The sequence below is a fragment of the Gymnogyps californianus genome, chromosome 3 (genome assembly GCF_018139145.2).
Source record: "Gymnogyps californianus isolate 813 chromosome 3, ASM1813914v2, whole genome shotgun sequence".
Lineage (NCBI taxonomy): Eukaryota > Metazoa > Chordata > Aves > Accipitriformes > Cathartidae > Gymnogyps > Gymnogyps californianus.
In genome coordinates, this window is record NC_059473.1 from 111,539,440 (window position 1) to 111,682,018 (window position 142,579).

The 142,579-nt window shown below is 46.2% G+C and overlaps 2 protein-coding genes across 6 annotated transcripts; one reads left to right on the plus strand and one right to left on the minus strand.

Moving 5' to 3' along the window:
* The first annotated feature begins 39,541 nt into the window (after positions 1-39,541).
* HPCAL1 (hippocalcin like 1) lies at positions 39,542-107,366 on the plus strand. Of its 5 annotated transcripts, none has more exons than XM_050894122.1 (5): positions 39,542-39,752; positions 56,233-56,279; positions 101,477-101,879; positions 103,060-103,165; positions 106,185-107,366. In XM_050894122.1, exons 3-5 carry the CDS (start codon positions 101,502-101,504, stop codon positions 106,280-106,282), a joined length of 582 nt encoding a protein of 193 aa, XP_050750079.1. In that variant the 5' UTR covers positions 39,542-39,752; positions 56,233-56,279; positions 101,477-101,501; the 3' UTR covers positions 106,283-107,366. The 5 variants fall into 5 exon arrangements, with proteins under 5 accessions (XP_050750079.1, XP_050750083.1, XP_050750081.1 ...); XM_050894124.1 differs by lacking the exon at positions 39,542-39,752 and adding an exon at positions 40,123-40,172; XM_050894123.1 differs by lacking the exon at positions 39,542-39,752 and adding an exon at positions 55,700-55,835.
* A 23,023-nt stretch (positions 107,367-130,389) lies between these two features.
* Positions 130,390-140,073, minus strand: ODC1 (ornithine decarboxylase 1). The gene is made up of 12 exons (XM_050894336.1): positions 139,931-140,073; positions 137,097-137,205; positions 136,779-136,924; positions 136,439-136,612; positions 136,105-136,277; positions 135,681-135,815; positions 135,442-135,523; positions 135,026-135,109; positions 133,564-133,726; positions 133,364-133,476; positions 132,867-133,081; positions 130,390-130,861 (listed from the first exon to the last, which is right to left on the minus strand). The coding sequence occupies exons 3-12, from the start codon at positions 136,878-136,880 to the stop codon at positions 130,720-130,722; spliced, it is 1,383 nt and encodes a 460-aa protein (XP_050750293.1). The 5' UTR covers positions 136,881-136,924; positions 137,097-137,205; positions 139,931-140,073; the 3' UTR covers positions 130,390-130,719.
* Between the last annotated feature and the right edge of the window lie 2,506 nt (positions 140,074-142,579).

Genomic DNA, 142,579 nt, shown 5'->3' on the forward strand with positions numbered 1-142,579 from the left:
TCCTAGTACACACGTTCTGTACAGATGTCCTGTGGTCCTTATGTCCTGTCACTGGGAATCTGGGGACTTTTCTCACAGTTTATTGAGGGACACCAGGTAGAATTTGGCCAGAATGAACGAGGTTTCTGGAAATTTGGGCCGAACTTGTGTATTTCTTTAATGCATCTTTGTAGAAAATGATATTCCAGTGTCCAACTTACCGTGTTGTACCAGGCAGTATGCTGCAGCATTATGGAGCAACTTTTGCACCCAAGGTCCTCCCACATTATTTCTCCATGCCAAGCACAATACATCCTAAAGCATCTTGACTTGTCCTGCACACTAAGAGTGTCCTTTGAACTCCTGACCAGCTGCATGTGCTGGGTCACCGAGCAGAGTGATAACACGATGGTGAGCTGTTGAAGATGCAGGCTGTCAGTTCAGTAGACAAGACTCTACTGGGTCTGCATGAAAGGTATTTTCTGAAAAACCTGTGCAGGGTCTTCCCTGAGCCATTTAATAATAAGCATGGGTCATGGGGGTGGGGAAGAAAGGGAAAGAAAAACTAGACAAAATCCCCGTAAGGAACACCACATTTTGGGCTTACTCCATTGCTTTTGCTGAATATCTCTTTCCAAGTAGTTACTAAAACCTTCCGGGACTACGTCCTGCTCAGTAGAGCTCCTCTTTTTGACATCTTCAGCAGGATTTCAGCCCTTAAATGGACTGCACTTAATATAAGTTGGCATTCCTGTATAAATCTAAGCTGACATTCCTGTATATGAGTGCTTACTGTAGTCATCTGGGCTCCTTTTGAAATCAATCATTGTTCTTAAAGAACAGAGCAGCTGAAGTCTTGGAGATACGGAAGAGAGAGGTAGAAGAATAATTAAAAAGATAATAGGAAATCATACCAACCCAGTTCATGGCTTCAGGTGACTCCTCTTCTGATTTTGACAGTGCAATTCTGTTAGAAATGTTCCTTTTTCCCCCATTGGGACGATGTTGCAGCCTGGTGATGATCCAAGCTGGCAGGGTTGAAATGCCAGCCATTTCTACCCTCCTTAATTGCAATATTGCATCAAAGAAGATGAAAAGTCTTCTGTATATGTATGTGGAGATGTGGCTGAGGGGTGAGAAGTTAGCATTCAGGTAAAAGCTTGATAATGCTGAGCCAATTAAAGATAATTCAGGATATTTAGGTTCTGATTCAGTAACCACAGGCTGAAAACAGTTTTTGCAGAAAATGAATACATTTTCTTCCTCAACTGTTTGGAGTTGTTGGAGAATTCTGTTTTATTTTTAAAGCAACTTTTTTAAGCATTGATCTTTTTTCCCCTCCATGTCACTTGAATCTGATAACTGCATATTTATTTGGGTAAGACAAGCTCTTTCTTCTTTACACTGAGGTTCTTGTAACTTATTTTCTGTTGGTCTCTTCAAAATTCTGAGTTTTTTTGTAACCAGCCTAAACTTGATGAACTGATGAAGACAACCAATTTAAATGTGCTTAGAGAAGAACTGGGTCAAAAGTTTTGGCCTAAAATGTGCTGCTGATTTATTTTAACTCATTTTCCCTTTGTTAAATCCTCTAAAACACTGGAATGGAAATCTTCAGGCTTTCAGAATAGCATTTTATATGCACAATGCTTTTTTTAACGTCAACAGTTGTTTGTGGGTGTAGCTCACAGTTTTTGGAAAACTAGCTCGCTCTTTTCCATCAGAAAATGTCTTTAATATTACATATGTTGAATTCAGCAAATTGCACCTTCTGTGACAATGTAGGTTGATGTGAGATCTTTCCCAGACTATACCCAACTACCTTTCTGCACAAGGTTTGTTTATTTCTCATTTGTCAAATGTACCTTCTCTCCCATGTTTCTGAAATTACATATATAGACATGTAGCCATTTTACAGAGTTCACACTTCTCTCTTGTTTGTCTCTTTTTTCTTCATATCAGTATTCTGGGTTCACCGTAGAGCTCTTCACTTAATGTGTGCTCTTAGTTACTTGAACAAGTTGCTCTGCAGCTGAACATCCCTTCTAAAGATGTGTTTGGGTGTTTTAATCTGTGTAGGAAAGCTTTGTCTACACTGACTTTTCTAAATAGTGTCAATCTCTTGATTGCATCCTCGACCAGCCCATGACACCAAAGCTGCTCTTCCCTCATTTACTTAACATTTTGCAATCTACTTTAGTACCGTGGCTCTTGCCTCCTGGTGTATGTGATCCCATGCCTCCTGCGGCACAGTCCTTCAGGAAGCAGACTGAGATTTGCCTGTCTCTTGCTCTGGTTGTTTTTTGTTTCCACCCAGCAGAGAGAAGTGGGGTGCTGCGGGTGCCCAGAGCAAGGGCATTGCTGCTGGCCACGCTCCAGAAGCAGGTCCCAAGGCAACCACTGAAGGGGAAGGGCTTGAAGGCAAAACCAGGCATGAGGTCACCTTCGATGCAGAAACCCAACAGCTCCTGCTGTTGGTCTGCATTTCTCTTAGAGGCTGAATTTTGCATCGCAGAGAGTTTGGACCTCAAGTTTCCCCTAATTATATCAGCACAGCTGTAGCTTTAATAGCAAAACCCTTCACGTAACGCTCCTCTGTTTTGGACTCCTACACAATTTAATAACATTCAATAGCAAGAAATTAAGGACTTGGACTGTGTAAGACCCCCTTGCACTTCATTTACCTGTGCCCATTGGAATTGCCTCTGAATGATAATTTAATAAAGTGCAAACCTGGATGAACAACTATTCCCACATTTACAAAGACCACGTTATGCTGGCAGACTGTCATCCACACTAAAACAGGACAGGAACAAAACGTTCTCTGTTCCACAATACGAAATCTTTGGAGAAACCATAGGGCTTCCACAGTATACTCTTTGGAGAACTAGGCCAAAGGTCAGCTAGTGAAATTTTGGGCTATAAGAAACCAGCACTGGAAACTCAAAAATGCTGCTGCTGATACAAATTCTATAGAAAAAAACAAATACTTAAAATATTGATTTTGAAAGCAAGGTCATTGGAAAGAAGCTTTGAATCCTTTTGTATCTTTAAAGAACTCAGGAGGAATAAATCCCCACTCTTCACAAACTGCTGCTTCAGTTTTAAAGAAAATCACCATTCTCTAACATTTTTACCACTGCACAATTTTGAGGTCCCATTGCAGAAGCTTTAAGCTCTCTTAACCCCAAAATTTTGCTTCTGAGGAAGTGAGAACAGGATGTAAAAGCCATAAGTATTATTTTTTTGTCAGAAGAAATTTTAGCTTGCTGTAGGGGCGAGTTTTCCTGTTCTTTTCTATTTCCGTTTTCTTTTCTCCCTTCATAACAAATGAAGCATTTCTAGAGGTACAGAACAGGCTTAGAAAACCAAAGCTGATTTAATTAGTCCCTGTATTTGTTAGATTGTAGGTGCTTGACCAGTGTATCTCAGGGTCTACTTACCTCGCTGTAATTGTTCAGTTTCTCACTTTCTTATATGAAGTGGAATAAGAAGGAAAGCATTTTCTTCCATTGCAGCCACAGTGAATAAACTCTGAGGGAAAGAGCAATAAAAGCTTCAAAGAAATAGATGGCAGAAATATCTTAGTACTGCAAATGCATACAACACTGTGTGTTACTATTATTCCTGAAACAAATTCAGGCACTAAATTTGTGAGGTCCAGGGATGGTGTTCCCTGATTTCTAGCAGTAAAAATTTGAAAGCATCATAAATTATCTGATGGGAATGAGGGAAGAAAAGCATCTTAGAGGTGGGTTAGTGAGGAAATAGCAGAAAGCTGTAGAAAGCTGGGGCCTGAGGGGGGAAGATAGGCCTGCAATTAGGCAGCATGTTGAGACTCCAATCTCGAATCAGTTCTTAGCTCTGTCACAGGCTTTTTTTAAGCTTGGGCAAATTAATTGGTTTCTGTCCCTCAATTGCCAATCCATAAAATGTCCCCAGAATGTCTGGCAGGAATTCAAGCACTATTGTTACAGGCTCTCTGTAAAAACTGAGATATTTGGCGTTTAGGCTGAGTTTTTGACAATGCAGAAATCTTACCCAATCAGTAGCTCTTGCATTACTGTTACTTCAAATGGTGCCAGAGAACAACCTCATCTTTTCCTATATATTTCAGGAATTTAATTTGGATGCCTCCTCACTAGCGAGAAGTAACAAAGCACGAATTTAAAGTTCTAATTTTAGTTCTTCTCTATTACAAAGTCAAGGGTTTCTGGGGTTTTTTTCTTTGTTTTGTTTTTAATGGAAACTCTTCCCAAAATATGTCAGTGATGAAGAGAGTCAGACGCGATACACAGCATGAAGGATGTGATAGCAGCAGCTCTCAGCACAGGCGGAAACGCTCAGCTCCCCCAGTAGCTGGTTACTGCAGAGGGATTAATAAAGCACTGATAGCAACTGACTGGGATGCTCGAGAGCAGGGAGACATAGTGGTAACACAGCTATGTCAAATAAAAATAAAACAACAAAACCAGCAGCTTTCTTGTTTTCCTTCAGGCACAGTCCCACAGGACTTTGTACGAGGGGTGTCTGTTTTTCTTCTGGAAGTAACTCGAATTAAAAGAGACTTTGCAAAACTTGTCATTTTTACAGTTTGCAAAGAATTGGGGCGCAAAGAGGGGAGGAAAAAGAGAGGGTAAAGATTGAATCTACTGTCTGCTGAAAAGGCGTGTAGTAGGTTAGATCTGTCCATGGGATGGGAGATCACTGTGTTATGAATTTCATTTCATATATGCATGGTAAAAATTTATCACCAAGCATTCTCTAAGCAATAAATCTCCCAGCATCCCAGATCACCAAGGACTTGAGCTTTTCCATCCTTTCTCTGGAGCTCTTAGCATGAGTCATCTGTTAGGAAAAGGTATCTGAATCCCAGATAATTGATCTCTTGTGATTACAGTGGTGTCATTGCATCTTCATCTGTCTTCTGTTTCTCATGTGAAACAAATCTTTGGTTATTAAAGTAGCCAACAGAAGGGAAGAGGCTGGGGGAAATGGTAACAAGAAGCAGAGGAGTGAATTAAAGTTATATATATATACATGTATATACACTGTTATTTATCAAGCAAGTGCTGTGCCTTGGAGTACAGAAAAGGCCTCAATTAGACTTTGGCATGATGGTAATGATCAGCCATCAGTGATGTTAAGATGGATGCAAGAGAGGAAAGTGGACAGAAATATGTGAGCTCTAGTGAGCAGGATTCAGATTTCAAGGATTAACAAGGATTTCCAGTTGCTAAAAACAAGAAGAAAGCTGCTATGAAAACGTGTCATCTCCTGCTCTGCACTTTTTCCTAATGAATTTGCTGTTATACTGAGATGTCAGGCACAGTCCCTGAACTTTCCTCCTTTTTTTTTTCCTGTTTTCACTATATTTTTGATGGTTTTTCACCTTTTGTACCTGTAGTTCTCTTTTTTAATCATAGGTAAAGCTTTCCTGGCCTGTGGTGTGAGCAGCTGATGGGGAATGACGGGATAAGAGGGAACAGAAGTCCCACTGACAGGTTGAGGCTAAGGATTAATGGCATGGCACAGCTGCCTGCGATTGCCAGAGCTGAAGCTGATAAGCCCAACGATCCCTTCTGCCTTGTGTTCCTGCTAGTGAGTTGCAAAAGATAGGAAGTTATGTCCTTGTCCTCCTCCTCCTTGTAAAGTAACAACAGCAGCTGAAGAGTAGACTGAACGTAGAGGTCATATGAAGAAACAGGAGTTGCAAGTTTTCAGTCATGCTATCGAAGTGAAGACAGCTAGTTTGGGTATAATAATTGTGTAGTTGTTGCCATTTTGGAGTATTGCCATTCTTTGTCAACTAGTATTACCTGGAAAAAACTGCTGATGGAGTTCAGCTGTAGCTTGTGCAAAGCACTTTGTAGTCACTATTCAAAAGATGATCTACTGGCTGCAGTTTCCTCGTGTAATGAAATGTGAGGCAAATATTGGAGAGGAAACTCTTGCACGAGGAGATGAAGTGAGTCACTTGTGGTTCTGCTATCAATCAGCTGCAGAGCTGGGACCAGCGCTCAGCTCTGGAGGGTCCCACCAAGGCAACTCAGTCCTGTTCCTAGCTTGAATTGACTGATTTTAACTATAACTTGCAGCTGGAAAAAAGTGGTTGGTTGTATCCTGTCGTGCTTCTTGGGATGGTGGCAACTTGGCAGGGCTGAGGGCAATGTCCTTCTAATGCAAAGTTTTGGGGGTGTCATCCTCTGGTGGCTTAAAATTGTTTTCCTGTTAAGGGGTGTGTAGGGCAATCCATGCATTTTTGACTGAACGTAGACAGAGAGACCCATCTTATTAGCATTTCTACCCACAAAAATCTTTAGTCTTTACTCAGAAATGGGAACTATTTTAAAAACAAGCTGTGAATAAAGATTCAATGATGTTGTTATAATTACTGTACCAGACAAGATGGCTCATTTTAGGAAGGGGAAAGTAGTTACAAATACAGCATCTCATAAAAGAGACTTTAATTAAGTCGAGAGGCAAAATATAATAACAGCCTTTTTAATGCAGACATGCTGTATCAAAGATCCCTAGACTGACAGGAAGATTAAGCTGGTTATGGTTTCTACGTCAGCATAACTGTTGAATTCAGCACTTGCCAAAATAAAGCCTGGATCATAAAATAGGCGAGTTCCCATATAGCAAACTATGGAAAGTTTTCAGGATTTTTAATTTCTTTTAATTTGGATGAAACAGTTTTATTCATGGTGAATGGTTTAATACCATGTGCATTTGTATAATGAGAGATAGAAGATCCTTAAATTAATGAAAATTACCCAGATTCCACCTCAGTTCTTCCCTATACAATTAAATGCTGGGCACATCTATTCATATATACAGTGCTATTCATATATACAGTGCTATTCAAATGTGCAGTGCTCCCATTAGAGCACTGCCGGTCATGGCAGCAGCTTCAATGGCTTTTCCCATGTCCCACAGGAGTCCTTCGGTGGTGGTCCTGTGATGCTCTCCACTAAAACCCTCAATGACCTTCCCAAAGCTCCCCAGCCCTTGTGCCTCCCTGGAGGTGACTCTACTTCCTACCCCAGCTTGTCTGTGCTTGCACTCTTTCCCCGCTCTGTGTTGCTACCTATTCTCCATCCCTGCAAGGTGGCAGGGCTCCTCTTCAGGCTGGGCTTGGGATGCAGGAATAATCTCAGTGGAAGCAAGTCAAACTTTTCCCGTATCCTTATTTTCTGAATAAGCAACAGCTTCCTTGTGTGATTTAGAAAGCCAGGCTGTGTTGGCTTGATCCCTAGCACTGCCTTTGGAGTGGATGGCCACGTGGGCTGGCTCCTGGATGTCCTCCCTGCTTCCAAGCCATGGTTAAAGCCCCTGGGTTTGGCTGCTCCAGCAGCAGATGGGACCATCAGTGACTAACACTGGAGCTTGTACCCCAGGAAGGAAAGGGTGAACTTTTCTGACCAAATAAGTATCAAGTACCTCTTGCACTGTGGGCTTGTGCTGCCAAGTCCTTAAGACCTTGGACTGAAATCAGAGGCATCAGTTCTTACCTTTGCCATAGACTTTTTTTTCCAAGTCAGGTAGGTCCATGTCAAAAAAGATAACTTTAGGAGCCTGACTGCACTTGGAATGTTATTTATTTCTGGTTAACTTCAGTGTGACTTAAGCACTTGGACTAGATCTTTTCTATTTATGAGATGTAGATCCTTTGCCTCTTATTTGCCAAAGACAGTAAGTCTGTTCCCCAAAGAGCTAACTCTGTGCATGTGAAATAATTTGTATAATAGGACACTGCTACAGTAATGCTATTGTTAGTGAAATTCTGGCACAGAAGTAGTAAATGAGAGTTGAGAATCACTATCTGCTTATACAACTTCATTGGGACTTTAAAGTGGGGAGTAAAGCAAGAATACAGTGATATAGGCTAGACTGTAACTTCCTGATAATTTTATTTATAATGGTCCTTTTGAATGAAAGATATTTTGTGAATGTTATTTGTAATCATTCAACACTTCAGAGCTACCCTGCTATTGCTGACTGTCATTACTGGGAAAAAGCAGGCCTTTTGGAATTCAAATGAGATGCAGAGAGCATCATTCACCGGGCTGACTCCACTTTTGTTGGCAATCTATCAAATATGCTGCCAGTGGGAGTCCGATTCTGCAAGATGAAGAACAGTCAAATCCGCTGGCCCTGCCGCACCCCACGCTGGTTTTCAGCCAGGTTTGAAGATGGGTTACTAAACATTCATTCTCAGCCACGGCTGGTGGCGGGGTTGATGGTGGCTGCTTGAAATTCTCTCGAAGATGGGAATGTTTCACTGGCAGTGGAGAGACACTGAAGGCTCCCAGACCAGGGCCTTTTTGCAACAGCGTCAGCATTTTCATCAAAAAGATCCTCAGAAAAGCATTGCCTCTACCCGTAATATTTTTGTTGCTTGGGTTTTTTAGCTCCTCAGGCTTGTTGGCAGTTTTTAATAATGATGTAAACGGCATCTGTTTTCACTAGTAGTATGTGCACAGCATTCTTGGGAGACAAGTAACCCTTGTCTGGTTAAGGGTTTGGTTTGATGGTTTCTTCCATCCAACTTAGTTTTCACCTAACTAAGAAATTACAGGGAGGTATTGACTTGGTTTGGAGCCAGGAAGCAGTTTCCCGGGGCCAGGGTTATCTGCCTGCGTGTTTGGGTCAGCTATCTGGGCACAGTCCCACAGGTGGGGACTCTCTAGGGACGTCTGGGCAAAGCCGCTGTAGCTGTTGCAGTTCTGCTGTTTCATGCAAAGGCTGCTCTGAACTGCTCCATCCTGGGCTGCCTGGGAGATTCCTCATTTTGGCTGCTCTGCAGCTTTCAGAGGCATCCTTCAGCTGCTTGGCTTCTGCTCTGGGACTGGGCAAACCATGACCATCCCTCTCCTGCTCTCCTTGGGGGGCCACAGGCTCCAGCTCACTCATACCTCCCTGTTGTCCCAGGGATCCCTGCCTTTCTGCCTGTGCTTCATTGCAAGCACAATTCCTATCAACAACTGAAAGTTTCAACCCAGAATAGGAAAAGAACAGGTTAGAGGCTAGTTCCTGAAGTTAAGAGTTCATTCTTGCTTTCTCCTTTGAAGATAAAGTGATGTGAGGACCATGATGGATGGATGAGGTATTGGAAGTCCAGGAGCATGCAGGTGTACTGAAGAGAAAGTGAGAGAAAAGACTCGCAGATGAGTCAGCCAAAGGTACCACCCTCCTACCCGAAAGTACGTGGAACAACAGACTGTTGGAAAGCACCTGGAAGGACCAGGTAAGACAGGTAGCAGCAAATACAACCTGGTCTCTTAAATTCCCAGGTATTTTCTCTGCATAGTTACATAAAAGCCAATGTGCTCAAGGGAGAAACAGGTATCAGAAATACTGTCCTCAGGCTTTGGATGTTACATGTGAATGCCTTGTCTGACCAGGAAGGGAAACATGGTCTGGCTGAACCTACGGTGACATATGTGTGAGGTTAGTTGATAACATTGTATTAAGTGTGGTAATGGTTCACTTCAAAATGAAATGAGGTTGCTGTTGGGCATTGCTGCATCTGTCCTGGATGTGGTTTTGCTGTGTTCTTCAATGATTACCTGGATGATAGACCAAGGCAGTCTGAGCTTGTTAATCTGCAGACAACATGCAACCAGGAGTATCTGCAAGTGCATCGGTGGGCAGGGTGAGAATTCAAAATAACCTTAAAAAAATGGACTAAAACTGTCGGAGGTGAGTCAGTGATGGCAAATGCAAGGTGCTGACATGTGTGGGGAAAGATAGGGAACATGAAGGTAGGTGGCAGCCCCTCTCTGGGTGAGGGATGACAGAGGCGGCAGGCTCGTGGTGACCCCCGTGCGAGCTGCTGGGAGAGGCAGAGAAGAAAGAAGAAATCAGTTCTTCGTGCCTTTTGTGGATAGGGTAAGAAATGAGAAGCTTAAATTTGCAGGAAGAAAGATTCAGGTTTTACATTATCAAGAAACTCTCAAACTGCCAGGAAAGCAAGGTCATGCAAAGCAGGGGGAGGAAATGTTTTCTTCTGTCTCCCTTCTGCCAACTGCCAAATTATTAACAGCTGAACTGTTTCCAATGGTGGACAGTCTAGTTCATCTGAATTGGTTTCAGGAAAGTGCTTCTTGTTTTTCAGACCGAAGTGCAGAGATCAGTGCTCAGTCGTCTGTCTCCATGACAGCAAAACACTAATTTGTGGGGAGGGGAACACTCGAGGACGATTAAATCGGGAACCTTTTGGCTCTTGAAACCTGGTGGATAAACACTGGTTTTGCTCCTGGCAGATGTTCTTAGCACGGCTCTTAAAGAAATAAGATGTGAAGTTGGGCCGTGATCGAATGCACGGGTGGTGCAGGGCAATGCGCTGGCGCAAAATGGGCTGGAGGAGAGAGGGCTCTGCCTCTCTTCACAAAGTGCTTGAGAACCGGTGAAATAAAGGGCTAAATATGAGCCTGGCATTGTTATAAATGAGATGTTAAGCCAGAAAAAATGGAGAGACCAAGTCATTCCTTTTTGTCCCTTACCCTCTCTACTTGCCATCTTTAGCTTGCCTCTGCTCATCGTGCCCTTTTCTCACATCCAGCAACCAGCCACAGGCTTTGGCAGGTTTCCCAGCCCTCCTCCACGGTCCGGCCACCGCAGCTCAAGACAGCAAGCTCTGCTGCTGGCCACACTATCCCAAGAGGGTGGATGAAGACACTTTCCTCAATCCGGGGCTAGATGATAACATTCTTTAAAAATAACGGGTCTTAGATTTTGCAAAGATCTTGTCGTGCCTCCAGCTGCACTTACTGCTTTACGAATCCTTATGCAGCAAAGTGTCCCAGTGCTTGCTGTGGTAAGGTGTAGAAATAGCTCACTTATTTGAAGTGTGAAAGAGTGATAACCTTGCTGGGTTATATTCCTACGGCCGAATTCTCTTCTTGTGCACTGTTGCCCATTCAGTTACTATGAACGCCCGGGTAGGTGAAAGGCAGTGTTGGGTTTCTGTTGTTCTATTTTTCTTCTAAGTTGCTGTCAAATTGGAAATTTAAATAACATATGTGGGTAGAGTTCCAGTCAAGCTGTAGAGGTTCCATTTGAATGCTGAGTATCAGGGTTACATTCTGATCCTTAGAGATGCTGAAATGTGCTTTGTGAGATGGAGGCAGGCAGTGGTCAAGGATACTTGATTCTTTTATGACTTATTTGATAAATGAATCTTTCATTGCTATTGTAGCAATCAGACTAATAGATTGAGTTTTCTGATTGCTTTCTGATATCATTTAGGCATTCCAAATGCTTAAGCACCTTCATAGGTTTTTATATCTGCAATACCAGAATTAAACATATTAAACAGAAATGAAAGTAAACCTTGCTTGCTTCTCCACGAGAAGTATTTCTTATTTAATTTCTGAGATGTTACCAGTATCTGCATGATACTGGTATCACGCTTAGGGAACGGTTTTACCCGGTAAAACATGACAACTATTAGCACATTATAGGTTACGGTTTTAGGCACAAGGAATTGCTCAAGTGCATAATCCTGCCTAGATGATGATCCAGCCCTTCCCAGAAAGGTGGTGATTTTCACAGTTATAGAAGAGTGAAGGAACAGAGTGAGCATGTGGCAACATGTTCACACCTTCTTTCCATCTGCATCTCCCACCTGTTGAGAGTGACAGGTGGTATTTCTCCAGGTTGATACTCTTCAGTGGGCTCACATCCTCCTCCAGATTTGTGCAACTCAATTTTTTGCACCCACAAGCTTTTTGTACCCTGCAGCAAGGAACTCTAGAGATGTTTCATAATCAGGTATTTTCTGCATGTTGACCATTTTGTCCAGTTGGAGAGCATTAAACAAAACTGACAGGAGCCAGGTTCAGAAACGATCTTCCTGTTAGCCCTCCCTGTCCCACTTGGACTTTGTGGCTCTCTATGGTGCCTCCAATCTGTTGTCTCTACTGGCCTGAAGATGACCACTGTGTTGAGCCTTCGTTGCCCTTCCCCGAGTCTCTCACAGCTCCAGGCAATGCTGCTGGAGGTGGAGGGCACCCGACCCGCACACCATGTGCTAGATGGAGATGATCCCTCCATGGTCCCAGTGCCACTAGGACGATTTCTTTTCTCTTCTTTGTTTCTCTCCTTATTTTTATGTTCCCTACTTTTAACAGCTACTGTGTTGAATCTTTCAAAAACTATCCCATCCATTAACCATATGGAAAAAGATAATTCAAAATTCATCGTTGTGCAGGATTAGAATTTTTTCCATGTATGTCACTTTGTATTTATCCATAAATTACCTACCAGCTTGCTGCCCAATGCTGCCCAGTGAGGTCCTTCTGAAATTCCTCTGTCATCTTCAGATTTTTTTTGTTCTAAATAACTCTGTATCATCAGCAACATTTTTCATGTCATTATTCAAGCTCTTTATAGCTCATTACATCTATTATAACTTCAGGATCTTTTTCCTGAGTGGTAATGGTTTGTTCAGAAACCACTATCGTGGAAGTAAAGCAAGAGCTGTTCTTCTCCTGTTTATTTATCCACAGTGAATTTAATTTGCCATTATAGAAAATCATATTGCTTTAAAAACAAGAAGATATTTATTTAAAACAGGTTTTGGTAAGAAGCAAAGTTAAAATTAAACTACAATAATGAAAGAGATGATCTATTTTAGGACATGAAATTATGGCAAGTGTATTAAGGCCAGAACTTGCTATAATATCTGAGAATTTAAGTTGATGTAAATGAAATATAATATTTAAGAATGACATTGCTTATTTCCAAAGTTTGAAAGAGAAAGAGCATAAAGCTCATAAAAGTCACCAGACAAGCATCTAAAACAAGTTTTTTGTCAAAATAATAAGACAGTTTTACAGCTCTTTCATCTCAGCAGGAATTCAGTGGGGTTTTTGTTTCAGCATGTTCATCTAGTTCAGCTCAAAGACAAGTTAATTGAAAGCTGAAAAACTGTTTTGAAATAGGAAAAGCAAAGTGTGATTTTTCTGCACTAACATAGAAGTAAAAGTGGGATGTGAGACCAGTTCTAATGGTTTTAATGTCTTAAAGGACCTTGTGGTTAGTAATGGCCAGTTCAATTCACTTGCCATAGAAAATGCATATGTTAATAAATGAGAAACTTTTTCAATAGTAATCACATTTCACTAAGGATTTAAAGACTATACAACCAAAATAATTGTGTTTTTTTGAAGTTGCTATTGTGCTTTGTATCTGTATTTTTAGCCAAATACAGCTTGACCCCAATTACCTAGGAAAAAAGTCACAAGCAAATAACAAATCTTTAACTTACATTTTAAAATAGGAAATTATGAGCTACAATAAAAGTTTACAATCCAGATGTACAAATACATCTGTCCTAGTCCTCAGAAAGTACCACGTGTACTTCCATCCTTTATTAAGTTGTAAAATGTCGTATCCTGGTGGATGCCAGGCAATAAGAACTATTTTTATTTTTTTTTCAGTTCAAATAAAATATGCAAAGTATGATTAAAATTAATTCGTTTCTATCTGCAGTCGGCAGAACTTGTTGAAACTGGTGAAAATTGGAAGTGATCAGAGTCAGCTCTTTAGGAGAGAGCTGTCGCTGTATGTGTACTTCAGCATCCTCCGGTCAGCTGGCAGCTCAGTGCACAATTCTCCCTCGCTGATGAAATCAAAATAATCTTGTAATCTTAATTCCAAGTCTGTAAGCAAGACATCACAGCTAGAGAGTCACTCATGGTATTGGTCTGTGGCAATAGGTTGAATCAAGGGGAATGGCTGGGTGGCTTGTGTAAGACATTCTGGCTAGAATCTTAATGCAATTTAGCAGCTATTCCAGGTAGACCTTAGCATCGATAATAGAGGTCTCCTGATCGGGGAAGGAACTGGGGATTCCTTTCTGGCCAATGCCTCTGACACCCTGAGCTTGTGTGAGTTTTCATTTTCAGGGACTCAGTAGCGATGTCTGAACGGCCATCGAATGCCACAGCTTCCTCGGGGTGAGATCTGGCGCTGAGAACTTCCCTAATTTCAACAGGCTCCTCCTGGACTCTTTCAGCACTGATCCAAGTCTCGGCCAGCGTAGATCCACATAGCCCCATTGACTGCAAAGGAGGCCAATTAACAGCAACCATGGACTGAGCCTTGTTTAGGCATACGTGTGTGTTTTACCTCTAGTATAAAAGAAATGTGGTAATTGTTCGTGTTGATAATGGCCTCCCTTCCTCATCTACCCCCTCTGAGGTATGAATTAGCTTTCTTGCTTCTTCTCTGATGAGCTAAACAGGGTGGCCTTCTCTGAGGAGGATTCAATTAACATGCAAATATCAGATTGTATAGAGAATAGCTGACACCTCTGTCCAGACCTTTGTGAACTTAATTCATAAAGCATTGTAAGCAAAATAATTGCTTCTTTTCTGAGGCTGTAATTGCTGAGTGCATTATATTCAGTGTTCAGGAAGAAATTATCACTGTGCTATCAGACGAAAAATCAGGAACTAATAGGAAACACACAGTTTTATGTTAGGGAAATACAAAACAAGGTCATGTAATGTCTGCCCGTAATTGTGATAATGTAAGGCCTAATTCTGCAAGACCATGAAATTCACCCACTGAACAGGAGTCCTGATCATGAGGGTAATTCAGGAGTGGGATCCTATTAAAATAACAATTGTGAATAACATTCCTGACTAGATTTAAGTTAAGATAACAAAGCACTGCAGTAAGCATTTGGATAAGACACACATTAGATTCGATCATAAGATGCATATATAGATAATGACATTTAAAAGTTTCAGGGAGTCAGCTGACTTGCTTTTATCACATGTAGCTTTTTAAAGCAAATTATAACAGACCGCCTGATTAGGGAGATGATAGTATCTCAGTTGCTGATTTGAGGCAGAATTTGAGAGTAGATGCTCTCACTCCAAATCAGTGACCTAGTACAATCAGGCAGATTTCTTTTGACTGTGGTATTTTTGTGGATGGACCAGCTCAAGGAGATGGAGCTAGTCTTAAAAAGCAGATTAAAAATGTAAAAAGAAAAAAAAAAACCTTTTTAGCAAAGAAAATATGAATAGAATGATATTGGAAAGGGAGGATGTTAGATGCTGAAATCTCGTGTACTAAACTTGTCTAAGCAAAATACCTGTAACAGGGTTATCAGCTTCAAAACAAGGCTCATGTCAGTAGCGTTGCCTCTGAGCTATTGCAGTGCTCCTGGGATAGCTCAGGCAGCCAGAACACTAACAAAGCTGATTCTTTAAAATATGAAATGAGGAGGAGAAAAAAACGCCTCTTAATGTAGAGCAGGAGCAACTAATGGCACGAGGTAAAATAAGAAGAAAGGACTAGACTCCTGCCCAGGCTCTGCCTGCCAGGGTGGCCTGGAGCAGTTCAGAAAGCACCGTGCCCTTCCCTTGGGAGCTGCCCTCACCAGGCACTGGAAGGGGATCATTTCAGATGCACCAGGGTGTGTAAATGCACGTGGGGAACGGATGGGATCCTTGCTGCCAGCTGCGGCAGGAGGACTGCTAGAAACACTTCCCCATGCACAGCTCTCCCAGCCCTGCACAGCCGGTGGCAGGGAGGGGACGGTTGTCAGCCCAGGGGCAGGGCTGGCCAGATTACACGTGCCTTACCCCTTGGTGTCGACAAGGTGAAGTGCTTTGCAAGGGTGGATAAAGGCCTCAGATGTCCCTGTCCCCACCAAAGAAGACAATCTGCGACAGCAGCTGAGAGCCAGTAACTAACGCAACTTGGTGCCCAGTACTGAGCTCACTTGTCTTGGTGCAAAAACATGCTTTGTCTTTCCACATGTGAAGCCCTGATGTGTTATAGTTGCATTCATTTTGAAAGGAGGTAGTAAGGCCTCTTTAACTATGCTTTTTAATGCAACTCAATACTGTTGATGGAAGTGTGCATGGGCTTGCCTTGGACTAGGTGAGGGAGTAAGCAAGCTCTGACACAATTGCTGTATAATGAGAGGTAACATTATCCCTTGGAGAGAGATTTTCATTGCTACTACATTAATCTAGTTGGGCTTACTTGTGCCAGGCATTTATGAGCATGTTTAAATGAAGAAAAGACGTGCTCCTTTTTCAGGATTCGCTTACTGCCTAGGTACTGCTTGCCTTTCCCTGCCCTTCACCCACATGTCAGTATCCAGTGGGAGTAGCCACAGCCTTTGTCAACTGAAACTGCAGCTTCTCACACAACGGGACCCCAAGTCAGGGCATCCAGATGCTACCGCAGGGTAAACAACAGCATATGGGTGGTAGTGCGTTACGTAATCTATGGGAGAAAGAGATGTTAATACGATTATGAGACATTCACCGTTGCAATTCTGAATTTCAGAAACTAATAGCTTCTGCATACGCACGCCACTCTGTACCTGGGATTATTGACAGAATTTTAATTTATATGTTAAATACAATATACTCATAGTATTGGTGTGATATTGCAGCAATCTTCTTATCTTTCATTATCAACTCCAGAAACAAAGAATGTTTTATGCTGGCATCTGCATTATTTGTAAGATGTTCTCCCTATTCTTCACAATAATTTTGTTTCTTCTCTCCTTCCATGTGCATATGCAACATATCAGCCGGGTTTCACCATTTTCTTTCTCTTACTGTTCAAGATTAAATTTCTCAGAATTGTATTTTCTCTTCCAAGTAAGACTGACCATGCAGTCTGATATTGCTTCTTTTCTGAGAGTATTAGATTTCTCAACAGATGAAATATGGACACTATTAGATGGCATTGACTTTTTTAAAGCTGTAAGTAGTAACTGATAAAATCAGTAACACAGACCATTTTAAGCAACCTTTCATCCTAATAATTCTTTGGCTTAGTCTGATACGGAAATTAATTTTACATAATGGGAGAAGATATATTTATGGAGTCTTGAAAGAGCATATCTTCTCCTGAGTTATCGAGAAGGGCAGCTCTATTTTCTTTTTGAAGTTTGTGTCATTCTTTATGGTAAATGACTAAAGATGTTATTCGGCTCTGTGTATTAAAATTTTGTGCAGTGGAAGATCTGGCTAATCTGCCGTATACTTATTACAGTCACGCTGTGTGAGTTTAACTCTGTGACAGTCTGCAAGAGGCAATCTGTAGCCGATGCTGCTTCGCTATTTGAAGGTGGGCATTTGCAGGGGTTTATTCTCAGAGACAGGAACACCCTGACTTATGACAGTGAGATCGGTAAAGATGAAGTTGTGAAGGTGGAGTGGCAAAGGGGCCTCTGCAGTGCTGGAGTCCTCTGCTAAGGCTGTGACAGCAATTGGAGAAAGTGCGTGTGGCTGAGGATGAGGGTGGTGGGATGAAGCCACCTTGCCCAGGGGCTGTGTTGTGTAGATAGATAGGTTCAGAGCCAACTTGGGTGCACGCGTTTGGGGTGGTCCAGCAGCTTGTGATCTGCAAGGAGGAAAGTTTACATGAAGAGCTGAAACAACGTCTAGCAGATCCCTAAGCCAGAGGCATTGGTTTTTTTTTCCTTTACCATAGATGAGTGGGTAGAATAGATCCCCAAATCCAGAAAAACTAGTGTCCCAGGCTCCTCCAAAAAGGAGCTGCAGATACTCACTAAGTGGAGGACAGAGCTCCCACTCTTGTTCAAAGACAAATATCTGAGTCCGCATGTGTGAAAGAGGACTTGGGTGGGAAGGGCAGCCTGCAGCGTTAGGGTTGGGACGGGATGGAGATGCATCCCAGATATAGATGCAGAGACTGCAGCTATTGCTATTACTGAAGTGGGAGCGATGGCACCTGCTTCTGTGAAGCACGGAGATGGAAAGAAAGAGCCGGGGAAAAGCTGTGCTGGTAATAGAGAAGTAATATTGTTGATCCATATTGTTGTAACACTCAAAGGGCAAAGCTTGGGGGTCTGCTGTGTTGAGTGCTAGGTAAACACATAATTGCCATCAGCAAATGAGAGCAAATGTCAGCTTTGCTTTGAAGTGAGAACCCCTTTCTAATTAAGGGTAAACTAAAGTCCATGACAGGCCCAGATTGCTTGGAAATGTCATGTTCTGCAACGTGGTGCAGGGTAACATAGAGACCTACTATTTTGGGTAATTGAGCAAGGGATTCCTGAGCTATAATACATGACCATGAAAGGTCTTCCATCAACTTGTAACTCAATCTTGCATTTTTTGTCTTTCAGAAGCTTGAACTGGGTATTTAGGAGGGGCTCAAGATGACTGCTGGCAACAAAACTTGACATTTTTCTGTACTTAATGAGATAAAACTTGTTTAGTCCCTAATTTTTTATGTTACTAAATATGAAGACTATTACATGTAACTTGTATTACATCAAGGCTTACCTTCTCTCTGTGCCTCCAGACTCTTGGAGGAGAAGAACATTTAAAGTTGCACAGCTGTGTAGACTTAGAGTTACTAAACAATTTCCATTCTGTTTTTAGTTGCTTATGCCTTGTCAAATAAGAATGAATCCAAGTGGATTATGTATTATACTGCCTATCCCAGAGGTTGGTGGCTTTGCAAGCTTCAGCAAATCTGATCCAGCAAATTTGGAAAAAGTCTGACACAAACCAGTTTAATTTCCTTAAGTCAGAATTCTTGGAGCTCTTTAGCCCAAACTGCAGTGCCTCGTTTTTGAGCAGGAATTGAAGCTCAGTAGGAGGGTTTGATTTGCAACCGGATCAGTTTTCAGTTTTCCCTCTCACCCAAATCTGGCCAAGATACAAACCTCTGGGAGAAAAAAAAAAAAAATCACTATTTCGCATACACTTTAGATATATGGTGATACGGGTAAGTTCTTGGATGGTTTCATCTTCAAACCCAAGGCTCCAGCCCAGCATAGTCTCTGGAGCTCTTCGTTTGTAATTGGGCATTGGAGCCAAGAGCGAATAAATGCTACGCTTGCAGTTGAAGCATACGGATGCATAAGGCAGAGCTGTGAAAAGCAGATGAAGATGAAGCAGACTAGTGAGTTGGGGAACAGATGTAAAGATAGACAGGGTAATCTGGGTGGTAGAAATAAGAGCAGGGTAAAAAGCACGGTAAGGAGCTGGGATCTGAAGCGAGAGAAGATAGTGTGGAGGCAGGTGGGTCTGTAACCAATGGGACATATGACCTTCTAAGATCAAATTCAGGATGAGTAGGTTTCTTTAGCATCTTGCTCAACAAATGAACTAGAAATAATGTCAAGTAAAATGTGTCTTCCTACACAGAAGGCAAGAGTTTGCTGTCTCTGCTCCACTAGCTTAGTTTGAAGGGATTCACAGATCGAAGCAGCCCAGATTGGGTAAGGACTGCTTTGGGGTGGAGCATAGAGACACTTGAGGTGCCCCATACACACAAGAGACAACAGGCCAGTGCATCAGAGGGAAGGAGAAAACCATTGAGACATTTCAGTGGAAAGCTTCCTCCTCAGTCACTGCTGTGGGACAAGGCCACCTCTGAGGAATGCAGCCACAACATTAAGCAGACTAGCCTCTAGTGATAGCGTTTGAATAATACTATCAAAATGCTGGCAGACGTGTTTCAGAACACTCTAATGTCTATCTTATATAATATCAGCCAAGGTTTGAATTGCTTTGCCAAGCTTCATCAAGACAACTGGGACAGACTGGCAGAGCACATCATGCTGCAGGATGCATGATACTTCAAGGGAGAGAAGTACAGGAGAGAGGAGATGTTGAACTTAATATCTTTTGTGTTAACACCGGCTGCAGAAAATAAAGAGCTCTACGTGTTTCTATGCCAAACCTGAAGTGATCCATTCACCTTCGTACGGCAAATCCTAGCACTTATTTGCGGTCTGGGTTAAGGGTCTGCTTAGGCACACTTGGGTGGCAACGAAAGGACTGTGAAGGGTTGACAGCATTTGAGCGGAGTCGATGTGGAGATGCAATGAATGGACCAGGCAGGTATGAAACTTAGTGGGTAGCCAAGGGGCATTGATCATAGGAAAGTGACAGTCCTGCAGCTTGAGCACAGGCTGGGTGTGATACCTTGGCTGGGAGCAGAAGTGAAAGGCTGGGGAATCAGTGAGGGATGCAGCTGAGTCATGAAGGCGGGAGGCTGGGGGTGTGTGGGGGGTGCTTTGCGCTTCCATTCAGAGCCAAGGAGATGTGAGCAGCAGTATTTCAGTTGTGAATGACTGATGCAGACTTGTTTTGAAGAAGCAGCCTTGAGTCTGCAAAATATTTGTTGGAGGTAACGTTTGCAAGAGCTATACGTTTCCAATACGAGATTAGAGCTCTTGAATCCAACCAAGGAGGCTTTTGTGAAAGATGATTTGTCTTGCAGGGAGCTCAGGGGTGCACCCTTGTTGGGGCATGGGGGCCAGGAGACCACTCAGCAGTCTTGGCAGGCCCCCTGAGCAGCAGTGTGAGGGGCTGCCAGCTCTCAGAGCTGTCTGAGTGCAGTCATGACATTAGTACAGGGCAGGGACCTTCCCCTGCGCTCCCAGTTACATCCTGAGTTTGACCACCTTGATGGGATGCAATATGAATGATCCCAAGGTCATCGAATGCTTGTTTGTAGACCTGCTAGAAAATAATAATGAATTTGCAAGAGTAAGCTCAAATAACTGAATTTACTCATTTGGAAATTTTTCCTGAAGCCTCATTTGACTTCTGCATGCCTTTAGCATATGCATATCCTGTAAGTGCCAGGAGAAATTCCATATGCAGGTCATGAAACGGACCTTTGGATGGCCTTTCAGGGAAATGTGGGGATATTTAAAACAAGACTAAAAAGTTCCCCTCTAGGGCAATGCTTTTCTGGCAGAGATGGCCTAAATTGCCCTTTTTGATCACCATGTCAACATGAAAAAGCATGTCAGAGTCTTACTTTTAAAACCAGGTAGGATTCAACACTCTCAAATATTGGATTTAGCAGAAATATATAATTTAACAATTTAATGTTAACAGTATATTAATGTAAATTTCATATTCAGTGCTGCTTCATCTGCACTGAGACTGAGTCTAAAACGAGGCATGGGTCTTTGGCCCTGTCCCCTGCAGCCTCAGTCCCCAGGCTGACACCAAGCTCAGGGTTTCCTTCCTGCAGAGTACAGGGAGAAGTTGGTATGTACTCGGGTCCTAACATGGACTTGGGCAATGTCTGGGTCCCTCTATGACCAACAGAGCCTAACAGATATTGTGTGTATCACAACAGGCTTTTTCTTGCCTTGCAAAGGTCCACATAAAAGCAACTAGCCTTGAGACACACTTTCAGTGGAGAAATAACATGCTTAACATACACAGAGAACTTAGGGTTCATGCATAAATAACAGTTTCCTGGAAACACAGTTTTCATGGGACAGACTTTGCTGTCAGTATTAATGATTTACCTTGGAAATATGATTCTATAACTCTACTCAGGTTCTTCATGTAAGTCAAAGAAGATAAATTATGAGCTTCAGAGTCTGAGTCAGGGCAGGTAGGTAACGTCTGACAGGGTTTGCAAACTGGTTCTGGTGGTGGCATCATATTTCTGTAACTGCTGGTTTCAGTGCTGATGCCATCAACACAGGCCTATTGCAGCAGCACTGTGTATCCAGGAGCAAAAAGAAAAGGAAAAAAAAGCATCAGTTTGGAGCTGAAATTTACTTTTCCGTCTCATTTTAAGCTCATGGTTTTTGTATTACTCATTTAATTCTGTGGTCACTTTTCAGGAGCTCCTGCAGGGGATTTTGCCTCCTCCTCTTCTCTGGGAAGAAGGTCATACAGGGAGTTTCCAGCTGTGTTCAAGTACTGTGCAAATATGAACTATAAGAAAAATCTGTCTTTTTAAAAGGTGAGAGTCAGACATCTTTGCACAGAGTTGCAGGAAATGATGGATGAAGTTTGGAAGCTTGTTACAAACATGAGTGGTTCTGCTGCCTGATCTATTTGTTTTGTACTTAATTGTGGCTTAGCTTTAAATGATGCTAAATGCCAGAGCTGTCAATCTAGCACAGAAATGGTACAAAAACTGGGAATCTGGCTGCAGAACTCATGTTGCTCAAGGCAACCTGCATTTGTAGTCAGAGAAAAAGGTAGCCCATCTTGCTTTTCCCACAACACCCAGAGTCAGCCATTTGGGTGATGTATATGCTGCTGTCTACTGTAAGTGTTGGTGATACTTTCCATGTAGAAAATGCTATCAGTGTGACAGATATTCACTGCCAACACATTGAAATGGAAAGCCTGCTGCAATTCAAATAGAAATGTCCTGGGAGATTCTCAGCTATGTTGAATCAAGGAAGGAAGAATAGATCAAATGGTTTTTTCTAAGCTCAGTTAACTCCATGAGAACAGGACACAGCTGTGAATCCCTTAAAGGCAGTACACATTCTCTGCCAAGTTAGAAGGCAATTATTCTTCATAAATCTGTCTTTTTAAATTCAAGCAGATCGATTGTCTCGTCCATCCTTTCCCTATGCAAGCACCCGGAAAGGCTCTTTTAGCACCACCTACGACTAAGTACCCCACTTATCAGGAGAGCCACACCATGGAGGCGATGCAAGCCCTGTCAACCCTGCATATCCCTTTATAATGGTGGACGAAAAGGTACGTTCAGATCTTTAATGTTTTAACCAAGAAGTTTCTGTGCTGTTTTTAAAAATTGTCTTGGCTTCATGTATCTGACCCCTACGCAAAGAAACAGCACACTCCTAAAAATTTATTGTCCAGCTAATAGGCAGAAAAGTGTTGCAAGAAGACAGGATAGTTTCCTTATGTGTACTGTCATGGTTGCATCAGCGTAGGGCTTCCAGAGCTGTGCTAAACTGTCTTGGTTACAAGACAGTCATCTCCTAATAGCCCTGTTCTGCCAAATCATCCTGGCTCTGAAAGTCAAAATGGCCTCTGCCCTTTCTGGTGACCTGTAATCACGGCTAGACATTCAGCAGGTAAAGCAAAGGCAAATACTATTTTGTGCATTTGTGAGCAAAGCCTATGTAAAAACGTGTGAGCCTTGGGAGGATGCGTTGCCTTCAGGGCTTTAAGGTGCTCATTGTGATCTGAGTAACACACTAGTCTTGATGTTTTTCACTTTTTTTTTCAGATAGGGAGAATGCTTTGCAGTCTTTGTGAAGTGTTTTTTGAGATTGTACTGATTACAGCCATTACTGCTATGGTGTATCTTCTCTGGCTGACATTTGGTGGATTTACTAAGGCCCTAAAAAACCAACAAACACTATGAGAAAGGGAGAGGAGTTAGCATAAATTGTCCTCTCCCATGCTGCAGTGGCACAGCAATGAAAGAAAGGGTGTTCATTTATCTTTTTTTTTTTTAAAGACCATATTGGTATATGTACCTTGTTTGTATTCTGTTGTAATGAAACAAAGCAGGTAAATGAGATGTTTGTCCTTATCAACCAGCCTCCAGAGCCCAGCAGAAGTGAGCCAAGGAGAGACGAGGGGTGGGATGTGGTGCAGAACAGACCCAGCAGCAAGTCCTGGGTCAGCTGCTTGGTGGCACTGGGTAGGACTGGGGCAGCCTGGGGACACATGCTAATTGTTGTCAACTTAAATTCAGGGGAAAAGTGTTCTAGGTATGAAGAAGTATGGGAAATTCTGCTGTCACTTAGGAAATTTCTGGTTTACCTCTGTTGGCATCATAGAAGAGTCCTCTGGGGTCTTAGCCCCACCTCTCATCACAGTATGGCCAACTTCAAAATTAGGTGAGGTTGTCCAGGGCCTCGTCCCATTGAGTTTTGAAACTCCAGGATGGAGATACCACCACTTCCCTGGGCAACTTTTTCCTGTGCTTGACCACCCACCCTCATGATGAAAATTTCTTCCTTGCTTCTAACCAGAATTTCCCTTGCTGCATCTGTGACCACTGTCCCTCATCCTCTCGTTGTGTATATCTGCGAAGAGTCTGGCTTTGTCCTTCCCTGTCACCCACCATGCTATTAGGCAGCGGGAGGCATTGCTGCGTCCCCCAAAAATAGCAAATGAAGGAACTAGCACTGAGCCAATATATTCATAATAGCTTCTGGGGGACTGAAAGGCCGTGTGAATCTCAATTTGTGAATCATTTCTGCTACAAAAGCAGAAGGAATTCAGAAAAGTCAACAGCTTGGCATTGGCACTTCCAGGACAGGAATTTGACAGTTTTTTCTTTCACCTTGACTTCGAAGAGACCTAGATGTTGACAAGGGATGATAGGAGAGAAAAGGCTTAAACAACCCGGAAGCTGAACTGAAATACTGCTCTTATTTTGATCCATCTTTAATTTGTTGTTGATATTTTAGCTCCACAAAAACTGGAGACAAAAGCTTTGAGTGTTACTTTCTCAGCTCCCAAGGATACTGGAGCACAGCTTGCTGGTGACTTCACGGGGGCTTTGCTCCAAAAGTGGTGGGGTGTCACTGGCCTTAGACAAGAGGACTTCCACTTTCTCCCAACATCTCCACTGCGGTGTTGGCCAGTAGAGCTACATTTTTAAACCCTGAAAACGTGGAAAACTGCAGCTGTGAATCCTCTGATAAATCACAGAAAAACAGGGCTAGAAAGATTCACAAGGGCTCATTTAATCTTTTCTCCAGCCTCAAGGCAGGTTGTACCACTTTATCATCTCTAACCACCACTTGTCTGACCTGTTTGTAGCGTGATGGAAATTTCAATCCCCTGCAGCGATCCAGTCCAGTAGTTTGCTGCCCTTACCTGCAGAATTTTTTTTCCCGTGCATGCTCTGACTTTTACTTGCTTTAATTTAAGCTCATTGCTCCTGTTCACCACAGACATCCCCCTCCATTTAAGACACCATTTCACATAGCTGGAGGATTATGTTTCCCTTCAGGCTTCACATACTTAGGCTAAACCCCAATTCAGTCAGCCTCTGCTCTCGGGGTGTTTTCCACCTCCCAGCTCCGCAGCTGGGCTCTCTGCAAGTGCCACTCCTCAAGCCATAGTGCACCACTCTAGCTGGAGTGGAAGGGTAATTTCCCATTGTATGGGCTCGGCTCCTCTTTTATCCACCTAGAACATCTGTCTTCTCCACAACAACATGACATTGTTGATTCATGTTCACTCTGCAATCCACAACCACCCTCTCAGACCTTTTTTTGGCAGAGCTGCTGCAGCTGAACCCAGACTGTGTTTGCACAGCTGATTGTTCCTGCCTACCTCACACGCGTCTCTACTGAACCACATCCTTTTTTCCAGGCCTTTTCCCCAACTTGTCAGCATTGCTTTGAATTGTCATCCTGCCCTCCTCTGTGCCCGCAGCTCCCACTTGCTTTGTCTTGTCTATAAGCTAATAAGCATACTCCACATTTCTTCATCATCTGTACCCTTATCAGATGCTCTTCTCTTCAATTGACCCTAATGTTTTTGGACACAAGGGAAATACGTGATGCTTTACCTGACACCCACTTAAGAGCTTAAGAGCTCTAAAGAGCTGAGTCTCGTAGAGATGGCCTTTTGTTCCCCTTGCAGCAAGAACCCCACAGCAGAGCTGGATGCATTTTTGACTGATACAGTAATCCTTGCTTCCTCTCTCCAGTTGCTTTGTGTCGTGTCAAACGGCTCCTGCACTTACAAATGAAGGAGAGGATATCTGCTTATAATACATGCCTCCTCTTATGCACATTTTAAGCTCAAGGAATGGTACAGGCTTATAGGAAAGCCTTTCGCTTTGAAGGATGCCAATGCTCTTAATAAATGAAGTCTATAGAAAAACACAGCTCACCACTATGAAAAGAGCACCCGTTTGATAGCATGCTATGACTGTACCCAATAACGTCATACTGGGAATGAATAATACCGTAACAGGGAGCTCATGGAAACATGAGCTGACACGGGACAGACCCCTCTGCCATTCTGCATGTGTCTTTGGCCGGGAGGTACGACTGGAAGTGCCTGGTCCTGTGCCACTGAGAATCACGCTGAAACAGGGCATTGGACATTAAAACAGCTCTTCTGAAGTAGTGATAATCTCCCTGTTTGTTAGTCTATGAGCAGCCTGCCACTTCTGGCTTGCATAAAACTGAATTCTCAGGTGATCTGTTGCTGTTAATAAAAAAAAGAAATAAACTTCTGCCTCTCTGTGGGTATGCTCTTTTACCAGAAAGCAACACGTAAAGGCCAGAGTCTGTCCTGGGGTGCCCTGTGCGGAGCCTTGGGGAGCCCACTGAGATGCTGAGGGTACTGGGGTTGCATGATGCCAGCCATAAACCAGTCACCCAATGTTGGCTTCTCCAGTATTCAATTAAAACGTGCCCAGTATACAGCCTGACTACGTGTTAGTATGTAAAGTATAAAAATCCCACATCCCCCTACCTGAGAGTGGCAAGTTAAACAAGCAGTCCCAAGGATTCAACATCTTAAACTGGACACTGTAATGACTGGCTTAAAAATTGGGAAACTGGAAGAAAACATCCGTGTTTGCTTGCTGGTTACTCAGGGCTCAGGGTTAATGTTTTCAAACTTGCCATGAAAAATACGGACTAGAAATATAACTGGTTAGAAAATTGAAAGTCTGCGTTTGCAAGCAACACATGAATTCCAGCATCTGGAGCTTTGAAAAAAGCCCAAATGTGATAAGGTCTGCAAACAAACTGGGATTTTATAGAACCAGTTGTAACACAGTAGACGTGATAGTGGAGGCAGGGTGGGGGGCAGCAGGTTAAACTAGCATTATAACAAAATGTTTCAGAAAATATCACTCCCTATTTACACATGGGGCATGAATGCTAACCTGAAACAATTTCACTCCTTTCTTTTATGCTTTCTATATTAAGAAGTGCTTTTTTAGATGTCTACTCACTTCATCAATCTAACTGCTGGGTCTGCTTTCTCTCCCTGAGCTGAATCCATCCCAGGAGGAGCTCTGTAGAAGACTATGCAGTTCTGTCGAGTATGAATTTGACCCACTGTGGCCGGTTGTCCTACTAATGCATCTGTCTTGGGTCCAAGTGCTCTCCTGATTTGTACTATAATTATCCTAAAACTAGATTTTTCTAAATTTCATTCCCTTATAGCTTTTTATAGTTCTGGGAATTAATTATTCAGAGCTGTGAAAGTTCTCAGCAGCGCTTTTCCCCTGCTTTTATGGACACGGATGCATTTGGCTCATGTAGAGCCGAGCGCATGCTGGTGCTTCAGACAGGGACGAGGGAATGACTTTGGCCAATGTTAAACACGCTGCGTTCAGCATTTCCTCCTCTGACACCATCTCCTTGAATCTTTTGAGGCATAGATAATCTCTGAGCCTAATAACATCTGTATTCCCTCCTTGGCATTCATAGGCTTTAAAGTCTCCCTTTACTCGTTACAAGTTGATGCCACCTGTAGCATCGTGGGGCAGGAGGGGCTGCGACGAGCATGGGGACCAGTGTGGCTGCAGAACTGGGCACTGCCAAAAACACCACCACATTTTGGCTGGGATGGGAGTGAAGTGGACCACGGGTGCAATGGGGAGGCTGAAGGAGAGAGACTTCTAGCCTGGAACCAGAAGCTGGGGAGAAGTCAGCAATCTCATTCTGCTGTCTGGGAGCAAGTGGACGTGCAGTTGGGGATGGCTGAGCTCTGGGGGACACATCAGAGGGGTGCCTCTCTGGGGTGCAGGCTGGGGGAGATGTGTCCTTACAGCCATAAGGCTTTGTTTGAATTTCACTTGAGTTGGAAGTTAGGAGGTGTGTTTGGAGGGCATGGAGGCACCAAAGCATGGACCTATGAGGCTGCTGCTAGCACAGCTCCTCTGGCTTCCTTGGCTGGGGAGAGAGCAGTCTCCAGTGCTGGTGTGTGGGGAGCAGCACCCGCGTTGGGGTGTCACTCCCTCCCTCACCAGGCTTGCCCTGTCTGCCCGGGGAGTCATGGCCACTTCTTTCACTGAGCCCTTTTCCTTGGAGGTTGCCACTCACACATTGGGGGTTTCCATCACATGGAGTAGTGGTGAAGGGAAGGGTCCACGCTGCAGCTGCTGGGCTCTGAGCAGGACCCTGGTTCCCCTGCAGCTGGCTCTGCAGAGGCAATACAGCAGTGGAAAATGAGATTGAGCCTCTTCTGCCTCCCACATCCTCGTTTGGGTAAGTGCAGAGTGTGTACTTTAATTAGCGATGATACATGAGGGAGACAGGAGATGAAGCAACGTTCAAATTAAGTATCTGCAGAGCTGGTGAGAAGGTAAATACAAGCTCCCAGACTTGGGGGATTTTTTTCAGTCCCTTCTTCCGCAGCAACAGTTTGAGTTTCAATTTAAAAAGCAAAGAAATCGTTGTTGCAGCATTTTTTTTTTCCCCAAACCCACCACCTTTGAGGTCCACCTTCACAGGCCCCTGGGCTTTATGGCACTGCAAAACCCAGGAAAGGTTAGCTGCGCTCCCACTGCAGCGGGGGGGCTGGGTCCCCCCAGGCACAACTTTGCACTACGCAAAGGGTTGCTGCTCCCGTGCTGCAAATCCACGGGGAGGGTGATGGACTGATGCCTGCGTGACACCACCGACCCTCCTGCAGCAAATCACCCTTTAGCAGAAGCAAACCACAACAGGTTTGAGGTCTTTCCTCTGGGATGGAGGCTTCAGTGACCTGCTAACCAGCCCGACTCCTCTCTCCCATCACTTTGCACTGTTGGGGGGGCTGTGGGTGCACCTCTGCCCCCTCCCCTGCATGCATTTCTGCTCCCATGATTGGGAAGCGCTGCTCACAGCCGTGTACTTTGTACAGCTGCCCATCCCTGGGACATCCAAACACCTTATCCTTCACGCTGAGCATCCTTTTCCCTGCTGGCACAGATGAGGGCTTCAGACTGAAAGCAGGTGGGATGCTGAACACAAATACTACACGTGTCAGGAGGATAAATGAAGGTTTATTGAAGAATAAATTAACCTTACCTTCCAAAATTGTTGTTTCTTAGGTGCTTGACTTCCTCTGTGCCCTATATGACAGATTTTTTGTTTGCTTTTGTAAATAATACAGTATTTAATTATTGGACAAAGCATGCTCCATAGCGAAATATGGTTTCTAATGCATTTTAAACTGGTAAATACCAAGTATTCACACTCTCTTTGCTACGATTTCACTTTAATAATGATTTTGGTGTTTCAGTATGAGTCAAGCAACAACATAGGAATTGCTGAAGAAATTTCACTGAAAACCTCTCTGAAAAACCAGTTATGAGTCAGAGGAAACACAGCTGAATTTTACTGGTTCAGGCCTGGCTTGATTGGGTCTGTAATTTCAGAAACCAAATTCCACATCTGGAATTGTCTACAGTTTGGCTATTAATAGGATGTCTGTATTTTTATTTCAACACCACCACCAAGAGATGGGACCTGCCTTGGGGAAGGTGGCGGCCGCCAGCGCCCACCGCTGCCTGGCGGAGAGGATCCCACTAGAACGGGAGATTTCCTGCAGAGGTGACTCAGAAGAAACAACCTTCTTTCCAATGGAAAAATGCATTGCCAACGTGAAAGAAAAATGTAAAGAGGAGCAGCCAGGAGAAGAAGACACTGGAAGACCCCAAAGGCTCCAGAGTCCCTACTTTTTGCTTTCTGCCCCTGCTAGTGTAACTTGTTTACCTACCTTTTTGTTACCAAAAATTAAATTTTATATGCCATTAAAGGCTGGCTGTTCCCAACAGGAGCCCAAAGTGAAGCGGCAGTTGTGTCACTCTCAGGAGTTCATATGTGCAAGGGCAGAAACGTGCTCTTTGCATGGCTGCAGCCAAACTGTACATTAATTAATCAGTGCTGAAACTCTTATGTAAAAGGTGACCCAGTCCAGCATTTTTTAGGAATTCATCTGGTTTAGGAACTCATTGGGTGCTCTTCATTACTTCTTAATCTCTGTCAGCATGAAGGGATGTCTCTAAAATCTCTATCAGACAGAATCAATGTCATTCAGATACCCTCAGTATGCAGTAAGTAACTGAATTTCTCTTACTTGCCTGGATATCATTGTATATAAAACAGGACACATGGTATCATGATAATATGAAAAATCTGGCAGTTTTTGCATGGCAATCTGAGTGCAGAGGAGCTGCTGTGGCTTCAATAAGCCATGCCACTGTTTGCCTTTGAATGCTGTTGGGCAGATCGGCTGAGAGCAGCCACACTGGCGGGTGCTGTGAGCACCAGGTACCTTGCAAGAACACCAGTGGGATGCTGATGAGAACATGGTGTCACGCATTGTCCAGGATCCTGCTAGCAGCCTCTTTTGTTGGATTATTGTCTGTTTGGAGGCGGAAAAAAATATCCTCTGCTTGAAGCAAATTACCTCATGGTTTGTGTTGAGATAAAAGGTGATTATACATCCCTGAAAACTGCGATTGCTTTTAGTTGCAAAGTCGCTGCCCCTCTCCCTGTCAGTTTATAAAAAATGTGTGTTTTGCAAAGGTAGGGCAGGATGCTTGGCAGGGCTAGAAAGTGGCCTGCCCCTGGGAAAAATCCTCCCATTTCAGCAAGAGCCCTTTACATTTTACTGTGATATCCCTGTCGGGTGAGCAGCACCAGCTGCCAGTCAAGCTCCTGGGGGGATGCTGTTCCCCTGTGTGCCTACCTCGGGCCCACCACATCGATGGGTCCTTCTGTCCCCTCCTGCACCCACCAGGTCAGGCACCGAGCCTGCGCTGCTGCCCGTCCCAGCTAAGCCTGTCCCAGCTAACCTCAGCACCCGGCGGGTCAGAGGCCTCGGCAGCGCCTTTTTCTCAGCCCACAGGCTGCCATGGCATTGCGGGATCGTACGTTGGGCTCTCCAGCCGATGGGAAACACACATGGATTTTTCAGGTGAAGGCCAGTGAGTGAAACGCGGTTGTCTGCATGCTTTAAATTAAGCATATTTTTCACTCCTTGAAATCAAAGCTCGACACAACAGAATTGGGACATTCCTGCAATAGCACGGAGGACCTGGTGATTATCTAAATGCGTAATCAATACCACCATTTAATTATTAGTGTGCATTTGTCAAATGCCCAACAATGTGATTACCCTATTTAAGGATTTTCTCCAGGCATAACCCAACCTTTTTAAAATTACTAACTTTTTTCTTATTGAAAGTGTTGTTAATTAATACGTTTATTGTCCTCCCCTGTGATTTGCTTTCTCTTAATTACCAACAGGAGCAATACAAGACTGCTCCATCACCAAAATTAATCTGACTTCTTCCAAATTGCACTGAACGATCCACATGGCTTCACTTTCGGGTACTGAGCAGGAAAGCCTGATCCCATAGGAAACGGTGCTTTATGAGGCCCTCTGATTTCACAGAATCACAGAATGGTTTGGATGGGAAGGGACCTTTAAAGGTCATCTAGTCTAATGCCCTGCAATGAGAAGGGACATCTTCCACTAGGTCAGGTTGCTCAGAGCCCCGTCCAACCTGACCTTGAATGTTTCCAGGGATGGGGCATCTACCACCTCTCTGGGCAACCTGTTCCAGTGTTTCACCACCCTCATTGTAAAAAATGTCCTCTTTATATCTAGTCTAAATCTACCCTCTTTTAGTTGAAAGCCATTACCCCTTGTCCTATCACAACAGGCCCTGCTAAAAAGTTTATCCCCATCTTCCTTATAAGCCCCCTTTACGTACTGAAAGGAATTTCAATATTAAGTATTTCAGGGTGGATTTATGCAGATGGGAGCAGCGTGAGGACACGGGCATCCCAGCAGGAAGGTTTGAGCCCTGGATGAGAAGTGCAAACGTGATGCAAAGCCCCTTAACCCCAGAGCGCTGGGGCAGCATCCTGAGGCCAGTGTGTGGGGTCCCCCAGCTCTCGCAGGGCTCTGGAAGGCATCCCAGAGCACGCAGGCTGGCAGAGTGCTAAATTAGCATCTTGTTGGCTCCGACATCCCAGACAGCACTGTTGGGTTTCTTTCTTTTCCTTTTTTGTTCAGCCATATGAAAAAAAGTGGTCTCAGCAAAACTGAAAGTCGCTCTGGGGAAATACCAGGTTTACTATATTATTTTTTATTGCCCTGATTGAACAAAAATACTTTGTTTTGGTTTGCTTTTTAAAGCTTTTGTAAACCAGGCTAAAACATTGATTTTCATTTAGACACACTGGTATTTTTCACACTTAATTTCTGGCTTTTGCATTTTCCTGTCGTGGTTCAGAATAGAAACAAGTAACAGCATTGATATTTTCTGCTGCATAGAAACACTTGAGTCTCCTTACTCTATCCCACCTCTCTCAGCGTAAATCTGCCATTTTGGACAACAAACCCAAAGTTCACTCTGTTGCATCCCATAGACACGACAGCCTTTTGATGGCTCTGCGGGACCTCTTCTGTTTTGAAGGCTCTCTGTTATTTTCTGCTCAGACAAGTTAGACACAGCATTTTGTGTTTTGATACTGCTGCTGCTGCTGGTGTGGGTTAAAACCCCAGGCAGGAATGCCAAGACCAAAGATGCTGAGGCCTTCACTGTGCCACAGGATCAGGGGTGGATACCCAAAGCCCTGCTGCTCTGCCCTGATAGCGGCTGTCCTTCTGCGTAGAGCCTGCGGGAGAACTGGGTTCTTGGTAGATACAACTTGAAATAAGCATGTGCAGGCTATGGAGCGTAGGAAATTCCAATTTTTTTAATAGTTTTAGTTAAAATGCCCCCTGCCCCACAGTTTTTTTTATTATAAATACCAGCAAACATTGTGGCAAACTCCAGAGTGCAAAACTACAGCAAAGCACCATGGAGAGAAATGAGGCTTTTTAATTTTCCGTGTTTAGCAAGGTTTTTCCCTTTTTGTGTAAGAAGCTTTAATATTAAAATCTTATCTAAAACATCTAACTTTAGTGTCTGTGTCCTGGTTTCAGCTGGGATAGAGTTAATTTTCTTCCTAGTAGCTGGTACAGTGTGTTTTGGATTTAGTGTGAGAATGATGTTGATAATACACTGATGTTTTAGTTGTTGCTAAGTAGCGCTTATCCTAAGTTAAGGATTTTCAGTTTCCCATGCTCTGCCAGCAAGCAGGTGTGCAAGAAGCTGGGAGGGAGCAGAGCCAGGACAGCTGACCTGAACTAGCCAAAGGGATATTCCATACCATAGAACGTCATGCCCAGTATATAAACTGGGGGGAGTTGGCTGGGAGGGGCGGATCGCTGCTTGGGCATCGGTCAGCAGGTGGTGAGCAATGGCCTTGTACATCACTGTTTTTTTCTGGGGTGTTATTTCTCTCTTTTTTTGGTTATATTCCTTTTCATTTCTATTATTATTATTATTATATTTTTATTAATAGTTAGCATTATATTTTATTTTACTTTATTTATTAAACTGTTCTTATCTCAACCCACGAGTTTTACTTCTTTTTTCCCCGATCCTCCTCCCCATCCCACTGGGGGGGGGGGGAGCGGCTGCGTGGTGCTTAGTTGCTGGCTGGGGTTAAACCACGACAGTCTGGCATAGCAACTGCAGCCTGGGAGGCAAAATCAAGTCCCTTTTAGATTCCCGTGTAATAAACTGGTAGACAACAGTAAATTAAATGAAAATGTGCTGGTTTAATTCATAAATTCGTCACCTCTGTCAGGCTTAATTTTTTTTAATATTTCCGCCCTCAGTCATTCTATTATCGGAGAGAAAAACCACGCAACCAAATTTCCTTTATGTTGCTTTAATCGTTGCTCTCTTTGACTTTGAAAAGGACACCAAGTGTTCTTATATATGTAAATGTGCCTGATGGCTTTGGATGTTCATATGCTAAGTCCCCCCTAGTCACTGGGGTACCCCCGGGGCAACCTTAATACAAATGTAGGTAGCAAAGTGCATGTTTTTTCTTTGTCCAGCTGTGCAGGCTCACATCTGCTGTTCTCAGGCTTACTGCCAATCATCACAGCTCTCACTATTCATTTTTCCTCGCAGGGGAAGAAAGCACCCAAGACAATCTCCTGCTAAGAGAAAGAAGAGCAATCATGCAAAGACGGAGTATTTCCACTGTTATTGTTACTTTTTTTTTTTTTTACATCTATCTGATGTTACTGGCACAGTGGCAGGCATAGCAAGTAGGTTGGAGGTGAAAAAGCATGCAAAAATTACATTAAATATTGTGTTGTAGCTAAATTCTCTGAACACCCATTTGCCCTTGCTCCACATTATATTATTCAAACTAGACAAAGAGACTCTGGAGGGTACTAGCAGATTCCCGCCTCCCGCCTCTCCCCATCCTCCAAGGTCATTTAAAACAGGCCAGGAAAGTACACTAGAAGAAACTGCAGGGAACAATCTTGCTTTGGCAGGAAAATGCACTGTAAAAACCTACCTGCTCTTTTCCACCTCCAGTTTCTGTGATTCAGACGACTGGCAAAACCCCTTGGCATATTTGTTTTGGTAGGACGTTAGATACTGGGTCTGCCTCTTCAGGCGATGCTGCTTGCCCATACTGCGGGTGAGAGCAATGTGTGCAGCTGACATTTCCCAAGTTATGTTTGTTTGCCTGTTAAGTCCAACTTGGAAATGCAAAGGAGCACGAAGAGGGATTAAACTGATGCAGGTAAAGATTCAAGACCCAGCATCTGGTAGCAAAAAAATGGGAGGCTTTATAGATGAGCATCCAGGTTTTTATTACTGAAAAACAAAACTTATCAAAGAAAATAGTTCTGATAAACAATTTTCCCTCATATGTCCCCAAGCACCTGCCATCCAGCTTGGTTTTATCACAATGAAATAACACTGGTTGCACTTCTCCATTACTGTTTTCATTTGAATTTCTCTAAAGTGATCCCTCGGTGAGGGATTTCCAAAAGCAAGATCTAAAACAGGATGAAAAAAATAATTACAGTGTCTTTCGAAATGTAAGTTATGAGGAAGCTCAGTGACGGAGGGGTTGCGCCAGGGGTGCTCCTCCGACTGCTCCCATGAGGTTGTCCTGCAAATGCCCCTGCCAGGCAGGAGCTCCTTCCCAGGCAAAACTGCCAGCCAGCAGCTCCCCCCTGGGAGAAGTGCCATCCGCCTCCAGGAGGACAGCGTGGGGATGACCAGGATAACCATGTCCCCAGCTCAAAGCCAGAAGACATATTTTTGCTGTCACTGTCTGCAGTGGAGGCAAGTCCTGGGTCTTCTGGGAGAGGAAGATCAAAGCCTGTCTGACCCACGCAAGCTTTCACCAGACACCTGGCCTGAAAGCAGCTGGAGCAATCGGCCACCTTCAAGGACGCCGCCAGCACTTTCCATCCCAACAACCATGACAGGTATCAGGAGACCAACGGGGAAAGAGCGGGCTGAATCCTTAATCCTTGCCAGCAGTTTCTTCCTTTGTTTTTTGGTGCTGGGCTGTCCAGGTCAAGCTGATGAACTGCTCAAAAAAGGTAAATATCGCTTTAATCTCTTCCTCAAGTTAATCATGCCAAACCACAGGAAGGCAGGTAATAATTCAAGATTAGCAATAGCCTTATGAAGCTCACATTATTGTGGCAGATATTTGAAGAACAGCAGCATGCCACACACCTCAAATACTTTAGTTTCCATCTAATCCCTTGGTGATTAAACCCCAGACAGCAGAAGGAATTTCACACAGTATCTTCAAATTCAGCATAGCTGGAATGATGCAGATGAATCTAATTTAATCCTTCTTTGTTTCTCACTCCTGACTGTGGAAACAGAATGAAAAGCAGAAAGAAAAATCAAACAAAAGGTGAGATGCCAGAGCAGCTGTGGATTTAAGTTTGCAAAGGTCCACGCTAGGTCATCACGGGAGCATTACAGATAGGCTTAATGAACATATGCCATCAAAAGAAGAACTTCAAATAAGCCAGATATACCCAGTGGGCCCAATTTTGCAAATGCTTTCATAGAATCACAGAATCATTTAGGTTGCAAAATGCCCTTAAGATCACTGAGTCCAACCGTAAACCTAACACTGTGTCGTGGTTTAACCCCAGCCGGCAACTAAGCGCCACACAGCCACTCGCTCACTCCCCCCACCCAGTGGGATGGGGGAGAGAACTGAGAAAAAAAAACCCTCGTGGGTTGAGATAAAGATGGTTTAATAGGACAGAAAGGAAGGAAAATAATGATAATGATAACAATAAAAATTGACAATAATACTACTAAAGGAATTAGAATATACAAAACAAGTGATGCACAATGCAATTGCTCACCACTCGCTGACTGATGCCCAGTTAGTTCCCGAGCAGCGATCCACCCCTCCCGGCCAGCTCCCCCTGGTTTATATACTGGGCATGAAGTCATATGGTATGGAATATCCCTTTGGCCAGTTTGGGTCAGCTGTCCTGGCGGTGTCCCCTCCCAGCTTCTTGTGCCCCTCCAGCCTTCTTGCTGGCTGGGCATGAGAAGCTGAAAAATCCTTGACTTAGTATAAACACTACTTAGCAACAACTAAAAACATCAGTGTATTATCAACATTGTTTTCCTACTAAATCCAAAACACAGCACTATACCAGCTACTAGGAAGAAAATTAACTCTGTCCCAGCCAAAATCAGGACACACTGCCAAGTCCACCACTAAACCATGTCCTCAAGCACCACATCACCACATCTTTTAAATACCTCCAGGGACGGTGACTGAACCACTTCCCTGGGCAGCCTGTTCCAATGCTTGACAACCCTTTCGGTGAAGAAATTTTTCCTAATATCCAATCTAAACCTCCCTTGGCGCAACTTGAGGCCATTTCCTCTCGTCCTATCACTTGTTACTTGGAAAAAGAGACCGACACCCACCTCACTACAACCTCCTTTCAGGTAGTTGTAGAGAGCGATAAGGCCTCCCCTGAGTCTCCTTTTCTCCAGACTGAACAACCCCAGTTCCCTCAGCCGCTCCTCATAAGACTTGTGCTCTAGACCCTTCACCAGCTTCATTGCCCTTCTTTGGACACGCTCCAGCACCTCGATGTCTTTCTTGTAGTGAGGGGCCCAAAACTGAACACAATATTTCACAGGACATTAAGTTCTCGTAGTAGTACGCTCAAGTATGCACTTAAGTGCATAATATGAGAAAGTAACTGCCTGCTTATGGATCCTAACTTCCAAATGCAGGGCTTGACTGTCTTCATGTGGCACATTCTCTGAAGAGGAGACCAGAGCTGGGAGGCTGGAGAGCGGGAGCAGCAGCCCTCACAAACTCATTGCAGGAATGAATCTGCAGCTTCTTTTCATCTCAGATGATAGCTTGTGAGCAGTCAACGACTTTCTAAGGCCATCCTTCCTTGTTTCCCAAGGGATTTCTGTAACTCAGGAATTGCTCATTATCAAGCATTAGGACTCAAAATCATCTGAAATCTTGGTGGTGTTTCTTTGGTTGGCTATCTATCTGGATTGCACCATCTTGTATCCGGTCACAGCTGGAAAGGTGCAACTCTTGAAGAACGAAGTTGGGTATAAATGATAGTAATGCCTGATTTGGTCCTTGTGTGTTCCCCAATAATTGTTGAATCCAGAATTATTTTCAGTATTTATGTAATTTAATGGGATAATATACAGAATACTGGAGGGCTGGAAGAGAGGAGCAGCCACGGGCACTTCCCAAGTAAGTACCCACTGACCATAAAATGTCCCCGAGCCTCCCAGCATAGGCAGCTCCTGCCAGAATCATTCGAGCGCTGCGCTGAGCAGTGCAGTGCAGCGCAGCACGAGGGCACCCACCGGAGGATCACCCCAAACGGAGGGCAGGGCGCTCGCAGCCGCCAAGCCCCATTGAACCAGGGCATCCCTGCGAGGAACCGCTGCAGCCTCCAGCAATGGCTGCAGGTCTCATCTCTCAACCTGTCCACTGCAGGACACGAGGCAGCGCCGTGCAGAGGAAAACCTGCTGCTGTTGGGGCTACCAGGTGACAACCGTGCTAAAAATGAAAGCAGGACTGAGTGCCATAAACTGCCTCCTCTCACCAGACGTCAGCCTTGAGGCCTGTAAATATCGGAGGAGGCCTCAGGTAGGTACTTGCTCTGTTGCCACCTATTCCTGGTCGGAGGGTGGTGTCGTCACTGATGCCACTGCCCTCCCTAGCAGAGCAGCTGGAGAGGCACGGTGGTAGCCGCAGCCCCATCCCCGTGGCCAGCCGCGCGTATGTGGGCAATGCTTGCACAGGGAAGGGTTTGCGGGGAAATCAGGGGGATTACTCACGCGTAATCACCTCCTGCAAGGAGAATCCAGCTGCAAGTATGTGAAGTTGGCAGCGATGGTGGTTGCATACAGTTTTCCATTATATATTCTTGGTCGAGTTGCTTCTAGTTTTAACTGTTCAGGTTCTTCAGTTTCCAAGCGTGTTCTTTGCCTTGGGCTGACATTTTTATTATTTTTTTTAAGCTGGCAAAATGGTTGAACTATTTCTGAAAGGCTTTGGAGAAAGGGGTTTTGTTGAGTAACATTTTCATCTCTTTGCATCAATGTAGCCAGTTTCAATGTATTCAAGCTTTGGAGTAATGTGAAAGGTTTGGTTGTGGGGGTTTTTTGCTGTCCTTATAAAAATCTGTTGGACTTAGTGCAGAGATAAGCTTTGAAAAACTGCTGCTTTGCTGGTGGTGGGATTTTTCTGTTTGTTCCCGCACCCCCTTGCCTCCCAAGGTTTGTCGCTAAAATCTTTAAGTGTCTTTTTCCTGGTGTGGCCTTGATTTCAGCTCTGTTCAGTTCTTATCTCGTGACTGCACTGAATGTGCTCACTTAGCCTCCTATAAGGGGAGGCAGAGTGAAAGCCACCGATAAGGCACAGTGGCAACTACATTAAATTCTCCATATATTTTTGACTTGAAAATGTGCTGGGCAGGAGCTGGGGGGGGGGGGGGGGAAGAAATATCCTAACGGGAAGATTCCCTTCTTTGTCTGTGCTGCAGGCCATATTTCTGAGCAACACTTCCAAATACCTCCCTCGGGAAGCAGATTAGCATCAATCCCTAAATCCCCTCCATTTTGTGATGGGGTACGCGGGTAGGCTGTGCAAGTTCATGTCTCGCACAGAACCGCGAGCGCCTGTCTCCAGCCGGGTGGGACTACACCCACCCGCAGCCTCAGCTGACGGTACCACATTTACCTGCACCAAATTCACCTGTACCGCTATCAGCTTTGGTGGGGGGCACTGACGGGGTGGGAGGGGGGCACTTTGGGTGGCGGGGGGGGGCTTGTCCGCATCGCCCTGCTCAGGAGGGAAGCGCGGGGCGTGTTGTGAGGCTGCTGCGCTCGCTTCCAGCGGCCGGTCCACAGCTGCCACCGTCCTCCCCGCGCACCGAAAACTTGCCGCCTCCAGCCGCGCTGGAGATGCGCGCAGGGCCTGGTGTGAGCTGGTGCCACGGGAGTCCTGCTCCATCATTTCCTTATTTGCTTTGACATTAAAAAATAGGAAAAAAAAAAGAAAAAAACCCGAAAAATCTAAACTTTTTTCCCCACCCCCACCCCACGCCCACGCCCGCGTTGCCGGTGAGGCTGGCAGCGAGCGCCGGCCGGGCGGGCGCACCCCGCCGCGGGCGCGCAGCCCCGCGGAGCCGCCTCTCCACGCTGCCCCGCCGGCCCCGCACTTCCTGCCCGCCGGCGGCGGCGGCGGCGGCGGCGGCGGCGGCCCGAGGAGGCGGGCAGGGCGATACCAAGTGGCCCGGCTGGGCGGGAGCGCCGGCGGCGGCGGCGGGCGGGCGCGGGGCTCGGCGCTGCGCACGCCGCGGGGCGGCCGCGGAGCAGCGGCGCGGTGCGCTCCGCCCCCCCAGCGACGCGCTCGCTGCCCCGCCGGGGAAGTTGAGCTCCGTCCCTCGCTCTCCCCGGTCCCTCGGCGACGGCTCCTTCCTCCCCCTCCCTCCAATGCGCCTCCCGCTCATTTCCTCTTTTCCTCCCCGCTCGCCGCCGCTCCGCAGGCGCGCGGCTCGCCCGGGCGCCGCCGCGGAGTTGTAGCTCCCAGGAAGCCGCCGCGCCCCCGCGCAGCCGCCGCCGCCGCTTCCAGGCCGCCGCGGGACCCCGCTCCGCCAGCCGGGTAAGGGGCTGGGGCTGCCCCGCTGCCGCCCGGGCGGCCGCTCGCCGCCGCCCGCGGAGCGGCGCGGAAACTTCGGCGGGGCTGCGGGAGAGCCGCGCTGCCCTCTCCTGCCGCGGGGACTATAGAAGAGCGGAGCTGGGGTGGGGTGGGGGCTTTCTGGCTTTTGGGGTGGGTATTTCTGGGGAGCGAGGGTTGGAAAGATCCCGGCTGGATTGCGGGCGCGGGGCGCTCCGCGCGTCTCTTGTACCCCCGCGGGGCGCGGAGCGGTGCGGTGCGGACGCCCCCTTCGCCGTCGGGGGATGCGGAGCGGATGTCCCCGGCCCCGCCGCCGCCGCCGCGGGGCTGCGGTGGCAGCGCCTGCCTCGCCCCGAGCAGTGGGGAGTGCCAGCGTTTTCCCCTGCCCTCGGAAAAAATACGTATGTGCGTATCTGTATGTCTTTCTCTCTGTATATTTTGTATGTGTACGTATATCACTACGTATATATGTGTGTGTATATATACACATGCAGCCCGCGTGTGTATTTGGGTTGTGTGTGAGTCTCGCCTGATGATGAAGGGAGGTACGCAGCTCTGCTTTATGGTGGTTAATGGTTTACCCGGCGAAGTTCCCGCCGCATGAATGTTGCAGGGCGCTTTGAGTCAACTCCTTCAGATCCGGACTTCCTATTTGCCACCTTCCCAAACGGCCTCTAAAAAACGCTGGCATTTGCCTCTGGTGAGTAGGCTTTTTTGGGCTGTCTCCTCCCCTGGGAGATGTCTGGGGCCACGCTGGAGGCCGGATGGCTGCGGCTGAGGTCACCCCGGTCCCCTGAACCTGGGGCAAGGGGGGACACCCTGCTCCCGGGAGGTCGTGGCAGCGAAGGCGTCTGCCAGCCACGGTTTGCATCGGGCTGCCGGGCGACCTGCTGGAGCACAGGGCTCTGGAGCACAATAGCTGCCAGAGTACCGAGAATCGCAAGAAATAGGGAATAAAACAAGGCAAGTGTGTTTACAAGTAAGTTTCCATGCAAATAAGTTTCTGCTCGGTTTGGGAAAAGGTCGCGTAATGCATCATCTGGAATGAAAGGTTAGCTGAGAAAAACAGCTGGGTGTTCAATAGGTCTGTGTCTCCTGCTCGCAGCTGGGTAATTTATACCTTCATGACAAAATCCTGAGTTTTTTCACAGGAATACTTATAGGCAAGCACTGGAACTGAGTGTTATCCTGTAATCCCATTCACAAGTGAAAATCTGGTAGGGAGATCAAATTTTCTCTGTGGGGGAAAGAAAGGAGGAATCAATTACTCCCTCCCCAAAATGTTCTGCAGTTTTCCCAATAGGAGACATTTGTCGTGGTTCCGGGTTCAAAAGCTCTTCTTGCCTGAGATGAAACTCAAGCAAAGACCAGGGGGCTATTTCAGCAGCCCATTGGCACGATAACCCTGTCCTGCGTGGGGTCCTACCAGCATCTTCGGGTGCTTCCCGCGGCGGCAGGGGAGCAGAGCCAGAGAGGAGCCTGCGCGGGGCCCTGCCTGTTCCGGGGCCGAATATCCGCCTCGCTCCTGGTGCCTCGACTCTTCTCAGGTGCTTGGATCGGGAGCCCTTCGATGCAGGTGAAAGGATCTTACAGCTGCGTATGTTTGATTTCATCCAGTGTGGTGAGGCTCTGGGAAAAAGGCAGATAATGTCCCCACGTCTTCCCTTAGGTTAGGTGGGGAGATGCTGGCCAGCCAGCAGGGCACGCGTCGCCTCTTCCTGACACCTATTTTCTGCTTTTCTTTGTTTCTTGCCTTAAATTTAGGGTTTCTTTGTGTAGAGGTGAAAGTGTAGGAAACTGGGAGAGGAGGAAAGTGCATGCCGCTATAGAGTGGCTGTCGCAACGCTGGCAGCAGCTCTGCTGAGGAGTCAGCTATGCTGGCAAAAACAGTGCTTTTTGTTGGCATAGCTTAGTCCATTGAGGGAATTGCAATGGTGAGAAGAGTTCTGCCAGCTGCAGGAGTGGGGTTTGCTCTTGCAGCTGGATGCTTGCACCGGCAGGAACTTGTGTAAGTGTAGACAAACCTTTTGAGTTCTCAAATGAGGCTGTCGCTGTGCAGGCGATGCTTTGCTCGCTGTGTGTCGCAGCTGGCACCGTGGTGCCTCCTGTCACCCGAGCTCTTGGGCATGGCAATAACATGGGCCGGTTGTTGGGAGCTGACGATAGAGATTACTTTGTAGCCTAAGCAACATTAAACTTGGATTATGACTCTGCAAAAAAAAAAAAAAAGAAAAAAGAAAAAAAAAAAGCATGTGATCTGTGATTAGAAATGGTTGCAATTAAAAATACTCGTGCAACATGATTTTTTTTTTTCCAAGCAAGACAATATTCTTCTGAGTATTGATTACTTTGACGTGAGTGAGACAAGAATGCTGGTAGACCCAGGGGGCAATGTGAGCTAAAATTCTATATCATTGGGGTGGGTTTTTTCTTGCTTCTAGTGATGTGAGACTGTAAGGAATGAGGTTGCACTGTCTGCGTATGCAAGATGCACAGATACTCATGGGAAGAGGATCTCCCACTTTTCCAGAGAACTGCTGGTCTTTCCTTCAAGCATGACTTTTAGGTCAGATTCAGTAACAAATGCAGTATGTTTTCCAGTGAATGGAAGAAAAACAGACTTTTTTTTAAAATGTGTTTTTCCTCATGTTCCTAGGATGATTCCCATAATGTCTGTACGTGGGATCAGTTTCTTTGTTCGTTGTCTGTATTAGAAAACAGTTTGTGTCCGACTACAGCATCTTCATGGAGCTTAACTCGGACTAAAGTTAAATTTCTTTTGGCAAGAGGTGATTTATCTTAGCTCATGTTGACTGTATTACTGTATTGTGTGGGATCCTACCCATGGATTGTGGAAGGATTTGCTCTTGCAAAATTGTTGGATTTTAGCTTTAATGAGCAGAAAATGTTTTAAATCGATGCCTGAAATTTCTGTTGTTCCAATAATCCTCTAGCATCCTGAGAGTGTAACAAATGCAAACAATTATCTTCACTTCATCAGCCTTTTGCTGTATAAAAGCTTTCATGGGTTGGTTGTATTTTGCTAACCTGCTAATTAACCCATTGATTTCTGCATTTCTTGGCTTCCCCGGATAAATATCTTCTGCCTATTGTCACGCTCTGATAGCAAAGTAATTGTGAATCCTTAAACAATGGGGGCAAATACTCCATGAAGGAGCTCCTTACCTTACCTCCCTGAGTCTTTCAGTGGGTAGGAGAGAACATTCTTTGGCTGAACCTCCTGGAAATGTGACCTTGCTGGAAGTTCAGTGTTATGTTGCTTAATGACTGGGAGACCTATAGGATTGACTGCGGGGTGAATTATGCATCCTCCTGCACTGATTGCGCTGGAATTAGAAGGCAGGAGCTGGGGGGGACGGATCCATCTCGTAATCTAAGAAATATTGCAGTTCTTCTGGATTGCACTGCATGAAATATGCCTTTATTATTATTAAGAAATGCTGCTTACAATTCGCACAGTAGGTTTGTAGATACCTGTGAATAACCAGGGTGGAAGAGATGGCAATGGCACTTTGACTATTTCAGTGTTTCTTGTCCTGTAGGTGTGTATCTTTTTAAAGTCAAAGAAAGCAGCAAGTAGCTTAAGGAATTCTCCCTGGTGCTCTATGTTAGTTGAGATACTGTGGAAACCCACGCTAGCAGCATTCTGTGCAAAAGATGCCAACTACAACCTGGTCAGCTTTTCTCTTCCTCTTGCACGCCACATGTTTCCCAATGATTGAACTGCCTGTATCAAGCGACACAATCTACTTGAAATCTGGCTGGGAAAAAAAACCAGCAACAAAACTTAGACGTAGCTATAGTTATGTACAGTTCATGCACCAGCCTTTGAGACCTTCTGCCAGTTTTTTTGGTGACTTCAACAAATATGTTTTAGCCTTATTTCTTCTTCTGCCCTCTCTTTTCAAGGGAGATCACACTGCCTAAATGGGAAAGGGTGCAGCTGGATAAATGCATGTTTAACAACTGGGGAAAAAAAGCATGCTTGCTAGTATTTCAGTTGCTGTAATCTTAATGTATTGAGAGGTGTTCTGAGCTGATGGTATCCCTTTAAATATCCACTTGGGTTGGAAAACACTGGATTTGGGTGACAGGGACACCTGGAGACTTCAAGGGTGGAAGGCATGGCTTGCACCTACAGAGATGCTTGCTGAAAACGAGGCGTACTGAGATCCTGACACGCTTGCCAAGAGCAACGGCTAAACTTGGGCGGCTGGTTTAGCAATTAAATTATGTTTTTGTTTTGGACAATGGGTTTATTGTAATGAATTAACAGGTGGACTAGTAAGAGTGGCAAAGGGGTTTGTTTTTGATTCCCCAACCATGCAGCGTGCCAGCATCGGGAACGTACTTCCCACCAGTGGAAGGGCAAGAAGCATTTCGTACTGAGTGCCCCGGGGAGAGGGAGCGCGGCCGCGTGTCTTCTGGTGTGCATACCCCAAATTCTTGTAATTTCTTGAAAATACAAGCATGTGATGAATGGTATAGCTTGGGCATGGGTTAAGGAAATACATCTTGCTGATGCTTGAAAGTTGGCATGTGGCTCCTGCAAAGTCATTTTAAAATAGATGGGGGTGGTGGCGGTGGGAGGAGGGAGGAAAAGAAATGCCTTCGGGGGGCCGGGAGCCAGCACATGGGCGTGCTTCTCATTCACCTCTGCTCCGCACAGGCTAGCGTGTCTGTGCAGAAGGGATGCTTTTCTTTGCTCAGAGGTAGTAGGATTTTTTTTCGGGTTTCTTTTTTTCTTTCTAAAGGGCATTGTGCGCAGGATGCTCTGTTCTTGGCAGCTCGCCCATGGTGTGAGGGGAGAAAGCTCACTGCTTTTGGTCGTGCTGCAGATAGCCGCCATCAAAGCCAGTTAGCATTTGTGGGACATCCTTTCCTTTTTCTCTTTAGTGAAGCTTTTTTTTTAGCAGGTAAATGGTGTTTCTCCAAAGACATAATTTTGTCTTAAAACTCATCTGGGGAGAAGGAGACTTTCCTTTGGAGGACAATTTGGGGCTGGCTGATGAGAGCTGCTTGTGCGTGAGAGGGGAGTGGGAATTACAAGGGAGGACGTTGTGGATGCGTAACCATTAGCACCAACTTTAATTATGAAATGTGTGTTCAAAAGAAAGTAAGCACACTTTGCGGTGCTTAGGAAAGGGCCTAGAAGCAACATCTGTTAAATATGTTAGAAGATGCTTGAAAACTCTGTATCCCCTTCACCAGAGCTGAAGGGAAGGCAGCAGCTTGAAACTTAGGCTTGGGAGCACAGGCCTGGCAGGAGCTGCCTGGCCGGTGGATATTGCAGGCAGCTGCCTTTCGTAGTCCTCCTGCAGAGTGGTCAAAGCACCCCCCTGGAACAAGCCGGGGCTTCTGCTGTTCATTCCAGTTTCCAGTTCAAGTTTCTTCCTCGATGGTCAATACCCCTATGTCGTGTCACCTCTCAGTCTCCTCTCCCTGGTGTCTGTCCTCCTAAAGCTCTTGTACCGAGAGAGCTGGAATTGCTGTATGGAGGAGAGGGGAGAAGAAAGCAGACTCGGCATAAAAGGCCCTCCGTGATTAGACATGGCTTTGATTTTTGCTGGGCTGAGTTTTATTGTTCCTGAGCTCCTGTACATCAGCTTTGCTTCAGAGGCATTCTGGGGGCCTTTCCAGAAAACGGGTGCTCCTGTGTGTAAGAGTTTATTAAAGAAGGCATTTAGGCAAAATAAAACGGGGGTTGGAAAAGCAGGTATTTGACAGTCACCTTTTTGTGACCAGTCTCTGAAAGCCAGAACCATTTAAATGGCAATGGGCACGTGCCTGTGTCCAGCCTCTCTCCTGGCTTGGTGCAATGAAGCCTGGATGGTTATGTCCAGCGGAGGGTAGCAGGCCAAGCCTGTCCCTGGTGTAAGGAGCCTGATTCCCCCAAATGCCATGGCAATGATTCCCCTTGGCTTAGGTTTGACGTGGAGCAAACCCGCTGAAATCAGTTGTGGGAGACCTTTTCATTCCAGTTGGCTCCCTTGTTGTTGGTCACTCATCAGCTGGGGGATTCGCTGGGTGCTGTACCCTCAGTGATGGCTGTGGCCCCTTCTCAGGTTGTCGGGACGGGAGTTTGGTCCCTGCACGCGTGCCTGTCCCCCCAGGGAGCACAGCGTGAGCCTGGGGGTGCTGTGCTCCTCCGCGCCAGGCTCGTCCCAGGAGCAGCAGCTCTGCCTGGGCCAGTCAGGGGTTCTTCTAGGGTTGTCAGAAGATGTATGAGAAGATTTTTTTTTTTTAATGGAAATTGGATTTCATTCAAGCTGAGGGTAATTGGAGCTGTGGTAATGGTCTGAAAGCAAATGAGAATGAGCTCTGTAGACTGCAGCCACAACTTTCTGTTCTGCTCGTGTCATGCTTCTTAAAATGGCATTGATTCCTAAATCTGGCCCTAAAGCTCTGTTACTAAGAGCTGTGTTTTTCTCAGGAGATACACAACATGAGGGAAGACGACCCTTCATTTTTAATTCATCCTATAGCCCTCCTCTCCCATCTCCTTAAGGATGCCCTGAACCTGCAGGCTGACTTGCCCAGCCAGGCTTGTCCCTGTGGGAAACCTGACCCTGGTGGCACTTTGCAAAGGAGCAAAGAGTCTGTCTCGTCCTATTCAGATCGTGAACAGCCCTCCAAAGCAGCTTGCGGTTGCAGGAGGAGGAATCTGTGACTCCAGTAACATCTCCCTGCCAGCTGGGAGGAGGAGAGGAGTCTTTGCAGGAGAAAATCCCATCGCCGATGCCTGCCGAGGTACCACTGGATCCTCCAGAGAGGAGAACCAAAGCAATTGCTGTGCTCATCGCAGGAGGGAGTCTCTCTTCTGACAAAATGGCTTACTGCGCGTGGGTATTGCCAGATCTGAGCTTCTCAGCCGCACTGACTGCGATTTCTCCTCTCTCAGATCTCCTGGTGTTTGCCCATGTCTTTCATCACCGCCAACAGGGATTGTTGGCAGGCTGTTCACAAGGTGTGTGCTGCAGCTTTCCAGAAGTCCTGTCCCTTAAGTGAGGCAAGCTGTTATGAACCGATAGCACCAGAAACAAGTGAATTTACTGAGTGCTCGTTTTTATGGGTGTAATTCAGAAGGCATGGTTTGGAAGTGAAGGTGCCCTTGCTGGCCGTTCCCAGAGCTCTGGCTTGTTGCAGGACATGTTCAAGGATCTTCTTCCTCAGCAGTTGGCTTAGCCATCATCTTCTAGGGACCGGGAGCTTCACAGCCAGGCACTGGCTAGCCCCATTTGTGTTGGGACATTTCGAGTTAGCTGTATCTTGGTGCCAAGCTTTGTTTTCAGATGCTTGGTGCCCATGGCTGCTGCTGGGGTCTTGCATGCCTCATTGATGGCTTTTTACGCTTGGCGGAGAGGCATGTTTCTAACAAAAATGCTCTGCATTGCTTGCTCAGTTTCATGAAAGTATTGCAAAAACATTTTGGGGGAAGTTTTAATATTCTTGAGCTGTACGCATGCAAAAGGCCGGGCTGACTATTGAATATTAATGCCTGCTCAGGGGCTTGTAATGAGCCTGCCTCCTGCTGTAACAGTCATTAGACAGAAAGACGAACTGTCAGTGGCTTTTAGATACCACGAGAGGTATAGTGTTGTGCCTTCTGCTTTCCATGCGAGCACACTCACCGTCTCGTGCCCCGTGTTTGGGCGAACTCTGACCTGAGGAAGACGTGCGGGTGCTGGAGCAGAGCGGTGCCGCAGGCTGAGCTCCTCGGGGCCGGGCACCGCTGCCACCTCTGGCTCTGACAGCGTTTGTGACATCCTCGTGCCAGGTTCTGCGGCTCTGACCGGAGCCTGTGACTGGCGTGACGTGGGGTTTGCAGGCTGCCCATTTGCCACCGCTTGTCTCCTCTCCTCCCCCAGCTCACCTGCTGTCCACGGAGATGCCAGGCTCCTGCTTTCCATTATCAGCCTTCATTTAAACCCATCTTAATGTCAGTCAGCAGTGGAAGGAGAGGGAAAAATCCCTAACCAGAGTAGCAACGGTGACAGATCCCAAAGCGTAGACTTCAAGGTGGTCACCTGTCAGTCTTCTCCAGGCGCCTGGTTTCACGCAGGTCGTGTCTCCCACCAAGTACAAAGAGGAGGGGGCTTCTAGCGCTGTCACCCGAGCGTCCCTGTGGCTCCCGAGGAGGGGTTCACCCGGCTGTGTTTCATACAGCCCTGCTGCTGGCTGAACCCCATCTCCACATCCGGACAGCCTGTGCCAAGGTAAGCTGTGGGCTGCGGGAGGGCTGCCTGCAGGGAAGCGGCAGCCTGTCCTGGCAGAGCAGGGAAGACCCATCAGCCTGGAAAAATCTTTGTCACCTGAGGTTGATGTTTTACAGCCTCTAAAGCTGTGATTGATGTGTGCAGGAAGTTTTTCTCTTAATGTTGCTTTTCCAGCTCTCTGGAGGTTAACAAGACACCGGTGCATCTGGTTTTTGCTTTGCTTTCAAGGTGGTTTTCCCCTTATAATTATAAAGATGAGAATGTGTAAATTTTTTTAAATGAATAAATGATCTGCCCAGGAGCACTAGTTTGTGATAAACTCAATTTAAACACAGCTGCATATTCTGTAGCTGGAGTGTGGTTTTATGTAGCGTAGAAGAGCCTCAATATGCAGAGAGGGTTAAGGTTATATGAGGCACCTTGGCTGTGCCATAACAGCATTTATCACTGTAATTTGGTTTTTTAATAAATTCAGGCTTCATTCAGTCCTTGGAAAGTTTTAGAACTCTTTCAACTACTGCTCTGTTGTGTCCCTCCACCTGGTATCTTAGCTCATACAAATTTGCAATCTGCTTTAATAAAAGGCAGTTGACACTACGTCCTGCGTAGCTGCCTAGCAAATCTTATTTTAGCAGATACCTCCCTTTCCATGACCTTCCTTATTCACTCCATCCCTCCCAAATCTTTATTGTGTAACTTGAACGTAACATTTAGTTTAGAGCATCCTGTGAAGCAGGGAAATGCAACTGAAAAGGAGGCTAAAAAGGGGAAGAAAGAAACTTCCTGGACAATGAATGTGTAATGACATAATTTAGTTAATTGTATTGGAAAAAAGTTTAAAAGAGGAAGTAGAGTAAATAACTGGCACTGTTCTGTCCCCAACTGCCTGTATCCTTTTTAACTGTATAGGCTGATCGCTTGTGTGCAAGTCAGACCAGGCAGTATGTGGCATTTGTCAATAGTCTTTTTGGAAAAAAAACCCACCAAAACAGCCCTGCAATTCAGTAAGGGAAAAATATGTAAGTGAAAATAATTAATCTTGTTCTGACACTTTAAATTAGATTCAATAAAATGTAATGCATTTGCTTGGCAGAGTCTTTGAATTTCCATACCTTCCTTTCCTTCTTTCATGCACACTCAACTTCTAGGGGAATTTAGTGCAGTACGTGAGCTTATACAGCTTACTTTGGCAATCAGTTCTGCGATAACATCAACTTACCCATCTCGGCTTCTAGTCTTAGCCCTAGTGCTGTCCTGAAAAAGCCTTTGCTTACCCTTGAATTTGTAAAGCTTCCTTACCGTGTTGTCGTTTCCTTTTAGTTGTGTCTGTGGAACCCAAGTTTGGGGGGTGTTTTATAAGCCAAATAGCTTGGCTTGTGTAAAACTGTGCTAAGGACTGCAGATATTAATTACTCATTGAATTGGGCAGAGGAGATGTTGTACCCGTTCCTCACCCCTCTGAAGCAGGGCATCACGGCATGGTCATCCTCAGTGGCCAAAGGTTATCGGCCAACTTGTGAGTCTGTTAGCAGGAGGGACTGGAGCCAAAACCGACGTGTAATGCAGAAGTGCAATCTGCAGCTTTGGGTTGAAGTGCGCAAAACTCCTCCGAAGCCAGGGGAATTGCATCTGCCTCCACCGAGATGAATCTGTGGCTGTGTAGCCCATGATGTATTTCATGATAGGCCTTGTTGGCATGCAGGTTTCTCCTTTGCACAGGCTTCTTTCAGATTCCATTGGTTTCCCTGTTGTTCCCTTGAATCTGGCACGGATAACTGTTTGTGTTACGATAGCATCAGCCAGAGATAAGATTCTTGTACCACACGCTTCAGGCTGTTCTTCAGTCAATGGTTTAACCACTACATTGCAGCTGTGTTCAATAAATAAACCTTCGGGATGCTCAGAGTGGGGGTTTTGGAGATGTGGAACAACAGTTACTCACTGTAGACCTAATCTTCTACTAACTTAGGTCCAAGCTTTTTGGATTGTACTCCAAGTGTTTCTGTGCTGTAAACAAAGCTCCAGCATGGGAGACGTGCAATGGAGATGTGCAGGGCAGCATGGAGCGTTTCCTAAAATCCCACAGTAAGAATCGAGGGGATAGATGTGTTCATTTGATAGGATTTCTGTGACTTCTGTGACCCCAACTCTGACGTCTCACAGCTAAGGTGTGACGCTCCTGCTTGGGTAGGAGCACAAGTCACAGTCTTCCATACAGAGACATAAGTCTCTTACTCACTTGGAGAGTTTACATTTAAGCACCCAGGTGAACATCTTGTCCTGCTCTCAGGACTTGTTGACTTAGCTGATAGACCTGAATGCCAAGGGAACCTGAAGGGAAACAACCTTGTGCCGGGGCAGAGATTACACCACCATCCCCGCAACACCCAGCAGCCCCACTATCCCTGTTTTGTTTTTTTTTTTTTAATGGTACAATATCCACCGTTCTTTGTTCTGTCTTCTCTGCTGAGAGGTGGACCTGGCTTTGCATTTCACCTCGCTGTTACAGGTTAAATTCACCAAACAGTGTCAGGGTGGCTTTGTGAGCAGGTGTAGGTACCAGTGATGCTGCAACAGGCTTCAGGTTGCAAAAATTTGTAGTTGGAAAGTTGTCCAAATAAACTGCAGAGGGAGAAAGCCTGAAGGCAGAGAGCTGGCAGGAGCTGGACACTTTCTGAAAATGCAGGCTGCTTTACAGCATGAGAAATCAAAGTAGCCTGGGAGCCTGTTCAGTCTGTTCAGTCAACAGGTGCAGGATGTGCTCCAAATAAGCAAACACGGCCTCCGAGGAATGTTTTGAACTCCTCCATGTTGCCGTTTCCTGATACTGTCAGCGCTTGGTGTTTCCTTCATGCTCTGGCAGCCGTGTGGTTACAATCTTCTGTGTGAGAAGTGGTGCTTCGCTACGGTGACTGCTGGGAACTTTCGTCGAGAGTTTTTGGGCTGTGTGACCATCTCACTGCATGTGTCCAGTTTGATGCGTTCAAGGTGAGATTCACTGTTGTTACAGTCGTGGTGACAGCTGGAAGCAGGTATAGGGCGTATCTCCTATCTGCTACCAGAGCTGATGCACTTGTGGCTTGGCTGGTGGCCTGGGGCTCGAGGGAGCGACATTCAGTCTCTAACTTAACTGTATGCCTCCCGAGATGTTCCTGGGGAGGCTGCAGCGTCTCCATACATCAGTTTCCCATTGCAGTGGTTGGATTATAATACGTTTCTAGGGGTGTTGCAAGCACGTTGCTTAGGTGAAGTGGTAACGGGAGAGGTGCCACTAAGCAGTATCCAAGGCAGAGAACGGAGAGGCAGCCTTTTATTCTTGTTGACACAACAGAAATCTCTCTCAGCAGTACCAGCCCCTCAGGGGACGCACGGCCTGAGGTATATCTGCCCTGCAGCCATAGCAGGGTATTGAGGAGAACACTTGAATTAGCTTTTTACATTAGCCAGCATCTAAATCTCCAGTTGTAGCACCCTGGAGCTCAGTAGGGGCTAGAAAACCTGCCCAGGAGCCAAGGGAAATGAGCCTGGGCTGGGCTGCGGTGGCATCTGGGCTCTCTGAGCTGTGCCGAGTGGGGTAAGTGATCCCTGGGACTTACGCAGGTTGGAAATAAGCTTGGGTAGTGACAATCCTTTGATGGACAGGGTGAACTGACCAACTCCTCTTCTGGGATGCAGGGGCCTTAAAGAAAACAAACCTGGAGGATAGAGTCTTCTGGGAGTTACCTTGCATTGTGGGTTGAATTATATGTCAAGATGGGATCTCTCAGAGCTGCTGGGTGGGCTCCGAGCATGGTGGCTTACAGGCCTGGTGTGAAAGGTGAGGAGGAGAAAGGGGGCGAGAGGTGAATGGGAAGAGACTGTGCTATGGAGGAAGGGGTGGGTGGACACACTCCAGAGCAGTTTGTCAGCTGGCACGAGTGCTGGCATGGCTACACATGCAGTGTGGATGCATCCACAAGTGTGTGTAGAAGTGCAACAGCCAAAGGTGAGGTGCAGTAGTGGGTGATGAGCTGGCCAGCTGGGGGGAACTGGAGGAAAATTAGAATAGAATAGTTCAGTTGGAAGGGACCTACAATGATCATCCAGCTCAACTGCATAGCAAGTGACAGGACAATTAGTTTCTTGGCTGTCCATGGACTGTTGCTACCCACATGTAACGGGGACTGCAAAATTGTATGTCCTACAAGCCCTCACCTGTTTGCATTTGCAGGAAAAAAAGAAAAAAAAGACACATTTTTATAAAATAGCAGAGTCTAGTTGAAAAAGAAATTGCAAATCAGGGAGAGCAGAGACTTCATGTAGTGCTGGGGGCTATCTCCACTGCTGCATGCGGTGTTTGCAGGCAGGTCACACCATCCACAAATGTAGCAACGTTAATAACAGTATTGATTAGTCTTAATGCAGTTATGAAAGCTGAACCTTGGAGGTGTGGGAGGGCCTTATTGGTAATCAGCATTGAGATTGATCAAGGATAGTATCAGCCAAAGGGGAACAAATGGAGGCTAGAACAGGGCAGGGTAAAATAGTGGCCATTAAAGAAAGAAAAGTGCCCACAACACTTGAGGCTTCTCCATCACGTAGAAAGAAATCTACTTAATATATAATGTCTATGACTCGAAGCAAAGGAATGGCGTTAAAATCACCTTGGAAAACAAGACAAAAGAAAAATAAAGGTGCCTGCAATGGTTTTGGTGCAAGCTAAGGCAGGTCTGAGGACGCTGCAGGACCTGGCAGAGCTGCAGTGCCCGCGGGGGAGGCAGGGGTGGGTGATGCGTGACCGTTGGGAGGGAGTTTTACCCCTGCCAGATAGGTCAAAGCATGGTTAGAAAAACCATTTGTCACCTTGGTTTCTCCAGTCCGTCAGTGAAGCTCTTTTCATAAGGAGGATCTTTACAAATGATTCTTTGGAGCAGTCTCCTCCTTAAGCTTTTTGCTAGCAGCTGTGAAAATAGTAGATTGATGCACTTGCCTCTTCCTGCCCAGCCTCCAAAAGTTACTGACATCTCTTCCTTTAATTCTGCTTTGTAATTGAATTTCTGCCATAAGTTGCTTCTGCTAATTCAATTATATCTTACTTTTAATTGGCAGTGGATTTAAATACTTCATGTGCTGTTAACATAGAGATTAACGTGTGCTGTCCGGTCACCCTCTACTCCATCAGGTTGGAGCAAAGGTTTTGTATGATTATAAGAATTTAGCCATTTTTTTTCCCGAAAGTCTTTTGGGATGCCAGAATCTAGCCAAGGACTGGGAAATGCCATTTATTTTGAATGTATAAATATGGCCAAATAATCTTGCACTAGTCTGTAAGGTTTGTTGAATGGGGAAGGCACAACAATTTTGTACCAGCAACACAGAAGAGAAATCAGAAGAGCTTCTGGGTTGTGTTTCCTATTTCGCCATTGACCGGATTCAGTCCTTACCTTGCCTTTCCATTGGATTTCATTGGGTTGGCAACTTGGAGAGATAACATCCATCCCTGTATAAAATGAAGATACTAGGTTTTCTTCCTAAAAAGATGTTGAAGCTAAAATGACTTGTTTAAATGCTTGTATTGCTGCCAGGTTGCAACATTTGTGAGCGCCTGCCTGAGGATCTCAAGAGTAATAGAAAATTTCATGGAGTCTTGGATCTTCCTTCCTGTGAGCAGAAGACTGATGTAGTTAACATCTGCACTGACAAGGGAAGATACCAGGAGAAAATAGGAAAAGAACCATTTAGGGAGCACTCACTTAAGGGTTTTTCTTTTTCTTTATTTTTTCTTCCAGGTTCTCTGGGCCTTAGGAAAGGGCTTGTTTAAAACAATCCCCCAAATGTTGGGAGGACGCACGTGGCAGGGTTGGTCTTCAGTAAAAGCCGGTCAACCAGCACCACCAGTGATCAGGGAAGAGGGCACCTGCAGGGGGTGGCTGGTGACCCCAAGGCAGGGCAGGATGCCCGGACCTCACCTCCGTGACACTTGTCTCGCTCTCATGATTTGTAGGTGCTGGATTTCAGCTGGCTGCTTGACTTCAGTTCTTTTCAATTTCTTCTGGGTGATTGTTTCTGAAAACCTGTAGAGAATTGGTGAGGTTTCCTTAACAATGAACAAGCAAAAAATATAGTGCTAAATTTTTTAAAAAGGAGGAGATGGAATTGCAGTACAGTCAGTCTGACTTTTATTACAGTATTTTCCTGGAAGTTAATAAATTATTTCCCACCTAGGCATCTTCTGGGTGCTTATGAGTAACAGTCAGCATGGATTAGTCTGGAACAAATCACGTCAGACATCCTAATTTCCTTCTGCAGCAGGGTAACAGGTCTTGTAGATAGAAGGAGAGCAGATGATATGATGTACTTCAATCCTAGTTAGCTTTTTGGCATATTTTTTGATATGCTCAGAGGGAAGCTAGGGAAAAGAAATCTTGGTGAAACTTTTACCTTATGGATGGTGCAATGTAGGTGTGCTAACCATGCTCCAGGCTTAGCTCCAGTATGTCGTCAAGCTCAGAAGTATTGGGTGGGGATTTCCAGAGGTGGACCCTGTGGCTTGGGTCATTGTAATTGATGCATTTGATAAAATACTGGTTCAGACTCAACAGGTAGCACCAAACTGGGGAGGTTACAAGCACTTGGGAGGCAGGATTATATTTTCAAATAGCTTTGGACAAAACCAGAAAATTAGCTTGGAGGGTCCATCATTCACACCCGAAGGTGTTAACGTGGGCTTGCAGTTATCCCTGGTGAATGAGTTGGCTGTACAGACTACCCGGGGGTGGTTGGAGGGGCTCCGCTGAAAAATGTCTTGGGATCGTGGTGGGTCACACACTGCTTTGCCAGCATCATCCTGCCCCAACAACAGCAGACACAGTCTTCCATAAACAGGAGGATGGACTTGCTGTGTCCTGTGTTGCGTCTCCTGGTGCTCTGGCATCTCTGGAGTACTGGAGCCAGCGTGGGGCACTGCGTCTGGGGGAAGACGTAGAGAAAACGAGAGAGGCCAGCGGGGATCTGAAGAACAGGACCCAAGAGGAAAGACAGGAAGGAGCGGGGTGTTTGGTCTGGAGAGAAGGCAAAGGACTGGCACAATGGGTTTGCAGTGTCTGGAAGGCTGCTGCGAGGGGAGAACTTCTGAAACCTCTGCCCCATGTCTGTGGGGGTTAGGTAATGAGTGGTAATGAGTTTGAATGGTATCACGAAAGGAAGAAACTCCTACTTGTAGGGATGGTAAAGTGTTGAAGGAGACTGTTGGGAGGCTTTGGTAATGGCTGGGATCTCTGTGGTGGGGGTTTTGTGTTGGGCAGACCAAATGTGTGTGTTAGGGGTGGGCTGGAGGCACCTGGGAGTAGGGTCCCAAACCTGGTGGGATTTTGTTTGCGGAAGTTATGGGGTTACTGGGTCAGACAAGGGTCTGGCAGGAAAGAAGTTGGTGTGGTGGGGCTGGAGACAGGCTGGAGGAGATGAATGCTTCCCAGCCATGCCTGGCCTCGGCGGTGGAGGAAGTCATGGTCAGCTCTGTGGGAGGGTGGGAATCAGAGTGAGTCACTTGTTTTCGATTTTCTAATCCACAGGTTTTGAGAGATTAGGAATCGCAGGAGCAGGTGAGCTCGCTCCTGGTGCTCTCGTCTGTGACTCCTTAAGCACTGATGAACCCTCAGGATTCACAGCTGGCAGATGCTGAAGGGATGCAAATTATTATACTCTGCTTTCTCGAGAAGCATGCTCAACGGAAAGAAGTGATTTCTAACGTTTCAGAGCAATGCTTAATGGCTCCAGAAAACTTGAAACTGATTCTCTCATATTTTATTTCTTTTTCTCCTGTTGTTAGATCTTGGCATAGTAATATTTTGAGGTATAAGCCAAGCAAACCTTCTGAATCTGAACTCGATACTTGCTTATTTTGAAAGATGAGTTTTACAAAAAAGATTTAAAGTAGGAAGGGTGGTTTCAGCAGATTTTTGAATGCCAGAAGAATTTGCTGTCCGAATTTGAGAGAAATCTGTGCTTTTTTCCAACATGGGAACTGTTTTCTATTTCAGGACAAATAATAAAATGCAAATGCAGGCAACAAAGTGGTTTCTTAGTGTAGGGTAAGAACTGGAGCAGGGTTTTTGCATGTTTAGACTAATTCTGATCTCTCTTTCATCTGGGAAAATTGTTTTTTACAAGGGAGGCCAAAAAGTGGGAAGGTTGTCACTTAGAAGAAAGCTGTAATGTAAAGCATGTTTGGTTTGTGTCTTCTCCTCCAGGCAGTCGAGCCCCGTGGACTTTCTCTGAAGAGGTTCCAAGATAGGTGGTGAGTACTCTCCAGAGCCTGCTCCTTTCAAGGCACTCTTTAAATTAGTGATAGAAAAATTAGTAATAGAAAATACAAGTGTGGGTTTTGTTCTGCATTGGGTGCAGAAGTTTGCATTTGCTGAGCTTGTGGCACGCTTTAATTTTAAAGCTGGCAAGGCTAATCTTTGAGTGGGGGTTTGGCATCAAAATGTTAAGCTTTATCTTTGCACTAAAATGAATTTCCTGAGACTTGATCAGTGAAATAAATGTTATATTTTTAAAAATATTTGACTGTAGGGAAAATCTGCACAAATTACGCTGTATTTTTTTACTAAAAGCCTACACTGTCCAGGGAGGCAAAGTGTTTTCTGTGTCAGAGAGCAACCTTAGGTTTTTTTTTTCCTTCTGTTCTGTCCAATTGTGTTAATCTAAAGGAATGCAACTTTCAGAGGGTTAAATGAGCTGCATAACTCACACTAATCTCTGCTGTGTGTGACTGATTTTGTCCTGCCTGCACCCAAGATTTCCATGTATTTCATTTGTATGCGCTTCATTAGGTCCTTATTTGTAAGTAAGCGAAACATTAAATTGGTAACGAGCTGCAGGAGAATGAGATTGCTAAGAAATGCCAATGTTGTGGTGTTGCAGCCGGAGAGCCACCTCTTATGCTGATGTAAATCAGTGCAATTTCTTTTCCTCTGGTGGAGTCGATCTCTTCTGGCGAATCCCAGCTGGGACTCTGCTCTGTAGCACCCTTTGCTGTTTGTTTTTGTTGTTTCTAGAGAAATACGTACCCTGTTTCCTCTTTCAATTCTAGATTTCTTTCCAATGAGATTAACCAAATTATATCATTACCCATTAATTGCTCAGGAAGTTTCTTCTTTAGTTGCATTTCCCTAGTGCACAGGATACAAGCTATTAGAGCTCTTGTGTGTTCAGACTGACTAATGAACTACGGTTGAATGTCCCAGACCTCTAATGGACTTCTCCATCTTCCAAATCAATGTATTTTCCATAGATAAGGTGCCTTTTGATACAGATGGTCCCAGGTTGATTTGAAGTGTCCGTACAGCTGAAATGTAGCCATCTGCACTTGTTTCTTGTTGGGGCAGGGGAGGATGCTGGGGTTTGGTGTGTTGTACTGTGCTTGTGTCCACCTTAAATACGTGCTCATTTTGGCCAGAAAATGCTTATTTAACATTTTTAAGGGTCTTATTTAATGTCCTTTAAATGTATTTGTCACCAATTACGTCTTTCATCGATGAAAACAACCCCTACTTAATAAACTCTGTTATCCATGTTTTCTGTATAAGGGGAGCTAATTTAACCCCAGACAGTTCTTCTGACTAAGGCTTATGTCCGTAAACCACGAGTCTTATAAGGCCAAATTATGAATCCTGTGCCTTTTGCCGAAATGCTCTTGTGAGTAATAGCTTATGAACCCCTCCTCTTCTCCAGCCCCGCAGCTATGATTGGATCTGTATTATAAACCTGCATGCTGTTTGTACTGATAATTGCTATATTGGGACCTGAATCATCAGTTGATCTTTTTGAGAATTTGAAAGATGAATCAAGCTCTCTCTTCCTGAGGGCAGAGGGGAGTATGGGGTTGGTGACTGTAATACCATGTGTGTAAAGGCCAGGCAATTTTAAACTGTCAGTTTAAATTGTACTTACAATTGAATTTTCTTTTCTTGTTGTTTCAGGTAACACCTGAATAGGTTATAAGTAAAAAAAACTTCTTAATACTCCAGGCTGTGCTTGCCATAGTTAATGTTTCTTTCTCCTGGGTAGTCCCTTTGGGTCTGTATTCCTCCTCGCCTTTTCAAATTCAGGTGTGTCCTTTTATTCCGATTTGGGAATTTAGATGATCCGTACCAGTATGAAAGTATATCTCCGGAGTGTAACAGTTTCTGTATGGAGCCTTATGGTGGTCTGGCTGTGTCAGTTCATATTTAACATATAGTAAGAGACAGACTTGAAGGCAGACCAGTGCTGAGCCAGCTGGGCATTTTCCAAAATGTAATGTGTGGCCAGTGGCACATGGGTGGCTTCAGAGCGAAGTATGGCATCATGAAAACAAAATATATATGAAAGTGCCTGAAAGTAGCTTGAATTTTACCCCAGCTGAGCACACCTGGAGGTGAGGGTGCCAGCTAGGGAAGAGGGGAACAGGCACTTGGGTGCTCTCCTGATGGGGTACCGCGGGCTCTGATGGAACAAGCTGCTTACCCATGTTTCTGCCTGTAAGCACATAAGCAGCTCTGAGCAGCGGAGACCGGGGAGCCAGACACACGATGGGAGACGCACCCACGTCGGGGCTGCCCTGGGCAGGACGGCCGAATCAGCAACCGAGCTGGGGCCTCTCATGCCTTGGAGTGTTTTGGGGTGCTGCTGGGGTGGTTGTGCTGGGAGGTTGGAGATGTGATGTGGGCGTGAGGGATGTCTTGGTCCCAGGTGCGATGCAGTGGGGCCGCAGCGGTGGCATTGCTGTAGCCTCTGTGCTTTTTGGAGGAGCACATGAGTGGCTGCGACCCATGGCCAGGGAAGGCAGAGGACGGGATGTGAAACAGCGTGAACAACAGCAGAAACTGCCTGTTACTTGCACAGACGTGGGGCTCTGCAGCTGAAACAGGGCTCCTCGCTTCTCTGGTCCGGAGCTGGAGTGCATCGATGCAACATCCAGGACTTGAATTTTGAAGTGAAACTTTTTGCAGCCAAAGACTGAGAGATCTGTCCTACCAAACTGGCTCTGAGAAACATTTTATTTTTAAACTGAAAGCTGAGCTGAAACCTGTGCAGCCTTTGTTTTCAGGGGAAGGTGGCTCCCCTTGAATGGGAGGTTGCATGGAGTACTGGAGGGTTGGGCTCCTGGAGATACCTCAGGACCACTTGTGGCTCGGCATGGAAATCAGGGAATGCTCTTGCCACTGGTGCTGGGGCGTTTTTGGAAATACTCCTGTGCATAGAGTGGGGCTGTGGGCACCTCCCTGTGGCCTGGCTCTGGGACCTTCTCCATCACTAGGACATCCCCCCTCATCGGGATATCGTAATTCCTGAGTCCCAGTGCCTCCTGGCATGGCTCCTCCTCTACTGTCCCTGCCAGCATCCCCCTGGCTTCCCCACAGCCCACCCATATCCAGGGTCCCATGGGGTCACCCTCCCTGTGAGCATCCAGGCTCTGCGGAGAGCAAAAACCACCAGCAGAGCCAGGCTGAGCGCCGGGGCGGAGGAGGAGGGAGCAGGCCAGACAAGGGAGAATTTGAGGCTGTTTTCCCCTTTCCCTGGGCATCCTCTGTGCTGCAGCCTTGGAAAACTCCATGGTTTGAGGATTCAAATCCTGTTGGGGAAAGGGAGACCTTTCAGTGTTGTTACCTTTTCCTGTTACCTTTCCCCACAGTCTGCTAAAACCCTCTGGAGGAAGCTCCGAGGGCCAAATGTCTGCCATACGTAAAACTATACTTCAGTGGGGGAAAAAAAGTGCAATTAATTGGAAAATGTGTCTTAAAAAAGAACAAATGGGAAGCACAATAGCAAATGAAGTACCTCGTGTGAGTGGCTTATGTAACAAAGTAATTAAGAAGAATTTATTATGGTTTAATGTGTCACTAATCAAAGCTTGCATTTTTCCTCCTTACCACCTTTAAAAATTGCAATTTGAGTCTGTCTTCTACATTTTTATTATAAATAGGTTTTATTAGTATTTTCACTGTTGAAGCTTTTCTATGTTGTATTGCACATTTGCTTTCCACATACTCTGTTTGCTCATTCAAGGATATTAAGAAAAAAACCAGAATTAATGTGCAACACTGCTATTCATCTGTGTTTGTTTTTATGAATGAATCTTCTGCCTGGGTGCACACAGGCTTTGGGATTGCCCACTTTTTGAAAACCTTTAAAATTCAAACTTTTTCATTAATTCTTTACTGTGATAGGGAAAATTTAAAAGCAGGCTTTGCTTTTAAAAATGTAAGTTATTAGCCAAGATTTCCAAGCTGGAAGATAGTGGGGTACCAGGTTTGGATTATTCTATAATAGCGCTGTTTTCCCCATCATGTACTGTGCCGCCTACAAACACCACCTGCCTTCTACATTTTGTATAGATGTTGCTATATAGCATGAAAAAGGAGTGTCTCCTAATGCAAGTATCTCATGTTGATTCACTGCTATACAACTGTTCATCCTCTAATAGTGTGGGATTACAAAGCATTATCATGCTCAGATTGACTCAGGTAGTGCTATTTTTATTTAAGCTGTATTAAGGTATCATTGTGAATCTTTGGTCTTGCAGCATGGGGATAATACGATTTACTATTTTTATAAAAAATCAACATGTCTGTACAAATCCTGTCCATAGCAAGAGCTGCAAAGATTAGTCATGAGCTCAACACTTTTTTTTTTCCCTCCCCCTTTCCTCTACAGCAAGTCATTAAATTTTGAATTTTCATGTGACCTCCATCATGTTGGCTAGGCTTGGAATAAAATAAGAGAGTGCCTTGGCTTATGGTCAGAGACTTGCTACTTGCTGGGAAAAGCTTTGGTGTAAGTGGGGGTCTTTGGTGTAAGAGGGTAGCAAGTTTGGGGATGCTTGGTGGAGTTACCTGGGCAGCCATCGAGGGAGTGCAGTGGGTTTCATCCATCTAAGCCCTTGCAGGGTCATCTAATTCAAGCAAATGACACCTCCCGTGGACATCATACCAGCAGTCGTGTCCCTCCACCTCGCTGGCTTTTATATCAGGCCCCACTCCTCTTAATTAAAAAAGCTGTGGTAATTTGGTGTGGATCCTTTTCTTGCTCCTCTTCTCCTTATCACCCTGCAGCAGCTTGGTGCCCTGATAAAGCAAAAATAAACATACACCCTAGGGTTGAGGTTGGCTGAGGGGTGCAGTCAGAGATATCTACAGACAGCACGTCTGTCCGGCTGGATCCCTGCGGGTCAGACAGACTGCCAGCCATTGCATTTCCAGAGGGGGAGGGAAAAAAAGCATGGCCTTTCTTGGAAAGGGAATGCAATGAGAAGTGAGGCATGATTTTCCTCAATTGGGACAAATATGAAGTTGATCAAAATTAGTTTTCTTTGCAATGGGTCTCAGAGGAGTTACCACTAAAAGTCAGCATGGTTTGGTTTTAGCTGTGGGTGCAAAAATGGCTTCACAACGTTGCTTTGGTGCTTTAGGAATCGCCTAGAAGAGTTACAGTGGGCCAGGGATCGTTTCCTGTAAGCGGTTTGGATGCAGCCCCCTTTCTGGGGAGCGCAGTAGGAAGGACATTGTCCACCCCTAAACTTCCCGCCTCCAGGATTTGCTGGGATGGGGGGCTGCTCCAGAGCAGGGGATGCAGCACTGTCTCTTTGGGGGAGTTTCTGGGCATCTTTCTGGCCTTTGTCGGCATTTGGAAGGAGAGGTGATGGTTGACAGGATAAAAGGAGTGGTGATGGGGCGGCTCAATGTGGGTGTCCTCCTGGGCTCTGCATCCCAGGGTGGCCTGGCTGGCAAACAGCTTAATTGCTCTAATTGGCTCGTGGCACCCAGAGGCACCAGGATCCTGGCAGGAATGCTACCACAAGCAGCCATGGCTGTCTCAAGTGTGGTCTCGAGTTGTGCGACTATGAACACACATAGTGACACATGGGGCCTCAGCCCATTAAAAAATGTGAATGAGCATTTCCATCCCCTTCAAGCCTTCATTTGAAATGAAGTAGACTTTTAACGATGGGAATTTTTACAGCTTTCTCCTTAATTACTGGGAATGCAGAATAACTTTCAATAACTACTTGACTTCTGCCTTACACAGAAAAAAAGCCAGTAGTAGTGGCTAGATGCTCCACAGTTTGGCATGGGCAGCACAGCATGTTCATTGAAGGGGTGAGAAGATGCTGTAGGTTTGCCAGTGCAGCACCGCAGCTGGCTTCTTGCAAAGACTTTCAGTCCTGTTCCCTGCTGACCGCAAGCTGTTGAGTTAGGTATGGAAATCAGCTGGTGAAGTCTGATCTCTGCTAATGCTATTTAGGGTAGAGGAATATAAATTGTCAATTTTGCCATAATAAAATATGTGAATAATTTTGATGTGGGATGCACACTGGGTTTGAGAATAGCCAGGTTTGAAAGCAGGGAAAAATTTCTGAATGTTAATTAAAAGGTTTTTTGAAGTGAAGGGTGAAAACCCCATCCTATTTTGAGGGTTTTGACCCAGGGGCTTGGGCTCCATTGCTTTGTTAACGGTTTTATTTTGGGGGGCTTGGTTTGGGGCTTTGGGAAGGGGGATTGTTGGGGTTTTTTTCCCCCTGACACCACCAAGTGTTGCATCTACATCTGCTGTCGTGTCCAGACGTTGCCCTCCTCCTGCACGGCGTTCTGGTGAAGTTCCAGCGGAGCATCAGTGGGGTTGGTGGGATGCAAGCTGGTTTTTGTGTGAGCAAAGAGAGTCCGAGCTAAGGCAGGCAGTTTTGTTTCCTTCTCCCTAAGCATTTGGTATTCATAAATACTGCCCTTGAGTTACCAGAAAATCTTGTCTCTTAGCAATCAAAATCCCAATTGCTCCCTTCCAGAGAGCTGCCCTGCATCACCGGAGGAAGCAGATGTGGCCATCAGACCCTTGTCTAGATTTTGTTGTTGTCTGGGATGAAGCGTCAGGATCTGCCGTTGGACTAGATGATCATTGTAGGTCCCTTCCAACTGAACTATTTTGTTCAAGTGCAGACAGGATTGGAGAGCTGGAAGAGGACTGGGCTGTAGATCCCAGCTGGTATCTCTGTTCCTGCTTTGGTGCAGGAGCGGTGGGAGAGATTTTCTTTGCTAGGTGCTTGCTGGCTGGCTGTCTTACACCCTAAAGCCTGAGAATTAATTGTCTCAATTTTGATTTCATCAGCAAATGGAGGGTGGTTACAAAATGTAGTGGATCTGCTACAGTAAAAAGGAAGTGGATTCAACTACAGAATTTTTCATTCCACAAAAAAATAATATTTAGTCTTCATTGAATTTCAAGGGGAATATAATTTGACATTTTCTTCAATGAAATGCCAGGAAAAAAATAATTTAGGAAAAATATTAATTTTTGTAATTTGGGGAGGAAATTTCATTTTAAGGATTTAGCATCAAAAAATTATTTTGTGGCACGTCAGTATTAAGGCATATATCCTTAAGGGTGTATATCATGTTTCATTGTTTGTTATATACCATTACTACCTATATGTCAGAATAGTTAATTATCTAGTTCTGATCATTTAAATTGGAATCACTAAGGCAGTTTGGTTTTAAGTCTTTTTCTAGGTTAAAATGCCTTCTCTCTGAATTATGGTGAAATATTTTAACGCTGTAACAAGGAGCACAATAGATATGTTAATATAAGAGTATGAAAATAGAAAGTTCAGGATTCAAAACCTGGAGCAGATTGGTTTCAGAATATACTAGGAGTACCTTCCCTGAGTTTGCATGTGCTTTCTAAGTGTTTTGAATCTGAGGAAATGAGCTTTTTCCTTTTGTTTTGCTTGGGTTTTTTGTTTTAAGCTTGACCAAATATATTTGACAGACTCTGCTCCTCACTTAAAAAGTCAGGTAAGAGGATTGAATGGCCCCCGTTCACCACTATAAAGATAGTGGGAGATGAATTTACCTGCTAAAGGGAGGACTGATAGAAGATAGCAGGTGCAAAAGACATTTCAAAGCAGGAAAGTACTAAATGTTGAATTTTGTAGAGTACCTGGGAAATGACTTCAGGTTGTCCTCTTGAATCAGTGTGCTTTTAAAGTTTGTAGGCTGGGCGTCTGAGGAAAGGGCTTTGGTTTTGCAGGCTATCTGGTTCTTTGGTTGTTTCCAGACGTCTTCCAGCTCTGTGGTTGCTGGCTTCCAGCCACATGCTTTCTCTGCACCCTGGATAAAGTGTGACTTAGTAGGAGAGTGGGCCTTACCATGCTCTCCATCCCTCCTGAATCCTTCCCATGATGGCAAGGGACTTGTTCTATTTCTAGCTAAACAAATGTAAAAATTTGATTTTATTTCTCATTGCATCTCAAGCATCCTTCTCCCTTCAGCCTCCCGTGCTCTGTGAGATGCCGTGGATGGGGGTGACGATGGCTCTGCCTGGGGTCCCAGGCACCCGGGGGGAGTGGAGCAGCATCCACCTCTGTGACAGCACCCATGCAGAATCCAGGGTTTATTATGCCGAAGTGCAAGTCAAAACCTGCAAGAAGTGGTTTAATAATGGGAATGTCAGCAGACCCCTGAGTACAATGATGCTGCTGGATGCTTTCATAAATCTAAGGTTTAGGGATGACAGTTATGATGCATGGCATTGGGAGAATGTGAAACTGCAGTCATTAAACAAAAATGGGCTTTTAAACTAATGGCAGCTGCCTAAACAGTTTTGCAGTGAAACAGATTCCCTTAGGCTACCATTCTTCAAATAATACAGGTCTTATTGACTTTAAAAAAAACAGGAAAATATTTTGTTTTGGTGCCGTAGCACTGCTTTTACATTCATCCCAAAGGTCAGGCTGCTAAGTGTTTGCTAGGTTTTAAGCTGGAGGTGTTAGAAAATAATGAATGGCAACATTTCCAGATAATTCATTCACTGTTATTCCCCTGAATTAAGCCACCTGCAATACCAAGGATTCACAGCTGTTCCTGGATGGGTTTCCAAGTGAGTATGGGGGCACTTTTCTCCATCTAAACTCGGCTGTGTTTAACCCAGTAGGTAGTTCTGCACAATGTCTCTGTTACACAGAATTTTATCCAAATATCTCCATCAAAACCTGTTCCAACTCCTGCTGGTTTAAAATGATACACAATAAAGTAGCGTGTTGCCTTGTCTCCTTTGAAGCCATCATTCCCAGCCTAAAGCTGGAGGTGTAAAGATGCATGTATTGCCTTTTCCTTCGTGCCAGAGAGGTCCTGATGGGCTACCCGTGATCTGAAGTGTGTTGGCCAGTTTCCTTGAAGAGGCATTTCAAGGGGGTTTGGCAGTTGCAGAAGACCAACCCGTTCTCAGCCGCCCACTTTCACATCTTTTTAACTTTTACTTTTCCCCTGCCCAGGCTTGGTTTCTTCCTGAAAATAGCTTGTTTTGGCTCTGTCTCCCTGTCCCCCTCATTCTTCAGCTTGATCAAACTCATAATCTTTTTTCTTTCCTTTTTTTTTTCCCTCCTTTTATTACAAGGAATAGAGGAGCGGACAGAATAACCCAGACTGTGAAAGGATACCGAACAGCAGAATTTGGTTGCTTTGTGTCATCTCTCTTCATACCATACACAGCTCAGAGCCCACTTCTCTCCCTATAAGCTCAGTTTCAGCCTGGGGCTGGCCTTGCTTGCTGAGTAACTCCAGACTGATTTTTAAAATTTTTTTTTAAATTATTATTTTTTTAAAGCGAACAGTTGCATTAGAAATGTATGTGAAATCCATTGAGAGCAGTCATATTTCACTTTGCAGCCCTCCATATCATGAGATGACAGTTTAAAGTTGGATGTTGTAATGCTCTCTAGTTTTTCTAGGAGCCCTGCAAGACCAAGCAGAGGTTGGGAAGGAGGGGCTGGAGGTCCGGAGGTCTCCTGCCATGTCAGGGACATGGAGCGCAGCTTTCAGAACCTGATGAGTTCTCTTCTGAATGTCACCTGCAGTCCCGGCTTTCTGCAGGTTTTGGCTTTCCTGTGAGACCTGGATAACATACTGCTTCTTTCCACCACTTTTCTTTTCTCCTTTGCTTCCGTAGTCTGTCCTAACCATAAACGTGTTTTCTGTGGGCATTTCTTTGTGGAAGAGGAGAGCTGTCTAACTGCAGTGACTTCAGCCATGTTTTCTTCTTCCTGGGGAGTATGCTTGAGTCAGGAGAGGAGGGTGGAAGAAGAAAGGTTAAGTTAACTATAACATGAACATTTGAACAGATGGCTGACCTCTGTAACACTAAGAACTGTTTAATTTTAGAAATTTGCAGGCTGTTTTAAGTTTTTCATGCTCTTTACAGCCATCTGAGCGTAGATACACAACACAATTTATTAGCTTACCGCAAAGCTTTGTTGCTTAATTTCCCTGCTGTTTGAAACACTGAGCTTTAGGTGGAATGAGCAGGATCCTGGAGCATCGATGGGATCGGCTCCCTTTGTGCCAGCTTTCTTTAAACCCCTGGAAGCTGAGGGAGGAGGGATGCTCCCGGTCATGCTGGAAGGAGCTCAGCTCCTCCACTTCACTTAGTCCCCTGGCAGCGCTCAGCCCTAGCACGGACAAGGGCCCTGGAACAATTAATTGTGGGCAGGGCGGAGACAGATGATCATCCTGCCCCAAATCACTTAACCATCTTAAGTGTCTACCCTTGCCTGCCTGAACGAGCCAACTAATCTTTCAGTGAGCCGCACAAGTGAGCGCTGAGCTGTATATGGTACGAAGAGGGAGATGACACAAAACGATCAAATTCCCCTATCCCACCTCTCCCCAAAAAGCTGTGTACTGTTCGAAGCAAATTGTTTCAGGCTATGGTGGGTTCTCTCTCCTCTGGAGGCTTTTAGGTCAGGGTTGTATATCTTCTGAAAACATGGTGTAGGCCAAACGGGTGGTGGCTGGATGCAGAAATTCTTGGAGAAATGCTTTGAATCAAGAGGTACTGGACTAGGTCAGTGGTTCTCAATGCTTTTTGTGAGATCATAGCAAATTCCCAGGGGCTGCGCTTTGGACACTTGTGTGGCGATTTGGAAGAGCAGTATCTGCATGGTGGCCACACATGAAGTCCTTGGGGCTGTTCTGGAGACCTGCTGGGATGAGTGATGCCAAGGGTTCCATCTGGGATTCAGTGAGTCAAGGGTGGAGGAACAACTGTGAAGCACTTGGAAATTTTCTTTATAAGGAGTGTACCATGTTCATCGACCAAAAAGTGAAAAAAAACAAACCCAAAACCAAAATCTGTATCAGCACAGTGCGTATTTCTTTTACAGAGGTCTGGCTTATCACTATGGTTTGCTTTTCTTAATTACTGCTAATGCTTCTGCAGGCTGTGCAGTTGGAGCTGGAATGTGGCTGGCCCAGAGTCAGGGCGCAGACGCTTTTATCAGGGCCACTCGGAGACAGGCCATCTGCAAGATGTATTTATTTTTTTCTTATTTGTCTTCTCTAAATAAAAACGTGATGCTGTGAGAATGTCCGTTCCATCCTATTGCTTCACTTCGCCAAAGTTGCCGTTTTCTGACAAACTGTTTTAGAAAGTTATATTTGGCAAATGGCTGTTTACTTAATTCCTCTCCTATCATTGCTGCTTGTCCGTGAAACCCAAATCTGTTTGCATGCAAACTCAGCTGTAGCTCAGTTCAGAGCATTCTTTAAACCATAGTTGCTTTCTGCTCGTTTGCTTTTTTTAGCTCCTTTTCTGTCACGATGGAGGAACTGCAGGTACTTCATATCTGATGAAGGCAAATCCAGTACCTGCAGAGCCAAGGGCTGTTAGAAGCTGCAGCAGCTGCGAGGCTGGGTTTTCTTGCTTACCCCAAGTGTTGGAGCTTCAACGCTCTTGGCATCCCACAGCTATAACACAGAGAGCGTAACAAGGATTAGCTTTGCAGGAGTGAGTTTCTTCTGTCTGCAGAAAACCATGTGAAGCTCCATGAAGGAGCAGCGGCCCATGTTGGTTCCCCAAGGCCTGCTGGCTCAGATCCTCAGCCAACAAGGGAGACTTCTCCATGATTACCTTCAGCAAAATTGGCTTGTCAGGAGGTGACTTTGGAGAAGCAGGGTTTTTTTGGTTTTGTTTTTTAAGAAAAGTGATTTCCTTGGGCTCGCTGCCCTCTCTGAAGTGAACTTACCTGCTTGGGACACTGGGATTTGTTTCAGAAATAAAATACTCCTTCATTATGGAGTTCTGTGCAAAAATGTGCTGTTCAAATCACCGGGGGGAAAGGGACAGTCCCTCGGTGACACCAGTTGTTGCAGGAGTTTTCTTAAACTGATAAATTTAAGGCTGTCCCTGGCAAAGTGAGCTTAAGCAAGGCTTAACATGCTTTGCCCATAGTTACTGCGATACAACCCAGCTTTGGCCACCCTAGCCTAGCAATGGGTGTTTCTGGAGGAAGGTAGAGCATAGGGACTGTAGTTATAAAGGGAAATGCAATTATAAAAGCAAAAGAGCAAACATTTGTTTATAATCTATAAAAATTGATACTCATTGCTCTCGGCTTTGCCTTCCTTGCCTTAAGGTTTTCTCATTAGAAGCAGTTTCTGTAAATACCATCTCTTTCTTTCCCCTTGGAGAGAGATCAAATTGCTGGGCTGGAATTGTTGTCTGGGTAATCAATAAACTTTAATCTACGTGACAGGTTTTTTTCCTTGAAGTTGGTTCTTTCTGTACTGGAGATAATATGCCTAAAGCAAATGTAAAATGAAGAAGGGTTAGATTCGACTTGACTCACTCTTACTATGTGCTCTTACAATTTTGCAATATGAATGTCTTCCAAAACAATTACGGTTATTGCTAAGTGGACACTAAATGATTAATCTACTAGCAGACAGCCAGCGCAGTAGTGTCTTTGAAACAATTTTTGAGCCTCTTCCCCGCTGTTCTTTCCCTGCAAGACTGGTTTAAAGATAAGACACTGACAATAAAATAAATTGTGATTTGTAGCCCGGTTCTCTTTCAGTCTATGCCTTTGCTTCAGTGTTGTGCTTCTGTCTCGCCCTGAAGAGCATGTAATGAAAGGGGTTTAAAGTCTGCCCTGAGCCAGAAGAACATTCAATCTTGTATTTCATTTGAGGCATATGCTTAAATTGTCATGGGGTTGGCTGGATTTATTCGTGCACGTAGGTGCATGCTTAATCTGGGTGAATAACAATGCTTGAGAGCTTTTGTTGATGGGAGGTCACAAGTGCTCTTCTTTGTGAGTTGGTGGCATCAGGTGCAGAGCATGTGAGAATATTCATTGATCATTTTACTATCTGGAGTAGTCCTTGTACTGGGAATACCTGCTTACATCCTGGTTTTCTTCTCAGAAGGTCTCTCTTTTGGGCTATGTAGTGTGTAGTTAAGGAGCAGTCTGATTTGCAGCTGAATGCAATGATTTGTGAAAGAAAAGGCAAGACTGCAGAAAAGACTCCAGTTTGGTTCCTCATACATTCTGTAAACTTGTACATTTTTAACATTTTTACAGCTACAAGTCATAAAGCTATGTACCACTTTGCATCAAAAGAACTGACTCAGAAAATCCTCTGGTGTCTGTTGATGCCATGGACTTGCCTATGTGCTTGTGCTGGTTTTAATTGTCTTTCTGTTTGAGGAGATGTCCTCAGGGTATCTCCTCAGGTTAGAGGTTAAGCTGTTTCTCGTTACTTTGAATAGCAATGATACGTTTGGTTGTACCCCCAGTTGAACTGGCTCGGAGCTAGTGAGCAGCAGTGGAGCTGGTCATAAGTCATGGTGTTACTCATAGCTTCTTACACTTTCCTTAAGTTGTTCTGGTTAATAATATAATAGTAACTCTGGACAATAATAGGTTTGCTTCCCTGGCTTGTGTGCTGGCAATTCTGTTTTTGCAGAGGTTTTGAGTTTAACTCTCAAACTGCAGGCACAAAGCCAGTTACTGTGTGTATGGTCGAATACTGGCTTGATGGAGCTACAGACCAGGTTGCACCCGTGCTACCTGAAGTGGTAGGGCTCATTAAAAAGAAATTAGTGTTGGTCTAGGAAAGAGCTACATCTCCTTGTTGGGAATATTTTCTCGTCCCCTAAAGGCAACCCTGTGCTCTGATAGTGACACTTTCGTTGGAGAACAAGAAGGCTTAAAAACTGGCTCATACTGCACACTTTTTTAATCCCAGCTTTCTCAGGTAAATTAATCACTTTTTTTTAATTCCACATGGCGAAAGAAATAGTCATGGCAGGGCTTATAGATGATGCAGTTTGCTTTTGCTCAGGACACCAAAGTTAGGGAGTGAATTCTAGGCAGACATCTGTGCTACGTTAAGGTTATTCAGAGCAAAGCTTGGTTTTAGTCTTAACGTATTTGCTACCAAATTTTAATAAGTAAACATGAGACAGACTCCTCCCACCCAGCAACAGATATGGTTGTTTTGGTGTAGCTTTGGTGCCTGTTCCAAAATGGATCTGATGACTGATGTTTAAAAATCAGAACCCTCCTATCCTCCAAATCTGCGTGTGGGAGCCTGTGCTGCAACTCCTGCCGAAGGAGATCAGAGAGGGGTGATGGTGTGCTGAGGTCAGAAAATGGATGTAAAGATGCTGAAGGAGAGCACCAAGAGTGGTCTTGTCTATGGGTGCTGAGGGATGAGGCTACAGGTGGCAATTAATCCCATTTAATCTTATTTTTAAGATCATTTTCTCCACACATCATGAGACTGTCTCATCATCCTGTTGTTTAGGTTTCTCTGTGAGCTGGTGGTGGTCAGCATGTTTCAAAATAGCTGGTTTCACGAAGCTGTGTTGATTGCCAAGTCCAATCTCATGCTGTTGCAGAGAGCGGGGAGTAGACTTCCAACCCGAACAAACAAACAGGTTCCCTCTCAGGTGCTTGCCCTGCTGAGAGGCTATTCACCTCCCTCCCTGACTAGAAACTGCCTCACTTTCAGTTTTAGCTTACTCACAGGCTGTTTAATAGTTTGGGGGTTTTTTTGTCAGCGCTATGGGTTTGGTTTTTTTTCCATCTGATGTTCACCATCCTGATGCGGTTACAGCAAAAGCTCCTCTCCCTTCTTGTGCTTTCGTTTTACGATGCATCAGCCAAGTGCTGCTAGTCTGCCACTTTCCTTAGCCTTTTTTTTTCCTTTAAATTTGTATCACTGAAGAACATTTTGATCTTTGCTCTTTGTTTTTATTTGCATGATCTCATTCAACTTGACTTTGGCAATTTCTCTTTACCCCTTTGCTTCCTGATGTCTGTGACACAACTGCCTCTGAGCAGCCTGTCCTTTCCATTCCTCGCAGGCGCTCTGCTTAATCCTAAAATCCCTTTTTTGGTGATTGTTTCTCCAGTTAGATTGGCAATCGTTCCCTAGACGTCTCCCCCCCCTTTGCTTGGGATTGTAAGTACCAACTCTTTTTTTAATTATTTTTTTTTATTTATCTTTGCCATAAAGGTATTCTAAGCTTCTTACAAGTGTGTCCGTGAGCACTTCAGTCTGATTGACTTCCATGCGGAGTTCCTTTGATTCCTCAAAGCTTATGGGAAATTGAAAATATGAATTTCTGTGTTTCACTTCAGAGTATTCTTCTACCTAAACCACCTCTCCATGATTACAATCGCCTCCAGAGTTACTTTCTGTGAGCACTTACAGCTACTTACAGTGTCTAAATTAGTATCGCCCTTTTCTAGTTCAGCAGCTGGAGGATTACAACTGCTGTCTGCTGCTTCCAGGAATATCTGTGGTCAGCTCTTAACGTTAATAGTAGGTTCTTCAGTTGAGTACTTTGGGAAGTTACACTCCTACAGTAAGATAAACCCTGTTAGCACTTTTATCTCGCTGTGGACCTTGCAATCTACACTGCACTCCCATGCAAACTCTGTAGGGTGTAGGACAGCTGGTGCTGTTGTCCCTCCTTCTCCCAAGCAGCGTGGACCCTGTAGCAGCCATAGACCAGCCATGACTGCCGTCGGCCTGAGTTTCTTCTCCTTCTGCTTCCTGACTTTTCTGTTGCATTGCCCTGGCTCCTAGTATCAGTATGTTAATGCTTGTTCTTGTTTCTTTCTTATCATCTGTGAATTTCTGGCTTATTATCTACCATCCTATCTGCTGCTATTGATGTTAATATGCTCTTTGTTCTCCTAAGTTTGGATGATATTATGTGCTTTTTTGTCCACGTTTACCAATACCCCCGTCTGTTTATTAAAACCAGATGTGGGAATTAACTGATTTTCCTGATTTTCCTCTCTCTAGAGGTTTTTCTTTTTCCTTTAGTTTAAAACTCTCAGCTGTGCCTGCTGTGATCACAGAAGGCCATTTCTCAGCCATGAAGAAACGTCCTTTTTCCATGAATGCCTTCTGGTGGTGGAACACCCTAAAACTTCCCTTGCAGTGTCAGTTCTTGAACCATATGGATGACATTAACTTGTAATGGCTTTTCCTTCCTTTTGTAGTGTCGAAAGTCAGTCCCCGGGGATGATGCTCAGAAGCTAAGCCTGGTCTCCCCAGGCTCTCTCTATAGCCTAGAGGGCAGTAGGCACCACCAGGGAGCATCTAAAACAGGCTCCTGCTCCAAATTGCCTTCCTAGTCTACTTCTCCCACCGGCAGAGAGTCTGTCCTCTTCTGGGCTAAATTTAGTCCTGAGCCTTGTTCGTGCCTGTGGTTGAGTTCTCCATCTGCACACTGAGAGCAAGAGCACTTTGGAAGGCCAAAGATAAACCTCTTGGGGAACAAGGAACTAGAATACTCTTAATAATAAGGACCAAATAAAGTGGTGTGAGTAAGCAGAGAGCTGAGGACAGTACAGTGGAGCAGCTCGGGGCATGGGACAGAAAAGGAGATGGAGAAGCGGAGTATGATGGAGAAAAGTCAGGCCCCCAACACGTGAGCTGAGGCCTTGCAATCAGAAGCAGCTGAAAGACTTTCATGGTGCAAAGACATCTTGCAGCATCTCTCCAAGCAGGAAGAATGAGTCCAGATTGCTGTGTCTACAGAGAGCAATTGTTTTATTTCCCATTAAGAGGGTAGACACAAAATCAGATTTCCACTCTGAGTTGTCTTATATTTTTAGCCTGTGATTGGATTGCAAATGCACACTGGATATTTACATTTCTGGAAGCAGGCTCTGGTGCTGTCTTCTTAACCAGGATCCAAGTTAATTTGCTGAGCTTCCAGATGGGAGCCATTCGTTTCTCTATTAAAAATTTGCAGGAATGCTTAATTTAATCTAGATTTTCTAGCTCAGTAGTTTGCCTACTCTAACATTCAAGCATTTTCCTTACCTCCCCTTCTGCTTTTTTTTTTTTCCTTCCCCTTGAGCTGAATTATCCACTTGTGCAGGATAAAGAAAGTGGGTTTTGCAGAAGGAGCCACCTGTCTGTCATCCATCCTGTGTGGAAGCTCTTGGGGAGCAGATTGTCCTTCCATCTCCTACAGAAGATTTCCTGAGAGAGGACTAAGTGCAAGGCGTAGCTGGTAGAGCCTCTTAGCCCTGTTTCACTTGGTTTGTCGAGGCTTATTAAATTTTACTAGCTTCTTTGTTTTAAACTGTTTAGTGATCACCTTATTCTGGTGTAGTACATGTGCTGAATAAAGATGTTGTTAAACTACTGTCTCTTTCTCTGTTGCGGGTAGATAAGGATATTTGCAGAGGGAGGCTCATAATTTTCCTTAGCAACATTGAGCCTCCAGTGCATTGAGTGACTTGTGATTGTATTATAGCCATTTCTTTAATGAAATTTTAAACTACACATCTCTACAATCACTTCTGCCTGGGGTTCTTAGATAGCCATGCAAACACTATGTATATCATTGCCATGGCATGCAGGACATACTGAAGAAGCAGATGGGGTGCAGACAGGTAAGATTAGCTCATGAGCCCGCCCCTTTCTTCATTACTGCATTTTCCATAACAGTTAAGACTGTGGTAGGAAAAAATGATGCATCACATTTTAGCTATTTTAGTTTCAGAATGAGTGTATTGAACCAGCTTGAGGTCAACTTTATTATTTCTTCTTCTTGTGTTACGAATTCTCAGTGCTCCCAATAGCCTCATCCCAGAAAAACACCGAAGTGCTGCACAGAGAGACTGCATCCCTAAGCCCCGGAGACACAGCGTGCCCAGAGTGACAGACATGCTTGAGAGCTCGTCCTGAGCAAGTCGGGTCAGTGACCTGCAATACTTAGCACGAGGATGAGTATTTACAATTGTCCTGCGTGGTTTCTGTGTTGCTTATGGTCATGCAGCAGGAAGCTAGGGTTGGTAGGGAATATGCAATATGAAACTGTCCTACTTCATTCCTTGCTCAGGATTGTTGCCTGTGAGGCAGTGATGACGGGAATGACATGATAAGGTACCAGAAGACATCTTTTTGTTCTGCATCTGTACAACACGAAGTCTTGCTGCCTCCTGGTCTGTGGCTCAGGCCCCAACATGCTGGGATGATGCTTTCACCCAGGTGATGCTCAACCCTTACAATGGTAGAGCAAAGTGGGGTAGTTGGCTACGCAGTCAGGAGACTCTGGCTGCTCACTTCTGGTATAAATAGTCCTTGGTGCTTTTACATTTTGGGGATGGAAGTGTCAATATTGGTTTTCCCCACAGCAGATGAGCGGACAGGTTTTGGAGTATTTTATCAGGCGATGGAAGCGATGGGGGCTCGCTTCTGGAAGGTGGATGATGGAGCGTGGGGCAGAGCCGGGTGAAGCGATACTGCAGTTGTGCCCGGGAAGGCAGGCACGGGCTCGGCAGCGCAGCCCAGCCTCGGGACCGAGGGCAGGGGGTACGTCTTGTAGGTGCTTGAAGGGTCAAGGCGCAACCTGGACCTGATTCCTAGCACCACCGGCAGGCAGTGAAACACCACAAAGGCAAAGGTGGTGTGGTGGAAATGATACAGTAAAAGATTATTTGGTTAACAGTACTCAGGTCAGCATCTCAGGTTAACAGACAGTAACCCAAACAGGGTAGGATTTGTTTAGGAGGAATAAAGTAGTATGAGAGATGTTTAAATTCTTATCTTACACATTTGTTTGAATACAATACTGACTTATTAGTGGGAGAACTGGTTTAGTTTACTTACAAGAGGTGAGATGACATGATAAACTTGAGCAGAAAAACAATCTGATATTTTAGATTTGACATTATATAAATGGTACTATAATATATATTTTATTAGAGCATTGTTTTTTGTGTTACACTACCACTGTATAAAAGGATGAATATAAAGGAGAAAGAAACAGCATTTGTAGTAGAAACAGAAGCTTCTGAAATGTAGCTGTGAGATAAGCTTGTTACATTGAAACAGTCAGCCTGGAAGTTTTCACCCTGTTGTGCTGCGCGTGCAAACTCATTATGACCCTTTAGGAGTTTCTCACAGTCTCCTCCTGCCTTAGCGTGATCAGGACACCGAAAACATGGGATTATCCCTGTGCTCCCCCCAGCTGCAGCACCATACGGTGTGTATGTGTTGTGAAAATTGCTCAGCAAGGCTGCCCTGCAGCAGCTGGAGCTGGTTTGGGCTACCTCGCAAATCCTATTAAGTCAGGAGTGTCAATACAATGTGTACAACTTTGGTTCAGAGGGGGCTATTTATAGCTGCAGTAAGAGTATTGTGTGCACAGGGCTTTTCTTTCGCACCTAATCAGGGACCTTGGCAGGTTCGCTGTCCCCTTTACCTGCTCAGCAGTTTGGGTGTCAGACCTCTGAGAGCACCAGTGTTTTAGCTGGAAATCCTGGTCATCTTCTAAGGCCATCGTGGAGGAGGAGGTCATGATTTTCTGCCTGCCTCTCTGTACAGCATCTCCTCGTCTCTTGGCCCACTGGGTTCAGCAGTTTGGCTCTCAGGGCGTGCGGTGCCCCGCCATTACCACAAGCGCTGCGGTGGGAAGGAGGAGGGATGCCATATATATGTCAGTGATGTCATTAAACTTCTCAAGCTCTTCTCAGTGATGAGCAAGCTTTCTGAAATGTTTTGGAGTAAAGTGCATAGGATCTGGAATTTGGAGGGACCAAATGTGGCAGAGCTGCAGGGGCAGGGTAACAAGGAGATGTGCTTGGTCTTCATGGGAAGGATGATTTATGCACCCCATCAGCGATCTCAGTTCATGGTTTTAGGATCTGGCTGGGGAGATAGGAAGGACTCGCCTGTAAGAATTTTCCGGCCTGGGGTAATCCAGTGGTGGAGCAAGGACATTCTTTATGAACATGTGTTCACAGTCTGGTTTTGGGCTTTGACATTTGGTGAGCACACTAATGGTACGTCAAGGAATTGCCACAAATTTAGTTTTAAAATAACACAGCGTTAGTGGAGCACAAACAGCAAAGACCAGTGAGAACACGTTCCTTCCTGCAGCTGGCCTGGGCTGGGGTCCCCCCACTGCCTGCCAGCCCCCCAGGATGCTGCCACAAAGTGCAATCAAATGTGTTAATAAAACGTATGAGCTTTCTGCACGCTTACTGCATTACATTAAGCAAGTTGATTATAGGGACTGTTTATTTTACGGGTTTTTTTAATATTCTTATTGGGAGCCATTTGTCAGTGTGCACGGAAATCTGATTAGCTGAGAACTGCTAGCTCTCTGGTATATGTTGACCTATCAAGTGAAGGATGTAGCAATAAACACAGCCCATTAGGTTGCTGGAGTCTGTAGGCTTCTTTGGAGGTTGGAAAGGAGAGGTCTTGACACTTAAATGCCTTTCCCTTGGGAACTCACCCATGCTTGGCACAGGGATTCTGTGCCAGCATCCCTTGAGGGGGCAGCCCATTTCATCCCACTGGTGCTGCTCTCTGCTGCTGGAAATCTGAGGTCTGGGTGTCAGTGGGTCTCTGTGTCCACCCCCGGTGGTGAGCTGAGAAGGAGCTGCCTTGCTATGGGTGGTCTCGTGCAGGAAGGGAGCGGGAGGCTGGTGTCGCTGCAGTTGCAAATCCACCCCATCGGCAAAGTGGTGCGGCAAAGCCTCAGGCAGTGGGAAGAGGAAGATGCTGCTTCTGCAGAGCAAAGAAATAGGAAATTGTAACTGACTGTGGTGCTTCTGCGATGCTTCCTGGAAGTAAGCATGCTGCTCCTTGCAGAGTGTGGTTCATTAGTTAAGTAGGTTTAAATTCACGTCTCCTTCAGGGCAAAGGGGCACAGCATAAGGCTTCCCCTTTGCCCAGCAAATGCACCTCCCCATCGCTCTGCATAAAATAACTTTCAGTTTTTAAGCAAGGGGATACTTAAACCTGGCACCAGGCACCTCGGTGTGTTGCCAGAGGGTGTTGAATGGGTACTGTACACGTTCAGATAAAGCACTGACAAGGTGACTAATGACACCTGCAGCCTTGCAGCGATATTTTTGTGAAATGTCTCCAGTGTAGCAAAAGCCCAGGGCTCTTCTCACCAATATCCTCTTCTTTTTTCTTAATTACAACAGAAGATTTAATTTTTTGTTAACTGTATAGGAAAGACTTTTGGCAATAAGGCAAGCAGAAGCTGTGGAAAGCTTTGCTCCTCCGTGGTGATGTGTTCAGGATGCCGCTACCAGCATCACATGAGGTGAGGTGGTTTGGGGCAGCAGCGCGGTGCTGGTCTCATCCCCATCCTAGCATCCCCAAAAGAGGCCAAGCCTCTATCCAGGAGACAATAAAGGTGTATTTTTAACACTGTTTTGACAGGATGAGATCAGCTGCTTGGTCAAGCTGGATCTGGGCTGCAGTGTGCCTGAACGGTGTGTCAGTGTGCAGCCTGCCCCAGTCCCTTCTGGGCACCCTGATACATGGACCGGTTTTGAAAACCCAGTCTGACTGGTTAAGACGGGCCAAGAGGGCTGAGTGAGAGTGAAGCAAGGGGTGGTTGTTAGCTATCGTAATCTGCTGTCCTAAAACCAGCCTGTGTCTTACCACATGTTAGTTGGGTTGGACTGGAAAAAGATGTTCCACATCAGCTCTGCTTCTTAAAACACACAAAAATGTTTGCCAGCCTTTCCAAAAGATTTTTTAATTAATTAAGGTATCTGCAAGGCTGCATTGAATCTACTTTTTATCCTAGCGTAGAGGACCACTGAGTGGTTGGAGGGACCCAACTGTCTTAGCTTCTACCTTTTTATATTCATGAGCATCATCTTACTATTGTTGAGGTTGTGGAGCAAAGCTTGTGTCTTCAAGTCTTGTAGTGCTTGAAACTGTCCAGTCCATCCCTGAGCTGCTGTACAATGGCATACCCACCAAATTTTTCTTGTCTTGGAGGTAAAAATCAGCAGTGAGATACTAAAACTGAGGCCGATGCCTTCTTACAATTTCAAGTGGCTTCATTTTATCTTTCAAGTTTGCTTTCATCACAATAACAGCTTACACTTGTTGTCTAAGCAGTATGGTATCCAGCAAGTAGTGAGGGCATTTTTCTGCCTGGGATGAGGCATTGCCGGTGACGTCAGGGTGGTGCAGAGCTGGCATGGCATTTGCAAATGATCATGCATAAAACCAGTGCTGTGATTAATTAGAGTTTTCAGAGCTCTGAAACAGTCATTTCTATATTAATAATGTTCACGTCTAAATGGCCCTCTGCTGACGTGGGGTTTCTCTTTGAACAGAGGTTGAAACAGGTAATTTTGCCATTAGAGCCTGAATATGTAGCCACATCAGGCTGTGGGCACAAATTGTGTCTTGTGTAAATGTATTTGCTTCTTGAAGGTTTTCTTTTTGATGCAGAAGTCTTGCTGCTGTAGGTGTAGATATGTGTATACTGACGTAGTGCCCCCCTTTTTTTAGAGAAAGATCTGTGAATTTCCAATAGACACATTTTAGGAAACCAGGGGATCTTTCAACTTTTTGTCTTTATTTTACCTTTGAGGGAAACTAAGTGCTGTACCAGAAATTCCCATGGTGGATGGGTGACCAGCCAGGTGGTCTCCTCCTAGCTCCAAAAATTCAACCTGGGGAGCTGTAGACTGCAAAACAATCAACTGCTTGGAAACCCTTCAACCCTTTCTACCTGCCTGCACCTCTGAAACTAAGTTTGGGGCATCTCTTGAGATCCCGTATCTTGTTTAACCTAAACACTCAAAGATACTATAAGTAATGATGTCTGAGGAGCTGCAGAAGAGAAGCAACAGCCAACTCCTGGCTAGTAGGGATTCAAAACTGTGTTTGAACTGGTGGGAAGGGACAAATAATCTCATGCTAGCTCTTCTTTCTCTGCAATGTCTGCAGTGAAGCTTTGGAGGTGTGAGCTGCATCTTCTGCCGGTGCTCCTGGATGTCCTGAGCCTGGATGGTTTTTGGGGAGGAGGGAAAGGGGGAGACAAGCTGAGAGCGGAGCCACCTGCCTGCTTTTACGCTGTAGCAGTGCTAAGGGCGCGTTCCCGCTCCGAGCTATCTCTTCAGGCTTTGCCTGCTTTGTGGAGAGACTTAATTCAGTGTTTGAGAGAGACTTATTTTGCCCGTGTAGGAATGGGGATGCTGAGGGGGATAATGGAAATGTGTGGGGTGATACGATGATGTCTGTTCTCCACCATCGCCCAGGAATTTCTGAGTGTTGGAAGGATGTAAAATGTAAAACCCATCGCTGGGCGGAGTGAGGGTGTACGTGTGGTTTGTGCGTATGTTTTTGCTTCGTAGTTAAGAAAAAAAGCCTCATCTAAAAATAAACTCCCTGCTCGCCTCCACTTCCTGGTTCGCACGGGGCTGCGGCGGAGCAGCCAGAGGGATGGGGCGGCCGGCCCGGCCCGGGGAACCCCCCGCCTGAGCCCGGAGCGGCTGAGGTGAGGGGGCGAGCGGGGGGTGGCCGGCACCCCTTCGGGCAGCCGGCGGGGAGCGGGGCTGGTGGTGTGCGGCCAGCCCTTCTCCGTGTGGGGGGGTCACGCTGCCATCAGTCGGTATGTAGGCACCCTGTGGGTGTCTGTCCTGCGTGGGGTGGCTGCGTGAAGTCCCTCTGTGCCTGTAAATATATGTAGTGGTGCGAATATGTAGGTCCTCCATTGGTCCCGAGCGTATGTTTTGGTGATGAGGGAGGTGGTTGGCTTTAAATCCAGAAAGTGGTTTAGAGGTCTGGAGTAGTTCAGAGGTCCGGCTGCTGCTCTGGGTGAAATGAGTGAGCAAGCAGAGCAATGGTGAAGCCGTCAAAAATGTGTAATGTAAAGGTAGCCTCTTGTGCCGATGCAGCAGCGTGGTGTTATGGTGGTGTAACCGGCACTGAAACTGGGCTCGAGAGCCACCAGGACACTGTGCAGCGGCAGCCGTGCCGGCTCGCAGGGGGCTTTGCTCTCCAGGTCGGGAGGCGCAGCGCGGCGCTGGGGCAGTTTGCTGAGCCGGTGCTAGGAGAGCTGCAGACGGGAAGTGAGAAAGGCAGCGCCCGGCTGAAACCATGGGGCAGCTGTGTTCGTCGAGAGCTGCCCTGGGAGCTTGTTTTTTCATTAAGGATGCTACGACATTTCCTAATATGTTGCCTTTTTTTTTCTTTTTTTCTTTTTTTTAAGAAAACCTAATGATATTGTGCAGGGGATGCACAGGCGATTAAAATGTTCATAATACTGAAGTGTTTACGAATAAGCTGACAAAGGCAATAGGAAGTTGCGTTGTTTTCTCTGCTCTTTACAGGCAGGATTGAAACTCCCCTAGCTTGTGGTCAGTAAGATATTGCAGAGCCTGGTTCTGGCCTCAGCTGCCAGCAGGGACCTTTACTTCTCCATGTGAACTAAATCCATTTCACTCCATGAACCTTGTTTTTACCTCCATGAACCTACCTCACTTGTCTCAAATCCAGAAGCTGATGATTTGGAAAGGTTTTTCTGAAAGTCCTCCTAAGTTCTATCAGTGATTTCTTGTCATTAGTCCTACTGACATATATATTGTCTGTATATTTACATTGCATATTTATACTTCACAGCTTGTTAGTTCTCAGAGGTTTAGCAACCTCCTGGAAAAATTTGCACCGAGCAATGAAGCAGCCTGATGGGGGAATCAGTGTCTTCAGTCCTTCGTGATCTTGGTTTTCTGACCTGTATGAACATATTTTTCCCCAGCCCGGAGGAGATGGTGCTTGCAGGTTCAGCAGTGGGCTGGCAGAGCAGCACTGGGGAGGTACGGGCTTGCCAAGCGGTGGGTTGCCCGTCTGGGGCGGTCGATGAGAAGCATCCGGCATTTTAAATGCATTAGTGGACAATGGATATTATATCTGTATGTAAAAGGTACTTTAAAAAGTGCCTGGAGGGGTTGCAGATTGCCCATCTAGCTGGCAAAGCATCTGAATAGCAGAGCTGCATGGGGGAGCATCTTGCCATAGTTGGGGCTTTTCTGAGCAGGGATAAAGTTGACAGATGCAATTTAGTTTCCGAAAGACTGTAGGCAGTTTTGCACAAGTAATTGTGAAGGGAGTAATGGTGGGTGGAAAGAGAAACGTGGCTGGTGTGGCGGAGCAGGGCTCTGATGAGAGTCACAGTCTGGGTTTCTTTCCACCTTTTTTTTCCCCCGAAGAAAGTCCAGGCCCTGGTGGCTCTGTCTCTGCTGCATGGCCCCGTGGGCATGCTCTGGGCTGTGGCCACTGGGTACCAAAGCACCCGGGGAAGAGATGCTCCTGCATTGACTCGAGTGGTGGCACAAGGGCCGGGTGTTTAATGAGGGCTGCCATCGCCTCGTCCTTGCTGATGTCGCAGCCCAGGGATGGCCAGCTGCTTTTTATTAACTGCGGGTTATTCATCCGCTTGGTTTTCCTTTGTGGGGGAAGAACTGGTTACAGTGCAGGGATGCTCTTTGGTGTGTCCGGCGGTTTCAACTCAGCTTGGATTTTGTGACTAATTGCTGCAGCATCGAATTAGGTGTCTGAAGGCAGCACTGCAGTCATGCGTGATGGGAGGGGACAAAAGTAATTTTTGTATTTAGCTCCTCTGAAGACTTCTTTTATTCTGGCCAGTTTGGCCAGTTTTGTTGTTGGTTGGTTAGGTTTTTGATATTTTGAGGTGTGTATGTGGGTTTTTTTGTCATTAAAGAAAAGAAAAAATAATAGCTCCTTGCCTCTTTAATGTAGTGTAATTAAATGGAGGAGCAAACTATTGAATGGTTCTGGCTAAAGCTGTGAAAGAGAATAATTTTAACTGCTGTTATATGAAGAATGTTCCTTTTTCTGCTTTTATGATGATGACTGCCCATTTATATTTTAGCATCTGTTCCTGTAAGAATGTGGAAGGAAATGAGCTGGCTCAGCAGAAACTGAAACCCAAACTAATCTCATGCTGTAGTAAATGCTCAATAGTCTAATTGTCTGTGGGCACTTTAGCAGCAAACCCAGAAAAAAAAAAAAACAAACCAGCATTAAAAACCGGAATAGATGGCAGAGAAAGCATCAAAGCCCTTTTGTTGTTTTCCCCAGCATCCCCCAGGCTCCACGCCTGTGCCCGGCAAGCACAAAGCTCGGCAGCAAACTGCCGGGAGCTTTGCCCTGCTGCTCGGGGTGCTGGGCATGGGGTCCCGCAGCCGGTGGTGCCGGAGCCTGGCTTCACCATCACCGGCGGGGCAGCCGGTTCCTGCCAAAGCTCTTTATGAGCTTTCCAAGGCTGGCTGCCGTGTGTCCCACAGACTCCTCCCGTCCTTTCACCCCGTGCTTCCCCGCTTGCATAACTGACTTAGGCATTACCTTCCCTGCTCTCCTTGCCAAGTCTTCGGCACTCATGCATCACTTGGCCTCTTTGTTTTGATAAATAACTTTCCAGCCAAGTCGCTCCTTAGGTGAGGCTGGGAGTGTTTCAAAGCAGAGACACTAAGTTTACATTCTTGCCTATTTAATTTTGCAGATCTGTTTCATACCTAAACTCACTGGGATTATTTACTGAAAGTATATGGAGAATAATTCTCATTTTAAAAGTCCCGGTAGCTTGTGAACTCACGATGCTTTCTCTGGTCAGAAACTGAAAGTGGAATGGATTTTTTTTTTTTTAATTACTGTATCAGACTGAGAGAAGCGTAGAGATTAGTAGAGCATAAACAGAAGGAAGTAAAGCAGCTCTCAAGTGTTTTAATGATCTGAGTAGCTAATTTGTTTAGTATGAGTTGTCACTGAGCCTTCAGCTTGGCACTTAGGGTTTTAGTTTGTTAAATACAAATAAATAAAGCATGGAAATGGAGTTTCTAGAAATTGTGGTCCAGCTTAGCTGTGCATACATTCTTCAGTCCCACATACGGGATTGCTCGGTCCATGCTGGTATTCCCCAGCTGGGCTTTTCCTTTGGAGGTGTTGTCATGTATTTTAACTTATTAATGCCATAGACAGTGGGATTGAGTGCTCCCTCAGCCAGTTTGCAGATGACACTGAGCTGACTGGTGCAGCTGACACATTTGAGGGAAGGGATATCATCCAGAGGAACATTGACAGGCTGGAGAAGTGGGCCCATGCGAACCTCATGAAGTTCAGCAAGGCCAAGTGCAAGGTCCTGCACTGGGGTCAGGCAGCCCCCAGAATCAATACAGACTGGGGGATGAATGGATTGAGAAGGACTTTGGGATACTGGTGAACGAAATATTGGACATGAGCCAACAATGTGCGCTCGCAGCCCAGAAACCCGATTGTGTCCTGGGCTGCATCAAAAGAAGCGTGGCCAGCAGGTCAAGGGAGGTGATTCTGCCCGTCTACTCCATTCTGGTGAGACCCCACCTGGAGTACTGCATCCAGCTCTGGAGTCCTCAGCACAGGACAGATGTGGACCTGTTGGAGCAGGTCCAGAGGAGGGCCACAAAAATGATCAGAGGGCTGGAACACCTCTCCGATGAGGAAAGGCTGAGAGAGTTGGGGTTGTTCAGCCTGGAGAAGAAAAGACTCCAGGGAGACCTTATTGCGGCCTTTCAGTGTACAAAGAGGGCTTATAAAAAAGATGGAGAAAGACTTTATCAGGGCCTGTAGTGACAGGACAAGGGGTAATGGTTATAGACTGAAAGAGGGTAGGTTTAGATTGGACAAAAGGAAGTTCTTTACTATGAGGGTGGTGAGACACTGGAACAGGTTGCCCAGAGAGGTTGTGGATGCCCCATGCCTGGAAGTGTTCAAGGCCAGGTTGGATGGGGCTCTGAGCAACCTGATCTAGTGGAAGATGTCCCTGCCCAAGGCAGGGGGGTTGAACTGGATGATCTTTAAAGGTCCCTTCCAACCCAAACCATTCTGTGATTATTCCTGTGAGATCTGGTGCCAAAATCTGCATTTGTTTACTGGCAAAGGCTGATACTTATACTGTGCTTGAACAACTGTTGGCACTGCTGCTTGGTGAAGGTAAGCAAAATTCCTGTGCCTGAGTGGAAAAAATGTTCTTCAAGTTTAAGACATGAGGCATCTAATATTTTCAGTCAGGGTAAATTTAATGATATTTTATGGGCTGGGAGGCAATGGTAGGAAAGAGGTCTGTAACCTTTTGAAGGAGAGGAAGCAGATATTTTTTTTTCAGGCTTGCCAAGCATTGCCATTTATCAGGCAGCTCCTCTTTATCCCCAGCCCCTGTCCTTGGACCTGCCCAGGACTGATTTGAAAGGACCCTCCACCTCATCGATGCAGGGTGATGTTGGCTGCTGCAAGATGTGTTTCTCCAGACGGCTGCTTGGCAAAGCAGGGAAGTCCCGTCAGCTGCCTTTCTACTTAAATTATCTGCTTTTTGGCACAGCGACAGGCTCTTTTTAGCCCCATGCATGGTGCCTGGCACGGCGGAGGCCAGATCTCAGCTGCCACTTTTCTGCATCACAGCAGGAGCCCTCCAGCATCCTGCTTTTGGGCTGGGGCAGCTGCCAGCAGATGCGATCCCCCTTGCAGAGCCGGAGCAGCGAGCTTCGCCACTGGTTAAATTTAACACGTACCAGCCTAAGATGTGCTCTTAGCAAAGAAGCGGTAGCTCCCACTACTTGTACGGATGCATGAAACCAGGCTACTCAAGTTAAACGTAGCGCGGGCTGGAGCGTGTGCATGCCGTGGTTTTCTCCAGGAAGGCTGCAGGCTTGGAAACTCTGGCTGCAGCAGCATCATCAAGAGATTGATGTGTTTTAGTGGGGTTATTTGTGGGTAAAGAGTGGTGCTCTGTTGTTGAGGAGCTCTGTAAGCTCCGCCTGCAGTGCTCCTGGCAGCCCCCATGGCTTCGTGGTGCAACCTGAAGAAACGTGCTGCCGCAGCTTCCCTCCCTGCTGGAAAGAGCAGTTTCAGTCAAGAAACAGTCACTTTTTATAGGAAAAGTCGATCTGGGGGATTTATGCATACACAAATTTTATTCAGTGACGTGCCGAAACATGTAGGGGTTTGAAGCTTTTTCACGACTCGCACGTCGGCAGCGATGGGCCATCGGAGCGAGCGCCTGGCTGAGCAGGCTTGTGTCTGGCCAAAGCTACCTGCGTGCCCCAACGTACATCCAAATGCCGTTACAGCATAGCCCAAAGTTTTGGCAAACTTGTGGTGTTTTTGCATGTTTTCTCCCCATCCGTTTGCTTGCACGACGACCTAATCCAAGGTGCCTTTCTGGTTTGCAGAGGGTCCTGCCATGTTGCTCCAGTGCGAGCGCTGCCTGGAGCTAGGGGAGGAGTTGTGCCAGATCACCATGGTCCCACCCATGGGGTAAAGCGGCAAAGGGCACACTTCTCTTGACGTCAAGAAAAAAAAAAAGTGCTTTTCTCAGTGGCAAAGCTCTCATTGACTACAAGTGCCGTGTGTCTGTAAGCGTGCATGAACACGTATTTGCTGAACTGCTTCCCCTGCCCCTGCGGCAGATCCTGACGCTCCTCACGCTCCAAGGAGGCTGCAACCTGCTCGTAGCATTCAGGGGTATTTTCAGTCACCTTTTTCACTGCTCTAGTAAAGGGGGATTTTTTAATTTTATTTTCAGAGCAAACTGCCTAATAGCCTTTCTATTTGTTACAGCTGTTCCTCTGATATGCCAGATCTGAATCTCCCCCTTTAGGAAGGAAAAAAGCTTTATTTTGGATAAAATAAAAATATACGTGTGTGAGAAGCTGCACTTGCTGAAAATGTTTTCTAATACACAGATCCTATTGAATAGCAAATAGAGAGTGATTGTGGTCTCCCCTAGTTAAGGCTGTGGTTAAATTTGGTTGGTTGGTTGGTTTTGTACAAGCCCGCTGTTTTGTTTATAAAACAAATATGCCGTTATTCCCTGTTCTCGCACTGGATGAGCGATAGAAGTGGTCCTCCTCAGTCGCCCAACACTTATAGCTGGAGAAGAAATTGGAAAATCCTTGTGTGCTTGCACCACTAGGTTTTACACGTGGAGGTGTTCCAGAAGCACGTTGGATCACTTATTTCTTAACATCGTTTCTCCACTGAGCTTCACATCTCTTCCATTAGACCTTCTCAGCAGATGGGTTTTGAAGCTCTACATTTGGGAGTGCACAGATCAGATACCTGATGCCACGACGCTGCCATTTGTCACTAACGTGAAAGAAGATCAGGACGTGGTTCTGAGAGAGCTGGGTAACCGTGGGGATGGCAGTCACAGAAAAGGCATGAAACGCAGGGGCATCCAATCCGTCTCTGAACGGGGGAGAAGCTGCTCATCTGGAAGCGTGGAAAAGAGCCCAGGCAGGGCTGAACACAGATTGACCCAAGGCACTAAGGTGAAAAGACAAATCCCCTTCTTGGATGAGTTCCCAGTGCAGATAAGGAAACTTGGTGTCGAGGCGAGACCTCGTCCAAGATGGTGCATGCAGTCCCGGTGGCCAGGAGTCGGGAGACTGTCACTGCAGTAAGTGCAGAGGAGGATTTCTATGACACAGGGAAAGGAAAATGTGTGTCTGAGACGGGGCAAGAAGAGCCTGGTCAGTTAAGCCAGGAAAGCCAATGCTGATGTGGGAGTTATGGCTCTCTATCTGTGTGTGTAGCAGAGGGGAACTTCTAGAGAAGACGGTGTTGGGACTAGAGCAAATATGGTCACCAGCACTGAACACATTCAAGCTGGAAGTTAGAAGATGATTTTGAGCTGGTAGAGGAATGAGGTCCATGACTGGTGTGGTGGGAGCAAAGCCTGGCTGGCTCTTGGGATGAAGCTCAGGAATAAAGTCAATGAGTGGCACTACATCTGACATATCAGGGCCCGAACATGGTATTTCCAAGAGGAGCAGCTCATCTTTAGGAATATTGAAAATAAAGAGTATTGACTGCACTAAAGTGCAAGTATATTGAGATCTGTCCACCCTGGCATAGCTCTGTACAGAAGCCATTAGGACAAAGCTGAGTAAAGGTAGCTTATAGGACACTGAGACAGCTTGGAAGCAAAAAGAAAAAGAGAAATAACCTGTAATAGCCAAATTGAATTTGCAGAAACAGTGGCACTCAGTGTCTTCGCTTCAGTGCATGCCCGTGGTGGATATGCTGCCTCTCCAGGGCTGGCACTGCGGGCAGTTCTGCCCCTCTCACCCCTGGCTGTGAATTCAGTGTCGCCATGGGCTGTTTCTTACTGCACTTTGTCTAATTTCAGCCCAACAAAGCTGCCTTCTCAGCTGAGTGCTCACCGTATTGCCATAATATGAATTAGTAGAGATAACCCAGGAGTTTTATAACAACAGTACATTTACTGAGCGCATTTTGTTGTCCAGTGAACCCAGAACCTGGCAGATAATTGCTATGAGAAATAGTTTTAACTCTTTCGCTCCCTTGTAAAACCAGGGAGGAGTTGATAACTTTATCTCTCCCAGTTTTGGACCAACCGCAGTTTTGATGGCTATCTCGGCAGGTCAAAACCACAGACGTGTGTTCCAAACCAGTGGGTAATTGCTTTGTGCAAAGCCATTCATGAACTAATTTTTTCCTCCAGGAAGGTGAAGTTTGTTTATTCAATCGCATTTCAAAGCAATGCCATTTCTTACCAGAGACAGTAGCAGAAATGCGTGCACAACTCAGTTCTTTCCAACCTGCCTATATCTTCGTTTTTGTTTTGAGAATATAATTTGGAGTATATTTTTTCCACATTGGTTCTTAATCTGTCTAGCCTGATATTTTCCAAACCTGTGGTTTCCTTCCTTCTCTCCCTTATTTTCCATTATTAAATCTTCCAGCCCATTGAAAATATCTGAGATGTAGATTTAAGCAACTTTGGCACAGCACAAGTCATCTTCTATTGGGTTAATAGGCAATGGGTGCTCCAGCACACTAAGGATGGGTTGAAAAACAACAAACAGGCTTCCTCCTGAGGGCCGACGCTCAGGGTGGAGAACAGGGCAGGTGAGAGGTGTGACAACTGAATACGTACATTAAAATAAACAGATAAGATAACTGATGCAGTACTGTACAGAGGAAGGACCTGGGTGGTCTGCAAATATGTATTACTGTATTTAGGGTCTGATTCCGTTACATCCAAGCAAAGTAAATATTCTATTGGTATTCCTTAGGAGTGGGGTTTTTTTGGTCAATGCCAGTTATTTGCTTATCAGTACTGTTGCCCAGCCTACAGGTTGTCCTGGCTCCAGTGTTCATGGTCTACACGTGGGACCATGCGAGAAGCAGGAAGGAGGCAAGAGGGGAAGGTCCAGTGTGGCTGCAGAGATGGGGAGAGAGGGAAGGAGCTGGGAGGGATGGATGGAGCAGGTTGAGTGTCTCCGTCAGAATAAAGGGGCTGCTGCAGCCCTATAAGCCATACGAGAAAGGGCTAAAAGGTAAATGGGGCTAAGAAATAGCATGTCGAGATGGCATTGCAAAGTGTAAATGTAGCTTCTTGATTTTCCTTTTTCAGCAAAGGATGTTCTCGGGGGGCAAGTCTGGCTCTGCACTTTTGGTGGGGGAGCTGAGAGCCCTGTTCCGAGCTTTCCACAGGCTTTTTTATCTGGATGGTGCTGGTCACAATGGGACTGTGGGCAGCCCAGCCTTCCCCTTCCCACCAACGTAGTGGGAACTGCAGCCGAATGGCCGCATCCCGTGGGAGACCCCCGGCAGCCTTCAGCCAGGTCCCAGCCAGATAGGACTTTATCCCAGCGGCAACCCTTTTGGTCTTCAGCAGGGCTCGGGAGGAGGGTTATTTAAAGCCCTCGTCCTTTCTGTGGAGTATAGGAAGTAGGAAGTGCTTCCTCCCCGTAGATCTCTATCCAAAGCTTTTGTCTGTTTCCTCACAGTCCCACCCTGCTTGGAGTTGCTCCAAAACCCAGCATGCCGGGGCAATGTGCTGTTGTTCAATGGGGTCATCCTCAGCTGCAGCTCCTCTCCTTTTCCAAAACAGAAGGTTTCGGCACCAAAATGCCAAAGAGCGCTATCCTGGGCTGGGCTATGGGATATGTAAATGCCCGTCTGTCCGCCCTGCCCCACCGCCCCTCCTGCAGTTGGAAATGTTGGTGTTGCAGAGAGGAAATATGGGGGTCGACCTTCCTTTGGGGGCCTGATTGATGCTTGCTGCTGCATTTTAGTTGTGAAACTTAAGGGTGGTCTCAAAATAAGTCTGACAAGTCACAATCTCTGTGATAGAGGGTCAAGAAGCTAAAAAAATAATGTTAACCACAAGAATGTGAGCACCTGAAATGCTTTTAAGGTACTGCCTACTCTCTTCAGAGCATGGGGGGAAATGTGGGACTATTTCTGTTGTGCTGGGTATATCTCAGGAACTCCAGCAGCAGGATCGTGCCTGTGTTTGCAGAGGGGAGAGAGAAGAGACTGAACAGGAGGCTCAGCCAGGGCAGAGCATCAGGTGGAGGATCTATCTGGTGCCTCCATGGTCCAGACTGCCTTCAGTTGAGCAGATAAAGCTTCGCCTTCCTCTGGCAGGAACCTGTTCCCCGATGCCAGTGTGACTCCAAACATCTACATCAGTTTTGGAGCTGACTCCCCTGACCCTGAAGGTGGTACATTTGCTGGCCTTCCCTTTTCAACATAAGTACTGCCAACAAAAAGCTGTTAGCAGGCTTCAAGGCAAAGGGAAGCGGCCTCGCTGTTGTTTGCTGGAAGATGATGTCTGCACACCCCAGGAGAAGGCATCACTTCAGAAACTTTCAATTAGTGCACCATCCTCCACCAGCATAGCCCTCCTTTTAACCACTGCTGCGTCCTTTAAACACTTTTTTCCTGTTCCTGTCAAGAGGAAAAAATAAATGATAAATTATTGTGTTGACTTTACGCAAATGTTGCACTTACGGAAAGGTCTTGTTGACATGGTTTCTCACACAGGATACCTTCTCCTTGTGCAGAAAAGTTGCTGAAAATTTCCAGGGAAATAGATATGTCATCCTTGGGGAAGGGAGATTAAAAAAAAATGACAGCCTTGTTGCTGGTATGGATCTTGGTTTGTGAAAGATGCAGAAGTTAGTGGAAGCGTTGGGTTTCATAGGGTTTTCTGTAGCCCAGTTAGAAGTGGCGCTGACTAGTAGTTGATACCAGGTATAGCTTAGGGTCTCTTCAGAGACCAGAGTAATAAATGAAAAGATCAAAAAGTGGCTGAGGTCAGTATCCTGGTGTGGCTGGACCCCGAAGAGCTCATCTGTCCATGGCCTGATATGTTAAAACCTTACTGATTACATGGGGGTTTTTTTGCCTTTGCTAAACCAAAGTTCATGAAAATAGTGCCATCTGAAAGAGAGACCTTGAGGTGGTATCAGGAGTAGGTTTTCTCCCTTGTCCCCTTCTCCCCCCGTGAATGTCCACCTTCCACATCGCTGTTGAGAGAAGACACTCATTTCCTGTTTTTCCAGTCGAGACCTTCACCAGTGCGGCACCAAGGCAGTGGGACAGGATGTGCCCCGTGTGTGGTCTCAGGTGGAGGTCAGCTCTTCTCATCCCATGCCTGTTGGGGTGCTTCCTGCCGCAAAACCGCCACATCTCCTTCCTGTTACCGTACCCAGTTAGGGAGGAAAATACACCTATTTGGCCACTACTGGCATCACTTACAAATATAAAATTCAGTGTGATTTGATTTTCCATTTACTGTCTTACCCAGCCTGCTGACAGAGACTCAGCTCCAGGCAGCCCTCACCTGCAGTGCTCAGAAGAGCACATTTGGTGTGGATATTGCTGGGGATGGAGCCCCATGGTGGAGGTTAATGAAAAAAGTGTTGTCTTGAGTGCAGATTGCATGGTTTGCTTCCGAGATGATTTGCATTCGAGTGTTGAATGCCGTGCAGAAATGCCAGAGGAGAGAAAGGATTTTCATAGGGCTGTTCTTGGTGCCCCTAAAAATGTCACTGTGTGTCTGGGTCAGGGGGTCTTCAGCTGTCTCCTCTGATATGGAGCACTCCCTTTCTCTGAGACAGTCATATTGGTCTTCTGCATAATTTATAGTGAATACCCGTAAAAGCAAATCATACTGTTGAGTGTTCAGGATTAATGAATGCTGCAACTACTTAGCGCATGGGCTGGGACTGAAGGTGTCCTGCCGGGCTTGCTCCATCAGCCTCTGCTTGCCTTGGACTCAGCTGCTGGGAGAGTCCAGCAAGCACAGTCTCTGACAGCGCAGTGAAGGGGTTTTGCCCATTTTTGTACTGGTTTTGTAGGAACTAGTCACAAAATAATACGATGTCTCCTGTTTTCTGGAGATCTTCTCCCATTTTTAATGATGGGAACTGAAGTAAGAGGTGAGAAGGGGTATTACTTGTATCACTGAGCATCATGCATGGCCAGAGAGATGGTCTGTCATACCACCGCTGATCAAGCAAGGATGTCCTTCTCGTCTCTGCAACGGGTATAGAAAATGGCACTTTGTGTTCAGGATCCACCTAACAGGAACACCAACGCCCTGCTTATCCCTGCGACCATTGGGCCTGGAGTTTGCACCACCGAGGCACTGCCTTGGGCAGACACCCGCCTGTGCCCTCGCACATGTTGCCTGTGGGGAGCCACCAGCCCAGGTGTGCCTTGGCGTGGGTGGACCTTGCCATCCCGGGAGGACAGCAGGACATTGCCCCCGATGGGTGTCCGCATCCCAACGTAGATTTTGCTATAATTCAATACAAGGTGTTTGGCATTGCGTTCTCAAGGCACGAAGGCTTGTGGTTGCCCTGATACTAACCTGAGCATGAATCTCACATCACGTTCCTCATGTGATGTTCTTGTCCAAGATGTGTGCTGGGGACATGGCTTTCCTGCATGTGATAGTAGTCTCTGCACTTTTGGCTCCTTGATTTTAAACATAAATTTAAAAAATCCCTGTGGGGCTGGTACAGTCACATGCACCAAGACTTGAGTAATATCCTTAGTTAGCGTAGAGCTTGGACTGATTCCTACCAGCAGAAGATTTGGTCTTCTGCTGCCTGAATTGCTGCATCCAGCAGAACCAGGTTCCTTTCCTTATGAGTGGGATGCTCTTCTCGTGTAGTAATTTTACAGAGTTTTTATTTCACAGGGTTTTTACACTTCTGCCAGAAAAAAAAAAAAAGTTAAACTCTAGGTTTGCTTTTAGATTTTTAACTTCAGCTTTTTTTTCATTCAACAAACAGGAAAATAAAGGTGTGAAACAATTAGATTACTACCATTGGTGGTTGCCACTGAAGGGGAAAGAGAACAGTGTTTTGAGAAGAATTTTGGTTTAGTGGAGTGTATTTTTACAAGGAAGTTAACCAGTGGCTTTTGTGCTATTTTAAAGTGATGATCTATGTAAAACAAACAAACAAAAAAGCACATTTAGAAAGCTAGATTAATAGAATAAATGGATGCATTTATATTAGATTTGAGATTTTTTGAACAAAAAATTGGGTAGTAGTAGAAATTGTTAGCAATAGCTGTGTATTTGATGGATGAAAATGTTAGTGACAAACAGTCTTTCTCTTTTGGTTGATTTTTTCCCCCTAGTGTTTCAGTATTTTTAATTAAGCATCTAAATAAATGTTGGTTGAATTTTTGTTAAAGGTAGCTAGTTGGCATATCTCCAAAACCACATTTTTGAGCATCTTTTTACTAAGCATACCTCTGCTAAATAATGCTTTTTTAAAAAAAAAAAAAAAAGTTTCTTTGCGCCCTTTGAAAACAAACCCAGCTCTCTTCTCTTCCCTTTTTCAAATTAGCTACCCTGAAATCCACTTGATTCCTCCAATGCCCGTATCTCAGCACAGTACCTGCAGCTGGGGAAGAATGTCAGATCTCTTACTTTTTTTCATTTAAGCATCATTAGCAGTGAGGATGGTCTTGCAGACCAGCCTCTGAGGGCTGATTATCATCTGTCACTGTCTCTTTAGCAAGTGTCATTGTCTCCAAACTCTCCATCTTCTCCACATGAATGGCTCTGATGCTACGGGATTTGCTCAGGTGCCGTTGGCTGGCTCTTGATACTGCTATATTTTGGCTAATTCTTCTGAAATTTAATCCAGCTTCCTTTCTTCCAGGGCTGTGATTATTCTGTAGAGAATTATTCTGTGATTTACCTTCATCAATTAAATAAATGCATCACATGAAACTTTAAAAATCCAATGACAAAACAGCCCAACCGTGCTAATTCTGTGGTTTCAATTATATTAAAAATATAATGTCCTGTGCTGATTTTTGTCACTTTTCTTCCATTTTTCTAAAAGGTTGGAATGTTCTCTCTGATTTCCCAGTTCACATCAGGCACCTTCCTCTATCCTGCAGGCCTGCGCTCACAGAGCTTTATTTAAATTGTATATCACGATAGTATATTAAGTGAACATGATGTGGGTTTTTCCTTATGCAACCCAGCCTTCTCAGAAAAAGACCTTGTGCACTAAGACATTGTGCTGACATGTTTTCCTTGCTCTGTAGTATTGTGTAAACAAACTAATTTTTTTTTTTTAAGCCTTGCCAACTTTGCACAGCATCTGAAGACAAAATAGGGCTGGCTGCTTCTCCCTTGGTTTTGTTTAAAAAAAAAAAAAAAAAAGGAAAGGGCAAAGGGAGGAGACGGGGAAAATCCACTCATGATTTTCTTTTCCTGTCTGCAATCGCAAGCTGCATTGCTGCCCAATCTGCTCCCACCCAAATTAACCCGATTTCCTAATTTGCTTGAAATATTCTGTGCTTTTCTTATTGCCTTGGGAATATTTGCCCTTTACAGTTATAGGCTCCCCTCCCTGAGCTCGAGAACATTATGGAGAGCTCCCTGAGGAACTGCCACTTTTCTGGTCCCAACGCAGGTCTCGTTTTTTCCTCATTAGCAGCAATTCATGAATGTTTGGAGGTGTTTCGTGGTTCTTTTGTTTCTTTGCAGTGAATCCGTAACCGTGCCCTCGATGGCAAACTCACATCTCCTGGTGATGGGGGTCAGTGTCGGCAGGCACAGCGGGTACCGGTGTGCCCCGGCTCGTTGCAGTGACTGCAACGGCTGGAAAGATACTGCCACTATCATCTGCAAATGCCTCTGCACCGCATACCAATGATTCGAACGTAAAATGGTTCTTGGGTTAATGCATTGATGCTTGGTGTCAGAAAGTAATTGATTTTTCCCTGTAAATCAGGAATATAATCCCAAGTAAAGTGACTTCAATAGACAGGAGCAATCCAGAGACCTGTAAGTGAATTTCTTGGGCTTCAGCCCTTGGAGCTGACTCCATGAAATTAATGTGCCAGCCTGGAAATACTCCTCTTACATAGCTATTTGCAGGATTGAAGCCTTTGTAATTATATCTTTCTTTGGTGAGCTGGGGGTAGGTAGTTATCTATAATGGGTTTTCATCCCAGACATGGAATCAGGTTTTCAAGACCACACAGTTCCTGGGTACGTGTTTATGAATAAACTTGCAAAGTAAGGTGGCTCGAGGGCTGTTACGAATTCAGTGCGCCTTTCGGAGGGATGTTCAATGTACATACCTGAATTGTTACTGAATTTTCTGGAACTGAAAATGTGGGTGATACAGGGGTGGTCCTTCCGCTTCACCCACTTTTTTTAATAAGCTTCTGAAAAGGATTTAACTTGAAAATAAGTTGCAAGTAAGCAATGTTACTTATTTAAATAAAAGCATGATTAGTCATTGAAAGTGAAAAATTTAAAAAGCCCATTTCTTTGTTTCGTATAGTCTGTTCTTCGCTTGTCAGGTTTCGTTTCTCCTTCTGTTTCCCCGAAGGCAGCAGAGGAAGGAGCTTCAGCTCCTCTTGATGCCAGCCTTTCGCATCTGAAACCCTGCAGCGTTTCTGCAGGGTTTTAATTTTTTTCAGCATTATTGATTGAGGTTTCTCTTTTGTCTCGCTGCTTCTATTATTAACTTTTCAAGAGGTGAAGATATTCCTTGCTGAACTTCAAACTTTATCAAAAGGTGTTACTTTTGACCCCGAGTCTACAGCTTGGGAAGACGAAGTGGATGCTGCGGTAGCTGGTATGTGAGCTTCGGCACTGCTTTTGCTGCAGGGCAGGAAAGAAGTTCACATGAGTTTACCAGGCAGGACCAGATATCTATAGCAACGTGTTTGTTTATCCTGTGCCTTCTCTATTGCAATGCTCGTTGCTTAGGATACTGGCATTAAAACATGTAATGAAATCTCCTCTTTACTCCGGAGTTCATTATCTGTCCCAGGCCCATGTAATTGTACATGTCCCCTCCCAGTTCAGATCAGACCCGTTGACTGGCCCTGGGCAAAGCGTGGTCCAGAGGATGTCATTATGATTCCATTTTGCAGCCTATTTGCTACATGATCTTTTCTTACCACTAGGCATTTGTTGCTAACTGGGGTGCCCAAGAACCCATCTCCCTCTTGCAGCTTGGCCCACGGGAGCTGGAGTCTTCTTAAATACATATGTGCGTTGACTGAGTTGGTGAGCCGTGGTGCTACCAGAGCCCAAAACATTTTTCCCCGAGAGTGTGTTCCTGAAGTGTGGCAGCACAGATCTTTAGTGACTGAGGCTTTTATTTGGACTACCTGTGGGTTTTTGTGTGGGTTTGTTTTTTTTTAATACAAGGATCAAACTTTAAAAAATACAGCCTCAGAACAAGGTACCACAGTTGCTGAATTGCCCCAGGGGAGCAGGACCTCCTCATGGCTCTCGTCTTCACCTGGCCGTAGGAAAAAGGATATTGAAGCTATTTCACAGAATGGTTGAGGTTGGCAGGGACCTCTTGAAATCATCCAGTCCACCCCCCCTGCTCAATCAGGGTCAGCTAGAGCAGACTGCCCAGGACCATGTCCAGTTGGGTTTTCAGTATCTCCAAGGATGGAGACTTCACAGTTCCTCTGGGCAACCTATGCCAGTGTTTGGCCACCATCACGTAAAATAGCGTTTCCAAGTAAAGCCTTTCTTAACAAGGTCCCCGTGGGCTAAATCCTTTTGTCTCTTCTTCTGCACCCCAAGGCAGAAGGCATCAGTGATGGATCTGACGCTTTAGGTGTTTTAATTAAAAAATCTTCCATCCCTATGGGAATGGTTCCTGCATTTCAGACCAACTTAAGAGCAATATTTGCTGCCTGGCTTATGCTGTTCATTTGCTTTGAGCTCCTGCAGTCTCAGAGGCACTGTGCTACAGCTTCAGGACCGTAACAGATCTTAGACACGCTTGTTCTGTTTTGTAAGTGAGCACCGCAAGAGAAATGGTGCTAGATTTCCCCCTGCAAAGCAGATAGCTCAGATAATATAAAGAGTATTTATTCTATTTCCCTGTGCACTGTCTTTCTCTGCTGGAGAGCACCTCTGTCCTACAGACAGGACTTTCATCAATTTTCCTCTTTTTATTAACACTAAATCAGTATCCAAGGGGGTTTACACAAGGAAGTACATCTCTAAGGAGTCATTCCTCCTTTTGCAGCCATAACTGATGCACTAAGAGGTTCCCATCAGGAGTTCAGTTCAAGGGGTTTTTGCCTTCAGAAGGTGTGGTGGGTTGACCCTGGCTGGATGCCAGGTGCCCACCAAAGCCGCTCTATCACTCCCCTCCTCAGCTGGACAGGGGAGAGAAAATACAATGAAAGGCTCATGGGTTGAGATAAGGACAGGGAGATCACTCAGCAATTACCATCATGGGCAAAACAGACTCAACTTGGGGAAAAAAAAAAAAAAAATATTGCCAGTCAAATCAGAGTAGGATAATGAGAAATAAAACCAGATCTTAAAAACACCTTCCCCCCACCCCTCCTTCTTCCCGGGCTCAACTGTACTCCTGATTTTCTCTACCTCCTCCCCCACAGTGGCACAGGGGGACGGGGAATGGGGGTTTGGGTCAGTTCATCACACATTGTTTCTGCCGCTCCTTCCTCCTCAGGGGGAGGACTCCTCACACTCTTCCCCTGCTCCAGCGTGGGGTCCCTCCCACGGGAGGCAGTCCTCCATGAACTTCTCCAACGTGAGTCCTTCCCACAGGCTACAGTTCTTCATGAACTGCTCCAGCGTGGGTCCCTTCCACAGGGTGCAGTCCTTCAGGAACAGACTGCTCCAGCGTGGGTCCCCCACGGGGTCACAAGTCCTGCCAGCAAACCTGCTCCAGCGTGGGCTCCTCTCTCCATGGGCCACAGGTCCTGCCAGGAGCCTGCTCCAGCACGGGCTTCCCATGGGGTCACAGCCTCCTTCGGGCATCCACCTGCTCCAGCATGGGGTCCTCCACGGGCTGCAGGTGGATATCTGCTCCCCCGTGGACCTCCATGGGCTGCAGGGGGACAGCCTGCCTCACCATGGTCTTCCCCACAGGCTGCAGGGGAATCTCTGCTCCGGTGCCTGGAGCACCTCCTCCCCCTCCTTCTTCACTGACCTTGGTGTCTGCAGAGTTGTTTCTCTCACATATTCTCACTCCTCTCTCCATCTGCAATTATTGCTGTGCAGTAACTTTTCCCCCTTCTTAAATCTGTTATCCCAGAGGCACTACCACCATCGCTGATGGGCTCGGCCTTGGCCAGCAGCGGGTCTGTCTTGGAGCTGGCTGGCATTGACTTTATCAGACACAGGGTAAGCTTCTGGCAGCTTCTCACAGAAGCCGCCCCTTGTAGCCCCCCTGCTACCAAAACCTTGCCACGCAAACCCAATACAGAAGGTTTGCAGTGAAAAAGCTGGGTTGGTCTCCAGCTTTCTGTATTATGTGCTCAGAGAACACTTCTACCTGCAGTAACTGGTGGTTGACGGAGAGTTCACGTAAAAGTAGAATGCACTGAGCTTTGTTACAAGTATTTCAAATACTTCAGTGCGTGGATGCTGACAACCAGTCCATCTATTGGTAAAAACACAGAATTGCTACTTTAGCTGTTTCAGAGTTAGCTACAGTTACTCACAGTAGCGCTGCGTAACTGGTGTGCAGTCTTGGCCTCAGTAAAAGACCTTTTTTCTCATTGCTAGGCTTTTGCTGTGAGATTATTGCTTTTTTTTGGTGAGCCTAGAAGGACAGAGGATATGTTCAGGTAGGAGTTCTCTGGCATCTCAGTTTCTAGCCTGGCTGGATGTAGCTTATTGCAGGCAGGCAGCAGCACCACATAAGTTTAACAAAAATTTTGGTGTGAAACTGGAGCAAAAATGCAGCTGCATTTCCCCCTGTTTGAGCCTTACATGACTGAGCATCGCTTTCATGAGCAATGATACACTTGTGAAGTCTACTGGTCTGCAGTTGTACTTCCAAGCTTTTCCTTGTCTGATCGCCTCAAGGGCATTCCTGTGATTATTTTTGTTACTGCCATGATAGTGCCGGATGCTCTGAAGGCTTTTGCTCATCCAGCTAAGCAGGGATGGACCTCGCTGCAATGTATGTGGCATCATTTCCCTGGATTTCACCCTGGCGTGGTGGGAAATGAGGGACAGGCAGGCTGTGTTGGAGTTAGGTCTCTGCTGACTGCCCGGGGCAATGTTGGGTGCAAGGATGTCTCTCCTCCCTTGCCTTCTACACCCACTGCAGTGAGTGATTTGGCTGGTACAGGCTCATTAAAAAAACACCCCACAGCCCTAATCACAGGACTGACCTGAGCATCCCAGACCCACTCCTGTGATTTCCATTAGCAGCCATCCTCTGAGTGGTCTTATGGCTAAATCAGCTGCTGAGCCTCTGGAAAGTGATTTGATGAAAGCATTTTATAGCAATCGAATGAAATGTCAGTTGGATGCCAGCAGCAGGGGTTGCTGTCGTGATTAATGAGATATTTAGGCATTTCATTTTGGAGGAGCTACCTGCAACACAATTCACATTGAAGCTGGTTTTTTTAGATGGGCTTTAATAAATTAATGTTAATGTTGGTTATTTAATTATTCGCAACAAATTGGTTACAACAACTGCAGGGTTACATTTGGGTTGAACACGTTATGAAGCCTTTCAGAAAGCTCATATGCAAAAAAAGGTTGTGTTCAGAGCATTGCACATTACTTTTCTGATATAAAACGATGTAAAAGAGGAGGAAGGGTTGAAATAACCTGGAATTTGTTGAATGCAAAGACTACTTGAATATAAAGCTTTTGAAGCTGATATTAAATGAGCATCTGTCCAAATAACAGGATATATCTTACCCCTAGTAGAAGTAGTGAAATCTAATAAATGAAATTAACATCTTACCTCTCTGTTTTCTAGGGGCCTCTATTTTTAAGGGAACAGGAATAATAAAGGTATTATAGGAACAGGGAGAAATGGCGTTAAACCTTTTCAAACCTCTTGTAACTACCAGTTGGAAGTTTTACAGTCCCTTAACCCTGTGCATGATTAAAGCTGAGGTTATTTGTGCTTAAAGTCCAGCTCCTGCATTAAGCGGGCTCTGCTGCTCCTCTGCCTCTCTCCCAGGGAAGTCCAAGACAGCAGCTGGCAAGGCAGGGACTGCTTTTGGACCGGGACAGTAGCTCTTACAAAGCACCCGGGCATCATGAAGTGAAGGGGTTCGCTGAAGGATGGAACCTGAAGACACGTCCTCGCCCAAGGACAGAAACATAGTGTTACAATTTCTGCTTTTAAAAAAAGGACCATGGTCAATCCATTATTTGCTCCGAGCCACTGTTTTCTGCAAATTGACTGCAGCAAAGTAGAATATTGTGTTTTCTGCCCTCGGCACTGCAAGGATAAATATCTGGAGCAGGGGAGATTCAAAGATGGAAAGGCAGCGGGAGCAGCTGGGAGTTAGTGGTTTAACTGGAGGGCAGCCCGGTGCTCTCCTAGGGATGATGCTGGCAGGGACTGGGAGCTGTAGCATCCCTGCATGTTGGGAGCAAGCAGAGGTATGTCAGGGGCCCAGAGAAAACTCTGCAATGTAATGGACAAAAATAAAGCTTTGGAGCTGCAATATTGGCAGCTTTTCTAGAAAACAGAAGTGCTAATGATAACACAGTTTTCCGTTAAGCCCGATGCATTGAACTAATGAGCAGCTGGCTGTTTTTTGTCTCTGAGCATTCAGCCACAGAGCAGGATGTGGATTTTTTACATTGCTGAGGCGACACAGAGACTAAGTGGAATACAAATAAAACGAGCTTAAATTCAGCTGTTGAAAATCTCTCTGCTGTAGAGCAACTTATTTTTTGCTGACCTTTAACATTTTTTTTTTTAGGTTCTTATGCATGCCTGGGATTTTTACTCTCTGGGAAGTGCTTAGCCCCTGTTATGTTTTCCCGGTCTCTGCACGCTTTGTTGCTCAGCTCTTGCAGTTTCCGAGTAGCCGCATGGTGTTGGCCTGTTACTAACCTGCGTTCTGCACCAGCTGTGAGCAAGGCTAACGGGCATAACAGGCTGTGCAGAGAAATGTCATTTATGCCGGACCACTCACAGGGGTTTGGATGTGACTTTGTGCAAAGCTTGTGAATAAACCTCTTGAGTCTGGGGAAGGAGAGGCAGCTCAACCTCTTGCTTGGCAGCTCAGTTTGGTATTGCTGGGAAGCCATGAAAGGCTGAAAGGGACAAAAGCCAGAAATACATCATGGTATCTTTTTTCCTGTTGTTTCCTAAGTGCAGATTGACCATCTTTCATTTTGTTGAAGGAGCTTTCCTGTTGCTGGGCAGTGTCACCTGCGCAGTCACCTGCACATCATGGGCACTGTCAAAGGAGGGGACAAACCCAGCCCCCTCCTGAAATCCTGATAAAATCCTGAGGTTGAAATGCCCTTTTGCCTACATTGGGGAATATTGAACTTACTGAATAAGCTTATATAAAAGTATAAACCCCAATAAACCTGGAAGGAGTTGCTTTGTCAAACATTTTGCTTTAAAAAGCCCTTTTCTCTGCTTGTCCGGGGAGGCAGAGGGTGGCGATCTGCTGGAAAGGGTGAAGTCCCTTCTGCCGGTGCTGCTGTCATGGGAGGAGGGAGGAGATGCTCCATAAGCCAAGGGGTTTCAAAGAGCATCTGGACAATGCGAATGTGGCTGGCATGGAGCCACCTGCCCTTCCTGCCCCTTGCTTCGTCCCTGCTTACTTTCACTTTTGAATAGATGGATTTTACTTTTCATCGCCACTGCTGTCCCTTCCCGCTCGGTCATTGCAGCAGATCAGCCTGTTGGGGTAGGTCAAGAGTTGGCATCCAGACCTGGGCATTGCAAGCCATATGATAGAGGAGTGGGGTAGTAGCAGAGAAATAAAATAATGGGGATTATTATTTCCCAAATAATAAGGATTAATAATAAGGGTTAATATTTCCCAAATAGTCCCTCCCAAACTGCCTTCCCTTGTCCTTCCGTGGCATACTAGTGACTGAGAGAGCCTAGAGGGGAGGAAAAGAGGCCAGATGAAATAAGGTATTTTCCTAGTGATTTGTAGCATCCTTTTTCTCCTCTTTATCCCTTGCCCCAGGCAAGGTCTGCATTTCCCGCAGGGCTCTGCCTGCCCCTGGCCCCTCTCCGCTGAGTGGGGTCGGAGCTCAGGCAGATGCTCTCTTGCTTTACAGCCGCTGAACCCGGATCCAGAAGAGGATGGGAAAGCAGAACAGCAAGCTGCGCCCCGAGGTGCTCCAGGACCTGCGTGAGAACACTGAGTTCACAGACCACGAGCTGCAGGAGTGGTACAAGGGCTTCCTAAAAGATTGCCCAACGGGCCATTTGACTGTGGAAGAGTTCAAAAAAATATATGCGAATTTTTTCCCCTATGGCGACGCGTCGAAGTTTGCGGAGCACGTCTTCCGCACCTTCGACACCAACGGCGATGGGACGATTGACTTTAGGGAATTCATCATCGCCCTGAGCGTCACCTCTCGAGGCAAGCTGGAACAGAAGCTGAAGTGGGCATTTAGTATGTACGACTTGGACGGCAACGGGTACATCAGCCGCGGGGAAATGCTAGAAATAGTGCAGGTGAGGCGTTGTCTCTATTTTATATTTTATTCATGTTGCTGTAACCTCTTCACGCTGAGACAGCTGGAGCTGGAGGTGAGGGATGTGCTGAGCTGGGTCCTTCCTGCCCCAGGGAGGCTCCTGAGCCCATGGTCCCCAAAAGGACGCTGGGGGCCATGGTGGGACCTACGAGGTGCAAATGAGGAAAGATCCCAAGAGACGAACAGCGCACTGTGCAACTGGCCCGCAGCCAAAATCTTGCAGCTCTCTCTGGGGATTTCTTAGTGGGCTGTTGATGGGATCAAAAAACCCTAAATGCAAATTTTACTGACCTGATTAGTCTCAAAATTAATACTTTGAAACTTCAAATCAGAGTCAACATGAGCTCCAAATAAAAGGCTGTAGCATGTCTTTGTCTCTGGAAGGCTGGGGACACGTAGCCCTCGGGCTGTTCCGGGGGGCCGTGCGGGACAGAGCCCCCTGTGCCCCTGCCCCATGTGCCAGCCAGGGCTCGGCCTCGGCAGCGGGCTGCTTGCCATCCGCTCTGCAGCCGAGATGTGACTCCAGTGCACTGCAAGGGGCACGGGGAAGCACGTAATGCATCCAGCCAGTGCCCCGGCGGTTGGTCCTCATGGCTGAGCAGGGATAATTTAGGAGGAGGGCTAGGACTGCAAGTGTCCTAAAGAGGTCTTATCTTCATTCACCTTCTTCTAAGTCTGAAAATGCGTTTCCTTACCCATCCACAAAGAAAAACAACCCCTATTCCTATATATTCATATTCACTTGTAATCCATACAACACCCCACACACATACAGGTAACTAAGTGTATCTTGAGAGCCAGCCGAAGAGGCGGTGGCTTAGCCCAGTTGCAGAAAAGAGAATTACACACCATTGCCTCCTGTATTTTAGCTCAGTCCTGGTCATACATTAATCTAGACCCTGACTTTCAGTTAAACTGACCCAGCAGTGCGGGAGCTTCTTTTGAAGTGCGAATGAATACAGGAAAGAAAAATAAAAAAAGCTGCAGTCAGAAATTCCTATTTGTTTTGGTTTATAAAGTCTCGCAGCTGCCTGCCAGGGTCAGCTGCCTTTTTTTATTGCTACAGGCTTAAATTCTTTTTCCTCAGTCCTGATGCTTTATTCTTTGGGTTGTGTTTTTCCTATATTTTTTTTCTTTCTTTTTTTTTTTTTAATACTCAGGCAATCTACAAAATGGTTTCATCAGTAATGAAAATGCCGGAAGATGAATCCACTCCTGAGAAGCGAACAGACAAGATCTTCAGACAGATGGACACAAACAATGATGGTAGGATCTCCACCGGCACCCCTTCATAGGCTCTAGAAATACAGGTTTTCTAGCCCAGCGTTGGTCGAAGCAGATGATGGTATTTGGTGGGGGGAGGGGAGGGTAGAGGGCAGGGATGTCCCCACCGGTACCTCTGGTCTCTGCCTGGCCTCAGTGAGCATCTCCGGTCCATAACAAATAGGGTGAATAAGTGGGCAGCAGGTGAGAGACATTTCCTGCTGGGGGGGGCGAAGGGATGGGAGGGGAGCAGTCCTTCCCCGCCATTTCGCAGGTAAATCCTCTTCTGCAAAGGCTCCTCTGAAACTCCCCTGAGTCCGATGTCTTTGGGTTATTTTCTCTAGGCATAGCACGAACGAGGCACAAGGTTTTGCTCCTGTTGCACTTGATAGGGTTGCAGTCCTGGGCTTGTCATCAGTCATGCGGGTCGGGGATGTGGTTGAGTACCTGAAAGCAGAAATTCCCCTGGGTCCATAATACTTATTTTCTGTGCATGTTTATGGCGTGTGTCCCTATACGGATGGTCACACACAGTCCTGCAGTGTTTACTTTGTTGCAGTGTGCCTGTCGGGGGAATGTAACAGCTCCCAAGCCAATTATGGAGCCACTTGGTAAATTATCTGACAGCGTACCCGTCGTGACCCCTCCACCTGAGCTAGCTCATTTCCTTAGGCTTGAAAAACACAGGCAAAATTGAGCAATTTCCTCTGCCCATCAGCCTGCCGACGTGTTTCCTCTCGTCCCAGTCAAGGTGGAGCTTTCCCTGGGAATTACCCTTGGAGCGGCCGAGGTGGCAGCTGCCCACGTTGAAATCAGGAGCTGTGTCCTACTGATGTGCTCAGTGGGAGCAAAGATTTGGTTCTAGTGCTGAGATATGGAGACCTGGAAAAATATGATCTTATATATAGAAAGGTTTTTATTTAAGAGAATTTTATGGCTGCGTTTTGGCATCTGCTGCTGCAGCCCCCACAGCAAATTCCTGGCCTTGCTGAAGTCCTCGAGTATTTTACCTTTGACTTCATCAAAACTAGCATTTCATCCCCTGACTTCACATGTGGAGGGCCCTAAAATAACATGATTAATTTATTTTTGTTCTATGGAAAGTAGCGGCACGTGCAGATATGCGACAGAGTAGTGGTCACAAAACCTGCTATATACATCCTCCATCTGTTGAACTTTGTTGCTGAAATAAATTCATCCTATTCCCAGTAAAATACCAGCCCTGCAAGCCATGGCCATGCACTGCCAAGCAATAAAGTCTGTGCACGGGGAAGCGCGTGTGCTCTTGGTGGCTGGAAATGTTTCTTCTTCCCCATCCGACTGTTGGACATTGCAAATAGATTTTGATTTGTGCTTTTCTTTTAAGTATTGCAAGGAGAGAGGAGAACTAATAAATGTCCTGATAGTTGTAAGTACTCTTTTTCAGGCTGATAAAAACTTAAGAAAACACTTGGTTTGGAAACATTAGCTTAAAAGCCAGCAATTAGGACAGAAGTGTGCCATGGGGTTTTGAGCTTCTGTAATTTCTACAAGAGGAAGGTTTGCTCATTCCTCCCTGTTCGACCTGATTCGGGTGCTGGCCACCGAGCTCAGTCCTCTCCCCGTCCCCACGGCAGGCTGGGAGCGTCCTGGGGCTGGTGAAAACCGGCGCAATGAGCTTGTGCCTCCCTCCCTTTGGGAGCACATGGCCAAAAGTGGCAGCAGGCAGCTGCCAGGTGCAAGATGTTTGTGCGTGGGTCCTGCCTGTCTCGAGCGGAGCAGTTTGGGTTGGGTAAGGATGGCTCTGGGGTGTTGTGTGAGGGTAGGGGTAGGTCCTCGTGCGAGCACAAGGTAGATGGGAGATCACCGCACGTGGTGTCAGGGACGCAGCAAATGCTTGTCTCCTCCGGTTTGTAGAGAAAACTGTTTAATTTCTCATTAATATTGCTACAGCTTATTTCTGCCATGGTTGAGAGTGCTGGAGCAGGAGAGTATTGGTGACAGCAGGCAAGGCAGAGGCTGCTCACAGGCTCCCGATGGCATTTGTGCAGGGGACTGTTCCTGAGCTCGGGAAAAATCTGCCAGGAGGCTGGGTCGCCCCAGGATGAGGTCTGGGAGACCAGATGAGATCTTCCCTCCTTGCTGTATTGTCCCATACTGTCCCACAGGACTGTTGGAGCCAGGGGCTGCTGGGGCAGTTGCTCCTCATGGTCGCTCCTCCAGAGATCACCTTTTCATACCCGCAGACTGTTACAGGGTCCGTCCAAGTCAGTGCCTCTGGCCTAAACCGAAGATGTGTAAACCAGAAATGCTCAGGAGGCAGAACTGCACACGTGGCGATAGGTGGTTCCCCCAAGGCTGGCTTTTCTTGCTGCCCCGTGAAACTGGTCTGGTTCCTGTATACCCGGCAGGGCACAGCAAGTGGCTTGTAGAATCATAGAATAGTTTGGGTTGGAAGGGACCTTTAAAGGCCATCTAGTCCAACCCCCCTGCCATGGGCAGGGACATCTTCCACTAGATCAGGTTGCTCAGAGCCCCATCCAACCTGACCTTGTAGGTGCAGGAGAAGCCATCACTGCTCAGGCCTACATGTCACAACAAACAAGGGGGCAAAGTGGGGTGATTTGGGATATTTAGGTTTAAAATGTCATAGTAATATAAGCATCATTTTCAAAGCGTACATGTGTTCAGGTACCATACTTTGTGTTCGTGTGTCATGTAATTTGTATAGTCTGGTTCTGGGCAAAAAGCTGCCAAATGATATTAGAACAGTTGTTTTTATATTTGGCACTGTCTTTTTAAATAAAAAATTAACAATTATTATACTAGATTGTTTTGCAGAAGAAAAATGCATCTGGGCTTAAGGGCTTGAGTAGGATTTGGCTGCTGTGCATTGCACTAAATTCCTCTTGATGCCTTTGCGATAGATTAAATATGCATATGTTGCTTCGGTGAGGAGGGGTTTTTTTTAAGCTACAGCAATGGGGGCGGCAACAATTGACTTTTTAAAAATTATTTCCATTTTGTTTTTCCTCCCTTTCAGGTAAACTGTCACTGGAAGAGTTCATCAAAGGTGCCAAGAGCGATCCCTCCATCGTGCGGTTGTTACAGTGCGACCCCAGTAGCGCAAGTCAATTCTGATTAAAGCGGACAGTGTGCACAGAGAATCTCGGCTTGTGTCCTTCAAGCTTTGCTTGCAAACGGATGCCTTCTCAACCATCCCTCCACACTTCGCGGATAAGATCCCATTGCCAGATTGTGTGTGTGTGTGTCTGAGCGAACCAGCCCTCGCTCCCCTCACTAACACCAGTGCAGCTCTCCTTCGGCAGCTCCGTTTCTGCTTCCCCATAATGTTACGATTCACTCTACATATTTTAAACGTTAATCGAAAGGTATGTTTACATGCAGCTACAAAAGAGTTCAAATCGCTGGTGAGATACCACTTCACTTAGTCTGTAAGAAAGGTGATGTTCTAGTAGTTCCCGAGAAGATGCTAGGTAGGACTTTTACCCGACATAGCAGATGGTAGGTAATTTATTTTGCTTCAGAAATTACTATGTAAAAAAAAATGTGGACTGAATGGAGTAGAAAGTTCAAAAAAAAAAAGGAAAAAAAAAAAAAAAAGCAGCTTTCCTGGGCATGATTCCAATTTTCTTTTTGAGGAAAATTGCTTGCACTTATCTAATGGTCTTTACTTTCTTTTAATATATATATAAATTATATATATATGGTGAAGTAAAATTTTAAATATTTAGGTCATCTATTTAAGGCATAAAATAGAATTCGAGCTTTGTTTCTTCTAGTCGTCTGTGATTTATTCAAATCTTGGAGATTTTTTTTTGTGATATTTATGCATTAGCAAATTGCTGTTCCAAAAGAAATGCATGAGTAGCAGTTTGTGGATATTTCACTCTGTTTAATTCCTGAATGCAAATATTTGTTCATTTTTACTGTCAATCGTTCCAACGTTACTGTATTAACAAAAGGCCTGAAAGGAGTTCATCCTCATTTTGTATTTCTCAGTGGAGTCCTACTTTCTGGTGGTTGCTGCATTAAATGGCTTTTGAGTGCCCCGAGGTGACGTGACTCGCACTGCTGTTCTCGACTTGGCTACACCTCCTCCCTTTTGCTGTCGATATGTTAATAGTCTTGTGCATTCCAGTGTTATTTAATATCTGCCTAATGCCAAGAAATATTAATTGAAATAAAAGACTACTTTTCTTGTCACTGCCTGTCTTGGTCTAACCCATGCAACAAGTTCCTAGCATTGCATATTTGGGGGAAGGACGAGGCTGGCTCCCTGCCCGATGTGTCCCCGTCTTGTCCGAGACATGTTGCCTTGTAAGTACGTAGGTTTTTTTGGGAGCTCGCTGTTGCGGCTGGGTTAACGCAGCAGTGTTAGTGCCTGTGGGTGCCTGTGGGATGCTGCTCCATCCCAGCTGGGTCCTGGGTGAAGGCAGTTCCTTGGTGAAGACCGCAGGAAGGTGACAGCTCAGTTTCTGCTGGATGCAGAGCAGCTCAAGGCGATGAAGGGAAAGCTGCCAGCCCCACTGGCCGGGCTGTTGTGACGATGGATTTACAAAATAAAAGTATCTTGGTCCTGTCAGGTACCAGGTACGTGCTGTTGGAATAACGTGTGACATTGGTAGCATGGAAAGCAGTTTTCCCCACGTTCATCAGGTCTGCAGGTAGCTGCTTAAGCCTGTCCTCTCTGCAAAATAAAGTATCAACAAATGATTTGGCCTGAGGTTAATGTTAAGCATGTAATTAAGGGATTTTTGCTGTGTAGAATGTCCTAGTAGTGGTTAGGTGTTAATACTTTAATATTAAAAAATTAAGGGATTTTTGCTGTGTAGAATGTCCTAGTAGTGGTTAGGTGTTAATACTTTAATATTAAAAAATTAAGGGATTTTTGCTGTGTAGAATGACCGAGTAGTTGTTAGGTGTTAATACTTTAATATTAAAAAATTAAGGGATTTTTGCTGTGTAGAATGACCGAGTAGTGGTTAGGTGTTAATACCTTAATATTAAAAAAAAGAGAGATGGTTGCAATATAGAAATGGAAATGCATTGTTAGGTCAGACTTGGCGTACAATACAGACTCGTGTCAGTGCTGCCAAGCAGAAAAGTGTGTTCATTTTTTTTCCTAGAAGAGCAAATTTGAGCTATTAAACCAACAGTCCTTTCAACCGCAACACCCTGCTGATGAGTGCACCCCTGAAAGGGAGGTTAATCGGAAGCCTGCCTGCTTTCCCTGGGCGAGCCCAGCAAAAAGAGCAAACTATTGGAAAAAAAAAGTCTGTCTCTAGCCTATTTGTGTTCATACTGGCTGGCTGGCTGCCAGAAGATGCTGTGGTGATAAAGATGCTGCAGATATTCTTACACTAATGGCTTTTCTTGCATGGGCTGGGTAGCGGTTGTTTAGATGCACAAGGTTTAGGTGCGAATCGGCCACCGTGGGCTTTATCGTCTCTCTGCACTCGGGAGAATGTGGAAAAACATCTCTGACCTTGTTGCGGGATGGTGCCTCTGAGAGGGACCGCAGCATTTGAATCTTGTTTGTGCAATCTTAAAATGAGTCAGGCATATTTTTAGTCAAGCATTGCACAATATCCTGTTCTTAGGTACTAAGGATGTAAAAACTGTTTTGCTGTAGCATTCATAAATGCAGCAGTTCTTCTGTCATCATTCATCTGCTCTTGTAAGTGGGACTTTTGTTACCTTTTCCACCTTTTCCTGATATCTCTCCTCTTCTGGTTTCCACTTCTGTCTGTAGTGAATAGCAGGTTTAAGTAGCTGTTTAACAAAGCCCAAACTCTTCTCCTTTGAAAAGAAAAAAATCTCCTTACAAAAGCTCATTTTGACCTTGTTTTTGCAGAAGCAAAATGAAAGAGTCTGCATTTTAGTGGTCAAAAAATTCCCATTTCTTTGACTTATCATTTTTCTCTGAAATGTGCCAAGGTATCCACGATGGAGTTTGCTGCCTGCCGCAGGCTGACAAGCCCCTGAGCAGCCCCATGCAGACACTGGGATTGTGTCCTGCTTCATCCAGCCCAATTTCTTCTGCCTTTCTCTTTGCCTCTTTAATCTTTGCAGTCCCAGATTTGATTTTTTTAGGTTGACCCCCACTGCTTTCCCAGCTTTTAGGGAGTTTCTTCTTTTCAGGGCAGGGTGGGTTGGCTCTGTTTCAGACCAGGGCTGGCACATGGTATGCGAGCAAGGCGCTCCCAGCTTGCCTTTTGGAAAGCATGCGAGGATGACGCCCGGGAAAGGTGGTTGCGCACAGCATCCCGGGGGGACCGGCGAGATGCTCTGAAGCCCAACCAGGCTGAGCTTTTCAAAGGTGGCTCCTGATACAGAGAACCTTTTGATTACAGGGCAGCTAAGTACTGGAAAGGGCTTTATCTGCTGCTGCCAAGCAGCTCTTTTAAGAAACTCAGACCTGCTTCAGAGGCTGAAGTTGTGCATCCGCAGTCACTGGGTAACTTTGAACATCCTGGCTGTGCTTTGAAGAGCTCCTCTGAGGACCCGTCTGCTTCCCTGGCTGGTAACGAGGACTAGGAGGGGAGAGCAGTTTCCAGGCTCGTCCTCCAGGATGTGTCGTTTGAGACTTGATCCAGGCGGAGTTCAAAACCGATGGAGAAATCAATGAAAAGCTTGCAGAGCTTTACTGCTCGTTGGGCTCCGGGGGTGTCTTTCAGGGAGGGACTGGTGTGTAAGGGGGTTAATCACTTGTGAAATGATGTCCAAGTGATTAACAGAAAACTTCAACGTGTTAAATGACTTTGGTGTTTTGGCAAATTGTATGTTTAATCAAAAATGGAGTCTAACTTAGTGAAGTTTAGCACAAAAAACCCCATCAGCGGATCCATTTTTACCTTCTTTAATAAGCTATGTAATTATTTTCTCGCCACGGAGATACCTAGCACTCTGAAAGCTCTGGCTAATTACTACATAAATTCAGGCTTTTCTGTATGAATTGCAGGTCCTATTAAGCTAATTCAGAATTATGTCATTGCCTTTCAAATTAAGTTAGTGCCTGTCTGGTTGCAGCTTAACTGCAGCCTGGGTGGTGGAGGTGCTTGGATTTGATCTTGTTGTTCTGTTGCCAGATTGACATTGGCCCTTTGTTTTTAAATAAGGCCCTTTGCAGCGTTTTTTTAGCATTAGCCTCTGAGTAATGAACTCCTGCAAAGAACAACGTGAGCATTTCTGCAGCCACCGGGCAGATGGTCTCCATGGATAGTCCCCGATCCATTATGCAGGGCACCTTCTATGCATATTTAAAGGTTAGGAACAGCCATCAACTTTAATGGTCCAGTGGGCAGAGTGGCATTTTGAGATCCCCGGGCTGCGTGATGGCAGATATATTGCTGATGAACCCGATAATTGCCATTATCTCTTTTGGGAGGAGAGATGCTTCATTGAAAAGAAGGAAAAGGAGGGGAGAAGGAGAGCAGAGCATCTCTCTGTGTAGAAGCTTTCGAGATGTGCCTGCATCACTGGGAGCAGTGTGCCTGCAAGCAGAGCTTACCTGTTGCCGACCTGTATCAGGTGTGATGGTTTGGACTCAGACACGCTTCTGAACACTCTCTCATGGTCACTGTGGTTAAAGGGTGACCAGTACATCACCAGAGGGTTGGGTTAATCCCAGGCTGATGGCCATGTCACACAAGTCAGAAACCACTGGCCAGAAGAAGGAGGCAAGGAGCTGTCACGGCAGCTGCCTGGTGTCTTCGCAGACACAGGGGTAAGCCCATGACCACCATTTAGGTGGGTTATTTTAACAGGCTAACAGCAGCCTGGCTCTTCCTGATGGAAGAACAATTTATCCCCCAAAAAATCTTTACTGGTTGGGCTGTCACTAGAGGGAATCATCTCTCACATGAAGGTGAGAAGCAAGGTCCCTCCTTGCTCCTCTCCGTGCACATTCCCACACCTTGGTGTTTGGTGCTGCCGGGGCTCAGGTGGGTCAGGGCTGGCACCCCAGGTCATCCTCAACTCCCCAAGCCTTCCATGCCTGTAGGGCTACAGCTCTGAGCACATCTTTGGTGTCTTCTCTACCTGGTACCTGGCACTGGGAGCTGCGTCATTAAACCTCTGGGCACTGCCAGCTCTCAGCTGTGCTCCTGGGTCCCCACCCTAGCATTTTTTTACCTTTCTTGCACTGTTTTGCCCAGGACCTTGGCAGCTTCCTTTGCCTTAACTGTGTCTGACATGCAGCGGTATGGAACTCAGTGCAGAAGGTAGGTCACACTCTTAAGTCCAAGTTGGTCACAGATATATTATAGCAAGTGTGACAAATTACATCCCGGATGAAGTTTGCCCCTGCATTCGTGCTCCTGTCACCCAGGCCATTCTGCAGGTAACGAGGTGTAAGTGAGGGATCCTGTTTCTCCCCGGTAATGCTGGCTGTGCCTACTCTTCCCTGGCGGTGGAGATGGGGTTGCACTGCAGAAGAGAGTCCTGCCTAAGGGTCCCATCCTCTCAAAGCCACCCACAGCGAAAACTTTCATCGTCTTTCCCAGGTTGGGACACAGGCGTCTTTCCAGTTGCTATTTGCATTTTGCTCTTTAGTTTCAAAGTGAAAAAAGTAATATCCCGAAAGCCCAGCATAGGTACTGATTGAGCCGGGGTTGAATGCAGGCTTTCTCTGCCAAAGTCTGGAGAAAAGGAGGCTGAGGGGAGACCTTATCGCTCTCTACAACTACCTGAAAGGAGGCTGTAGTGAGGTGGGTGTCGGTCTCTTTTCCCAGGTAACAAACGATAGGATGAGAGGAAACAGTCTCAAGTTGCACCAGGGGAGGTTTAAATTGGATATTAGGGAAAAATTCTTCACCGAAAGGGTTGTCAAGCATTGGAACAGGCTGCCCAGGGAAGTGGTTGAGTCACCATCCCTGGAGGTATTTAAAAGCCGTGTAGATGTAGCGTTTAGGGACATGGTTTAGTGATGGACTTGGCAGTGTTAGGTTTACAGTTGGACTCGATCTTAAAGGTCTTTTCCAACCTAAATGATTGCATGATGCTATGAGTCTAAAGTCCCGGCCGTGTAGCCATGCACGGTTCTGCTCCAGCCTGTCCTCACTGGCAAGAACAGCCATGTATTTCTTCTACGTACTAAAGCACCTCTAATGCATTCCTTGACTTGTTTGCACAGGAGGAAAATGCAAACTGCCTTGTTTAGCTGGTGTCTCCAATGTGGGTATGTGCAAGAAGAAACACCCTCTTCCTCCCACGTGGGGTTCGGGTTGTAGCCAGTACTGTGCTGAGCATGCCTCAGTGGTCAAGAAGTCCAAAGGAGGTATCTGGCAGGCAGCCTCCCCAGGGTTTGCTCCTTTTCACCTCTGCAGGACCCTATGTCGCTTCTGAGAACTTTTCTACTGCATCTCCGCCGTGGTGGTGGCTTCAGGGACGGCCCACGCTCGCTGCGCCGTGGCCATGGGAGCCGGTGGTGGGGGTCGGCGGAGCAGCGCTGGGACGCTCCTTGCCCAGGTCTTAAACCAAGCGTGCGAATAAAGCTGGGCAAGAATCCAATAAGAGAAATCACGGGCTTGTTTGGAGAAACGCTGAGGCGCTCAGACTTGGAGGAGAGTGCCAGCTAACTCATATAATTAGGATATTGGCCCATCCCTTCTCATGGAGAAACACAGAACGGTATAGATAATCCTGTGCCTGAAGCTGGGATTCGTCTTCCATTTGGACTGTTTCTCCAGGGGCAAGATGTCTTCATGGGTGTTTTTAAAAGTGTTTTGGGAGCAGGCAGGGGAAAGGCTGTGTGATGAGCATCACAGCATGGAGCTGGGGAGCGCCACCCTCTCGGGGACACCAGGAGCCCCCGCTTGCTGCAGCCAGCAGGAGCAGCAGGCTGCCCATCTCCAGCTCCCACTGGGATGCCATGCGGGACCACCGCTCTACCCCCCCTTATTGCAAAGGTGCAATGGCAAAGTGGTGGTGGGAGACAAGACCCTTCCTCCTGGTGCAAGCTGGTGCAAGCAAACAGCTGGCTCCTGGGGCTGCGGCAATGGCTGAACCTCTCAGCTGAGAGCCAGGTTGCTGCTGAACCCGTATGGTTTTCCTCTTAATTCTTTTTTCAATACTTTCCTGGACCTTTTTCAGGGCAAATCATTGATTCCACTGTTGAGCTGATGCCGTGGGCAGCAGGCACAATGCTGGCAGCCGGTTCCTCTGGGAAACGTGAGCGCAACAACTGTGCCTTAATATGCCATTAATAACCAGGAACAAAACACAAACACTGCACACACTTTCCTTGGAGAAAATAAAATAAACTCAGCTAATTTAGATGTTAGTGTTGCACAGCTGTGGTTATTCCTGTGCTCCTTTCCTTCTGAATTATTAATACTTGCGAGGCTCGCAAAAACCGGCTTTGATGCCGGCTGAAGGACACAGGTAGCAGCACCGCATGCCTATGGTGACACCGAGGAGCAAGGCTGCACACACGCTGGTGACAGTGCCGATGCTCTAGAAATGGGTTGCAGGTGCCAGGGTTCGCCCCACACTGTGCCATCCTCCATCTTGCCAGCATCGTGCACGATGATGCCCCAGCAAGCTGCTGATGACAGGCACCCTGGCCATGCTGGGGAAATGTGGTCTTTGGGGAAACTGGCTTTGGTAGCCCTTCCATGCCCCACCTGGGAAGCTCTATGGGCTAAAGATAACTGTATATAAGAAAAGAACTTCGTTTTTAAGCAGGAGTGGCTTAAGCCAGCTTAAAAGCAGCTGTTGAACCCTTCTGAGCTACTTGGCAGGAGATTTCGCAGTCACTTCTCGCTGAGCTGCCAGTGCCATCAGCCGCCCTTCAGGCTCACTGCCACCAGCCCGCTGTCCCCTGTGGGACCCAGTGATGGCTGCACAGTATAGCAAGGCTCCCCAAGCAGGACCCATGGGGCTCCAGCTCTCCTGTGAGCATCCCAAAGCCTTTTGGGACCGAGGCATCATAGGCACATTGGTGAAACCTGCAGGACTGCTCAATCAATGCAGCTCACCAACTCCAAGTCTGCTCAGCCCTTTGATAACTGCCAGTGCTGCTGCTGGAAACTAGATTAAAAAAACAGGAACAAAAGGGTTTTTTTCTTTTTTTCCTCGAGTGTGATGCTTTCCCATGATGCCTGTGAAGGGAGATGCTGGCCACCCTGGCTGCACCTCCATGTGGCCCCTCCTGCACCCACCACATGGTACCTGGGTGATGCTCTCCAGGCAGCAGAGGCCGAGGCCACCTCAGTTGCTATGGCAACACCCAAAAAGGAGCCAGGAGTTTAATTAATTTTTTTTCCTCTCAAAGCAAAGCAACTTGCTTGAAGAAAAACCGCACTTTCCTTTTTGGATGACTTCGCAGCCCCTCATGTTCACCTTCTCTGCGCAGTTCACAGCACCCGCACTGGGCAGGATGCTCGAATGTGCCAAAAAGTCCCTGCCAAGCCGCATGTGTGTGACCATGCATGGGATGGTCCGGTGAGGTGGCAATGGAGGGGACCAAAGCCCTCTATTTCTCTGCTCTGTTGTAGCAATCATCTGGCAAAGTTACTCTCAGGGCAATTGTGCTTTGCAGTCCCCTGCATTTTTGGGGGGTTTTGATAGCACCCAGAATACAGGGAAAGGGACGAAGGGGACTGTGAAGGACAATTACAATGAATTTCCGTATTCTGGTAGCTGATTCTCAAAGCTGGCGTTAGACCATTCCTCCACCAGCCAGCAAGGTCTGTGCTGTTTCTTGCATTTTCACCATCATTTTTCTAGTTCTAGTTTCTTCTGTGCCAGCCACCTTTGTATGCTGCTTCCACTCAGCTACAAGTTTCAGTGCCCTTATTTGGCTTGTGTTTTTAAACTTCCTTTTCACGCTTGAGCCAGCACCAATTGATGGTAATTCCCCCACCAGCCCGTGATTGCTCGGTTTGGGTGTGCCACAAATCTCAGCAAGCCTCCTCCCAGCTGAACCTGTCTGCAAGCAGGAGGCACTGGTGACAGCCACATGTCTTGCCAGGAAGAAGATCTCCTGCTCCCGGGTTTCCTGTAGACCATGTGGCAATTTCGGACATATACCCAATTGTCAGCAATCATCATTTTGAGTGGCATGAACTGCCATGTCTCCTGCAAACCTTTTCTGTACATGATCAGCTCTTTTAATCTACACTTGCTTAGCTGTGATGCTCCCTCCTCCACCATAGCGTGGCTGGAGAGCTGCAGTCACCAGGGGTGAAAGCATGAGCATGGGCACTGACACAGACAGTGGGATCAAGTGCACCCTCAGCAAATTTGCAGATGACACCAAGCTGAGTGGTGTGGTTGATATGCCTGAGGGATGGGATGCCATCCAGAGGGACCTGGACAAGCTCGAGAAGTGGGCCCATGTGAACCTCATGAGGTTCAACAAGGCCAAGTGCAAGGTCCTGCACCTGGGTCAGGGCAACTGCCGGTGTCAATACAGGCTGGGGAATGAAGAGATTGAGAGCAGCCCTGCTGAGAAGGACTTGGGGGTACTGGTGGCTGAAAAGCTGGGCATGAGCCAGCAATGTGCACTTGTAGCCCAGAAGGCCAACCGTGTCCTGGGCTGCATCAAAAGAAGCGTGGCCACCAGGTCAAGCGAGGTGATTCTGCCCCTCTGCTCTGCTCTGGTGAGACCCCACCTGGAGTACTGCGTCCAGCTCTGGGGCCACCAACATAAGAATGACATGAACCTGTTGGAGTGGGTCCAGAGGAGGGCCACAAAGATGATCAGAGGGCTGGAACACCTCTCCTATGAAGAAAGGCTGAGAGAGCTGGGGTTGTTCAGCCTGGAGAAGAGAAGGGTCCAGGGAGAACTTATTGTGGCCTTTCAATACTTAAAGGGGGTTTATAAGAAAGGTGGGTCAAACTTTTTTAGCAGGGCCTGTTGCGATAGGACAAGGGGTAATGGTTTTAAACTAAAAGAGGGTAGATTTAGACTAGATAGAAGGAAGACATTTTTTACGATGAGGGTGGTGAAACACTGGAACAGGTTGCCCAGAGAGGTGGTAGATGCCCCATCCCTGGAAAGATTCAAGGTCAGGTTGGAGAGGGCTCTGAGCAATCCGATCTAGTTGAAGATGTCCCTGCTCATTGCAGGGGGGTTGGACTAGAAGACCTTTAAAGGTCCCTTCCAACCCAAACTATTCTATGATTCTATGATTTTCATACCTCACCAAGGACCAACCTTAAGCCTCATCGTCATTAGGTTGTAGTGTGATGGGGACCTGTTTAAGCTACCCACGTACGACCTGAGCTGACACTGTAGCTCCATGAGCCTCCACCAGCGTCAGCTGGACACAGACACGGCCAAATCAGCCAGTAGTGCTGGCTCAAGGCTCAGAGACACTGGGGGATTTCAAAGGGGCACCACTCCGCAGGCAGGCCTGGCCCAGCAAGAACAAAATAGCTTCATGCTTCTCCCTGTTGAGCAGTGGCAGGGATCCCACCTGCTCGTGGCTGCATGAGAGGTGATACCACCAGACTAAACCTCCACGTGCTGGTGCCCAGGCTTTCCGGAGCCTCAGGGACAGCCAGCATGCAACGGTGTGCGATGGCTGCCTTCCTTCAGGCTTGGCTGAGTGAACTGGTGGAGGCTCCCAGGGGGTCTCTGCCTATCTTCCTCAGCACATGGTAAGAGTCAGCAGGTGGTCAGCCTGCGAACGTGGAAAAAAACTGTGGTCAGATAGAGAATGCCAGCGTAAGGATGGCAGAGCGCCTTGCCAAGCTTATCCTCCTGTGCTGCCTTAGATGCTCTCCAGAGATGCATGGTCAGCTCTGTGCAAGGGCTTGCTCTGCTTGCTTGGTGCCCAGCAGTCCCTCACAATCCCCAGAGAGCTTGGGGTTGGGACAGCATCCATCCAGGACACGGGAGATGCCACGTAAAGGTCGGAGCCTACACCACCTACCAATGACAGATGCAAGAGGGCTTGTGGGCTCTGCTGGTGCTGTCAAGAAGAGATAGCACCTTTTTTGCCCTCCTCCTCACCAGACACAGTTATTCCTTGAAAGCTGGGTTACTTTGTCATCTTCCAGGTCCCTGTAGATCACCAGGGACCAGGTGGTAGATCACCACCTTTGTTGCCATCAGCCTCAGCTGATCTGGCCTTGCACATCACAACTGCGTCTCCAACAAAACCTGCCTGGCTGGTGTCAGCAGCTGTCCCATGGCACGGGTGGCCTTGGTGAAAATCCCGTCTGAATGCCTGTTGTGCAAATGGAAGGCAGATGCTACCCCAAAATTTTTCTGCATTCCTGGTATATCCAGCTGGGACTGAGCCCTGCCAGGCCTCGTGGCGCAGCTCCCAGCGGGACAGGCTTTGTGTCACCAGCCCTGGCAGCTCCGACCTTGCAGACTTTCAATTCCCAACCGCAGAGGGAAAAAATAGCTCACCTGGCAAATAAGCATGCAGGGCTGGATTGGCACCATCCGCCACGGAGGTGACCTGGAGGGAAGGAAACGGCGTTAGTTCCCGCAGGTCCTAGCAGGCATCCCGCTGATGCTAATGTCAACGTACCAGTCATTGAGGGTGCAGAAGGGGTTGTGCTCTGGGGCTGCTGGACATTGTGCAGGTTAGCCCATGGGGACACCATGCTCACAGACAGCTACTGCGTGGAGTGTGAGGGGTGACCACACTGCAGGGCCAGAGCTCGCCTTCAGGATGGATGCCTTTCCTCTGCTCCATGCTGGCTTCAGGCAGGGATGAGCCTTAGGGGGAGCTGGTGTACTGGCTGCTGGCTCAAGCAAGACAAGGAAAGCAGTTGTCATTCTCCATGGGATGAAGAGCAGTTCTTCCCTACCCCTCAGCCGCTGTGCACATCCCATGAGGGGCTGTTTCCCTGTTGCCTGGCCATGAAGACCCCTGCAGTTGGGTACGCCAGTGGCCCAAGGAAACACGAAACGGTATGGACCTCTGAGGAGGTAATGAGCTCAATGCAGGTTCCTCGTTGGACCTGGCATGCCAGGCACAGATGCTCCTTGAATACATGGTCACAGATCTCACCTGGACTGGGCAGCCAGGGAAATGGAGTGGAGAGACCTGTCCCAGGTCTGGAGGAAGAGGAGGCTCAGCAGACCCAGTTGACCTTTCCCAAATAACTTCAGGATTGCATGAAATGACATTCAGCAGCAGAAAAACCCAACATGTCCTGACAACAGCCAAGGCAGCTTGGCCATGGTGTTACAAAATACATATTCCTAGAGCCACTGGCTGCATCCAGCCTCGTGAAATAACCCCTGTCCTGAGTGCCCTCGAGTGCTGGAAGCTGCACTGGCAGGCTCATCACCTCCTAAAGTCTAACTCGTTAGGTCCTGGTGTGATTTTGGCACATATCAGCTAGCAGTCTCCCAGCTACTTCCTTGGCACAGTTTGGAAATCAGCATCTCTTCTGCCTTGGAGGCCAACCAAGGTCAGCATCGGCTCAGGCTGCTCCATGCCAGGGGGCTTGGGCAGTTTTAGTGTAGGAGGGGAGCATTTCTTAGACTATCCGGGGGGAGGAAAAGGGACTTTGGCAGGAGGAGAGGCCAAGCCACCCTCCTGGGGGCTGCTGGTTTGCAGTACAGTTTGGGTTTACACCACACCTTGCCAGCTGTGGCTGGGTACTTGTCGATGGGGAGCCGGGGGGGAACGGAGTGGGCAGAAGGGAGCTGCAGCCCCACACGCTCGAATGCGCTGCTGAGGCATATCAGCTTGTGTGTGTTCATGTGTCTGCAACTATACTGGGCATTTATTTTCAGATTGCTGCTGTGCAGGTCCAGCACAGCGCACGCAGGCAGGCTCTGGCAGGGAGGAGGCAGCAGCAGCGTGCTTGCAGCACAGGCATATGTGCTGGGGAGGTGTGTGGGGACAGGGCAGAACATCCCATCCTGGGCAAAGGTGCCAAGGCATGGAAATACAGGGTGCCACACAGTGACTGGTAACACCAGATGATCTCTCTTTGCCCAGGGTCTTCCCATAAGCTTTCTTTGACCAGCACCTTTTGCACAAGCACAAAATTCCGCAGCAGCATTTAGAAACAAGGGAGGGACAAGTGTGCGTGAGGAAGAGGATGGGACTGGCAGTGGGAGGCTGAGCCTGACATGCAGCCTGCAGACCACCCATGTAGGATTTAGACCCACCAAGCAAGGGGACTTTCTTGAAACTGTCCGCCTCTTGGTTAATGCCACCAGCAGAGCATGGAGCTGATGGCACAGGCAGCATGGTTCCTTGCTGCATCGCTTTATACTACCTACAAGCACTTTCCTACAGATAAAACTAAATGTTCTGCCTCTGGGTTTGCCTTGTTCTCCCCTAGGATGAGCAATTCCCACCTCTATCCTGGAGCACGAGTCACTTCAAAGTCTTCACCTCCATCAGCTGCACAGCTCTGTCTTACAGGCTTTTTCCAAAGCAAGACTGCTAGTTGATTCCCTCCTCAGTAGTGTGATTTACATCACCCTTCAATCACTAGTCATTTCCACACCTTATGGCAATAAGGACAAATTAGCACCTTGAATGAGAGAAAGGTGCTTCTAGGAAATGGGTTTAATTTCTAACAGGTTTTTGAGAAGGGGCTGCCAACCTCAGATTAGTTGGCTCCTCTGTGGGTGAAGGAAAAGGGCACAAACAGGAAAAAATGGCACATCCCTGTGTTGTTCATGGCACCAATACAGAAAAACACTCTGAGTGCCGTAGGGGGCACCTGGGGGCTACCGGGACGTTGTGGTGGTCCCTGCCTGCATCCTGCCTTCACCTGCACCAGAAGCTGTCAGCCACGGTGGGTATGTTTTTCTGGATTGCCCAGCTCCCTCTAAAACTCAGAGGTTTCAGTGCTTAATCAAAAGGTACTTGGAAAGGAGCCCTGAAGGATGTAGGAGCCTGTGCCACACTGCTGGTATGTAGCCACCCACGTCATTGAATGGCAGTGAGATTTACCCTCCAGCTTGCCTCCAGGTCACGCCTTTTCCTTAAAAATAGGGGAAAATTAATTTTTAATGTAAAAAATAGTGATGTTGGGAGGTGTTAAGACCCAGCTGCAGGGGATGGCATGGTGGGATTGCCTCTGGAAGCCAAGCTCAAAGGCACGTTCACTAGCTCTGTCCAGGGGATCGAGAGGATTTTTGGTACTTTAGAGAATTGACCACAGCCTTACCAGGCTGGATGGACACCTTGGATGACTAATTAGTGATTGACAATGAAATGGAGCCCACAGGTATCCCCTATCACGTCCTGGGAGAGAGGATGGATTTGCACAGCAAGGAGCTGGGTAAGCTGGGGCTGCATGAAACCGGTGCCCAAAGACGCCTGCTGTGACTTTAGGTTTCATACAGGTAAGAAGAACACTTCAGCTCTTTGACCCAGGCAGATTTTTACCTTTATCCATATATCTTAGAGTAGCAAGCATTTTTTTCATCTCAGAATAGTAATGTTTTACTATTTATGCCACCAGCATGGCAGTGAGAAGCCAAGCTTCAACAGTTCGTTTTCTTAATCAAAAGCTGCAATCGCAGTACCCCACAGCCATGGGTGACAGCGACCCAGGCTGAGGTCACCCGAAACGCCACCCGAGTGCACCCAAAGAGCAGAAGGATGAGACTGTAACCTCTCATTTATATCAGCCTCTGGCAAACATGATACCAGATCATTACTAGTATTTTTTTTAATGACTCCATTGCACAGTGTGAGGAACTCCAGAGCAGTAAGCTTTGACGTCTGAACTAGAAAAAAACTGGTAGAAACTGTAGCAAAGTACAGACATTGCAGATCCTAGGATAAATGTGATGTATTAGGGAAGAGACAAAATGGACTTTTATAAATGGAAGTCTTGCCTGATGAATGTATTCATGGTTTCTGCAGGAATGAAGGGGTAACACATTCCGAAATGGTCTGACAAAGGATGGATAGATACAGTGGGACAAGGATGTTTGCTAATGATACAGGATTGTCTAGGATCATCAGAGATGGTGCAAAATATTGCAGAAGTGTTTGTCCATATTGGTGACTGGGCAGTAAAAATGGTAGTTAAACTACTTATTATTAACTACAAAAAAAAGTACTTAGGAAAAAATAGCTCTAACTATTCATACACTTTGGGGTCCAAGTTAGCATGATATTGGGACCACTTTGGATCACAAATAAGTTTTTGGGGAGCCTTTGGGTTTAGGATGTTACTGAGCTGGGTAAAAGGGTTCCCTGGGCACCGCACACACCATGTGGGGTTAAGCTGGCCTCCAAAACCTCCCTCTTCTGCTTGGGCACAGCCAGTCCTCTCTGTGCAGCCCGTGTGCCCATGTTTCTGTGCCCTTAGCTCCTCACTTGATAATTTAAACTTTCAGGCTATTTACGTGGCAGCTGGTACCTGGCTAAATCACATACAGTGTCAGCGGTACTCGCGCAGACCAATGGCAAATAGCTTCACAGCTGCTTAATGCCAGCAGGGAACATTTTGATCAGCCCATCTTGACCCTGTGGATAACGCAGGCCAGTGAATCTGCCTTGGTAATTTGTGTACCACGCTTGTACCTTTGGCCTGAGGCTGGAGACGATGTTAAACATCTGCCGCCAGACTCCTGAGAGTGACGTCAATACTCTTTTGTCTTAAGTCTGGTACCGGCTCAGCTGCATCCATCTCTCTCAAAGACAAATTATACTTTATTGCATGGTATTGCTCAGGACAGAAAAAAATCTCATTAGGCACCAGCAATTCAGCCCTTAAAACTCAGAGTAATAAATAGCTTGACCAGGGTAGCTTTTTGTCCCTTTCCACTTCGTCTTTCCTTTTCCCCTTTCTGCCCACGCACACGCGCTCCGGCTCTCAGGAAGCACAGGGGGGCTGGCGGGATGGCAGAGGATGGTTGCACGGTGTCCCTGGGCATTATTGGGGACAACACTGGGAAGCCAGGCCAGCAGAGATGTGCTCTGCCTCGCTGCAGCCCCACTGGCATCATCTGCCCAAGCAGGGTGGTTTTCTTCTCCAGGAGGGGACAACAGCTGGAGAAACTCATGGCCTCTCCCAGGGCACGGCTCAGGGTGCATCCACATCTCGGGGTGCATCCAAGCCTTGGCTTACACCCAGGCTAAGCCATCCAGCCCTGGGTATAGCATGACCTCCACTTTCCACATGCAATAAGCACTGTAAGACATCTGGCTCCAGCCCCCTTGGGGCCATGGCGCCCTGGTCTGGCCCTGGGAAGGGGATGTTGGCAGGAGTGCAGGGAGCTGGGGTCACTCGGGCTCATCTCATGCAGAGGTTTTTAGGGAGCCCTCACTCCACCAGCCTGCCCTCATCTCTCAGCAGCTGCAGATACTCCGGGGAGTGTTTGCTGTGTCCCGCAAACCCCTGGACTTGGTGGCATCAGGCAGAAGGATGCCTGGGCTGCTGGCAACCCATCTGGAGGGATGCGTCCTGGGCAGGGTACACTGGTGCTGTCTGCTCTGGCCTCCTCCCTTCCCACCATCATCCCTGCAACTCAAAAGCCAAAGATTTAAGGAGTTACGTTTTCCCTGCAGGCACCATTTCCCTCTCAGCTCGCCTCAGTGCAGGTCAATTTATTTGCTGGTAGTAAAGAAATTTCCTCTCTCCCCCCAAAAATGAAGTGTGCAGGCAGTAACCATAGCCTTGGGAAGGTCCCAGAGCTGAAGGCCTTGGATTGCTGCGGAGCAGGCGGCAGCAAACACCAACTCCCAGTTTTGGGATTAAGGAGGGAGCGGGTGAAGCGAGGCCCTAACGCAGGCTGTTGCTGCCATCTAGCCATGCCCGCCGCTCGGGTGCAGCACAGCCCTTGCCCACATGCCCTTTTTAGTCTATTTTCTATGCAAGTTATGGGTTTTCTGCATCTTTCCTCGTCTGAGCCACCAAGGAGAAGGTATCTTTTAAGGTCTCTTCGTTTAGCCCATCGTTTCAGAGATAGCTGCCATCATAGCTGCTGCAGTACTTAGGGCCAGGACATGCAGCAGCTCAGTGGTCAAACAAGAGCAGGACACGCTGGCTGCTCTCTCCTGCTCCCTGTGGCCGTGGGCTCGCATCCAGTGAGTGTTGTGGGGCCACACTTGCTGGGTTGCATCCTTTCACCCAGTGAGATTCACCTCCCGTGGGGGAAGACACACTCTGTGCCCTGATGCTGGCATGAACATCGGACCCAGCAGATCTCCCACCAGCCTGCCCAGCGTCCTAAACCTGAGGCTGGGAACAGGTCTCTGCTTTTGAAGCTGTTGGCTCCCTGCAACATCTGTAGCTATCGGCTGACCCGGGAGGAGGAGCAAATGGTGGTCCCCAGACTGACGGGCAGCACATTCAGCTGGGGACACAGGGAAACTGCTTCAGGAAGGTGAGATGCCACCTTATGAGGGTCAAGGCTCCTGGGTGAGGAACCTTCTTCACCCCATGGAGCAGTATGTGGCTCTTTTCTTTGCTCCAACAGCCACACTGTGGCTTTGGTTTAGCAACCATCACCACTTCTTGCCCCTTCCCGCTGCTTTTTTTTGAGGCAGGAGTGGGTCCTCTCTCCTCAGCAGCTCCTCAGAGGCAGCTGCCCAGTTTAGATCCATTTTAGCACTGGAGCACAGGCACCTCACCAAGCAGAGCCCCACCAGTGGGAAGGCAGCCAAGGAGCTGGTGGTGTTGGCAAAACCCACTGCTGGACCGAGGGGACTGTGCTGCGGGGCTCAGCCCCATGGCACAGCCAGACCCACTGGGGAGCAGGGTGAGGACAAGGGCACTAGGATTGGAAGGGACTTCAGGATGTCTGTAGCCCAAGCTCCTGCTCCAAGCAGGATCAGCTGCAAGATCAGCCCATGGTTGCTCAGGACTTTGGCCCATCAGGTCTCAAAAGCCTCCAGAGATGGAGCCTGGCCAGCCCCACCAGCAGCCTGGTCCCTTCCTGGCTGTCCTCATGGGGCAAGTTTCTCCTTGCACCCAGCCTGACCCACCCTGGTTCCAGCTTGTGTCCATTGTCACTTATCAGTAATCCTGCAAAGCTGCTCTATGGAAGATGGCATAAATCAGTTCCATGGATTTACCCCCAGAAAAAACCCTGACAACAGTGAACCTAAATTAACCCCAGGAGCAATAGAGGAGAATAAAAAACATCACAGAAATAGCTAGTGGAAGAGCCAAGCCTCAGACTGGGCTCCAAGCAGGAAGCTGGAAGCTGACAGGACATTTGAGGTAACAGCCTTAATAAATAAAAAAAAAAGCCACTCGTTTTGAAGTTTTCTGTGTGTTAAAAACCTCAAATCCTCTGCTTCCCATTTCTGTGAACAGATAGGAAGGGAGCTTTGTTTGGGTTGGAGGTTTTTTTTTGAGCTGTGCAATCGTTATAATTATTACTTTGTACATACTTTTTCCTTGTACTTTCTTATTTGCGTTTGTTCTCTCTAATAACATCTCGCTCATGCTGCGGTCTAACATCAGGAGTGTGGGATTCATTTGAAAGCTTTCTGTTTCTCTCCTTTCTCCTGCCTTCCCTGGCTCTGACAGACAGGGGTTTTTTGATGCTTTTTTTGAGCTGAGCTCCATCTCGTGGGCTTTTGCTTGGCTAATTAGTCACCACATCCTTATCTCTGAGATGATCTCGCTTGGCCCCGGTCAGAGGAACACCCCCGCTTCGCTTGCAGTCAGGTATAATCACCCACTGGGGGATGAAACCCACATAGCACAAGCAGATGAGTCCTATAGCACCTACCTCCTGGGGAGTTTGGCGAGCCATCCTGGCAGAGTGCAGGAGGAATTTCCCTTCCCTGAATCAGCAGTCTCCATGGCAAGTTGGATTTTCTTTTGCTTTTCACTTTGGTCAGACGGTTTAATGGTTTAATGCAAGTTTTGACCGCAGAAAACAGGACAATCGTTGCTGAGAAATATTTATTCAGCTGTTACAGTGAAATGCTGTTGCTACTGATGAACTATAGTTAACAGCAAGTAGCTGGAGTTTTTAAGCAGGAATTTTTTTATCCAGCAACACAATAGATGATTTTCTTCTTGTCCTCACAGTAAGGGCAGCAGCGCCTCCGTTATCTTACTGAAAACTGCATCCACGTTATCCTGTTCAAGCATTGCAACCCCATTCCTTGCAAGAGTGCCAACCTAGAGCTAATATCTTGTTCTTCCTAGCTAGTGAGCTTAGCCAAACGTAAAAGGGTGATGCTGAAGTCCACTGAATGCCCAAATCCTGTTCTTCTCCCAAGGCAGGGAACTGTATTTTAAGGATGGATGAAATAATACTTGTGATGATTGATTGCAAAGTGCTTTGGGAATCCTTCGTACTGAGGTGCTACAGTTGCCCTTTCTCAGCTCATATGTGGTGCTTGCTGCATTCCCAAAGTACGTAAACTGACCCTGCACTTCCCCGGTAATGGCAAGGTGTTGGTAGCAACGCAGCTGGGAGCACTGGTCTCTTTACATCGCGGGTCTGAAAGTGTCTCTGCCTTTGCTTCCTTCCCTGAATTGCTGTGCAGCCTTGCTGTCTCTTGACCACTTTCTAGACTGGAACATGGCAGTTGGCTCTGTACCCCAAAGGCAGGGTGAGCCAATTAGTCCTTTGCAAAGCACTCTGAGAGCATGAGCTGAAGAGAGTATAACTGTAAGGCACTTCTTTTTTGTGGGGATACTGTGGGCAAGACTAGGACCAGTTCCCTAAAATGAGGGAGAGGAAGAGGGAGGGTTGGTTTCAGTGTGCTAATGCTTTTGTCTTTAGGCAAAGACTAACAAACTGAGGAAAATTGTTGCTGTAGTATAAGCATCAAGAAACACATGCAAATAAGGGTCTAATATTAGTTGGACTGTAGCGATATTTGCAAGACAACATGGACATACACAAGACTGCAGCATGCTCCCTGAGGGAGCTCCCTTCAATTGCCAGTGCTCAAGCGTTTGCACAGGCGAGTGGCCTCTCCTTACCGAAATGGAGGGGATTCAAGGGGCCACTGTTGTTCATGCCCGAAGCGCTCACCTTTGCATTAGTCCTCAGACTCACACAGCAAACGGCAATGTCTTGGTGGCTGTACCCCTCTGAGCGCTCATCATCAGCTTTCCAAAAGTGGCACCGCTGTGGTTTAGCTGCTCTAAACACCTCCTGTTCACAGAGGACTACAAAACCAGCTGAAGAGCAACAGCAAAGCTTGCCAAAATGTAAGTCCCAGGCCCATATATGCTCCCTGTTCTCAGTGTATTTTCAGGACAGTCAAACACAGTGTTTTAACTAGCTAAAGACGAATTTGAATTGGAGGTATTTGTGACATGGGTACCAGACCATAGCCACTGAGATACCAACTGCCTTCAAACTGTAAAGAAAACCAGGTGATGCATGTCAAAACCAGGGACACTTCTCTAAAGCAAATTACTCTCACTTCTTTTGGTACTGATCAGTGCTTATTTCAAGAGAAAATTAAAAATAATAATTATTGTTGCAATGATTGACGACCTTTTACTTTTTGACAATCAAATAACATATTCGTCTAAGCTCTTCTTGCAATATTTGTGGATAATGATTTCTTTTTTTTTTTTTTTGTGGAAGAGGGTTGGTTTTGATCTGGAAAGAAAGCTTTCCATTTCAGTCTTACTGCAAATCGGTGCTGTGTTTAGCTATAAGATCTGTTTAAATGATAGTACTTGCTGGGGGTGAGGTCTGAGAGGAGAAGGGCTCTCCCTCCGGCTCCAGGTTCGTTCCCGGACGAAGCCCTGCTCCTGCAGGTGGAGCTGTGGGGTCCCTGCTCAGCGCTGCTCCCAGCTCTCATTAGTCTGCTGGTGCAAATGAGGTGGCAGACTTGCCTCTTCCAAGGGGATTCATGCACTGACACTGTTTGTCTGCAGGGCCTGTGTTGTAGCCTACAAGTTAGCAGCTTAAAAATTAAATGGTGAGTTAAATGCTCATGCAGTAACACAAGGGAAATCTGCCCCACGGTACACTGCTATATCAGCAACTTTCCCCCTTGTCCCTTACTTCCTCTCAGTCTGTTCCCTTTACTTCAGTATTCTTCACTCTCTCCTTAACACGTTCCCACCTTTGATTTTCCATCCAATGTAATTTCAGAGCACCAGTGTTTCTCAACTTTTTTTTGATATATGAAACTACATTTGCACCAAAGGATGTCAGCTGAACTCCAGTGCAGGCCATGTAATAGCCATAGGTGGACTTATGGAAGGTCTCATCTAGACTTGCTTCAGACCTCAAGTGGCTTCACCACTGAAGAAAGAGGAATGGGGTGATGAGAAGCCATGCCCTCAGCTTGGGGAGATATCTTGGTATTTGCCTCAGTTATTACTCTCTTTTTCTGAGAGTGATCCCAAGAGAACAGACACCACCATCACCGGTGCTAGAGAGAGGAGTGACCGCCGGGGACATCAGGAGCACGAATGCCACAGCCTGCAAGCAGTCCAGCGAAGTCCGTGTGTGCCCAGTGAGACAGACACAGCACCGTACGGAGCATGGTTAGCAAGAAGCGAGCTGAAAGGCACAGGCTATTCTTGGCTCCAACTTTGCTATTTGTTGAGCTAATTATGTAAGACAGATGCAGCTGATCTCAATTTTTCTGGCATGCAGCTCCTCCCTCCCTCCTGTATCAGACAAGCTTGCTCCGGGCAGGAATAATTAAGATGTGCAGTTAGAACAACTGGATTTGATCAATGAACATGGCAAAACAGAGCGAAGGATTTGATGGCCCAAGACGTGGAGAAGGGAGGTCAAACTAAACCACAGGAGTTCACTGCTTGCTTTGTTACATCTTTGCTGTCCTACATGGTGCTCTAGCTTACACTAGGAAACGTATTTTCCCAGTTTGGATGGTAGGGAATCCCCACAGTCAGGAGAGCCTGATTTACCATGTGACTGATTCCTGTCACTTGGGGTATTTTAAAATCAATTTAAAAAGGGGAAATGGACCACTAAGATTCTGTGGAAGCCAGGAGCAGGGCAGCTGTGAGATGCAAGATGTATGCTCAGTATTCCAAAGACCAGAACATCTGCTCAGCATAATCCAACTTCAAATGAGAAACTTGTGTTTTGCTTAAAAACACACCACCATTACTGTAAAGATGTATTACTCCCACAAGTACTAGAAGTCAGCTAGCAAAACCCATTGGTTTTTTTGGTTTTTTGTTTGGGGTTTAGGGGGGGGGGGGGGAGGAGTTTTTTGGGTGGGGGGTTGGTTTGGTTTTTTACACAGAAGATGCTCAAAAAGATTAACAGTTCTTTTTAAGCACTTGATACTCTCCTTAGACATGGCTTACAGAGCACCAGCTGAGGCTTTGACATACCTGCCATGGAAGAAGAAGGTAAAGAACTGAGGTCAGCTACATCTCTTTTGGGGAGCATCATAAGTTAATCAAAATGCTTGTTAGCGTGTTGCCACTGTCCTGGCCTCCAGCAGAGAAACAGATGTAATTTTTTTTGAGGCAAAACCCAACGAAACAGCTAAAACAACCAATCAAGTTAAATGCAGATCAAGAAACTAATTGGCAGCCTGCCAAATTCCTCTCAGGGAAGTTTACTAATTAGCTTCCACAAGTGATTGCCTTCAAAGGTCTCCACTGGCTGCGAGCAGAGGAAGCCAGACTGCGCTGCTTGCCCACCAGGGCACTAGTTGCTAGTGCAGATATCGCCTAACATCTCACTACAGCCATACTCCCTGCTGGCTCAACCATCCCCAGCCTTCAAACAGGCAGGTTTAAAAAGTAGCTACATCTCCTTTAGATAACTGCAGGCTTTCCAAGAGTAGTTTTTCTGCATACCCGTTAGGTTTTTTCCCACCATTCAAATGCACTTAGCTCTCACAGGGGAAGATTTAGATGTGAAATTGTTACAGTATTAACATTTAGTTACCATTCATTACTTTTGCTTTCATGCTAAGAATCATTAAATTTCCACATGAATTTGGAGAAGCTAAAAGAAACCCTGGTTTGGATGCAGGGAGTTTCTTTGAGATTAAGGCTATCGCTCCGCCATGTGGACGTACTGAAGTTTGCACCAGTGTAGTTCAGTAGCCAAACAGGTGGCTACTGTATGCATGAGAATAAAGGCAAGTGCTATTTCAACCACAAGCTTGAAGCTAGGAGTGAAGTAATTAAAGAAATAAAAGTCACTTGGGATGCTTCAAGAGAATCGGGAATGAGCTACCATCACTTCTGTTTACCCTACTAATTCAGCTAGTGAAGAGTGTAGTCTCAGCTGGAAGCACAGAATGGAGGTTAAACATTGTCTTTCACAGCTGCTTGTAAGAAAACAGCTTTATTTCTCATCTTGCTAGAGCCACTGTTTCTAACAGCAATGCTACCCTTTGGATGACCCTTTAAATTTTAACACTTACTCTAAGTTAGCTTAAGCTTTACATACTTATTCAATACATTAAGATTTTCCTCTTTACACATCAGGCATTTGCTAAGGGATGCCTGCAGTCCAGGATCTTCTGGCAAATGGAACAGATCCAGATCTGGGACAGATTAGTTTGTCAGAAACATTTTGCAATTTCAGTGCAACAAGTGGCAGCAAACTAGCATCAGGTTAAGCAGAAGTCAGAATGCTCTACTCCAGTAAGCAGACTCACTAATTTTATCATCAACACACCCTGTATTAGCTCCTAGTATTTACTACTTAGTGTCATCACATTTAATCCTAAATCAGAAGTTTAACAGGGTAGCATGTATTTTCATGACATTAAATAAGAGCTTCTAACTGTATTGCATGCAAAGGATGTCAAGTCCCATCTCTTATCATCCATTTTATACTAAAGCCCTAGGCAACGAGGGTCAGAGCATAGTCATCACCTACTAGTCAGCCACATCGTTTCAGCTTCTTAAGTTTTCCCATGACATATTTTAATCCTCACACACATAACAAGTAGCTTGTCAGTGGCAGCCATGGAGCCTGTGCTATATTCTCTCATTAATGACCAGATGTGTTTAAAATAGCCATCAGTCCTGGCCACAGCAGTTACAGACTAACATGAATAAAAAAGGCACTGCATTGAACTTGTAATATGCAACTGTGTTAAGCCCCTGTTCAATAGTGAAAGACAAATGTGATTCCACAAGAATTCGCACAGTTGATAGTCAAGCTTTTTCTAATCGCATATTAAGACACAGTTTGGATTCCCTACCCATGAAGGGGTTCCTTCACTTCAGTAAGCTGGGAGGGCAAGGGTAGGGGAGGAGATGGCAATTGTGTTACTTATTAATAAGCTCTGGGCTCGCAGCATCTGGACTGCCTTCACAGATGCTAGAAGAGCTATCCATGACAGATTAATTTGCTACAGATTAACCAAACACAGGACCAGTTATTTCAATATACTTTATTTTAAAACAGGTAGGTCACAAAACACTAAGCTTAGCCCGTTCTGCCATACACAAGCTACAAATACTTGTTTGACAGTTGAGGGTCAGTCTTTATTAGCATACATGAAAAGTGAATAAAAATCCATATAAAACAATATTCAAATAGTTTCCATAGGAACACAGATAATTGTGACCCATCTCCTAGTCATTTTTGTTGCATTTATGCCAAATCTAAACTTTAAAAAAAACACTTAAAAATTCTAGCAAGAATTAAGTTAATGGTCCCCCAAATGCCCTAAATTCAATGACTAACCTTGCAGTTAATTACTAAATATTACCTATACATTAATACTAGCTGAAGCACAAGTTGCTGGATATTCAATTCCGCTTTCCCAGGCACAAGAGAGTGGCAGACTAGCAACATCCTGCTCCTCCACTTCAGCTAGGAACCCTTGCTCCTTAATCTGCTGCATTAGTTGCCTAGGAAAGAAAAAAAAAAAGCAACAGTCAAAAAGAGTATTTCACTACAATGTGCCAAAAAGAAGCTAAGCAAAGTACTTTTACTGCCGGGGAACATGAAATCAACTCTTTACTCATCATCTGCAATCCAGACAATATTACCAGAGGGGGAAAAAAAAAAAAAATCAAAGCAGAATCTGTGCAGGTCACTTGTGGCTGGCTAGGCTTTAGGGCAAGTGCCAATATCAAGCCAGTTTCACAATTTCTGGGTAGGATCTAGATCTGCAAAGATGCACCTATATACCTGTAGCTACATCTGTATACTACATACTATGAAGCTTTAATGACTTAGTGGTCATTAGTTCAGAATTTCAGACCCATGTCACTGACTATCCCTTATCCCATACCCTCACATTGCTGGGTAACTTGAATCAAGTAGAAGTATGGATGACAGACTAGGAATGTAAACAAGCTGACCAGTGAGAACCATGTAACTCCTTCCACACTCAGACAGGAGTTGTGCTGAAAGACAAGCTCAGAAGAACTTCAGTTGATTGAGTTTTTGGACTTGATTATATTATACTATATGCAAGGCAAGAATGTGTGCTACTACATGGCTCCCCATATGCTACTAGCTTTTACTTAGACATATATAGTCATCTTGTCCCTTATCTTCACAGTTATCTAGCCACAAATTTAGCTGTACGCCTTTATATATGTAGATTACATTCCAGAAAGTTTTGCCTGTGCTAGAAAGATCTGCACCATAACTTCATTGATACATCCCCCTCAATTAAGGGCCAGCTTGTATCACAATTTTCTTGCCAAAAGAGAAAAGGCAGGAGGTCATGTAGGGCTGAAAGAGGGCTGCAGCCTTGGATGATGGTTATGTCTGCATAATTAAGCTCAGTACACCTCAGACCAAGTATTACATTTTAACTAAAACCCAGTACTACAGTGAAAAAGCTAATTATTCTCCTGCAGAAGCATTTTTAGCTCAATTAGACTCAAGTTTGGAGTCTTACGGAAAATCTAAAAGTTTCATTTGCTTTGAGGAACACTGCAATTGATGGGAGGTTTCACTAAAGGAAAGAAACAATACAAGCCTTGCTTATACAGGCAAGGCTAGTAAAAGAATGGAGGAAGCTTCCTCTTCCTGCCATAAAAGTAATGCCCCTGAACTTAAGCTTTTTCAGTAAATTTGAAAGCAACCCAATAGCAAAGTTAATCATGCTTTAGGGTAATACTGCTGCCCAAATGCTCTCTGCCAGTTTAGTAGGCAGACTTCAATACAGAGGTAAGGGCTTCCTCTTACAGGAAACCACACTTCTATAGAGGATGCAACCTGTTAACCTGTCTTGCACAGAAGAGCATCCAGGTTACTTTAAACTACTGTTTAAGGTGCAGTTTCACAGTATCCTCATACTCAAGAGGTAGTCCTCCTTTCTTTGCTTACCTGTTTAATAACTTCCCATGGAGATCTAGCACTCTGCACTGAGCAATGAGCCAGAGCTCAACCTAAACCAAGGAACAGCTCTCAAATAAACAGACAGATCATATTGTGAATGAGGCAGTGCTGTTGAGTGTTCCTGTCTCCTGCAGTCAGGATTGAGCAAGCTATCAATTTAGAAGACAGCATACTGTTAGAACTGTGATTGACTGGTCTAATTACTGGTCACAGAAGCTAACTGTAAAGAACCTGTAGTGATTCTATATGTTGTGCAAGAGTGAAAAACACCAGTCAGAAGCCTAGGTTAATGAAAAGACTCCTAACATTACCCTTTTAAAAGCACGTCTCCTGGAAGTGAGTACATCAGAGAAAAGAGTAATTGGTAGTGTAAGGACTGTTCTAAGCACACATCAAAAACCTTCAGAGGCATCGCCTTCTTCCACACCACAAGGAGGTTTTCCAAGAGCAACAGCACCAAGACTATGGCCCTGTTTGTTAAGGGGCAGCCAACTCACATGAGCTATTCACTATAGTCATCTGTATCAAAAACACTGATGGATGAAGGTAATTACTAACCATGCTGGTCTTGATATCACATAGTGTATTGTTGGCCTCTGGAATCCATTGAAAGTAGAAGCTGCTGCAACAGTATAGGCACCCATGTTTTCAAAGAGGATCCAGTCACCAACTTGCAACTCTGGCATATTAAAACGCTCAACAATACGATCTAGGCCATCACACGTTGGTCCCCATATGCTGCAGGAATAGCAGCTGTCATCTGGTTTAGGCCGCTAAAGAAGAAAGTTCAGTACAATCAGACCATCAAAACAGAGCTTCCAGAAGTAATATCATAATTAGTATAACATTCCACCTTGCAGGGAAGAGGAAGAAGAGCTGCTTGCACATCCTTCTCCACCCTTGGCTTTGAATTAATTCCACTGCATGCTTCATAAGTCAAATGCCAAATTCTGGCAACATGAAGGGAGCAGTGAAGTGAGAAGTAACTGCTGTGACGAGGATTCTCCTACATCCATGATACTTGACTAGTATGTGATACTTCTGAATGAGCATACCTTTTGCAGAACTGGTTTAACATGTGCATGATCATACAAGATGCAGTTGAATGATCCATAGACGCCATCATTCACATAGTACATAAGAGTTTTGTCATTTGCGTCATCTTCATCTGCAAAAAGTTGAGATACCAGTAAGAGAATGCTTGGAAAGAAACACACAGTTGGCTACAAGTAAGATTAGGTCTAGATTTACATACCATCAGAACCTGTTTGCTCCTTTAATACAATTTTTTTTGCAATGATGTTGACTGCCAGCGTGAATGCTGATGCAACATAGTATCTTCCCGGCTCTGCAATAATATTTATTCCAGAATCCAAAGGAAAGTATTTATCCAGTGCTGGGTTGATTACACTTGTGATCTAGGGAAGAATCAGTTGCCAATATTAGTACTACAGCAGTTACTCAGGTGCTATTTCAGAAGTCTGAGATGAAGTCAGACTTTCATGCTTACAGTGAAATACTGGTCAAGTGTGTAATAACTATTCACATATTGTAATCGCTATTCATTGCCTTTGCTTTATTTTCGTATTCAAAGTTTTGTTTGCAATTAAGTTTGCACAAAGCAACAAAAGCAGACATCGCTTGCAGCTTAAAAACTTAAGTGATCAAACCGCTCATGTTTGAGTCTAGAGGAAGTTACCCCTCCTAGACTCATTAAACCAGCATTAATGCCCTGCAAGTCCCCACACTTCAACTTTAATTTCTAGTAGCTTGTAGTTCTGCTAATCATGCAATATTCCCCAGCTTACTGCATCCTAAAGAAGTCATCTCACAGGATCTTACGAACACAGAATGCTTTGTCATCACCTTTGAAATTCAGCTGCCTTCATGAACAGAGTTATTTCCAAATTCTGAAGTTATCAGTGATTATTAAGCCACCTCCAACTGCAGCATGACTGCATTACACCATGGAGCCCAATAACGACATCATTTGCTCTTGATGTAAGTCAATACTACACTAGGAGAAGCCAGCCTTCATTAAGAGGCACTACAAGTGAGGCAACATTCGCCCACGTTATTAGCAGAAGACTCACTTTATGTAACTTATTTGCTGACTCCTTGTGTAAATATATAACATCATTTAACACAACTTTAGACTGGCAGGTGCTCTGACAACACTGCTATAAGTGGAAGTCCTATTAATACCCAGCCACCTTGTCTCTTCTGAAAGCAAAAGTACTTCTGTGCAAAAGCAGACTGGAGAACTGATGAGTTAAGAAATGATCCAAAAGCTAGTTCTAAACCAGATCAGACGCTGATCTAGTTTGCTACATCAATGCTCATGCCACCCAGGACAGTATGGGTTCAGGACTACCTTTTCACCCCATTTGTGAGCACTGCCAATCCAGATAGTCTGAAGTACAGCATCAACTGGAAGAAGTCTATGCCAGTAAGAATCAAGCCCACAATTAAAACTTGCTTTACAAGTTTGATATCTCTGCATGTTTATGCAGTCATTTAGCTACGTATCTAATGGGTTCATCTAATTTTCAGTTTTCAGATTAATTCCCTTCTTTTTCTCTAAATTCAATTTCTGACCAAGCAGACAAGTTGTTACAAGTGTGTCTGCATACCAATATAAATGCAAGATTTTGTTTAATCCAGATCAACATTCAAAAAGACTTCACAACCTGAAAAGGTTCTTAGCAAAGCTATACCTCTTCAAATTTAAGCTTGACATCTTCAGAGCCAGGGAAGCCACCGCCAATATCAAGCAGATACATACTGAAGCCAAGCTCAGCCTAAAATGAGATTAAGGCCAACACTGTTAAGAAAGCAGTTCTTAGTTTATCATTTTAGCTTAAAAAGCAATATAAAGTAATTTCATTAACACTTGGAACAGAGCTAACTCATCATGTTCAAGTAATAGTCACTTGAGTTTCAGCTGCTGATTTTAGCACATCCATAGGTGAGTTTTGCAAACTGGTCAAAGTAAGCCATCATGACCTCAAAAATTCCAACAACATTAAATTAGTGACTTAGCTAGCTTTTAACCCTGTAACTGTTTTACATTTGATTCAGTTTTGCTGCAACAGTTGAGCGGTAGTTCCAGAGAAACTAGAAGTAGACTTACTCCCATATCAAACACACAGCGGGCATCAGAAATGGCTTGAACGAAGGTCTCTGGGTCTGTGCATCCACTTCCAACATGGAAACTATGAAGAGATACAAAATATCCGTTGCTATTTGGCAAATTAGTCAAGAAGTTTATACAAAACTCAAGTCACCACATGCAAAGACATCTCTATTGTCAGGTAGACCATTTAAAGAAATCTTATTTAATATGACTGTATTTTGATGTTATCAGCTCACCTAACTCCGATGATGGCAAGGTCAAGTTCTTTCGCACGCTCCAGAAGAAGCCTGCTAGTCTTAAGTGTAGCTCCAAATTTAACACTCAGACGACAAACTGCTTTGGAGTCATCAGTTGTAATGCGCAAGACTAACCTAGAAATAGGAAAAAATGAGGGTTTAAATTCCAGTATAAAAGACATCATTATCAGGCAGGTATGACCTTAGAATGAGACTGAGCTTAAACATACAAGCTTTCCTGTCTGTCTCTTCCTAATGTGCCAGTAAGCTATACAGGATTAGAATTCACTGGCTAAAAGTAGGTTTATTTTCTCATAATTTTGCAGCCTATCTTAACTAATGAAGGACAAGTTTCAGATAACAGCAGATGTTTCTGTAACTTGGGAACCCAAGCAAGAATTATAGAACAATTAGCATAACTTACTTGGCTTTTGGATGGGCCCTTGCAACTTTCATTAGTTCTACTTCACTATCAAATGTCATCATCTGTACACCACTGCTGGCAGCATGTTTGATTTGAGATACTTGTTTGCAGGGATTTGCATATATTATTCGCTCAGGAGGTACACCAATGCTCTGCACCAGCTGTATTTCCGTCTGAAGAAAGAACAGATTACACTTGTGAAAGATTTCTAGATGGACGATCAAACTAATTCGTACAAGTGACAGCGCTTGGTTATGATTAATTTTAAATGAACACACCTTGTAAAGCTAAATATACACTAATGTCACAGATCAGAACACAGTCAAGATCTTACCTTACTGGCACAATCAAATCCTGCACCAAGAATAGCAAGTGTCTTCACTACAGCTTTGCTGTCGTTACATTTTACGGCATAGAAGGGGGTTACCCGAGGAAGGGCTTTATGCCATCGCATGTGCTTCTTTACAATATCCCCGAGGTCAGCAACATAGAAGGCATCTTTATCATCCTAGAGCAAATACACATCTTAAAGTTACAAACAGTGCATAACAGGATAAGCCTAGAGGTCAGCATTTGAGGAGGTGGCCTTGCAGAAAATCTGCAAAGACAACTTGTTCCGTTAGTTTATAAATTTGTAGCGTCACAAAATGTAGTGATTTTCCTATCATACTTACCGAAGATGACACTTCATTTATTTTTTGGTCAAGGATATCCTTGGCAGTAAAGCCTTCGTCAAGGAAGGTGAATTCAAATTCTTCATTGCTGAAGCTACTCATGATTTCCGAGATTTCAGGTTTATGCGAAAGTATTTAAGTACAAACTGTTGATACAAAAAACCCCATTCATTACTTCATTTAAATTCATACGGTTTACATTCACTACTTCACTTAAATTCATATATTCATTATATGACCACTACATTGTGGTCATATAATTTACAATTATATGATTCCTACACTGATCACTAATAGCGGCATAGATTAGGAACTTACACAGATGACACACCAGGTTTAATCAGAACCAAGGAGACACTCCACAAAATAATCTTGCTAGCTTGAAGGCAAGTTCTCCTCCGTTCAGCAACTGTATGATGTACTGAACCTATTCAAAGAAAAAAAAATAATCATATAAATACTGTCAGATACTATTAGTCTAAGTCCCTGGAAGTTTCCACTGCCTTTTCCTTCACCTCCACATTGGAGCTGTTAATATTATGGCTAGTGCCAGTGTCAACATACTTACCACTTTTTTTTTTTTTTTTTAAACAATCTTAAGCACTATTGTAGCTCACCAGTTTCTGGAAGAAGGGCTTACATGTTACTACAGACAGAATCTGAGGATGTTACTGACTTCTGAGTAGTAACAACTCTCACGAGGTCAAAGCCAGTTGAATATCTGGATTCTCACTACAATTCAGACTATGCATAAACCAGCCATGAGATCAGGACTTTCCTTGAAGTTGCTCTGTTGGTGGTTAGAGCTTCCCTGTTCTACCCATGACCTCCAGGCTACACGAAAAGAAAACCTCAGCTGTCAGGAGTGGCAGATACACACTAAGAGAGTGGTTCCTAACTGTGGTCTGCAGACAAAGTCTTAACCGTGGTCTCAATTAACACTTTATAACAGGATTTTACAGTAGTCCATAACTAATCTTCATTGTTAACAGAAATCTAACAGCCAAGTAGAAAGTCCCTTGAGAACTAGAAATAAAGAGCAAAAGCACATTCCTCTGCCATCCAAGACCAATGAAGTCCATGGCAAAGTGTATGGGTCATCCTTTCACTGGGTAGTCCAAATAGAGAATGACAGTCTCCATTCAGCTGTTAACTCAAGCAGAAGTGTGTGCTACCTTTTAAAGACCTCGGCATTGCAAGTGAGTCATAGGGAAGATATGGTTTCATGTAACGGGGTCCAGCCCTCTGCTTCTCTCAGCATTTTTTACACTCAACCTAGTCATACAGATTTGGACCAAAGATGACGCAAATTCTAAATTATTCACTAATCTTTAGTTACATCACTGTTCCCTCTATTTTCAAAAAGGCTGTTTATAATAACAGATGAAAAAGAACATATATCTTACAGCTGTTATAGATTAACAATGTTCTAAGACCAACAGAATCATTCATTCCATACACTGTGTACACTAAAGTCCATTAAGCTTTATCTACTGAATGACTTTGAAAAGTTAGTGATTATACAACTTCATTTCAGCCTTCAGAAACATATGGCACCTGAACTGCCAGTGTCAGGAACTACTTCATATCTTTTGATCAATTCTCACTTAGAGACAAACCAGATTTGAGATTCAAACTAGATTAAGCTTTAACTCTAATGAAATAAAACGCAACAATCCACTGAGCCTCATTCTCCCCCTGCTCTCATTCACATGCAGTTAATTCTCCCAGAAGCTGGATTAAAGTCTTCTCTTAAAAGCCACTTTGAAATGACCTTAAGAAACAGCAAATTAAACACTTTTCAAGAAGCTGTTTGTTACTAAAGAGAAGCTGCATCTTATCGTAGGACGATTTCAACAAGATGTTGCAGCTTTGCAGAAAGCAGTTCAGGGACTTCTAGCTGTGGTTAAGAGAAGTGAATACCATCAGGAAGAATTTAGTTTATCCTCCTCTTTGCACAGAGCTCCATGAAAAGCACTTTTCCTATTAACCTCTAGAAGGGGAATTACTTTTGCTGGTCACAGCAGACTTTGTTAAGAAGTTCTCACAAGCTTTCCATCTCCACCTTATTGCACAATTTTAACTACAGTGTAATTATACAGACTATAGACAGAACATGATCATGTAGATGCAAATTGTAGCCTCCCAGTGTATATTTCTGTTTGTACTGTGTGCAGAGTGTCTGCAGTTTCCCAGAAGAAAGGCAATTTGTGCTCACTTAGAAGTTATTCTCCAGAACATTCCCTTATTCAGCAGCTGTATTTAGACACAGCTGAGTCATGCCTGCAGGCTCTGTACTCAAATACCAAAGCTGCGTCTAGAAAGGGTGCCTGAGGCGCTCCTGACCCTCGAGTTAGCAGATCGCTGCTGACTGCTATCAGGAAGGAAACGGCTGGCTGCCCTACTCTCACTGACGGTCTTTCCCCCTGTAAATCCCTACGGATTTACCCGGCTCAGCTCGGGCTCTGCTGCCTCACTCGGCAGCGGGGCACTAAACGCTCCAGCCTGTGATACTGAGGCTTCCTGAGGAGGCACTCCAGTTTGCCCTGGGGGACGTCTTTATTGAAGCCTACTTCCCCTTGCAGCTTGGCCCCCCACCCCCGAGACCCTCGGAGGGACCAGCGCCCAGCGCTCCGCAGGAGAGCAGGGCTCCCGCCTCAGGCCGGGGCCCACGCGGGCGTGTTGTGGGGAAGCGCCCCGCGCCGGGGCGCCAAGCCGCCTTGCGTAAGGGCGAGCGAGGGCGCCCCGAGCCATGTTCCTGCCACGCACCTGCCTCTCCCCACCCCGGAAACAGCCCGGCGGCCACGGCGGAGCGGTCCCCTCCCCCGCTACCGGGACGCGCGGCCAACATCTCCCAAGCAAGCCGGCCTGACCCGTTCGCAGCCGCCCGGAGCCTGCCTTCTCTCCCCTCCCCTACCCCCCCCCCCCCCCCCGCCCCGCCGGGGCTGGGGATTCCCCGGGCGCGGAGGGAGGCCCCGTGCCCGGCGGCAGGAGCCGGCGCCCAGCCCGGGACGCTTGGCAGCGGCCCCGGAGACACGTGGCTCCGCGCCGGCCGGCTTCCGCCGCGCGCGCCTTCCCCGCCGCGCGCCCCGGCCCCTTCCGCTCCGCTCCCCTCCGCGGCCCGGCCCGGCGCCGCCGCCGCCTCGCCTCACCTCGCCTCAGGCAGCGGTGGCGGGAGCTGCTGTCAAGCCTCGGCGGCGGCCGCCGGTCCCCTCGCTCCGAGCCGCCTCCTCCTCCTGCGAGCCGGGCGCGGTGCGAGGAGTCGGGCGGGAGGCGCCCTGCCGCCTGAGGAGGAGCTGGGCCGGCGGAGCGAGCGGGGTGCCGCGGCTGACAAAGCTTCGCCACCGCCGCGGCGCTCCTATATATAGGGCAGCCGGCGTCGCTATGGCAACGCACCAGCTCAAACCAGCCCCGATCGGCTGGGACCGGGTAGGGACTCTGGCCAGCCGCTATTGTGACGTCGGCGGCGAACACGCGCAGGGCGCGCCACGCCCCCCCGCCCGCCCCGCCCCACCCGGCCCCTGCCGTGCGCTGAGCGCGTCGGGTCTCTGCAGCGGGCTCCGCTGCGGCTCCCCGCGGGCCGTTCCCCCCCCCCCCCGCGCCCCCTTCCCCCGTGGGGCCCGCACGGTACGTGGTCCTGCAGGGAGATGTGCGCGATCCCAGCCCTGCCCGCTGCCAGCAGGTGCACGGACCGCGCCGCCCCGGCCCCCGCTACAGTACCCCTGCGCGTCCTGCTCAGCGTGGAAACGTGGCGGCCGGAGGCCGGAGGAGTCCAGCTGCACGCGATGTTTTTGGCAGATGCCAGAGAAAGGAAACGCTGGGCCAGGGGACCCGGAGTGTCATAGCCGGAGTGTCAGTGGGGTGACACTCTGCAAGCGTTTGTCCCCCTCAAAGCCATCCCGTTTGCGTGGCACTCGCAGCCCCTTTGGTTCACGTGTCGGCACTGGCTGCTGCCCGCAGCGGTGCTGCCCCCGCCTCCATCCCTGCCTGCCGAGGACGTTACCCAAAACACTTCTCATAACACTGACCATCTTTTTTTCCTTTGCTTTTGCTTGGACACTGATACCTGTTTCCGCTGTAAGGTTGTTTTGTCTCCCTGTGCGCTGGCTTGTTTAAAAAATGAGCTTTGGGGGAAGCTGTAAGCAGATATGAATTCCACGCTTCTTTTAACCCGTCTGTTTTAGTCCTGGAACGACTGGGCTTTCCGCCCTTGCTGGGACAGGTGCTTTCTGCCCCTCTCTTCAAAAAGTTCAAGTCTTACCCCATGGTAGACGTACGTGGGAGCTCTGAAGGATGGGGCTGCCCTTGCCGTGCTGAAAAGGGGATTTTTACACCCTGCTGGCTCTGGGGCATTTGTAAGAAAGGCAGGAAACCTTCCTGCAGCCCACGCTGCGGGACAGAGCTCAGGGTGCTCCTGCTCCCCACCTCCAAATCAGCAGTGGCTATTTTAATTAAGAGCTAATGGCTTTCTGAAGGCAGAGACATTTGGCCAGCCCCTGCCCTTCCGCAGAGCTGGCGGGTGGGCAGCACACCGTGGGGAAAACCCTCGGCCCTTCGTGGGGAAAGGTGATGGGAAACGCCGGCTGCCGCGGGGTGCGGGATCCTCTCATGGAGGTACTGGAAAGGCTGTGCCCACCAGCCTCAGAGCTCCCGTCCTCCCACCTCTCCCACTGAGCCCAGCTAGAAAACCCACCGTATTTCAGGCAGAAGCAGATCAATGGGGTGGCCTTGCCACCGCCCCCAGGACCCAGCTGCCGGAGCTGGGTTGGGGGGACGAGGGGGGCAAGGCTAGGGCTGCACAAGGATCCCTTGAAGGAGTAAAATAAAGGAAAACACCAAGATCAAGCAGATAAGAAACAAAAGACGAGTTGGGCCACAGCCAAAAGAAATGTCTGGGGACAGAGCTGGCTTTGGTTAAAATAATTAAATGAAAGAAGGAACAAAAGCTCCTAAAAGATTTTAAAAAATATATTTTGAGTGTGTGTATGTTGCCACACACAGAGGCACGAATTGGGGAAGGTTTTCTAAATAACAGCAAGCAGGCAGAGGGGAAAACCATCCCAGTGTGTAGCATCCACATCAGCTTGTCCCCAGGGCACTTCCTTCCCTAGACAGCTATTTCTGTCGCTGCATGAGCGTTGCCTGTGCTGAGATAACTCATCAAAAACCCAGAGGAGTTTCACACCACCTCCCCTGCCAGTTAACGGGGCAAATAACAGGGCTCACAAGCCTCTAGATTTGGCTCCATGGGCAGCAGATGCAATTTAGGTGTTGGAAAAGTGGCTGGAGAGGGAAGCGAAGGGCTGTGCCACCACCGCAGGAGCCCAGCTGCTCGCTGAGCTGGCAGAAAAGCAGGGTCTGAGGCCGGGATGGGGACAGTGGCCATCACCCGGCCCCAGTGCTCTACCGTGTCCCCGGTACCGGCTGTTGTTCCCCCTTCACCTTCTACCCTCTGGCTGGGGCTGGAGGAGAGCCCGTGTCTCCGTCCCCACCAGGGACCGGGTTGACCAACCTCAGCTGGGGCAGGAGGGCAGCTGCTGGTGGGAAGGCACCGCTCAGGTACGGATGTGAGACAACACGGAGCCGTACCCGAGTCTGGAAAGTGAAGGCTGGACTGCTCCGAGGGAAAAAGGCAGCAAGAACAATCATGGACTGCAATTATCTGAGGAACTGACGCATTCGTTAACCGTTTGCGGGTGATTAATAGCGATGTTGTATCAGCTCCTCAAAAGGATGGGATTACTAAAATGTTTTATCCCCCTCCCAGTTTTTGTCTCTGGAGGCTCCTTTGAGAGCTGCTG

Excerpts from the sequence above, each read along its gene's own strand:
- HPCAL1 (XM_050894122.1), top strand. The coding sequence starts at position 101,502 with ATGGGAAAGCAGAACAGCAAGCTGCGCCCCGAGGTGCTCCAGGACCTG. Across the intron at positions 101,880-103,059 it reads AAATGCTAGAAATAGTGCAG|GCAATCTACAAAATGGTTTC; the intron begins GTGAGGCGTTGT and ends TTTAATACTCAG. Across the intron at positions 103,166-106,184 it reads GATGGACACAAACAATGATG|GTAAACTGTCACTGGAAGAG; the intron begins GTAGGATCTCCA and ends CCTCCCTTTCAG.
- ODC1 (XM_050894336.1), bottom strand. The coding sequence starts at position 136,880 with ATGAGTAGCTTCAGCAATGAAGAATTTGAATTCACCTTCCTTGACGAA. Across the intron at positions 135,524-135,680 it reads CTTGCCATCATCGGAGTTAG|TTTCCATGTTGGAAGTGGAT; the intron begins GTGAGCTGATAA and ends ATCTCTTCATAG. Across the intron at positions 133,082-133,363 it reads TTAAACCAGTTCTGCAAAAG|CGGCCTAAACCAGATGACAG; the intron begins GTATGCTCATTC and ends TTTCTTCTTTAG.